Genomic DNA, 144179 nt, shown 5'->3' on the forward strand with positions numbered 1-144179 from the left:
TGTTCCCTCAGAGCTAAGAAGTCCTGAAGCCAAACAAAGGTCACATTAAAACAGTAACTCTTGTTAAATCAAAATGAGGCCATGAATTAGAAAACAATGAAGTGTCTATAGAAGGGCTTAGAGGCAAGAAAGAGATGATGGAAATGATGTAACTATAATCCACAAAATTATTCTAGAAAAATTATTCATAAAATGGCTTTATGATCATGTGCTACAGAGACTAGGGATTTGTATTAGAAAGCACAAAATATTAGTCACACATTTTATCTCGGGCTGTGCACCTTAAATATGTAAAATAACAGTTCTCTTAGGCAGGGCCACACCATTTTATTCAGTTCTATTTTGGTCAAACTAGTGTAACTATTGTAAATTGGTTTCATGATAAGTTATGTTCTTTATCCAGATTCTTGATTCCTTGCTCTCTGGATTCAAGAAAAGGCCAGTCAGAACATTTGATAATCATCTGAAATTGATTACCTCACTACTGATTTCTAATGTAAGCTATGGTCTATAGGGGGGAAACTTGCATGCTCCTTCTTGGCCATCCCTTTCTGTGCTCGGACTATACCTGCTTTACAGTTTATCAGTCGGAGGACACTCATTTACTCATCTATTTTCCTTCTCACTCAACAGTTAAGGTCCAGTCTTGAAGGAGTTGTAGGACTTGCTTTCTGGGCAGCAGAAGCAGGATTAGGTGTTCAAAGCAATTTTCAACTCTATAGTGTGAGATAAGCCTCAGCTACCAAAGACAGAAATGATCAACAGCATTTGAGGAAAATGGAAAGAAATTCTTAATGACTGGAAACAATAGGGAATAGAAACAGATTAGAGCAGTGATGCATATAAAGTAAATAAAATTTAAAAAGTGAAAACAGGAATTATCTTTTGATGTAGGTGGGTCTTGTTTCTATGTATTGCTTAATTAATAAATAATTAATTAATTAATAAAGAAACTGCTTGCTTGGCCTGATAGGTCAGAACATAGGTGGGTGGAGTAGATAGAACAGAATGCTGGGAAGAAGGCAGTAAGGTAGTCGCTATGACTCTCCTCTCTGAGACAGCTGCAGGTTAGAATCCTCCTGGTAAGCCACCACCTTGTGGTGCTACACAGATTATTAGAAATGGGTTAGATCAATATATAAGAGTTAGCCAATAAGAGGCTACAGATAATGGGCCAGGCAGTGTTTAAAAGAATACAGTTTCAGTGTAATTATTTCGGGTAAAGCTAGCTGGGCGGGTGGCAGGAAGCAGGCTGTCACTCCTTTTACAATCTTTTTAAAAAAAAACATAAATATAATTTTTAAAAACACACAGTTATACTGACTTTGAAAAAGAGAAAAACATTCCCTGGTAGAGAGATTGACATTAAAAAGATATTACTTCACCATGCCCCCATGAGCAATGTCAGCTGCTGAGACCTGTGACCTGAAACACACAGCTACAGCTAATGGATATAATGACAGGCAGGATTGAACATATAAGCATAGGAGAGCTCCATTGTTAGAAATTTAATATTTATTGACTCAAGCTAACCTTCCCAAATTGTACACCCAAAATCTATCCTGCCTTCATTCACATGACATAGATTAACACATGCTAGGAAGTTACAAAATCACTGATCCTGTCACATTTAGATGCTATTTCATAATGGTGATTCCAGCAGCTGTTTGCTTACTGACAGTGTATGCAGTAAACTATTCCTCCTCTTCTGGTCTGAAGGTGGAAGCCATGCTCCACATACAAATCCTTTTCCTGTTAATGAAATAGACAGTTGACTATATGACTTGAATATTTAACTTTAGAGCTCAGTGGTGGTTAAGTTCTTTAATCTAAGAATTTAGTTTAATCACAAGGGAAACAAGGTCATTGCTCTAAGGAGCAATGGCATCGGATCAACGCTACCTTATCCAACATACAAAAGTTTGTCTCAGAAACATTTTTCTACAATGCTGGAGGTACTGCTATTCTAGAATTAATATGCCTTTCCAGGAATAAATCATTCACACACTTAAAGTTTAATAGACATGAATTCCTTTAATAACAGTATGCATTCAATGGTGGTGACAACCTGGTCCAGATTTTGCAATCCACATATGCTGTCATCTTTAAGTCTTTTATTTAGGTTCAGGCCTGAGGTTATACATTGAACAGTTTAAATAGGGACAGCAGGATCCAAGTCTAGCCACTTAGGAAGATGGAAATTTACAGATCAAAACTATCTTTTAGATTATGCATTATGATTGAAATAAAAATATATCAGCACCTTATTGAAGATAAACTCATATTTGTGGCTATAGTTAACAGTCAACCATCTTTAAATGACTTTTATTGTCAGTTCTGTCCTGATCATTCACTGTACTTTTCCCTCATTTTGTGGAGATTTTGGCTTGGAAAATTCTTTAAGCACCAAGTCTAAGTTAGTTTCTGATGTTATCAATCTTCTGAATCATCAAGGCTGAGGTAAAGTTTAATTTAGAACAACCAATTACACCTTACTGCTCTTAATGGCATTTTCATGGGGCTATGATAAAAAATAAATATATGAAATATTTTTTTCTTGAAGCTAAAGCCAACTGTGATGTCTAAAGTCTTTACAAAATCATTTTCAGATATAGAGTTTTCTTCTGTGTGAGTTTATCCCTAGTTCCTGACTTTGAATTGAAACACATAGGCTTTAAAACATTTAGAGCACTAGAAACATGGCTGGACAGTTAAGAAATATACAATCCCAGGACCAAGGTCTAATTTTTGACAACTTCCTGTAACTTCTGCTAGAAAATCCAAGGGTCTAACATTATCAGAAACCAGTATGCACATTCACATACCCACAGAAAAACACACTGATATCACATAATCACAATTAAAACAACTCTTTAAACATATTTTCACTCATGAATGTTTTTCTCTTGTAAGAATTCATTCCTATTGGGTACCCAATGGCTTACAGAGTTTTTCTTCACCATGAAGCAATCAGGTAGGCTTGAAGTCTGAGAAATCAATCCTTCTAAGTTGATGGAATAAATCATCAGGTTTCAGGGTCAGATGTTTCTCTCATTGGCTCTGGATTTAGGAACAAAGTGTGTTTCTTTGTCTTGATTTTAGAGTCAGAATGTATTTCTTTGGCTCCAGTTTCAGAGTCAAAATCATGTACTTCACTGGCTCTGGTTTCAGGGTTCAGATGTGTTTTTCTGACTGGCCCATTTTCCCTACACATAGGGCTTCATAAATTCACAAATTCATTTTACCATGAGTTTGTAAGTACAAACAGTATAAAAAGGACATCATGATGCTTGAAAAGATTGTTAACACTGTCAAATTTATTTCTACAGAAGAAATAGCCTTGTGTTGTAGGCAGAGAATTCTTGTTCATTCCTAGCTGCCCAGACCAGAAATAATCAAAAAGAATCTATATTAATTAAAACACTGCTTGGCCTAGAATTAGCTCAGGATTCTTATTAGCTAACTCTGACATCTTAAATTAACCCATTTCTATTATTTTGTATTTTACCTCAAAATTTGTGATTTACCAGTAAGGGCATCTGTCTCCTTCAGCAGATACATAGAGTCTGACTCCACTTTCTTTTCTCCGCTAGCTCTGCTTGGAATTCCTGCCTTGCTCTATGATGCCCTGCCATAGGCCCAAAGCAGCTTCTTTATTAAACAATGGCAACAAAATACATTCACAGCATACAGAGGAGAATTCCAAATCATTATGTAGCTGATTATAAGTGTTTTGGCTGAAGATCTTACCAAATACTTTACACTAAGAAGTCCTCGGAATCTTTTTCATGTAGTCAATGTCTATTGTAATATGCAAAGATTTTAACAGATTGTTGCACACAAAAGTTTTACTCCTATATAAAGTACAAAACTTTATCACACTGAATACATTTATAGGGTTTCTCTGCACTATGATTTTTTTCTCATGGTTTAAATTATTCATAAATGCAAATGCTTTACCACACTGATTCCATTCATAGAGTTTATCTCCAGTGTGTGATCTTTTATGCATTTGAAGAGAACTGTGAAGTGCAAAGCCTTCACCACACTCATTACATTCATAGGGTTTCTCTCTAGCGTGTGTTAGTTTGTCTTTGAAGATGACTATGATAAACAAAGACTTTATTAGACTAATTACATTGCTACTATAATGTAGAAACATTACTACACAATGTTTCTCTCCAGTACGTGTTTTTTCATCCTGTGAGAATGACTGTGCCATACAAAGGCTTTAGCACATTGATTACATTCATAAGGTTTCTTTCCAGTATGGATTCTTTCATGACTTTGAAGATGACTGTGCTGTGCGAAGGCTTTACAACACTGATTATATTCATAGGGTTTTTTTCCAGTATGGGTTCTTTTATGTGTTTGGAGAGTACAGTGATGTGCAAAGGCTTTAACACACAGATTACATTAATAGGGTTTATCTCCAGGATGGGTTCTTTCATGCCTTTGTAGATGACTGTGCTGTGTGAAGGCTTTACCACACTGATTACATTCATAGGGTTTCTCTCCAGTATGGGTTCTTTCATGAATTTGAAGACTACTATGCTGTGTGAAGGCTTTACCACACTGATTACATTCATAGGGTTTCTCTCCAGTATGAGTTTTTTTATGTTTTTGAAGATTACTGTGACATGCAAAGGCTTTACCACACTGATTACATTCATAGGGTTTCTCTCCAGTATGGGTTCTTTCATGCCTTTGTAGATTACTGTGACATACAAAGGCTTTACCACACTGATTACATTCATAGGGTTTCTCTCCAGTATGGGTTCTTTCATGACTTTGCAGATGACTGTGACATGCAAAGGCTTTACCACACTGATTACATTCATAGGGTTTCTCTCCAGTATGGGTTCTTTTATGTGTTTGGAGAGTATAGTGTAGTGCAAAGGCTTTACCACACTGATTACATTCATAGGGTTTCTCTCCAGTATGGGTTCTTTCATGACTTTGTAGATACCTGTGACATGCAAAGGCTTTACCACACTGATTACATTCATAGGGTTTCTCTCCAGTATGGGTTCTTTCATGCCTTTGTAGATGACTGTGACATGTAAAGGCTTTACCACACTGATTACATTCATAGGGTTTCTCTCCAGTATGGGTTCTTTCATGAATTTGAAGATGACTGTGCTGTGCGAAGGCTTTACCACACTGATTACATTCATAGGGTTTCTCTCCAGTATGGGTTCTTTCATGACTTTGAAGATTACTGTGCTGGGCGAAGGCTTTACCACACTGATTACATTCATAGGGCTTCTCTCCAGTATGGGTTCTTTCATGACTTTGCAGATGACTGTGACATGTAAAGGCTTTACCACACTGATTACATTCATAGGGTTTCTCTCCAGTATGGGTTCTTTTATGAATTTGTAGATAACTGTGACATGCAAATTCTTTACCACACTGATTACATTCATAGGGTTTCTCTCCAGTATGAGTTTTTTTATGTTTTTGAAGACTACTGTGCTGTGTGAAGGCTTTACCACACTGATTACATTCATAGGGTTTCTCTCCAGTATGGATTCTTTCATGACTTTGCAGATTACTGTGACATGCAAAGGCTTTACCACACTGATTACATTCATAGGGTTTCTCTCCAGTATGGGTTCTTTCATGACTTCGTAGATACCTGTGACATGCAAAGGCTTTACCACACTGATTACATTCATAGGGTTTCTCTCCAGTATGGGTTCTTTCATGACTTTGCAGATTACTGTGACATGCAAAGGCTTTACCACACTGATTACATTCATAGGGTTTCTCCCCAGTATGGGTTCTTTCATGCCTTTGTAGATGACTGTGCTGTGCGAAGGCTTTAGCACATTGATTACATTCATAGGGCTTCTCTCCAGTATGGGTTCTTTCATGCCTTTGTAGATGACTGTGCTGTGCGAAGGCTTTAGCACATTGATTACATTCATAGGGCTTCTCTCCAGTATGAGTATTTTCATGCCTTTTAAGATCATTGTAATGTACAAAGGTTTTACTACACTGATTATGTTCATAGGATTTATCTCCAGTGCATGTTCTTTTATGCATTTGAAGATGACTGTGATGTGAAAAGGCATTACCAAACTCATTTCCTTCATAGGGTTTTAATGTAGTATATGTTTTTTCATGACTGTGAAGATGACTGTCACATGCAAAGGTTTTAACATGTTGAGTATATGTAGAACTTTTCTTTCTAGTTTGACTTTTTTCATGCCTACAATGATAATGGTACATGTGAAAGCATTACTACATTTAATACATTGTTGAATATTTTTATCTGAATAAATTAATTTAACAATTTAGTCCTATTTTAAAGAGGAATTATATGTTAAGGTTTTATTACCATGTTTACAATCTTCCTTTTCCCCTTCATTAAGGCTTGCTTTTCATCTCTGAAGATAACTGATAACAGGCTTTAATACATGGTTCACATTTACAGAATCTTTTTTTTAGTATGAGAATTTTCATGTTTTTGAAGAGAACTGAAAAAACTCAAAGCTTTACCACTCTTTTTGTATTCATAACCTTTCCTATACTGCAAGTGGAGCTACATTTGCTAAGTGAACTAGGACAAACAGAAGTATTTACACAGTTCTAGTACTCATGGTGCTTTTCTGAAACATGAGTTTGTTGATATATTAACAATCAGACCTGAAAAGCAATTACTTGCATACGTGTACATCAAATTGAACAAGTATACTTAACATGGGGACTGCTACATATTTTCTATTTGTTCTGAGAGAGAGGTATGTTATATCTTTTCACATCCCTATGCTCATGTGGCTTGTATCCAGACTAATATATGATGTACCTAGTAAAGGAAGAATAACAAATATAAGGTTTCTACATTGAGTTCACCCAGTTTGACTTTCTGTCCTCATAGACTTGTGGTATATGGATTAAGGCAACTCCAAAACAGCTGCCCCTTGATTTCTAACCCTAAATGCCTGCTCACTAAACTTAACACAGTCACAAGTATATGGGTTAAACTACTTTTCTATATATTTTAACTATTTTTTCTATGGACTATTAGTGCAATAGATAGTTTTAGAGATCTACTTATCACCTTTTCAACATGTATATCTTTTATAATATGAATAATATGAGATAAGTGGATTGTCAATTTTACAGTATAGCTCTCATTGTATTATGATTCAAATGGTAATATAGGTTAAGACATTGTTTTCTTCTTTCTTAAAAGAATGACTTGCAAATGTAATTCACCTATCTGAAATTAAGGTATATGATTTTGTGTGAATTTAATAAACAGCAATGCACTTTATTGTTTACACTGTTGCTTTTCTTTCAAACATATAGGATTAATTACAAATTCTTCAGAGGTACATTTGTATCAGCTTATACATGAAAATTACCTGTCATGTCTTCTAGAATTTTGACAATGTTCTTCAATATTATGGTCTTCCCAACTATATCCTAAAATATAATGCCAGAAATTGTATGTTTTATATCAAGAATTGTAAAAAAATTTAGTTACCATTTGAAGCAAACCTTACAACCATGCCTGATTGATTTGCCCCATTCTTCTTTCTCAATCATATTATAAAACAGCATCATTAGCCAATGAATAGTTGTCCCCTTATATGAAACATGAAAGATAATACAGCCTTACCTATAGTAGTGAGGTTTCTGTAGGTCTCTACCATCACATCTTTGTAGAGATTCTTCTGGGAAGGAGTCAGCAAAGTCCATTCTTCCCAAGTGAAGTCGACATGCACGTCATCATAGGTCACTGAATTCTAAAATATCCCATACAGGTGTACAACAGAAAGTATGATTTTGACAACACTGTAAATGTATACTTCCTTAACAGTATAGTCATATAATTGTGGTGCTCCCCATACTTATTCCATGACAAAGACATCATAATTTAATCACCAAGTCACTTCAGAGCAAACTCTGACTCTTCCTGGAGGACTGACTATGGGGTCTGTGAGCAGATTGCTAATGGCAACTTAGACCCCATGTATGCCTGAAAACAGGGCAATGTACATAGTTCTTGGAGGCAGCAAATATGCCTCTGCCATGTTGTACTATGTGGAACAATCAGGCAGACCATATTTGCTTTACCAATGGCACACCTTAAATTCATAAGAAAAGCTTAGCATTTTAAGAAGTGCTCCTAATTTTTTAAAAATAGAAGATAATGACAATTTCTAGGATCAATACAATTTTGGCTTCCAAGATGATATAGGATTCCCCTCTGTAAGCTGTAAATATGTTTTATTCCCATTGGTTAATACAAAAAAACTGCTTTGGGCTTATGGCAGCACATGATAGAGCAAGGTGGGAATTCCAAGCAAAGATAGAGGTGTAAAGAAAGGAGAGTCGGGGAGACACCATGTAGCTGCCAAAGGAGACAAACACCAGATGGAACCTTCCTGGTAGGCTACAACCATTGGCAATACACAGATTAATAGAAATGGGTTAATTTAAGATGTGTTACTAAATAAGAAGCCAAAGCTATTGACCAAGCAGCATTGTAATCTATATAGTTTCTGTGTAATTATTTCTGGGCAGCCAGGAAACAAACAAAGAGCCTCTGTCAACAGAATGGTGTCAAAATGAGGCAACTTCATCAACAACAACAACAAAAAACCTGAGAGAGTTAAAAAAAATCTAGACATAAAGGAACAGAGTGAAGTAAGGCTTCTTGGAAGCCACATATTTTTCCAGATGGGCTTTGTTTGCTGGCAGCAAGCAAGGGTGTCACAGCTCATATCAGAGAGATCTTCCTGACAGCACTGGCAACAATTGATGCACAACTTCTTTAGGGAAGGGCTTCCTGGTTTGTGCTGGTACAAATAGCTCTGACTCTTTTCAGAGGTACTGCACTGAAAAGAGGTCTGTGTGCACCATGTTAAAAATTGCTTAATGGAGACAGTCATGCCAAGTCCCTGGAGCTGGGGCAGAGAAAATGGCTCACAGAGTTGGCAATAAACATACCTCTGCCATGTTGGACTAAGTAGAGCAAGCAGTCAGGGCTGAGGAGTTGGTCCTAGACATGCCTGCTTAGCATTTTTAAAAAGTGCTTCTGGTCAGAAAATAATCACAAATGTGCAAATAAACAGATTCAGATTAAAAGACAGTGTATAAATGTAAGCAAGCTTGGGAGAGAGAAGACAGTCATAGATTAAAGGAGTAAAGAAAAATAAGCCATGTAAAGATGGGAAATACACAGAGAGTATAGATTACATGTATTATTGTATTTTCTTTGAGTTTTTTGACTGTGAATGAGTTAAGTACAGAGAGACATTTCATCTTATGGGCTGCTAAGCCAAACCAATATATAGTTTAAAGGTATCTTGACTTCAAAATTTGGGTCTAATGATATGTTGCTTTGGAAAAAAGGTTCTGCTTTTGTTTCTTCAGAAGATGAGAACCTGTTGATTCCTTCCAGAATAAGGTGGTTTGATGGACCAAGATCCCCTGATAGGTTCCATGAACCCTCAAAAATACTTAGCCCAACAAAAAGCACAAAGCAGTTTGAAGAAAACTACTCCTTAATTCCCAAATATTGTTTATAAATGTTTGTTTACATTTAAAGGGGATATGATATAGAAATAATACTTTGGATTTGTATAGATTTTGGCCTATTGATACAAATTTAAGGTCAATTTGGTTAAATGAATCTCTGCTCCTGTTTAAGGTATCTGTTCAGTTCATTTAAAGATGCAATGTATAGTTAAATACAAATTAATGGATAATCATTTATAATAGTTAAACTTGTAGTCATATTAGTTAGGCTTTCTAGATGTACAGAGATATATTTCATATGGATAGATATTCTTCAGATCTTTCAAAGACATACAGAATATGGCATTTTAAATGTTTTTAAAACAGGCCTTTTTATGACAGTGAGACATGTCTCCTTCTGGTAGCACCAATTATTTGAGAGAGGTTGATGGGCATTGAAGAAACTCATTATGGAATTTGCCTTCAATGTGACAAGGCTAGTCATTGGGGCAAGAAACTGCTCTTGCCTGGATTGCTTGATGATATATTGTATAAACTGCACATGCAGGACCTACAAAAAAATGACTGTCAAAGTTGCCTAAAGAAGGTAAGACATTACCTGTTTCATGAAATAGTCTACTAGACATTCTGCAGGACACAGAAAAAAGGGTGACTGAGAAACTGCCATTATAGGTGGAACTGTCTTTGAAATTTTCTGCTTCATGGAAAAGTCTGTCAGACACTATGGGCCTGTAAACTGAAAGTGGATGCCCCAGTGTTACAGAAGAACTTTGGGAAATGGTCCAGGCAGCAAGATGTCTTTGGCAATTCTAGAGTTTTGGAAGTGCTTATAACTACATAGGTAATATATATCCTTCTGGAGTCTTTGCTGGAGTTGAAGAAAGACAGTTTTATAATTATAATAGATTAGATATAAAACTTCAGACTCACAAAGATAGAATAGATGATAGAATACATTCCTTAATTTGCCAAATTAAATGGACTAAATATTGTAAATATAATTCTTGCTTGATAATTGTTTTGTTATATGTAATATTACTATATTAAAGTTAAAAACCTTTCTTTTTATTTAGACAGTAGGGAGAGGTGTTGTGCAATTCCCCTCTGTATGCTGTGAATATGTTTTATTCCCATTGGTTAATAAGAAAACTGCTTTGGACCTATGGCAGCACAGAATACCACAAGGTGGGTATGCCAAATGGAGATAGAGGAGAAAAGAAGGCAGAATCAGGGAGATGCCATGTAGCCACTGAAGGATACAGATGCTGGATGGAACCTTACCAGTAGGTCACAGCCATGTGGTGATATACAGATTAATAACAATGGGTTAATTTAAGATGTAAAAGTTACTTAATAAGAAGCCTAAGCTATTAGGTATGCAGTCTTATAATTAATAAAATTTCTGTATAATTATTATGAGTCTGGGCAGTGGGGAAATGACCAAGCACCCTATGTCTATAAAAGGATATAATGAAGTTTGCAAGCTATACAGCACACACAAGATTAATATCTAAGTTCGATTGTCCTGTTAAGCATTTATGATTCCTTGACTACTAAGGGATCATGCAAAGAAGCACAAATCAGCCTGAATGTTTCACTGCCTGAGGAAATGCAACAGTCTGTCAGAAACTGGGAGGTATATAGTGACCCAGGAATCATGGACTTTAACCTGGTCTCTCAAGAGAGTTAGGCTGGGCCAGCTCCATGATTCCCTGAAGAGCCTACTGCCCAGTAAAATCCTATGACCTTGACCTCCACTGTCTGCCACTACCTGCAACATTCCTATCTTCTACGTCCTACCAGAACAGATGATTAAGCTCTTTGTACAGTTTTCTAATATCTTAAGCATTCTTATAAAAGCAAACATTCCCAGGTCCTTTGCAGCAACAAAATCCTCTTTGAGTCCCATTTTTGTTCCAACTTTCTTCTCTGTTGCTGTTATTATTATGCAGTCAAAAGGAATTCAGGTAATGAACAGGTTTATTTGGTTGTTAACCCTATTTCACAATTCCTCCTTATGACAGTGTAGGATAGATACTCAAGCTAATAACTAAAGGCAAAACATGTGGAACCATTGTTTTCTGGCTTTCCCTCTTGCTTTGACACTGCCTTGTGCTCAACTAGCTCTCCTGTCTATCCCAGGGCTGCTTGTCCAGAAATATTGCCAACTCAGTGGAAGTGCCTTCCTATATCAATCAAAATCAACAAATCTCTCTCAGATACCTTAATCAGGTATTGTGATCTAGGCATACTCTCAATTGGTATTTTCTCAGATCAGTCCAAGCTATGTCATGCTGATAGCTGAGGCTATCTAGAAAGAGACAATAATATACAAGAAGGTTTGAAAGATCTAAAGGCAATGTATTAATCATATCAATCACTTAAGCAGCAAAAACACAAACAAAGATAGATATGCCAGGAAATGGAAAAAGGCAAACATCGAAAACAAGGAAGAGAAAACTAAAACTGTCTCTCCACAGAAACTTCCCAAACCAACAAAAACTCAAGGAACTCATAACATGAGAAATCTTCTGAAAACAAAATTGTTGAGACCATTATTTTCCAGAAAACAAACAATATACTTAGATAATAATGAATAAAATCAACAACATAGATGGGTAGCACTGACAAAGACATATTATGCTCCTTTAAATAAAAAAAACATTCCAACCAAAATAAAACTCTAAGAAATTACTAACCAACACTCATCCTATACACTTCAGTTCTTTATCCTTTACCAATAATAGAAAATGGCTTGGGTGCGGAAGGCTGTTCTACCAAAATTGGAGAGATTCACTTGAAATCTTCTTGTGCTTTAACTTCATAAAAAATAGTTTTGACTACTTAAAAAAATTTCATTATCTTATAGTAAAGAAAAGTATGTCTGTTAGGATCACTTAGATACTATTTTGCTCCCCCTGATTGATGATTGCCTGTAAGTCTGCAATCAGAGTGAGGAAATGAAAACATTTTAAAACAAAATGCAAGATAACAGATTTTTAAAGAATCAGTGGACACCTAAAGCAACTTATTTTACTCTAATTGCTTTATAAGTCACAAGCACTTTTGAAAACAAGTTTATTGTCATTTATTGCATATGTTTGTGCAAGAGAGAGAATTTCTTCCACATGTATACAAGTAACACAAAAAAGAGGGGTTCAGATGCCCTCGATCTGAAATGGTAGAGTTATGAGCCTCACAACTTGACGGTAGGTATCTGAATTTAGGTCTCCTCCAAAGCTAATATGTGCTGAGCCACCTGCCAACATCCATAATACCTTTTATCCAATAAACCAAAAGTCTCTCACAGATTAACAAGAGCAACAAAACCTAAATAAATAAAATAGTAAATAAATGATCCTTGGAAACATGATATATCAAAATTAAGATGAAATGTATGTTAAATTTGCACCATAAATGACTATAGTAAAATGATAATTCCCAACAATTTACAACAGGAAAGCTGCTTACAAAGCTACATTCATATTGGAAGCACAAAGAGTAATCAATGGGATTATGAAAAATAGTACACAGGCCTGTGTCAGCTCAGCAACATTCCTGATCAGCAAGGGGCACTGACTTCTAGCAGACATCCATTGGAGGGGTGAGTTTGCTTCTGGCCCACGGCAGAAGCCCGGAGAGGAAGAGTTCAGACTTTCCCCAACCCCCTTGACTCCCAGGTCACCCTGCAGTGGTGGCTCCACCTTGCTAAGCTCTCCCGCCTCCCAACCCAGCTTCCATCCAGGTACACCTTCCTAAATTTCTCCCTTCCCCCTGGGGCCATAAAATTTCCCCAGCTCAGCTGCCTTGCGTGCTGGGCCTGGGCTGTAGGGCATCCCGGGAGGAGGCAGTTCCTGTGTTTTAAAAGCCTGCCTGAGGACAGGTGGGCCCTGTGTCAGCTCAGCGACATTCCTGGCCAGCAAGGGACACTGATCCTCTGGTGGACATCCATCAGAGGGGTGAGTTTGCTCCTGGTTTGAGGCAGCAGCCCGGCAAAGAGGAGTTCAGATTTTCCCCAACCCGCTTGACTCCCTGGGCACCCTGCAATGGTGGCTCCACCCTGCTAAGCTCCCCCATCTCCCATCCCAGCTTTCATCCAGGTACACCGTCCTATATTTCTCCCTTCCCCCTGGGGCCATAAAATTTCCCCAGCTCAGCTGCCTTGCGCAGTGGGCCTGGGCTGTAGGCACAACCCGGAAGAAGGTAGTGCCTATGTTTCAATAGCCTGCCTGAGGAAAAGTAGGTCTTCTGTCAGTGAAGTTCCTGCCCAACAAGGGAACCTGACCCAGTACCAGAAGATCCAGTAGAGAGCAGTTGAAGGAAGAGATGGGCAGACGCCAAGACCTCCTCCAACAATCTGAAAAACAACATGAAAACACCAGATTCCAACAACCCTACAATAGAAGGACTTGAACCTCTTAATTCAGAAGAAGTGGAAAAAAGTGCCATTATGAAAGCAATAGAGTCCCTTAAACAGGATATGAATAACTCCCTTAAAGAATTGGATGAGAAGTACAACAAAAAAGTTTGAAGAAATGAGTAAATCTGTGAATGATACCCTGGGAAACCAAGAAAAAAACAATCAAACAGGTAAAGGAAACAGTTCAAGAATTGAAAATTGAAATGGAGGCAATGAAGAAAACACAAACTGAGAACCGGCTGGATATGGAAAACCTAGGTAAACAAATGGAGACTACAGAATCAAGCATAGCCAATAGAATACAAGAGATAGAAGAATGAATCTCAGATTCTGAAGATACCATAGAGAAAATAAACACTCTGATAAAAGAAAACGGCAAATACAACAAATTCTCATCACAAAACATTCAAGAAACCTGGGACACAATAAAAAACCAAATCTAAGAATAATAGGGATTGAAGAAGGAAAAGAATTGCAGATCAAAGACCCAGGAAATATATTCAACAAAATTATAGAAGAAAACTTTCCCAACCTAAAGAATGATATTCCTATGAAGGTTCAAGAAGAATACAGAACACCGAATAGACTGGATCAAAAAAAAATCCCCTCGCCATATAATAATCAAAACACAAAACATACAGATTAAAGAAAGAATATTAAGAGCTGCAAAGGAAAAAGGTCAAGTAACTTATAAAGGCAAACCTATCAGACTTACACCGGACTTCTCAATGAAAGCCAGAAGGTCCTGGATAGAGGTACTGCATAAACTAAGAGACCATGGATGAAAACCCAGACTACTATACCCAGCCAAGCTATCATTCACTATCAATGGAGAAAACAAAGTATTCCAGGATAAAAATAAATTTAAACAATTCGTAGCCACAAATCCAGCCTTACAGAAAGTAATAGAAGGAAAATTGCAACCCAAGGAATCCAACATTGCAAACACTGCCTACAATAACCCAGACATTTAGCGACCCTTCACAACCACAACTCAAAGAAGAGAAACACACAAACTCTACTAGACACAAACACACACAAAAAAAATAATAACGGGAATCAACAACCACTGGTCATTAATATCACTTAATATTAATGGACTCAGCTCACCTAAAAAAAAGGCACAGACTAAGAGATTGGATATGAAAACAGGATCCAACATTCTGCTGTTTACAAGAAACACACCTCAACCACAAAGATAGACATCTACTCAGAGTAAAGGGTTGGGAAAAGGTTTTCCAAGCAAACGGACCTAAGAAACAAGCGGGTGTGGCCATTCTAATTTCAAACAAAATTGACTTCAAACTAAAATCAATCAGAAGAGATAGAGACGGGCATTTTATACTCATAACAGGAACAATTCATCAGGAGAAAATCTCAGTCCAGATTTTCTATGCCCCTAATATAAAAGCACTCACTTATGTAAAAGAAAAGCTTGTAGAACTCAAGGCAGTAATCAAACTACACACACTAATAGAGGAGACTTCAACACACCTCTCTCATCAATGGACAGGTCAAACAGACAGAAACCCACCAGAGAAATAAGAGAATTAATAGAAGTAATGAATCAAATGGACTTAACAGATATGTATAGAACATTCCACCCAAATAGGAAAGAATATACCTTCTTCTCTGCGGCTCATGGAACCTTCTCGAAAATTGACCACATACTCGGTAACAAAGCAAACCTCCACAGATACAAAAAAATATTAGTAACCACCTGTGTCTTGTCGGTTCACCGTGGAATAAAGTTAGAATTCAATAACAATTCGAACACCAGAAGCCTACAAAGACGTGGAAGTGGAAGAGTCAACTGCTGAATCATCCCTGGGTCAAGGAAGAAACAAAGAAAGAAATTAAAGTCTTCCTTGAATTTAATGACAATAAAGACACAATATACTCAAACCTATGGGATACAAAGAAAGCAGTGCTAAGAGGAAAGTTCATAGCACTAAGTGCCCAATTAAAGAAAACGGGGAAAGCACACATTGGAGACTTAGAAGCACACATGAAAGCTCTGGAAAAAAAAGAAGCAGACTCACCCAGGAGGAGTAGAAGACTGGAAATAATCAAACTGAGGGCTGAAATCAACAAAATGGAAGCACAGAAAACAATCCAAAGAATCAACGATACAAAAAGTTGGTTCTTGGAGAAGATCAACAAGATTGGCAAACCCTTAGCCAAACTAATCAAACGGCAGAGAGAGAACACTCAAATTAATGAGATTAGAAATGAAAAGGGGAACATAACAACAGACACAGTGGAAATTCAGAGAATCATTAGATCTTACTACGAGAGTTTATATGCCACAAAGTTGGAAAATGTAAAAGAAATGGATTGGTTTTTAGATAAATACCATTTACCAAAGTTAAATCAAGAGCAAGTTAACAATCTAAATAGACCTGTTAGTCGCGAAGAATTAGAAGCTGTTACCAAAAACCTCCCCACCAAAAAAAGTCCAGGACCAGATGGTTTCAATGCAGAATTCTACCAGAACTTCCAGGAAGAGCTAATACCTATACTCCTTAATGTATTTCACAATATAGAAACAGAAGAATCATTGCCAAACTCTTTATGAAGCTACAGTTACCTTAATACCAAAACCACACAAAGACACAACCAAGAAAGAGAATTACAGACCAACCTCACTCATGAACATTGATGCTAAAATACTCAATAAAATACTGGCACACCGAATCCAAGAATACATTAGAAAAATTATCCATTATGATCAAGTGGGCTTCATCCCAGAGATGCAGGACTGGTTCAACATACGCAAATCTATCAATTTAATCCATCATATAAATAAACTGAAGAAAAAAACCATATGATTATTTCATTGGATGCTGAAAAAGCATTTGACAAAATTCAACACCCATTTATGATAAAGGTGTTGGAGAGATTGGGTATACGAGGATCATACCTAAATATAATAAAAGCAATATATAGTAAGCCAACAGCTAACATCAAATTGAATGGAGAGAAACTCAAAGCCATTCCACTGAAATCAGGAACATGACAAGGCTGTTCACTCTCTCCATACCTCTTCAATAAAGTGCTTGAAGTTCTAGCAATAGCAATACGACAACATAAGGGGATCAAGAGGATTCGAATTGGAAAGGATGAAGTTAAACTTTCGTTATTTGCTGACGATATGATAGTGTACATAAGCGACCCCAAAAACTCTACCAAAGACCTTCTACAATTGATAAACACCTTTAGTAATGTGGCAGGTTACAAGATCAACTCCAAAAAATCGGTTGCCCTCCTATACACAAAGGATAAAGAAGCAGAGAAGGAAATCAGAGAAAGATCACTTTTTTTTATGATAGCCACAAATAGCATAAAATATCTTGGGTTAACTCTAACCAAGGAAGTGAAAGACCTATTTGACAAGAACGTTAAGTCCTTGAAGAAAGAAATTGAGGAGGATACCAGAAAATGGAAAGACCTCCCCTGTTCTTGGATTGGGAGAATCAACATAGTAAAAATGGCAATTCTACCAAAAGCAATCTATAGATTCAACGCAATTCCCATCAAAATTCCATCAAACTTCTTCACAGACCTTGAAGAACAATAATCAAGTTTATATGGAAAAACAAAAAACCCAGGATAGCCAAAACAATCTTATACAATAAAGGAACTTCTGGAGGCATTACCGTCCCCGACTTCAAACTCTATTACAGAGCAACAGTATTGAAAACAGCTTGGTATTGGCATAACAACAGAGAAGTCGACCTATGGAATCGAATAGAAGACCCGGGTATTAACACACAAACGAATGAACACCTGATATTTGACAAGGGAGCTAAAGGCATACAATGGAAGAAGAAAAGCATCTTTAACAAATGGTGCTGGCATAACTGGATGTCAACCTGTAGAAGAATGAAAATAGATCCATATCTATCACCATGCACAAAACTCAGGTCCAAATGGATTAAAGGCATCAACATTAATCTGACCACTTTAAACCTGATAGAAGAGAAAGTGGGAAGTAGTCTACAAGATATAGGCACAGGAGACCAGTTCCTAAGCAGAACCCCAGTAGCACAGAAAATAAGAGAAGCAATGAATAAATGGGACCTATTGAAACTGAGAAGCTTCTGTAAAACAAAGGACACTGTCAGTAAGACAAAAAGGCTACCTTTGGACTGGGAGAAGATCTTCACAAATCCCTCATCAGACAAAGGTCTGATCTCCAAAATATACAAAGAACTCAAGAAACTAGACACTAAAACTCTAATTAACCCAATTAAAAAATGGGGTACTGAACTGAACAGAGAATTCACAACAGATGAACTTCGAATGGCCAGAAGACACTTAAGGTCATGCTCAACCTCCTTAGCGATCAGGGAAATGCAAATCAAAACCACTTTGAGATACCATCTTACACCTGTCAGAATAGCTAAAGACAAAAACACCAATGATAGCCTATGCTGGAGAGGATGTGGGGTGAGGGGAACACTCATCCATTGTTGGTGGGAATGCAAACTTGTGCAGCCACTGTGGAAATCAGTGTGGCGGTTTCTCAGGAAACTGGGAGTCAACCTCCCTCAGGACCCAGCAATTCCACTCTTGGGAATATACCCAAGAGATTCCCTATCATACTATAAAAGCATTTGTTCAACTATGTCATAGCAGCACTATTTGTAATAGCCAGAACCTGGAAACAACCTAGGTGCCCCTCAATAGAAGAATGGTTAATAAAGGTGTGGAACATATACACATTAGAGTTCTACTCAGCGGTAAAAAACAATGACATCTTGAATTTTGCATGCAAATGGATGGAAATAGAAAACACTTTACTGAGTGAGGTAAGCCAGACCCAAAAAGAGGAATATGGTATGTATTCACTCATATGTGGATTCTAACCATAATTAAAGGTCTTTGAGCCTATTATTCGTGATCCTAGGGAAGCTAAATAAGAAGGTGAACCTGATGAAAATCATGTAGCTATCTGCCTGGAGATTGGAAATAGACAAGAGTCCCAGGTAACCTCGGGTGCATGGGGGGGTGGGATGGCTGTTGGAAGGGGAGAGGGTTAGAGAGAAGGGAGTAGGGGAGGAATGGGGAAAGCTAGGTGGACTGGGATGGGGGGAGGGAGGAAGGATGTATATAAGATCAGGGAAGAATATATTTCAACTAAGGGAGTCATCTTAGGGTTTACAGGAGACTTGATTATAAATGGTATCACAGGTCCAAGGAAATCCCCAGATTGTTCTCTGGACAGAAGAGAGGGTGCCTGAAACGGCCTAGGCCCATAACCATACTGATGAATATTTTGCTTATCACCATAGAACCTTCATCTGGCGATGGATGGAATAGAGACAGAGACCCACATGGTAACACTGGACTTAACTCCCTAGGTCCAAATGAGAAGCAGAAGGAAAGAAAACATGAGCAAAGACGGCAAGATCAGAGAGAACCTTCATCCCACGATGGATGGCGATACAGATGGAGACCCACATTGGAGCACCGGACTCAGCCCCCCAAGGTCCAAATGAGGAGCAGAAGGAGGAAGAAAATGAAAAAGGAAATAAAGACTGCGAGGGATGTGATCACCCACTGATACAAGGGGACGGATCTAATGAGAGTTTACCAAAGCCAGTTGGACTGGGACTGAACGAGGACACAATCCAACCAGATTCTCTGAATGTGGCCAGATTCTCTGAATGTGGCTGGCCAGAGTCTTTCTGAAAAGCCATTGATAATGGCACTGGAACTTGTTTCCTCTGCATATACTGGATTTTGCGGATCCAGTCCGTCTGGACACTCACCTTCCTGGACCCGGAGGGAGGCAGGAGGAACCTGAACTTCCCACTGGGCAGGAAACCCTGACTGCTCTTAGGGATGGAGAGGGAGGGGGAGAGAAAGTGGGGGGAGTGGGAGGGTGGTGGGAGGAGGGGCGGAAATGGAAACTTTTATAATTTAATAAAATTACACAAAAAAAACCTTTCAAGAAGAGCTGATACCTATACTCCTTAAGGTATTTCACAATATAGGAACAGAAGAGTCATTGCCAAATTCTTTTTATGAAGCTACAGTTACCCTGATACCAAAACCGCATAAAGACACAACCAAGAAAGAGAATTATAGGCCAATCTCACTCATGAACATCGACGCAAAAATTCTCAACAAAATACTGGCAAACTGAATCCAAGAACACATTAGAAAAATTATCCATTATGATCAAGTAGGCTTCATCCCAGAGAGGCAGGGCTGGTTTAACATATGCAAATCTATCAATGTAATCCATCATATAAATAAACTGAAGAAAAAAACCGTATGATCATTTCATTAGATGCTGAAAAAGCATTTGACAAAATTCAACATCCCTTTAAGATAAAGGTGTTGAAGAGATTGGGGATACAAGGATCACACCTAAATATAATAAAAGCTACTTACAGCAAGCCGACAGCTAACATCAAACTGAATGGAGAGAAACTCAAAGCCATTCCATTGAAATCAGGAACATGACAAGGCTGTCCACTCTCCCCATACTTCTTTAATATAGTACTTGAAGTTCTAGCAATAGCAATACAACAACATAAGGGGATCAAGAGGATTCGAATTGGAAAGGAAGAAGTTAAACTCTCATTATTTGCAGATGATATGATAGTATACATGAGCGACCCCAAAAACTCTACCAAAGAACTCCGACAGCTGATAAACACCTTTAGTAATGTGGCAAGGTACAAGATCAACTCCAAAAAATCAGTCGCCCTCCTATACACAAAGGATAAAGAAGCAGGGAGGGAAATTAGAGAAACTTCACCTTTCACGATAGCTACACATAGCATAAAATATCTTGGCATAATTCTGACCAAGGAAGTGAAAGACCTATTTGACAAGAACTTCAAAGTTTTGAAGAAAGAAATTGAAGAAGATACCAGAAAATGGAAAGATCTCCCCTGCTCTTGGATTGGGAGGATCAACATAGTAAAAATGGCAATTCTACCAAAAGCAATCTATAGATTCAATGCAATTCCCATCAAAATACCATCAAACTTCTTCACAGACCTTGAGAGAATAATAATCAATTTTATATGGAAAAACAAAAAACCCAGGATAGCCAAAACAATCTTATATACTAAAGGATCTTTTGGAGGTATAACCATCCCTGACTTCAAACTCTATTACAGAGTTACAGTATTGAAAACAGCTTGGTATTGGCATAAGAAGAGAAGCTGACCTATGAAATTGAATAGAAGACCCAGATATTAACCCACAAACCTATGAACACTTGATTTTCGACAAGGGAGCTAAAGGTATGCATTGGAAGAAGGAAAGCATCTTTAACAAATAGTGCTGGCATAACTGGATGTCAACATGTAGAAGAGTGAAAGAAGATCCATATCTATCACCATGCACAAAACTCAAGTCCAAATAAATTAAAGACCTCAACAGTAATCTGACCACTTTGAACCAGATAGAAGAGAAAGTGAGAAGTAGTCTACAAGACATGGGCACAGGAGATCACTTCCTAGGTAGAACCCCAGTAGCACAGACAATAAGAGAAACAATGAATAAATGGGATCTACTGAAACTGAGAAGCTTCTGTAAAGCAAAGGACACTGTCAGTAAGACAAAAAGGCTACCTTTGAACTGGGAGAAGATCTTCACAAATCCCTCATCAGACAAAGGTCTGATCTCCAAAATATACAAGAACTCAAGAAACTAGACACTAAAACTCTAATTAACCCAATTAAAAAATGGGGCGCTGATCTGAACAGAGAATTCTCAACAGAAGAACTTTGAATGGCCAAAAGACACTTAAGGTCATGCTCAACCTCCTTAGCGATCAGGGAACGAGCACATGATCCAACCAGATTCTCTGAATGTGGCCGGATTCTCTGAATGTGGCTGGCAAGGGGACTTTCTGAGAAGTCATTGACAATGGCACTGGGACTTGTTTCCTCTGCATATACTGGATTTTTGGGATCCAGTCTGTTTGGATGCTCACCTTCCTGGACCTGGAGGGAGGGGGGAGGAACTTGAACTTCCCATGGGGCAGGAAACACTGACTGCTCTGGGGGATGGAGAGGGAGTCGGGGGAACGGGAGGGTGTTGGGAGGAGGGGTGGAAATGGAAACTTTTATAAATTAATAAACTTTTATAAATAAAAAAAGATAATAAAAAAAGAAAAATACTACACAGGCTGACATAATATGACTTCTTTCTGGGTGGTGGTGGCACACACCTTTAATCCCAGCACTCAGGAGGCAGAGACAGGAGGATCTCTGTGAGTTTGAAGCCAGCCTGGTCTACAGAGAGAGTTCCAGAACAGGCTCCAAAACCACAGAGAAACCTGTCTCGGAGGAAAAAAAAATTACCACAAAGCTGATCAATCAAGAATGTGTATGATATTTGGGAAAGAATAAAGAGAATGGAGAGAAAAAGCCAAGAACAAAGGTAGAAAAATATAGTCAGCTATTAATCAAAAGACCAAAGAAAACTTAGTCAGGAAACGTGTGATCTTGACCAATGTTATGCAGCTACCTATGATTCTATGTATATAGAAATTAAATAAAGACTTCACAATTTTCACAAAATTAACTCAAAGTGACCCTTAAACTGTTGTTACTGGTGCTTCAGCTACTGGTATTTCTTCCTGAGAGGCCCCATGCTCTAGAGCCTTTTCTGCAAAGAGAGATGATCTACTACTACGGTCCTGCAAGTCCTTATACCTCCTTCTGTTTTCAGGTAAACCCAGCCATACTGATGCCCAATCCCAAACCAATGTAGAATAATTTCTGCTTCCTGTCAAATGGATTATAGCACAAGATATAAATTCTGTCTCTATCTACCTGCCCAACACCATACACACCTAAGAAACTTCTGCAGCTCTGAAACTCCCTTTGTCCCCTGGAACTAAACATCACTGAATCACACTATTGCAGCTGGTGGTAGCAGAAAGTTAGAAACATTTCAATCTTGCATTGCTAAATCAACATCACTGTAGTTCTACCAGCTTTTTAACTATTTGAAACATTTATAAGACAAACTTGAAAGTAGGATGCAATATTCAGAACTTCTAGAAACCAGATTATCAGTTTTCAAATCTGTCTTCCCACTGCATATCAAAAGCATGACTCTGTTTCTACACTGGACAGTGATATTACAAGCATAATATCCTACCATGCCAGGGCTGCAGAGTCTCCCTCTCCCCAGGAAATCCATACACAGGGAGGCTCAGAGGACAAGGACCACTGCCCAGGTCATTACATAGAGCAATAGAACCGTAGCCTGGCTCATGGTCCATCCAAATCCCAGCAGAAATGACAGCTCAACAGACCTCTGAGCAGCCTACACTCACTCTGGCATAGTTTGTGGTCTTCCTTACAAGTCATTACAACAGAAGCAGAGAAGAATCCTAGAAAGAACAACCTGTAAGCTACCTCCCACTATTATTCCTGCTTGCTATGCCTTCCCAGAGTCCCTCAGTGGCTAATGTCACCCAGCTGGGCCTCAGAATATTATCAGCTCCACTACTGGGTGATCAGATATCAAATTACTCAGATATCACAGAACTTTCTGCTCAGCCCTTCCAGTCCAGTGGACAGGGCCCTAGTCCAGAAAGCTTGTATTTTAGTAGACATTCATCCACTTTCCTAGAGCATACACTGTTCTTCATCCAAAGCACAAGGTCTTTTGTATGCACATTCCATTACACTCTCAATATGCAGTGCAGCTACCCATCACCTCATACCTGGGAAATCCTGCAGACAAACACAGGTCACATTCACAATTGTTGTTAAAGAAAAATGGGCCATGAATTAGAAGATAATAAAGGGTCATGGTAAGGCTTGGGGACAGGAAAGAGAATGTCAATATGATATAGTTATAATCTCGAAAAATTATTTTAAAAAGTAGAAATAGGATTTATGGCCATATGTTTCAGAAACAAGGGATTTATATTAGAGCACATCAAAGATTTCTCAAACCTTCTATCTCAGGGTGTATATTTAAAACCAGTAAAATAACAGTCCTGTTAGGCAGGGCCACATTTTACTCAGATCTATTTTAGGTGAACTACTGTCACTACAGCAATTTGGTTTCATGATAAGTTTGGTTCTTTATCCAGATTCTTGATTGCCTGGTCTGTGGACACCAAGAAATGACCATCAGGACATTTATGGAGCACCTAAAATTGATTATCTACTTCCGCATTGCTAATCTCAACTACAGTTGAAGGAGGAAAGTTCTCAGTCACTTTCCTGTCTCTCCCTTCCTGCACTGTGAATCTACCAGCTTCAAGCTTGGTCTATGAACTCAATTCTTGCACAGATCTCTCTTCATCCATAATCACACCCTTTTCATCTATAATCATACAGTGAAAGTCAGAGAGACTGGAGGTCACTCCTTAGCTGGTTTATTTTTCCTTCCCACTGACCAGTCAAGGCCCAGTCCTAAAGAAGTTGAAGGACTATCTACTCAGAACTAAGCAGCAGAGGCAGGATTAGGTTTTCAAAGCAATTCTCCATTGCATAGTGTGAGTCAACAATATTACAAGCTCATAGTCTCCCATGCCGGGATGGCAGAGCCTCCCCCACACTCAAAAAAGATCAGAGGCTAAGGGCAACTACCCAGGTGATCACAAAGGACAATAGAACCTGTTTGGCTCATGGTTCATCCCTGTCCAAGCAGGTCTGACAGCTCAGCCAACCTGTTCTTCCTGGTCTGAGGACAGTTGCTTCTACATTCACCATGGCATGGCTTGTGGTCCTCCTTACAGTTCCATACAGCAGAAGAAGAGAATCCTGGAAAGAACCTGTAAACTGCCTCTGGTGCTCCTAATTGCCAACCAGAGTCCCTCTAGGACCACCTAGCTGGACTTAAAGTCATTAGCAGTTACCCTACTGGGTGAGCACAGATCAAATGACTCAGAAATCAAAGATCTTCAAGGTTTGTTCTTCCACACTATATTCAGACAGGACCCTAATCTGGGAAATTTGTACTTTAGTAAAATCTTCCATTCTCCCAGAGCACTTTCTGTTCCTATTCCAAGGCATTGGGTCCTGTGTGTGGTCTGTGGACACATGAAATGGTCAGACAGGACATTTATGGAACATCTAAAATTGATCACCTTACTACTCACAGCTAATGTCAACTACCTTCACAGCAGGAAAGCTTTTACCCTCCTTCTTGCCCATCCTTTGTCTGCTATGACTACACTGGGTTTACAATTGGTCAGTGAACTCAATTCTTCCACAGTTCCCATTTCACTTGTAAATTCACAATAAAATCTACAGAAATTGGAGGATACTCATTCACTGATTTATTTCTCCTTCACACAGACCAGTCAAGGTCCAGCCTGGTAGGAGTTGCAGAACTGTCTTTCCAGCACTAGGTAGCAGAGGCAGGATTAGGTGTTCACAGCAATTCTCAGTTACATAGTATGATACAAGAATGAGCTACAGGAGACATTAATCTAAATCAGTTGTTCTCAATCTTTCTAGTGCTGTGACTCTTTAATACAATTACTCATGATGTAGAGATATCCCCATCTATAAAATTATTTTTACTGCTACTTCATAATGATATTTTTGCTACTGTTATGAGTTATAATATAAATATCTGTACTTTCTGATGACCTTAGGCTAGTCCTGTGATAGGTTCATTTGATCCCCCCAAAAGGAGTCATGGACCACCAGGTTGAGAATCATTGCTCTAAACTGATACAAGTAAATAGATGAGTAAATAAACAGGACTTAAAAAGTGGAATGAAATTCAAAAACTGGGAAACATTGGAAAATAGAAACAAAGAGATTATAACAGTAATTCCACTGAAGAAAATGAAATCTAAAAAATGATAACCAATAACTGACTCCTTAAAATGATAAAAAATAATTGAACACTCAGTTATACTGACTTTGAAACAGAGTAGGCACTTCCCTGGTAGGGAGAATGCCATTAATGAGAGAACACATGACTTTGTCCCATGTTAAATGTTAGCTGCTGAGTGCTATAACCTGACACATGGAGTTACAGCCAATGGCCTGTGTCTTAAACATCTAAGCTGACTTCACTGTCAACCAGGATTGAACATATCTGCATGGGAGAGTTCACTAATTGCAAACTAAATATTTAGTAGTTCAAGCTCTCCTCCCTAAACTGTACACCCACCGGTGTCTGTCTTCATTCACAAGGAAGGAATTAATGTACAATGGGAAATCACAGAAAGTCACTCACTGTGCCCCATCAGGCCCTTCTTTGTAATGGATACCTCTGCAGCCCACAGCCTTAAGCTTCAGTCTTAGATCTAGCTATTGTCCAGAGTGTTTACCCACTCCAGTGTACACAGTACACGTTCCTACTTTTCTGGTCTGAAGGAAGAAGCCATGCTCCACATGCAAATTCTTTTATTGTTATTGCAATAGACAGTCCCACTGTATGACTCAAACTGGTAATTTTAGATCTCTGTGGTACAGCATACCAAATTATAGTGGTTAGCCTAGAGGATAGCAAGGGTAATGCCCTGTGGGGCTGCAGACAGGATTTAAGTGTACCTCAATCAGCACAGGAGACACTGAGTTACAACTGCTTTCCTAAGAGCTGAGAAATGCAGCTGTTCTAGAATTAATTATACTCTCCTGGTGCACAAGGTTGTGACCCTGTAACGGCCCCTGAGCAGCAGGTCAGAGGCCTTTGATGGGGAAGTGGGTCTTCTGGCTGGTTGTAAATCATGGTTGTCTCATTTGCTGTAGTAATGTACCTTAATGGTTGATTAATCCTGATGAACAAACATTTGCAACTCATGATAATAATCTCTAACAGGCATGGTGCGCATGATACTCATCTTAGGAAATTTGGGATACAGCCCTCCCTCACTTAAATTCTACTTTGTGTAACTTAATGTCTCCTAAGTACCGGCAAATCCTTATACCATTAATTATCAACTATACTCTTCTACATCACAGTTCAGTAGTGGAGCACTACTCTACACAGGAAAAACCATTTATAAGCCACACGAAATTAACTACAGATGGACCTCAAACCTAAATGTTAAAAATGCAGAACTTCTGAAGACCCAGAAAAGACCATGAATCTCCACGTTTGGCGAATGTGGTGATCTCTCTCCACATTCGACGATATAACCACAACAGACACCACCATCTGTGGCTCCTGATGCTCTGCTCTGTGCAGACAAAGCCCGGGTAGTGAAGTGATTCAGAGGCTGCCAACAGAGAGTTGCAAGGATCACTTAGGACTACTGAGGCAGAAAGACGCTAACTTAGGACTATTGAGGCAGGAAGACTCTAAACTCTGTCCGATGGCTCCCACCCAGCCACCACACCAGCCGGGAGCCTCAGCGGCCGCTCCACCTCGTTTGGGGACATTGGCTTCTCGCTCGTCAAGCCCAGCCACCCCTCCCGTCTGTGGAGAACAACCCCTCACTCACCATGAAGCAGCTGTCGAGCTGACACGGTCTCTGCCATCAAGAGTGCACTAGCGGAAGAGCCTAAAAGAGCTGACCTGGAAGGGAAGTCTGGCTGCCGGAAGAACCCTCCCATCTGACAGGCGGGTCTGCTGGAGGCTCTGATTGGCTGTTGAGGTCTGAGTGATGGGACCAGGTGAGCAGAAGGGACTCAGCACCGCACTGGCTTCTAATCTAAAGACAGACCTGTCCCAGGCTTGTAGGGCGCAAAGGCGCCACAACCCTGCCGTCAATTCCTGCCTCCCAAGCAGCCTCGGCCCCGCCCCGAGGCGCTAGGCGCACTTTCCCGAAAGGCGCGATCCAGCCACCAATTGTGATGCCTGGCGTGCTTTCCCGAAAGGTGCGATCCAGCCGCCAATCGTGAGCTGACACGTAAGATCAGGAGCGGCCAGAGCCATTCAGACTCGGACACGTCTCAGGCTTTGTTCTGCGCGCCAGGGTCCGGGGTCCTTTGCCTTCTACCTCAAGTTGTGCACTCCCAATAAAAGTACATTCTGAGAAGAATCCTGTTGTGGTCGTCTCTTCTGCTGGTGGATGTGGCGTGCCACACAGGCTGACTGGAGATTTATGTGAAGTTCAACAGCAAGTCTCTTGCTAATGTAAATCAGTGGGTTCAGTTTTAAAAGGAAGTATACAAATTAAGAAAGAGGCCAATCAGACAACGTCACACGATAAGAACATTGGGTAATTCAAGAACATCATAAACAAAGTCCACAGTGGTGTCGGGACTGATAACCACAGTTTCCGCCCTTTTGTGAAAGTCCTGGGTCTGAAGATTGGAAACAATCCTTTTCCAAAGTCCTGGCTCCCCATCTTTACCAGCTCTCCCCAGCGCATTCCCAAGATTAGAGACAGAGCTCTGTTATTGCTCTATACATCAGGGCCTTAGAGAAACCTCCTAAAGACTAGGCAGGTTGCCAAACTCAAAGAGGCCTGGTTTCAAGTGTCTTCTAGAAGTTCTGCACATAGCATTTGATGTTTAGGTGTAAGGTCCATTTGGAGTTAATTTGTGGAAGTCGTAATGGGCATCTCATGTACTGTGTAGTACTCCACTACTCAGTCACAATGTAGAAGAGTAGAAATGGTAATATAAAGGATTGACCATTGCTTAGGAGATAGTGAGTCACACAAAGTAGAACTTAACTGAGGGAGGGCTGCCTCAGAAATACTCCAAAGAAAAGTAGTATGTTAATCAGGACTTCATCCAAATCAGCAGGCAGCAGAAAATGACTATGACATACATCAACAAGGCCACACCTCCTAATAGTGCCACTCTCCATGGGAGTTTGGGGGCCATTTTGATACAAACAACAACAGAATCTTGTTGTTCCTTGTAAGTTCCCTTTCAACCATGCTCAATAAGTAAGCTCAAAAAACTCATTGATTCTCCAGGATGGACTTTGGTGAAACTGTACTTTGTATCTTCAGTGGGGCTTATGGTTATAGGATAGAAATTGTTTCCTCCCCCTTCACAGAGAAGAAAATTCTCAGAGCAGATCATAAACATATTTGTTAATGTTCCTGCTTCTCATGGTATTAGAAAAAGGAAGCAGTACATAAAAAGAACATGTTAGAATAATATAAATATGTAAATGACCGTAGTAAAAAAGAACTTAGACATATGAACATGATTATGACTGGATTGTTCCAGGATAAAGAAGACTGGAAAGGTTTTACAAGCTATGAAGGTCTGAGTAAGTTGTTTAAGGTACATAAGGATGAGACTTAGGAATCTTATACTTATTAAACTTTGCAAGGTCAGATTCCAGCTATTTCAAGGACTGGCTAAAAGGTATGTCAAACAAAGTTTACTGAGTTGTATCTGACTATTGAAGTATTATAAAGTAGTAAAAGTACAAAACTAGTATAAAACTGATCTTCTAAGTGTTTAATAATCATTTTTAGAGGCTATTCTAATGTCATTAAAGGGACCAAAAGGCAAAATATTTCTCTCATTTCTAGACAAGGTCAGTGAGGTCCCTAGGAACAAAGACTATTTATTGATCATTTATTGTGCTGTTCATGGAGGCCATGGATAACCCAATCAATGAATTGGAATCATTATCAAGTCTACAAAAGGAGGCTCAATGTGGGAAAGATTTCTTCAAGGCTTCAAAGGAAGCCACAGTACATAAAGCAAAGCTTTTGACTTATCCTCACATTGATGGACAACTGATAATAGAGAGACTTGAAGAATCTGAGATTCCTTCCAAGGACAAGTGACCTCTAAAGACTAGATGCTCAACTGGCCTTGACAAAACAAAAAGAAAGATTAATTCTGGCAACCTACATTGTTCAGTACTCAAGAAGAAATTTAATCAAAGGATTAGAGGATTGGTAACAACATAAGGGGTCACATTCCACAGACATTAGATGTAAGTCTACATGAGATATTATTTAAATAGCAAATCTCACTAATATTTTCTTGATAAAAAGATTCTGTACAGATGTGAGACATCAGACCTTGGCTCCTAGAGCACCTGCACACAGCAAAGAAGGACAAGCCCATGATTGTTTTAAACTCCAAATTAAATGATGCTATATACCTCTCTTCTCCCTATCCAGAAGTCACATGGGAAAAGCATCATGCTGACTTTTGGCTGATGAAACAGGTATAAAAGGATGTGACAGTTGGTTGTGGGCTCATCACTCTGAAGACCAACTTTAAAAGTTAAATGGAAACCTCTAACAGATGGAAGCTATTGTGAGGCCATCAAGAATGTCTTATGGACTTTGGATAAGTCAGTGCTTCCCAGACAACAGTACATCTTTCCAGACAACTCTGTCTACATTTGAGAGTTTAGTCTTTATAAGAAGCTCTGTGGAAGGGTATCATAATACTAACACCTGATGCCCCAAATTCAGCTGAAACAAACCAGATCAGTCATTGCCCCAATCCCAAAATGGTAGTTAGTGTTACCTCTTCAGAGGAAAGTGGGATAAGAACTGGAGGTAGAAATCAACTACACAATTTAGGGAAAAAGAAAAACAACTCTCATGGCTCCCTATTAGCTCCCTCGTGGCTCACAATCTACTTCCCACTGGTGCTCTTGATTGCTAGGCTTGCCCAGAATCCCTCAATAGCTAGAATTGCCCAGCTGAGCCTCAAGACAGTAGCAGTTCCCCTACTAGATGAGCAGAAATCAAATGATTAAGCCAGTACAGACCTTCCCAGCTCTGCCATTCCACCCTAGGGGAAGACAGAGCTCTAGTTTGGAAAATTGGTATTTTACTAGAAACACTTCCAGTCTCTCAGAGCACTTCCTGTTCCTCTTCCAAAATATGGTGTCCCTTGTGTCTGTGTGTGTGTGTTCCATTACAGAGTCACTGACCAGTGTAATCAACCCTTTCCCTCATAGCTCAGATATTCTGAAAACAAACTTAGGTCACATTCAAACATAAACCCTTGATAAAGCAAAATTCATGATTTTGCTAATTTCTGGAATGTCTTAGAGGCAAGAAAGTGATGATGTAAATGATATAATTATAAGCCACAAAAATTAATCTAAAAAGGTGAAACAGGTTTATGGTCATGTACTCCAAAGTTTAGTGATTTATATTAGAACACATCAAATATTAGTAACACATTTTATCTCAGGCCGTACATCTTAAATATGTAAAATAATAGTTCTTTTAGGCAGGGCCACACTATTTTATCCAGTTCTATTTTGGTCAGACTAGTGCAACTAATGTAATTTGGTTTCATAAGTTTGGTTCTTTATCCCAATTCTTGATTCCTTACTCTGTGGATGCAAAAAATGGCCAGTCAGAACATTTAGCAATCATGTAAAATTGATTGACTCACTACCTATTTCTTATGTGAGCTATGGTCTAAGGGGGAATGCTTTCATGCTCCTTCTTGCCCATACCTCTCTGTGCTGGGACTATACCTGATTTACAGTTTGTCAGTGAACTCAATGCTTACATGAGTCCCTCTTCATTTGCAAGTTCACAATAAAATACAGATTATTTGGAGGACAATCATCTATTTTCTTTCTGACTGACCACTTAAGGCCTAGCCTTAAAGCAGTTGAAGGACTTTCTTTCCAGCACTGAGCAACAGAAGCAGGATTAGGTGTTCAAAACAATTCTAAAATACATAGTGTGAGAAAGGTAGGTCTCTATAAATTCAAGGTCAGACTGGTCCTCAACAATAGTTGCAGCACAGTCAAAGATACACAAAGTAACCCTGTCTTGAACAACAAAATGTACTAATTTAGTTGTCTGTGATGTGCCCAACTATAATCCAGGTACATTGGAGATAAGGTGGCCAAATCTCTCTGATTATCTACAAAATACTAGTCTATACACTGAGTTCCAAGACAGCCAGAGATTCATAATCAGTCTATTATTTAAGATAAAAAATAGGAAAGAAAAAAGAACAAATTATTAATAAAAGTAATAAACATGATATTTTTTGGTGTGACTAATTTGGAAAAGTGATGAAGATATAAGGTGATTAATTTATCCTTGGGATCCTAACAAATTTAGATAGATGGCAAAGGATATACACAACTAAGTTAATAAAACTAAGTCATAAAATGAAAACATTCCCATCTCTAAAACCCTTCCCAAACCTCAGCTCCTGTCTCTCCTGTAAGGTGGTCAGATAAGGAGTAAATGTTTCTTCAGTAGACACAGTCTCACCTGGAGGAGTCAGTCTTTTTCCCCAGTAAAATTCCCAGGGAAACTCGAATTTCATGGTGTGTATTATTTCACTAGTTGTTAGCCAAAGGGAGAAATTTAAATGTATCTTGGAAAATTCTTAGTCTTGCCAGGCAGACAATATTGGGAATAAATGGGGTGGAGACTAAAGAGCTTTACATTCCCATGGAGGCGACAAAATGGGGACTGTAGCATACTGACACTGGCAATTACATGAGTTGCCAAAAAAGTAAATAGTGGAAGATCTGGAGAAGGCTGAACCATCATTGTAGAGTGGATACAGAGTAAAGATGGTGCCAACTTACTTAAGTGCACCCTATGCACTGCTCTTTGGCATTTGATCCTTGGGCTTTTGCAAAGCTCCCTCCCTAACAATTCTTTCAACCACAGCCAGCTCCATGTAAGTATCTGATTATTATTTGTAATACTCTTTGTCAAATAGCTTAAGCATGTTCCTGGCTAACTCATATCATAAATTAACCCATTTCTATTAATCTGTATATTGTCACAAGATGTTTTTTGTAAAGCTCCAGCATCTGTCCCCGACTGGCTTCTATTCGACTCTGACATGTTTTTTGCCAACATTCAGTTTGATTTACTGCCTGGCTCTACTCTGCAAAGCCAGTACCTGAAACATATTAGTTATTACCCAATGGTATTCACAGCATACAGAGGGGACTCTCACATCATCTTAAGCTGTAGAGAAAGCTGCTGAGAGTCTGTTCTCATTCTTCTAGGCTTACAACTTTATATTTCTTTATTTCTACATTTCTATTTCTAGAACCCACACTTTTATATTCTTATTCTTGGACACTTTAATTTGACTTATGATTGCCTATAAGTCTATTTCAAAGTGAGGAAATAAAAACATTTTAAAACAAAATACAAGAAAACAGACTTTTAAAGATTCAGTATATACCTAAACAACTCAGTTTATAATTGTTTTATAATTCACAAACATTTTTTTTTTGGTTTTTTGAGACAGGGTTTTTGTGTAGCTTTGGAAAATATCCTGGAACTAGCTCTGGTAGAACTGGCTGGTCTTGAACTCACAGAGATCTGCCTGCCTCTGCCTCCAGAGTACTAGAATTAAAGGCATGCACCACCACCACCTGGGCACAAGCACTTTTAAAATAAGTTTATTGCTATTTTTGTAAATCTTTGCACATGAGAATGAATGTTCTATATATGTACACAGGATCTGGAATAGTAGATATTTATGAGCCTCTCAACTTGAGTGTTGGTATCTGAAATCAGAATATATTAGGAACCACCTGCAAAGACATATTAGCCAATAAATCAAAAGTCTTTAACAGATTAACAGGAACAAGAATAACAGAACCTAAGTAAATAAAGAAGCAAATAATTAATTCTTGGGAACATTATGCTGTGTATAGTAAATTTGCAGCATAAACTGAATACAATTCAATGACAATTTTCAACAATTTATAACAGAAAAGTTGATTACAAAGCTACATTCATAGTGGAAACACTCAGAGTGATCAATGAGATTATGAAAAAATAGTACACAGATTGACATAATATGACTTCATACTGGAAAGTGGAGGTATACATCTTTAATCCCAGCACTTAGGAGGCAGACACAGGCAGATCATTGTGAGTTCAAAGCCAGAAAAACCCAAAACTCAAAAAAAAACCCTTACAACAAAGCTATAACAATCAAAAATTTGAACAATATTTAGAAAAATATTTAGAAAAAATAGAATAATTTAATATCTGCTTCCTGTCACATGGATTATAGCACAAGATATAGATTCTGCCCTACCTACCTCCCCAACACCATGCACACCTGAGAAACCTTGGTAGCTCCTTTTGTCCCTAGCACTAAACATCACTGAATCATATCATTGTGGCTGGTGACAGCAGAAAGTTAGAAGCATTCTAATCATGTATTGACAAAAGACAATCAACATCACCATAGTTCTACCAGCTTTTAAACTATTTGAAATATTTATAAGGCAAACTTGAAAGTGAAATGCAATATTCAGAACTTCTAGGCACCAGACCACAAATTTTCCAATCTGTCTTTACAATGCACACTAAAAGCACGTTCCTATGTGTACACTAGACAATTATATTACAAGCATAGTATCCTACCATACCAGGGCTGCAGAGTTTCCACCTTCCCAGAAAATCTATAATCAGGGAGGATCAGAGGACAAGGACCAATGGCCAGGTCACTACATAGACCAACATAACTATAGCCTGGCTAATGGTCCATCCAAATCCCAGCAGAAATTACAGCTCAACAGACCTTCTCTGAACACTCTACACTATCCATGGCATAGCTGTGGTCTTCCTTACAAATCATTACAACAGAAGCAGAGAAGAAACATGGAAAGAATAACCTGTAAGCTACCTCCCACTAGTATTCCTGCTTGTTAAGACTTCCTAGAGTCCCTCACTGGCTAATACCACCCTGCTGAGCCTCAGAATATTATCAGCTACCCTACTGGGTATAAGAGATCAAATTACTCATATATCACAGAACTTTCTGCCCTGCCCTTCCAGTCCAGTGCACAGGGCCTTAGTCTAGAAAGTTAGTATTTTAGTAGACATTTCTCCACTTTAAAGAGCATATCCTGTTCCTCATCCAAAGCAGAGGATCCTTTGTGTGCACATCCCATTACACACTCAATATGCAGTATAGCCAGCCCATTGCCTTATACCTGGGAAATCCTGCAACCAAGCACAGGTAATATTCACAACTCTTGTTAAACAAAAGCAGGTAATAAATTAGAAGATAATAAGGGGTCAAGGTAAGGCTTGGGGACAGGAAAGAGAATGTGGATATAATATAATCTCAAAAACTATTTTGAAAATTTGAAACAGGCTTTATGGCCATATGCTTCAGAAACTAGGGATTTATATTAGAGCACATCAAAGATTTCTGAAACCTTTTCTCTCAGGGTGTATATTTAAAACCAGTAAAATAACAGTTCTGTTAGGCAGGGCCACATTTTACTCAGATCTATTTTGGTTGAACTACTGTAACTATGGCAATTTGGTTTGATGAGGTCAGTTCTTTATCCAGACTCTTGATTGCCCTAGCCTGTGGACAACAAGAAATGGCTACCAGGACATTTATGGAGCATCTAAAATTGGTAACCTAATTCCTAATTAGGTAATTAGTACATCGCTATACACTGCTAATCTCAACTACTGTTGAAGTAGGAAAGTTATCAAACACTGTCCTGGTCTCTCTCTTTTTGCACTGTGAATATATTAGCTTCAAGCTTGGTATATGTACTCAATTCTTGTACAGATCCCTCTTCAATTATAAGCAAGCATTAAAAGACAGAGATACTGAAGGTCACTCATTAGCTAGTCTATTTTTCCTTCTCACAGACCAGTCAAGGCCTAGTCCTGAAGGAGATGCAGGACTATCTACCCAGCACTGGGCAGCAAAGGCAAGATTAGGTGTTTAAAGCAATTTTCAATTACATAACATGAGACAATAATATTATAAGTTTATAGTCTCCCACACCAGTATGACAGAGCCGGCCCTCCCCAAAAGAATGCACACTCAACAAAGCTCAGAGGCCAAAGACTACTACCCAGGTCATGACACAAACTAATAGAACCTGTCTGGATCATGGTTCATTTCTTTCCAAGCAACTAATAGCTCAGCAAACCTGCTCTTCCTGGTCTGGGGAGAGTGGCCTCTACATTCACCGTGGCATGACTTTGTGGTCCTCCTTACAGCTCCTTAGAGCAAAACAAGAGAATCCTGAAAGAACCTGTAAACTACCTCCTACCCTCATTAGTTAGAATTGCCCAGCTGGGCTTTAAAACATTAGCAGTTACCCTACTGGGTGAGCAGAGATAAAATGTCCCAGTAAGCAAAAATCCTCCAGGTTTGTCCTTCCACACGATGGTCAGACAAGATCATAATCTGGGAAATTTGTAATTTAGTAAAATCTTCTATTCTCCCAGAGCACTTCGCGTTCCTCCTCCAAGAAAACAGGTTCTATGTGTACATATTCCATTACACATTCAAGGTCCAGTGTAGCCAACCCTTTACTTCATAGCAGGGAGGTCCTGTAACCAAACACAGGTCACATTCAAACAGTAATTGTTAAACAAAAAGCCATGAATTAGAACACAATGAAGGGTCTATGGGAGGGCTTAGAGGCAGGAAAGAGATAGTGGAAATAATGTATTTATAATCCTGAAAAATTCTGTTTAAAAGTTGAAAAAGGCTTTTTGGTCATATGCTCCAGAGACCAGGGATTTGTATTAGAGTGAACCAAGTACTACTCACATCATTTCTCTCAGAGTATACATCTTAAACCTGAAAAATAAATCATGGTAAGCAGGGCCCACACCATTTTATCCAGCTCTTCTATATTACTTGAACTTCTGTAACTACAGTAATTAGGCTTAATGATAAGTTCAGTTCTTTATATAGATTCTTGTATGTGTGGTCTGTGGACCCATGAATGGCCAGTCAGTACATTTATTGAACATCTAAAATTGATCACCTCACTACTTACTACTAATGACAGTAACTACTATCACAACAGGAAAGCTTTTAACCTCCTTCTTGCCCATCCCTTTTTCTGTTTTGACTACACTGGCCTTACAATTGGTCAGTGAACTCAGTTCTTACACAGGTTCACTTCACTTGTAAATTCACAATAAAATCTATAGAAATTGGAGATACTCATTCACTAATCTATTTCTCCTTCACACAAATCAGTCAAGGTTCAGCAAGGTGGGAGTTTCTGGACTGTCTTTGCAGCACTAGGTAGCATGGGCATGTGACACTTTAATACAGTTACTGATGATGTAGTGAATCCCCGACCTATAAAAATATGTCCACTACTACTTCAAAACCATATTTTTGCTACCGTTATGAATGAGAATATAAATATCTGTACTTTCTGGTGGTATTAGACCAGTCCTGTGATAGGTTAATTTTATGCCCCAAAATGAGTCATGACCCACCAGCTTGAGAATCACTACTATAAAGTGATATAAATAAAAAGATGAATAAATAAACAGCACTTAAAAATGGAATGAAATCCAAAACCTGGGAAACATTGGAAAATAGGAACAAAGAGATTATAGCAGTAATGCCTTTGAAGGAAATAAAATCTAAAATATAACCAATAATTGACTTCTTAAAATGATAAAAATTATTGAACACTTAGTTATACTGACTTTGAAACAGAGTAGCACTTCCCTGGTAGGGAGAATGCCATTAGTACAAGAACACATAACTTTGTCCCATGTAAAATGCTAGCTGCTGAGAGCTGTAAGTTGAAACACTGAATTACAGTCAATGGCCTGTGTCTCAAACATCTGACCTGACTTAACTGTGTCAACCAGGATTGAACATATCTGCATGGGAGCTCTCACTAATTGGAAACTATATATGTAGTAGTTCAAGCTATCCTCCCTAAACTGTACACCCACTGGTGTCTGTCTTCATTCACATGCGAGGAATTAATGTATGATGGGAAATTACACAGAAAGTCACACACTGCCCTACCAGGTCCCTCTTTGTAATGGATACCTCTGAAGCTCAATCCCTTAAACTTGTGTGATCTAGTTATTGTCCACTCTTTTCCCCTCTTCCAGTGTACACAGTATACTGTTCCTACTCTTCTGGTCTGAAGGGAGAAGCCATGTTCCACACAAATCCTTTTATTGTTATTGCAATGGACGCCCCAAGATATGACTCAAACTGATAATTTTAGAACTCTGTGGTGCAGCATACTTGTAATGCAAAAATTTATGGTGGTTAGCCAAGAGGATAGCAAAGGTAATGTCGTGTGGAGCTACAGACATGATTCAAGTCCACCTTAATCAGTCTAGGGGACATTGACTGTAAACTGCTTTTCTAAAAACTGAAAAATGCAGCTGTCCTAGAATTACAATACTTTCATGGGACGCAGGTTGTGACCCTGTAATGGCCCCTTAAGTAGCATGTTAGAGGTCTTTGACTGGGAAGTGGGTCTTTTGGCTGGTTGTAAATCATAGTTGTCTCATTTGTTATAGGAATGTACCTTAATGGCTTATTAATTCTGGTGAACAAACATTTGCATCTCATGATACTAATGTCTAACAGGCATGATTAGCATACTAATCTTTGGGATGCAGTCCTCTCTTCCTTAAATTCTACTTTGTGTGACTTAATGTCTCCTAAGAACTGGTAAATTCTTATACATTAATTCTATTATCAATTATGCTCTACTTCAGTTTAGCAGTGGAGTGCTACTCTACACAGGAGAAACCATTTACGAGCTCCACACTTAACTACAGATGGATCTTAAACCTAAATGTTAAAAGTGCAGAACTTCTGAAGACACTGGAGATACCAGCAGTCTCTGAGTTTGGCAAATTTGGTGATAACTCTCCACATGCGACAATATAAGCAATAAAGGCAACACCATTTGCGGCTCCCAACACTCTGGTCTGCACAGACACAGTCCAGGCAGTGAAGTTATTCAGAGACTGCCAGCAGGGTGTTGAAAGGACCACTAAGAACTACTTAGGATGAGGCAGGAACACACTTAACTCTGTGTTTGTCCACTGGCTCCCACCCACCCAGGAGAGGACGCACCACACCAGCCACGAGCCACAGCAGGACACTTCACCTAGTTTGCAAACAGCAGCCCCTCAATTGCCAAGCCCAGCCATTCCTCTGCACATGGGGAAAGCAGCCCCATGCACCAAGGCCGGCCACTCCTATCCACCTGGAGACCTTGGCCCCTTACTTACCTTGGCCCACCACTCCTCCAATCTGTGGAGAGCAACCACTCAATCACCATGGTGCAGCTGCCTAGCTGAAAAACTCTCCCCACAAGGGAGCCCAAGGCACAGTGCATGAGAGACTGTGATTTCTTCAGGAAGCGCTAAACTGAAATCCTTGCTCCCAGAAAAACCCTCCCATTTCACTGGTAGAGGTTCTGATTGGTTAGTGAAGTCTGAGTGTCAGAACCAGGTGAGCAGATGGGATACAGAACAGCATTCCCTGGCTGCTAATCTAAAGACAGACATATCCCAGATTGGCTGGAGATCTAAGTCAAAATCAACAGCAAGTCTCTTGCTAATGTAAATCAATGGGTTCGGTTTTAAAAGGAAGTATACAAATTCAGAAAGAGGCTAATCAGACAATGTTGCACAAGAGGAACATTGGGTAAATCAAGAACATTATAAACAAAGTCCACAGTGGTGTCGGGACTGATAACCACAGTTTTCACCCTTATGTGAAAAGCCTTGGGTTCTGAGAATCTGAAACAACCCTTTTCCAAAGGCCCTGACCCCACATCTTTACCAGCTCTCCCAAGTGTATTCCTGAGATTAGAGACAGAGCTCTGTTGTTACTTTATACATCAGGGCCTTAGAGAAACCTCCCAAAGCCTAGGCAGGTTGCCAAAGTCAGAGAAACAATAGTTTCAAGTATTTTCTAAAAGTTCTGCACTTAGCATTTGACAATTAGGAGTAAGGTCCATTTGGAGTTAATTTGTGAAAGTTGAAAATGGGGTCTCATGTACTGTGTAATACACTATGAAGTCGCAATGTAGAAAAGTAGAATTGGTGATATAAAGGATTGACCAATGCTTAGAAGAGAGTAAGCCATACAAAATAGAATTTAACTGAGGGAGGACTGCCTCTGAAATACCCCCAAAGACAAGTACTATTTTAATCAGGACTATTAGAAATTTGGATGCTAAAATGTAAATGTTTATTTACCTTTCATGTATACATATCTGTAGTGAAAAGAGCAAATGAGATGCTCACCCAGAGAAAGGAGAGAGAGTCTGCCTGTGTAACTCTCTAGAGTAAGCTGGAGCATCATAGTTTTAAGAGGGATTTCTGAGTTGTGTTGGACTAGATGCTGTAAACATCAATTCCATGATATTTTGTTATGTATTTGCTGTTTCTTGGTATCAACTACATACTTACATGAAAATACAAAGCACGATTATAGTAGCGATGCCATGTATCATATGAATAATATCTTGTTTTTTATCTAAGGTTTAGTTGAGCAGTTTGTACCTAGAAAATACTAATTTATTACATTATCATATACAGTTTCTACTCAGCTTTCTTTTATTTGTTGTTGCTCAGCACTATCTTAGGACAAACAATTGGTACCTTCCTATGATCAACTGTTCCTGCTTACAAAGAATGACCACCACCAGGTTTGCTGACTGTTAGTATTCCATCATGAAAGAAAGTATCCCCTCCATCTGAGTACACAGCCTCTTTTCCAGGCAACAATATGCAGTTCATCCCTCATGATATGTGACCTTGTGGTTTTAGGAATGAGCTAGAGTACATAGCCTGGTAAAGACTTGGGAGGATGTATATTCTGTGTATGCCCCTATGAGAAAGCCATCTTTAAAAGTGGGAATTTACCTTAAATGCTATCAGTCTTACTTCCTACATTCACTGAGAAAGGTATTGTAATGGAGAGTATATGGGCAGTGGAAGTGTAGAAGGTAAGCTCCACATTTGCAGCTATGGGAAAGCCATTGTACATACTGGATGGAGACATGCCTGTGTGTCTGATTTTGGGTATCTTAGTTAGAGCTTCTTTTGCTGTGAGGAGACACCATGATCACAGCAACACTTATAAAGGAAAACATTTGATTGAGGCTGATTTATACTTTCAGAAGATAGTAAAAGTACAAAACTAGTATAAAACTGATCTTCTAGGTGTTTAATAATCATTCTTAGAGGCTATTCTAATGTCATTAGAGGGACCAAAAGGCAGAATATTTCTCTCATTTCTAGACAAGGTCAGTGAGGTCCCTAGGAACAAAGACTATTTATTGATCATTTATTGTGCTGTTCATGGAGGCCATGGATAACCCAATCAATGAATTGGAATCATTATCAAGTCTACAAAAGGAGGCTCAATGTGGGAAAGATTTCTTCAAGGCTTCAAAGGAAGCCACAGTACATAAAGCAAAGCTTTTGACTTATCCTCACATTGATGGACAACTGATAATAGAGAGACTTGAAGAATCTGAGATTCCTTCCAAGGACAAGTGACCTCTAAAGACTAGATGCTCAACTGGCCTTGACAACAAAGAAAAAAAGATTAATTCTGGTAACCTGCATTGTTCAGTACTGAAGAAGAAAATTTAATCAAAGACTAAGAGAATTAGTAACAACACAAGGGTTCACACTCTATAGGCATTAGATGTAAGTCTACATGAGATGTTATTCAGATAGCAAATCTCACTAATATCTTCTTCCTGATAAAAAGATGTTATCCAGATGTGAGACATCAGACCTTGGAACACCTTCCCACAGCAAAGAAGGACAGGCCATTTATTGTTTTAACATTCAAATTAAATGATGCTAAATACCTTTTCTCTCTCTATTCAGAAGCTACATGGGAAGAGCATCATGCTGACTTTTGCCTGATAAAACAGCTATAAAACGGTGTAAAAGTTGGTTGTGGGTTCATCACTCTGGAGACCAACTGTAGAGGTTAAAGGGAAACAACTAATAGACTGGGACTATTGTGAGCTAATCAAGAATGTGTTATGGACTTTTAATATTTTAGTTCTTCCCAGACAACAGTAAAGGAATTCCTTCTCTGTCTACATCTGAGAATTTGGTCTTTATAATGATCCCTCTGTAAGGGTATCACAATACTGCCACCTGATAACCCAAATTCAGGTAGGAAAACCAGATCAGTCACTGCCCCAATCCCACAATGGTAGTTAATGTTACCTGTTCAGAGAAAGGTGGGATAAGAACTGGAGGTAGAAATCAACTAGACCATTTAGGATAATAAAATTAAAACCCCTCATGGCTCTCTATTGGCTCCATCATGGCTCACAATCTACTTCCCACTGGTGTTCCTGATTGCTAGGCTTGCCCAAAGTCCCTCAATAGCTAGTATTACCCAGATGAGCTGCAAGATAGTAGCAGCTCCCCTACAGGACTAAGCCAGCACAGCCCTTCCCTGCTTTGCCATTCCACCTTAGGGGAAGACAGGGCCCTAGTCTGGTAAATTGGTATTTTAGTAGAAAGTCTTCCAATCTCTCAGAAAACTTCCTGTTCCTCTTCCAAGATACAGGGTCCCTTGTGTATGTATTCCATTACAGAGTCACTGACCAGTGTAACCAACCCATTCCCTCAGAGCTAAGAAGTCCTGAAGCCAAACACAGGTCACATTAAAACAGTAACTCTTGTTAAATCAAAATGAGGCCATGAATTAGAAAACAATGAAGTGTCTATGGAAGGTCTTAGAAGCAAGAAAGAGATGATGGAAATGATATAACTATAATCCACAAAATTATTTTAGAAAAATTATTCATAAAAATGCTTTATGATCATGTGCTACAGAAACTAGGGATTTGTATTAGAAAGCACAAAATATTAGTCACACATTTTATCTTAGGCTGTGCATCTTAAATATGTAAAATAACAGTTCTCTTAGGCAGGGCCACACCATTTTATTCAGTTCTATTTTGGTAACTAGTGTAACTATTGTAAATTGGTTTCATGATAAGTTATGTTCTTTATCCAGATTCTTGATTCCTTGCTCTTTGGATTCAAGAAATGGCCAGTCAGAACATTTAATAATCATCTAAAATTGATTACCTCACTACTTATTTCTAATATAAGCTATGGTCTAAGGGGGGAAACTTGCATGCATCTTCTTGGCCATCCCTTTCTGTGCTGGGACTCCACCTGCTTTACAGTTTGTCAGTTGGAGGACACTCATTTACTCATCTATTTCTCTTCTCACTGAACAGTTGAGGCCCAGTCTTGAAGCAGTTGCAGGACTTGCTTTCTGGGAAGCAGAAGCAGGATTAGGTGTTCAAAGAAATTTTCAACTCTGTAGTGTGAGATAAGCCTAAGCTACCAGAGACAGAAATGATCAACAGCATTTGAGAAAAATGGAAAGAAATTCTTAATGACTGGAAACAATATGAAATAGAAACAGATTAGAGCAGTGATGCATATAAAGTAAATAAAATTTAAAAAGTGAAAATAGGAATAATCTTTTCTTTAAAAACATAAATATAATTTTTAAAAACACACAGTTATACTGACTTTGAAAAAAGAGAAAAACATTCCCTGGTAGAGAGATTGACATTAAGAAGATATTACTTCACCATGCCCTATGTGCAATGTCAACTGCTGAGACCTGTGACCTGAAACACACAGCTACAGTTAATGGATATAATGACAGGCAGGATTGAACATATAAGCATAGGAGAGTTCCTTTGTTAGAAATTCAATATTTATTGACTCAAGCTAACCTTCTCGAATTGTACACCCAAAATCTATCCTGCCTTCATTCATATGACATAGATTAACACATGCTGGGAAATTACAAAATCACTGATCCTGTCACATTTAGATGCTATTTCATAATGGTAACTCCAGCAGCTGTTTGCTTACTGACAGTGTATGCAGTAAACTATTCCTCCTCTTCTGGTCTGAAGGTGGAAGCCATGCTCCACATACAAATCCTTTTCCTGTTAATGAAATAGACAGTTGACTATATGACTTGAATATTTAACTTTAGAGCTCAGTGGTGGTTAAGTTCTTTAATCTAAGAATTTAGTTTAATCACAAGGGAAACAAGGTCATTGCTCTAAGGAGCAATGGCATCGGATCAACGCTACCTTATCCAACATACAAAAGTTTGTCTCAGAAACATTTTTCTACAATGCTGGAGGTACTGCTATTCTAGAATTAATATGCCTTTCCAGGAATAAATCATTCACACACTTAAAGTTTAATAGACATGAATTCCTTTAATAACAGTATGCATTCAATGGTGGTTAATGCTAGAAGAGGAAACAACCTGGCCCAGATTTTGCATTCCACATATGCTGTCATCCTCAAGTCCTTTTTTGAGGTTCAGGCCTGAGGTTATACATTGAACAGTTTAAATAGGGACAGGAGGATGCAAGTCTAGCCACTTAGGCAGATGGAGATTTACAGATCAAAACTATCTTTTCGATTATGCATTATGATTGAAATAAAAATATATCAGTATCTTATTGGAGATAAACTCATTCTTGTGGCTATAGTTAACTAGTCAACCATCTTTAAAAGGCTTATATTGTCAGTTCTCTCCTGATCATTCACTGTACTTTTCCCTCATTTTGTGGAGATTTTGGCTTGGAAAATTCTTTAAGCACCAAGTCTAAGTTAGTTTCTGATGCTATCAATCTTCTGAGTCATCAAGGCTGAGGTAAAGATGAACTTAGAACAACCAATCACACCTTACTGCTATTAATGACATTTTCATGGGGCTATGATAAAAAAATAAATAAGTGAAATATTTTTTTCTTGAAGCTAAAGACAACTGTGATGTCTAAAGTCTTTACAAAATCATTTTCAGATATAGAGTTTTTTTCTGTGTGAGTTTATCCCTAGTTCCTGACTTTGAATTGAAACACATAGGCTTTAAAATATTTAGAGCACTAGAAACATGGCTGGGCAGTTAAGAAATGTACAACCCCAGGACCAAGGTCTAATTTTTGACAACTTTCTGTAACTTCTGCTAGAAAATCCTAGGGTCTAAGATTATCAGAAACCAGTATGCACATTCACATACCCACAGAAAAATACACTGATATCACATAATCACAATGAAAACAACTCTTTAAACATATTTTCACTCATGAATGTTTTTCTCTTGCAAGAATTCATGTCTATAATACAGGTGTTAAGGTACCCAGTGGCTTACAGAGTTTTTCTTCACCATGAAGCAATCAGGTAGGCTTGAAGTCTGAGAAATCAATCCTTCTAAGTTGATGGAATAAATCATTTGGGAAGACTTATGAAGTGAGTCCAGTTTCAGGGTCAGGTGTTTCTCTCATTGGCTCTGGATTCAGGAACAAAGTGTGTTTCCTTGTCTCAGTTTTAGAGTCAGAATGTATTTCTTTGGCTCCAGTTTCAGAGTCAAAATCATGTATTTCACTGGCTCTGGTTTCAGGGTCAGGATGTGTTTTTTTTTGACTGGCCCATTTACCCTACACATAGGGCTTCATAAATTCACAAATTCATTTTACCATGAGTTTGTAAGTACAAACAGTATAAAAAGGACATCATAATGCTTGAAAAGATTGTTAACACTGTCAAATTTATTTCTACAGAAGAAATAGTCTTGTGTTTTAGGCAGAGGATTCTTGTTCATTCCTAGCTGCCCAGACCAGAAATAATCACAGAGAAACTATATTAATTAAAACACTGCTTGGCCTAGAATTAGCTCAGGATTCTTATTAGCTAACTCTGACAACTTAAATTAACCCATTCCTATTATTTTGTATTTTACCACAAAATTTGTGATTTACCAGTAAGGGCATCTGTCTCCTTCAGCAGATACATAGAGTCTGACTCCACTTTCTTTTCTCCACTGTCTCTGCTTGGAATTCCTGCCTTGCTCTATGATGCCCTGCCATACGCCCAAAGCAGCTTCTTTATTAAACAGTGGTAACAGAATACATTCACAGCATACAGAGGAGAATCCCAAATCATTGTATAGCTGATTATAAGTGTTTTGGCTAAAGATCTTACCAAATACTTTATAATAAGAAGTCCTCGGAATCTTTTTCATGTAGTCAATGTCTATTGTAATATGCAAGGATTTTAACAGATTGTTGCACACAAAAGTTTTACTCCTAAATAAAGTACAAAACTTTATCACACTGAATACATTCATACGGTTTCTCTGCAGTATGATTTTTTTCTCATGGTTTAGATTATTCATACATGCAAACGCTTTACCACACTATAGAGTTGTATATATAGTATGTATATAATATACATTAATAGAGTTTATCTCCAGTGTGTGATCTTTTATGCATTTGAAGAGTACTGTGAAGTGTAAAGCCTTTACCACACTCATTACATTCATGGGGCTTCTCTCCAGCATGTGTTAGTTCGTCTTTGAAGATGACTATAATAAACAAAGACTTTACCACACTAATTACACACATAATGTTTCTCTCCAGTATGTGTTTTTTCATGCCTGTAAAGATGACTGTGCCATGTAAAGGCTTTAGCACACTGATTACATTCATAGGGTTTCTCTCCAGTATGGGTTCTTTCATGACTTTGAAGATGACTGTGCTGGGCGAAGTCTTTACAACATTGATTACATTCATAGGGCTTTTTCCAGTATGGGTTCTTTTATGTGTTTGGAGAGTGCAGTGATGTACAAAGGCTTTACCACACTGATTATACATTAATAGAATTTGTCTCCAGTATGGGTTCTTTCATGCCTTTGTAGATTACTGTGATGTGCAAAGGCTTCACCACACTGATTACATTCATAGGGTTTCTCTCCAGTATGGGTTCTTTTATGTGTTTGGAGAGTGCAGTGGCATGCAAAGGCTTTACCACACTGATTACATTCATAGGGTTTCTCTCCAGTATGTTTTTTTATGTTTTCGAAGACTACTGTGACATGTAAAGGCTTTAGCACACTGATTACATTCATAGAGTTTCTCTCCAGTATGGATTCTTTCATGCCTTTGTAGATTACTGTGACACACAAAGGCTTTACCACACTGATTACATTCATGGGTTTCTCTCCAGTATGGAATTTTTATGTTTTCGCAGACTACTGTGACATGCAAAGGCTTTACCACACTGATTACATTCATAGGGTTTCTCTTCAGTATGGATTCTTTCATGCCTTTGTAGATGACTGTGACGTGCAAAGGCTTTACCACACTAATTACATTCATAGGGCTTCTCTCCAGTATGGATTCTTTCATGCCTTTGTAGATGACTGTGACGTGCAAAGGCTTTACCACACTGATTACATTCATAGGGCTTCTCTCCAGTATGTGTTCTTTTATGGTTTCGAAGACTACTGTGACATGCAAAGGCTTTACCACACTGATTACATTTATAGGGTTTCTCTCCAGTATGGGTTCTTTTATGTTTTCGAAGACTACTGTGACATGCAAAGGCTTTACCACACTGATTACATTCATAGGGTTTTTCTCCAGTATGGATTCTTTCATGCCTCTGTAGATGCCTGTGCTGTGCAAAGGCTTTACCACACTGATTACATTCATAGGGTTTCTCTCCAGTATGGATTCTTTCATGCCTTTGTAGATGCCTGTGCTGTGCAAAGGCTTTACCACACTGATTACATTCATAGGGTTTCTCTCCAGTATGGGTTCTTTTATGTCCTTGAAGACTACTGTGCTGTGCAAAGGCTTTACCACACTGATTACATTCATAGGGTTTCTCTCCAGTATGGGTTCTTTCATGAATTTGCAGATTACTGTGACATGCAAAGGCTTTACCACACTGATTACATTGATAGGGCTTCTCTCCAGTATGGGTTCTTTTATGGTTTCGAAGACTACTGTGACCAGCAAAGGCTTTACAACACTGATTACATTCATAGGGTTTCTCTCCAGTATGGGCTCTTTCATGACTTTGAAGATGAATTTGCTGTGTGAAGGCCTTGCCACACTGATTACATTCATAGGGTTTCTCTCCAGTATGGGTTCTTTCATGCCTTTGTAGATGACTATGCTGTGCGAAGGCTTTACCACACTGATTACATTCATAGGGCTTCTCTCCAGTATGGGTTCTTTTATGTTTTTGAAGACTACTGTGAACTGCAAAGGCTTTACCACACTGATTACATTCATAGGGTTTCTCTCCAGTATGGGTTCTTTCATGACTTTGAAGATTACTGTGCTGGGCGAAGGCTTTACCACACTGATTACATTCATAGGGCTTCTCTCCAGTATGGGTTCTTTTATGGTTTCGAAGACTACTGTGACATGCAAAGGCTTTACCACACTGATTACATTCATAGGGTTTCTCTCCAGTATGAGTTCTTTCATGACTTTGAAGATCACTGTGACGTGCAAAGGCTTTACCACACTGATCACATTCATAGGGTTTCTCTCCGGTATGGGTTCTTTCATGAATTTGCAGATTACTGTGACTTGTATAGGCTTTACCACACTGATTACATTCATATGGTTTCTCTCCAGTATGGGTTCTTTTATGTTCTTGAAGACTTCTGTGCTGTGCGAAGGCTTTACCACACTGATTACATTCATAGGGTTTCTCTCCAGTATGGGTTCTTTCATGAATTTGCAGATTACTGTGACATGTAAAGGCTTTACCACACTGATTACATTCATAGGGTTTCTTTCTAGTATGGGTTCTTTTATGTTTTCGAAGACTACTGTGACATGCAAAGGCTTTAGCACAGTGATTACATTCATAGGGTTTCTCTCCAGTATGGGTCCTTTCATGAATTTGCAGATTACTGTCACATGCAAAGGCTTTAGCACAGTGATTACATTCATGGGGTTTCTCTCCAGTATGGGTTATTTCATGAGTTTGAAGATGACTGTGCTGCGTGAAGGCTTTACCACATTGATTACATTCATAGGGCTTCTCTCCAGTATGAGTACTTTCATGCCTTTTAAAATCATTGTAATGTGCAAAGGTTTTACCACACTGATAACATTCAAAGGATTTTTCTCCAGTGCATGTTCTTTTATGCATTTGAAGATGACTGTGATGTGAAAAGGCATTACCAAACTCATTTCCTTCATAGGGTTTTAATGTAGTATATGTTTTTTCATGACTGTGAAGATGACTGTCACATGCAAAGGTTTTAACACATTGAGTGTATGCAGAACTTTTCTTTCTAGTTTGACTTTTTTCATGCCTACAATGATAATGGTACATGTGAAAGCATTACTACATTTAATACATTGTTGAATATTTTTGTCTGAATAAATTAATTTTACAATTTAGTCCTATTTTAAAGAGGAATTATATGTTAAGGTTTTATCACCATGTTTACAATCTTCTTTTTCCCCTTCATTAAGGTGTGCTTTTCATCTCTGAAGATAACTGATAACAGTTATCTTTAATAACATGTATCTTTAATACATGGTTCACATTTACAGAATCTTATTTTCTGTATGAGAATTTTCATGTATTTGAAGAGAACTGAAAAAACTTAGAGCTCTACCACTCTTATTGTATTTCTAACATTTCCTATACTGCGAGTGATGCTATCTTTGCTAAGTGAACTAGGACAAACAGGAGTATTTACACAGTCCTAGTACTCATAGTGCTTTTCTGAAATGTGAGTTTGTTGATATATTAACAATGAGACTAGAAAAACAATTACTTGTATACATGTATATCAAATTCAACAAGTATACTCAACATGAGGACTGCTACGTAGTTTCTATTTGTTCTGAGAGAGAGGTATGTTATATCTTCTCACATCCCTATGCTCATGTAGCTTGTATCCAGAGTAATATATGATGTACCTAGTAAAGGAAGAATAACAAATATAAGGTTTCCACATTGAGTTCACCCAGTTTGACTTTCTGTCCTCATAGATTTGTGGTATATGGATTAAGGCCACTCCAAAACAGCTGCTCCTTGATTCCTAAACCTAAATGCCACCTCACTAAACTTAACACAGTCACAAGTATATGGGATAAACTACCTTTTCTATGGACTATTAGTGCAATAGATAGTTTTAGAGATTTACTTATCACCTATTCAACATGTATATCTTTTATAATATGAATAATATGAGATAAATGGATTGACAACTTTACAGTATAGTTCTCATTGTATTTTGATTCAAATGGTAATATAGATTAAGACACTGTTTTCTTCTTTCTTAAAAGAATGACTTGCAAATGTAGTTCACCTATCTGAAATTAAGGTATATGATTTTGTGAGAATTTAATAATCATGAATGCACTTTATTATTTACACTGTTGCTTTTGTTTAAAATATATAGGATTAATTACAAATTCTTCAGAGGTACACTTGTATCAGCTTATACATGAAAATTACCTGTCATGTCTTCTAGAATTTTGACAATGTTCTTCAATATTATGGTCTTCCCAACTGTATCCTAAAATTTAATGCCAGAAATTGTTTGTTTTATATTAAGAATTGTAAAAAAATTTAGTTATCATTTGTAACTAAACCTTACAACCACGCCTGATTTATTTGCCCCATTCTTCTTTCTCAATCATATTACAAAAGAGCATCATTAACTAATGAATAGTTGTCTCATTATATGAAACATGAAAGATAATATAGTCTTACCTATAGTAGTGAGGTTTCTGTAGGTCTCTACCATCACATCTTTGTAGAGATTCTTCTGGAAAGGATTCAGCAAAGTCCATTCTTCCCAAGTGAAGTTGACATGCACATCATCATAGGTCACTGAATTCTAAAATATTCCATACAGGTGTACAACAGAAAGTATGATTTTGACAACACTGTAAATGTATACTTCCTTGACAGTATAGTCATATAATTGTGGTGCTCCCCATACTTATTCCATGACAAAGACATCATAATTTAATCACCAAGTCACTTCAGAAGCAAACTGAATAGGAGATTCACCTCTGTCATTTCTGAACCCTCTGAATGGGATATCACCTTGCAATAGAAATGCATACTAACCAACAATGAAAGATACATAAACAGATCACCAGTATAGTGTAGATAAGAAAAATTGTATGAATGATTAATTCCTAACTACAAAAAGAAAATAAAATGAAAAAGCTGGATGCATTGAATCATGCCTCTAATCTTTGCACTCAGAAGGCAAAGGCATGTATATCTATCTGCCTCTAATTTGAATACCAGACTAGTCCATGCAATCACTTCTAGGGCAACAAGAAATACATGTTAAATACCTGTTTCACATGGAAAAAAATCAATCAAACAAACATAAAAGCTAGAAATAACTCATAGGTTTTTGCTGAAGTTTCTACGAAGAGTTACACATTCACTTCAACTCTTTATTCATCTACCAGAAACCTGAAGTTGCCCAATTTAAACTGCAACAAAAATGAGATTTTACTAAAAGGCACTGTGTGTTTAAAAACATACAAATGGACAAATGAAAACAATAGAAATAAATATTTGATTGATTACAAATAATCAACACAGAGAAGGAAAGATGGTTCAATAGCAAAGAGTCCTCCTAGTATTGCATAGAGGTGGGCTCAAGGACTTACATGGGGGAATCATAACTATCCATTATTCCAAGTTCAAGGTTTCTAATACCATCTTTTGATCAATGTAAGGACCAGGTACTCACATGGTGCATATCCATGCATTCAGATATCATACTCTTTCTAAAATAAAAATTCAAAACAAACAAAACAGGCAGGAATAAAGTTATGCACCTACAATCCAATAACACAGAAGGCACAGGCGGTATTAATGTCATGAGTACATGCCATCCTGGGAAACATAATGATTCCATCTGTCAAATTTTAAAATTCAAGATATGGGTGAAGCTCAGTACAACAGCATATGCTTGATAGGAACAAAACCACCATACAACAATATAAAAACAAAAAAGCCCACCTTTAATCCCAGCACTTGGGAGTCAGAGTCAGAAGTTCTCTGAGTTTGAAGCCAGCCTGATATATAGGGCTACTTTCAGGACAGCTAGGGCTACACAGGCAAACCTTGTCTTCAAAATATAACAAACAAAAATGAAAACAGTAGGCTACCAAACCACCTTAGCACTAAATAGCAGTTAATTCTATTGAATCTTGTGTGATTTAGTGATAGAGTTTATGATGGTGGAAAGTTATGACAGCAAAAGAAGAAAGGTTACTGATTAGTTTCAACCACGACACAGCAGACACAAAGAACAGGAAATGGGTTGAGGCTGTAGAAACTCAAATTGTGGAATTCCTTTCTGTATGCTGTGATTATCATTAGTTAATAAAGAAACTGCTTTGGGCCTATAACAGAGCTATAGGACAGAACTTAGGTAGGTGGGGAAAACTAAACTGAATGCTAGAAGGAAGAAAGCAGAGTCAGAGAGAAGTCATGTAGCCCCACCAGAGACAGACACTGAGAAATTTACCTGGTAAGCCACAGCCACATGGCAATACACAGATTAATAGAAATTGATTAAATTAATATGTAAGAGTTAGCCAATAAGAAGCTAGAGCTAATGGGCTAAGCAGTGATTTAATTAATACAGTTTCTGTGTGATTATTTTGGGGCTGAGCAGCTGGGAACTAACAAGCGGCTTCCCACAACAAACTGGTGTCCACTTGGCCAACTAAAATCCACTTAAAATCTTAGAGAGCTAGGAAAGGAATTCTAGACACTAAAAAATGAAGTTTAGCCACATTTATTTCTCCAAATGGGTTTTGATTACTGGTAACATGCTGCGGTTCCTTTTAGAGAAGTTTTCCTGATTTAGAAGTAACAGAAAAAAAGCTGAAGATTTTGAAATGCCGGCTTTCTAGACTGTGCTGCCAGAGCGAACTCTGACTCTTCCTGGAGGACTGAGTATGGGGTCTGTGAGCAGATTGCTAATGGTAACTTAGACCCTGTGTATGTCTGAAAATGGGGCAATGTACATGGCTCTTGGAGGCAGCAAATATGCCTCTGCCATGTTGTACTATGTGGAACAAGCAGGCAGACCATATTTGCTCTACCAATGGCACACCTTAAGTTCATTAGAAGCGCTTAGAATTTTAAGAAGTGCTCCTTATTTTTCAAAAATTGAAGATAATGAAAATTTATAGGATCAGTACAGTTGTAGCTTCCAAGGTGATATAGGAGTCCCCTCTGTAAGCTGTAAATATGTTTTATTCCCATTGGTTAATACAAAAAAAAACTGCTTTGGGCTTATGGCAGCACATGATAGAGCAAGGCTGGAATTCCAAGCAAAGATAGAGGTATAAAGAAAGGAGAGTCAGGGAGACACCATGTAGCTGCCAAAGGAGACAGATGCCAGATGGAACCTTACTGGTAGGCCACAACCATTGGGAATACACAGATTAATAGAAATGGGTTAATTTAAGATGTGTTACTTAATAAGAAGTCAAAGCTATTGACCAAGCAGCATTGTAATCAATATAGTTTCTGTGTAGTTATTTCTGGGCAGCCAGGAAACAAACAAAGAGCCTCTGTCAACAGAATGGTGTCAAAATGAGGCAACTTCATCAACAAAAACAACCTGAGAGAGTTAAAAAAAAATCTAGACATAAAGGAACAGAGTTAAGTAAGACTTCTTGGAAGCCACATTTTTTCCAGATGGGCTTTGTTAGCTGGCAGCAAGCAAGGGTGTCACAGCTCCTATCAGAGAGATCTTCCTGACCCAGCATTGGCAACAATTGATGCACAGCTTCTTTAGGGAAGGGCTTCCTGGTTTGTGCTGGCACAAATAGCTCTGACTCTTTTCAGAGGTACTGCACTGAAATGAGGTCTGTGTGCACCATGTTACAAATTGCTTAATGGAGACATAGACATGCCAAGTCCCTGGAGCTGGGGCAGAGAGAATGGCTCACAGAGCTGGCAATAAACATACCTCTGCCATGTTGGACGAAGTAGAGCAAGTAGGCAGGGCTGAGGAGTTGGTCCTAGTCATGCCTGTTTAGCATTTTTAAAGAGTGCTTCTGGTCAGAAATAATTATAAATGTGCAAATAAACAGATTCAGATTAAAAGACAGTGTATAAATGTAAGCAAGCTTGGGAGAGAGAAGACAGCCATAGATTAAAGGAGTAAAGAAAAATAAGCCATGTAAAGATGGGAAATACACAGAGAGTATAAATTATGTGTATTATTGTATTTTCTTTGAGTTTTTTGACTGTGAATGAGTTAAGTACAGAGAGACATTTCATCTTATGGGCTGCTAAACCAAACCAATATATATTTTTAAAGATATCTTGACTTCAAAATTTGAGTCTAATGATATGTTGCTTTGGAAAAAAGGTTCTGCTTTTGTTTCTTCAGAGGATGAGAACCTGTTGATTCCTTCCAGAATAAGATAATTTGATAGACCAAGATCCCCTGATAGGTTCCATGAACCCTCAAAAATACTTAGCCCAACAAAAAGCACAAAGCAGTTTGGAGAAAACTACTCCATAATTCCCGAATATTGTTTATAAATGTTTGTTTACATTTAAAGGGGATATGATATAGAGATAATACTTTGCATTTGTACAGATTTTGGCCTATTGATACAAATTTAAAGTCAATTTTGTTAAATGAATCTCTGCTCCTGTTTAAGGTATCTGTTCAGTTCATTTAAAGATGCAATGTATAGTTAAATACATATTAATAGATAATCATTTATAATAGTTAAACTTGTAGTCATATTAGTTAGGCTTTCTAGATGTACAGAGATATATTTCATATGGATAGATATTCTTCAGATCTTTCAAAGACATACAGAATATGGCATTTTTAAAGTTTTAAAAACAGGCCTTTTATGACAGTGAGACATGTCTCCTGGTAGCACCAATGATTTCAGAGTGGTTGATGGGCATTAAAGAAACTCATTATGGAATTTGTCTTCAATGTGACAAGGCTAGCCATTTGAGCAAGAAACTGCTCTTGCCTGGATTGCTTGATGATATGTTGTATAAACTGCACATGCAGGACCTACCTACAAAAAAATGACTGTCAAAGTTGCCTAAAGAAGGTAAGACAGTACCTGCTTCATGAAAGAGTCTACTAGACATTCTGCAGGACACAGAAAAAAAGGTGACTGAGAAACTGCCATTATAGGTGGAACTGTCTTTGAAATTTTCTGCTTCATGGAAAAGTCTACCAGACCCTATGGGCCTGTAAACTGAAAATGGATGCTCCAATGTTACAGAAGAACTTTGGGAAATGGTCCAGGCAGCAAGATGTCTTTGTCAATTCTAGAATTTTGGAAGTGCTTATAACTACTTAGGTAATATATATCCTTCTGGAGTCTTTGCTGGAGTTGAAGAAAGACAGTTTTATAATTATAATAGATTAGATATAAAACTTTCGACTCACAAAGATAGAATAGATGATAGAGTATTTTCTTTAATTTGCCAAAATAAATGGACTAAATATTGTAATTATAATTCTTGCTTGATAATTGTTTTGTTATATGTAATATTGCTATATCAAAGTTAAAAACCTATCTTTTCATTTAGACAGAAAGGGGGAGGTGTTGTACAATTCCCCTCTGTATGCTGTGAACATTCCCATTGGTTAATAAGGAAACTGCTTTGGGCCTATGGCAGCACAGAATAGAATAGGGTAGGTATGCCAAATGGAGATAGAGGAGAAAAGAAGGCAGAATCAGGGAGATGCCATGTAGCCACTGAAGGAAACAGATGCTGGATAGAACCTTACCAGTAGGTCTCAGCCATGTGGCAATACACAGATTAATAAAAATGGGTTAATTTAAGATGTAAAAGTTATTTAATAAGAAGCCTAAGCTATTGGGTATGCAGTCTTATAATAAATAAAATTTCTGTATAATTATTACGAGTCTGGGCAGTGGGGAAATGACCAAACACCCTATGTCTATAAAAGGATATAATAAAGTTTGCAAGCTATACAGCACACACAAGATTAATATCTAAGTTCGATTGTCCTGTTAAGCATTCATGATTCCTTGACTACTAAGGGATCATACAAAGAAAAACAAATCAGCCTGAATGCTTCACTGCCTGAGGAAATGCAATAGTCTGTCAGGAACTGGAAGGTATATAGTGACCCAGGAATCATGGACTTTAACCTGGTCTCTCAAGGGAGTTAGGCTGGGCCAGCTCCATGATTCCCTGAAGAACCTACTGCCCAGTAAAATCCTATGACCTTGACCTCCACTGTCTGCCATTACTTGCAACATTCCCATCTTCTAGGTCCTACAAGAACAGATGATTAAGCTCTTTGTCCAGTTTTCTAACATCTTAAGCATTCTTATAAAAGTCAACATTCCCAGGTCCTTTGCAGCAACAAAATCCTCTTTGAGTCCCATTTTTGTTCCAACTTTCTTCTCTGTTGCTATTATTAAATTATGCAATCAAAAGCAACTCAGGTAAAGAACATGTTTATTTGGTTGTTAACCCTATTTCACAATTCCTCCTTATGACAGTATAGAATAGATACTCAAGCTAATAACTAAAGGCAAAACATGTAGAACCATTGTTTTCTAGCTTTCCATCTTGCTTTGTCACTGCCTTGTGCTCAACTAGCTCTCCTATCTATCCCAGGGCTGCTTGCTCAGAGATATTGCCAACTCAGTGGAAAAGCCTTCCTATATCAATCAAAATTGGTGAGACCATTATTTTCCAGAAAATAAACAATATACTTAGATAATAATGAATAAAATCAACAACATAGATGGGTAGCACTGACAAAGACATATGCTCCTTTAAATAAAAACAAGATTCTAACCAAAATAAAACTCTAAGAAATTACTAACCAGCACTCATCCTATACACTTCAGTTCTTTATCCTTTACAATAATAGAAAATGGCTTGGGTGTGGAAGGCTGTTCTACCAAAATTGGAAAGATTCACTTGAAACCTTCTTGGCCTTAACTTCATAAAAAAACAGGAGGTCTACACTGGACAGTGATATTACAAGAATAATATCCTACCATGCCAGGGCTGCAGAGTCTCCCTCTCCCCAGGAAATCCATACATAGGGAGGCTCAGAGGACAAGGACCACTGCCCAGGTCATTACATAGAGCAACAGAACCACAGCCTGGCTCATGGTCCAACCAAATACCAGCAGAAATGACAGCTCAACAGATCTTCTCTGAACAGCCTACACTCACTCTGGCATAGCTTGTGGTCCTCCTTACAACTCATTACAACAGAAGCAGAGAAGAATCCTAGAAAGAACCACCTGTAAGCTACCTCCCACTATTATTCCTGCTTGCTAAGCCTTCCCAGAGTCCCTCAGTGGCTAATGCCACCCAGCTGGGCCTCAGAATATTATCAGCTCCCCTACTGGGTGATCAGATATCAAATTACTCAGATATCACAGAACTTTCTGCTCAGCCCTTTCAGTCCAGTGGACAGGGCCCTAGTCCAGAAAACTTGTATTTTAGTAGACATTCATCCATTTTCCTAGAGCATACCCTGTCCCTCATCCAAAGCACAGAGTCCTTTGTATGCACATTCCATTACACTCTCAATATGCAGTGCAGCCACCCATCACCTCATACCTGGGAAATCCTGCAGACAAACACAGGTCACATTCACAATTGTTGTTAAAGAAAAATGGGCCATGAATTAGAAGATAATAAAGGGTCATGGTAAGACTTGGGGACAGGAAAGAGAATGTAGATATGATATAGTTATAATCTCAGAAAATTATTTTGAAAAGTAGAAACAGGATTTATGGCCATGTGCTTCAGAAACAAGGGATTTATATTAGAGCACATCAAAGATTTCTCAAACCTTCTATCTCTGGGTATATATTTAAAACCAGTAAATAACAGTCCTGTTAGGCAGGGCCATATTTTACTCAGATCTATTTTGGTTGAACTACTGTCACTACAGCAATTTGGTTTCATGATAAGTTTGGTTCTTTATCCAGATTCTTGATTGTCTGGTCTGTGGACAGCAAGAAATGACCATCAGGACATTTATGGAGCACCTAAAATTGATTACCTACTTCCGCATTGCTAATCTCAACTACAGTTGAAGGAGGAAAGTTCTCAGCCACTTTCCTGTCTCTCCCTTCTTGCACTGTGAAGCTACCAGCTTCAAGCTTGACCTATGTACTTACCCTTTTCATCTATAATCATACAGTGAAAGTCAGAGAGACAGGAGGCCACCCCTAGCTGGTTTATTTTTCCTTCCCACTGACCAGTCAGGGCCCAGTCCTGAAGAAGTTGAAGGACTATCTACCCAGATCTAGACAGCAGAGGCAGGATTAGGTTTTCAAAGCAATTCTCCATTGCATAGTGTGAGTCAACAATATTACAAGTTCATAGTCTCCCATGCCAGGATGGCAAAGCCTCCCCCACACTCAAAAAAGATCAGAGGCCAAGGGCCACTACCCAGGTGACCACAAAGACAATAGAACCTGTTTGGCTCATGGTTCATCCCTGTCCAAGCAGGTCTGATAGCTCAGCCAACCTGTTCTTCCTGGTCTGAGGACAGTTGCTTCTACATTCACCATGACATGGCTTGTGGTCCTCCTTATAGCTCCATACGGCAGAAGAAGAGAATCCTGGAAAGAACCTGTAAACTGCCTCTGGTGCTCCTAATTGCCAACCAGAGTCCCTCTAGGACCACCCAGCTGGACTTCAAGACATTGGCAGTTACCCTACTGGGTGAGCAGAGATCAAATGACTCAGAAATCAAAGATCTTCAAGGTTTGTTCTTCCACACTATAGTCAGACAGGATCCTAATCTGGGAAATTTGTAGTTTAGTAAAATCTTCCATTCTCCCAGAGCACTTTCTGTTCCTACTCCAAGGCATTGGGTCCTGTGTGTGGTCTGTGGACACATGAAATGGTCAGACAGGACATTTATGGAACATCTAAAATTGATCACCTTACTACTCACAGCTAATGTCAACTACCTTCACAGCAGGAAAGCTTTTACCCTCCTTCTTGCTCATCCTTTGTCTGCTATGACTACACTGGGTTTACAATTGGTCAGTGAACTCAATTCTTCCACAGTTCCCATTTCACTTGTAAATTCACAATAAAATCTACAGAAATTGGAGGATACTCATTCACTGATTTATTTCTCCTTCACACAGACCAGTCAAGGTCCAGCCTGGTAGGAGTTGCAGAACTGTCTTTCCAGCACTAGGTAGCAGAGGCAGGATTAGGTGTTCACAGCAATTCTCAGTTACACAGTATGATACAAGAATGAGCTACAGGAGATATTAATCTAAATCAGTTCTCAATCTTTCTAATGCTGTGACTCTTTAATACAGTTACTCATGATGTAGAGATCTCCCCATCTATAAAATTATTTTTACTGCTACTTCATAACTATATTTTTGCTACTGTTATGAGTTATAATATAAATATCTGTACTTTCTGATGACCTTAGGCAAGTTCTGTGATAGGTTCATTTGATCCCCCAAAAAGGAGTCATGGACCACCAGGTTGAGAATCATTGCTCTAAACTGATACAAGTAAATAGATGAGTAAATAAACAGGACTTAAAAAGTGGAATGAAATTCAAAAACTGGGAAACATTGGAAAATAGGAACAAAGAGATTATAACAGTAATTCCACTGAAGAAAATGAAATCTAAAAAATGATAACCAATAATTGACTCCTTAAAATGATAAAAAAAAATTGAACACTCAGTTATACTGACTTTGAAACAGAGTAAGCACTTCCCTGGTAGGGAGAATGCCATTAATGAGAGAACACATGACTTTGTCCCATGTAAAATGTTAGCTGCTGAGTGCTGTAACCTGACACATGGAGTTACAGCCAATGACCTGTGTCTCAAACATCTGAGCTGATTTCACTGTGTCAATCAGGATTGAAATATCTGCATGGGAGAGTTCACTAATTGCAAACTAAATATTTAGTAGTTCAAGCTCTCCTCCCTAAACTGTACACCCACCGGTGTCTGTCTTCATTCACAAGGAAGGAATTAATGTACAATGGGAAATCGCAGAAAGTCATTCACTGTGCCCCATCAGGCCCTTCTTTGTAATGGATACCCCTGCAACCTTAAGCTTCAGTCTAAGATCTGGCTATTGTCCAGTGTGTTTACCAGCTCCAATGTACACAGTACACGTTCCTACTTTTCTGGTCTGAAGGAAGAAGCCATGCTCCACATGCAAATTCTTTTATTGCTATTGCAATAGACAGTTCCACTGTATGACTCAAACTGGTAATTTTAGATCTCTGTGGTACAGCATACCAAAAAATTATAGTGGTTAGCCTAGAGGATAGCAAGGGTAATGCCCTGTGGGGCTGCAGACAGGATTTAAGTGTACCTCAATCAGCACAGGGGACACTGAGTTACAACTGCTTTCCTAAGAGCTGAGAAATGCAGCTGTTCTAGAATTAATTATACTCTCCTGGTGCACAAGGTTGTGACCCTGTAACAGCCCCTGAGCAGCAGGTCAGAGGCCTTTGATGGGGAAGTGGGTCTTCTGGCTGGTTGTAAATCATGGTTGTCTCATTTGTTGTAGGAATGTACCTTAATGGCTGATTAATCCTGGTGAACAAACATTTGCATCTCATCATACTAATCTCTAACAGGCATGGTGCGCATGCTACTCATCTTAGGAAATTTGGAATACAGCCCTCCCTCACTTAAATTCTCCTTTGCGTAACTTAATGTCTCCTAAGTACCGGCAAATCCTTATACCATTAATTCTATTATCAACTATATTCTTCTACATCACAGTTTAGTAGTGGAGCGCTACTCTACACAGGAGAAACCATTTATAAGCCACACGAAATTAACTACAGATGGACCCCAAACCTAAATGTTAAAAGTGCAGAACTTCTGAAGACCCAGAAAAGACCAGGAGTCTCCACGTTTGGCGAATGTGGTGATCTCTCTCCACATTCGACGATATAACCACAACAGACACCACCATCCTGACGTTCTACTCTGTGCAGACAAAGCCCGGGTAGTGAAGTGATTCAGAGGCTGCCAGCAGAGAGCTGCAAGGATCACTTAGGACTACTGAGGCAGGAAGAAGCTCAACTCTGTCAGATGGCTCCCACCCAGCCACCACATCAGCCGGGAGCCTCAGAGGCCGTTCCACCTAGTTTGGGGACATTGGCCCCTCGCTCGTCAAACCCAGCCATCCCTCCCATCTGTGGAGAGCAACCCCTCACTCACCATGGAGCAGCTGCCGAGCTGACACGCTCTCTGCCAACAAGAGTGCACTAGCGGAAGAGCTTGAAAGAGCTGAACTGGAAGGGAAGTCTGGGTGCCGGAAGAACCCTCCCATCTGACTAGCGGGTCTCCTGGAGGCTCTGATTGACTATTGAGGTCTGAGTGACAGTACAGGTGAGCAGAAGGGACTCAGCACCATGGTCCAGCACTGGCTTCTAATCTAAAGACAGACCTGTCCCAGGCTGACTGGAGATCTGTGCCAAATTCAACAGCAAGTCTCTTGCTAATGTAAATCAATGGGTTCTGTTTTCAAAGGAAGTATACAAATTCAGAAAGAGGCCAATCAGACAACGTCCCATGAGAAGAACATTGGGTAATTCAAGAACATCATAAACAAAGTCCACAGTGGTGTCGGGACTGATAACCATAGTTTCCACCCTTTTGTGAAAGTCCTGGGTCTAAGGATTGGAAACAACCCTTTTCCAAAGGCCTGGCCCCACATTTTTTTTATTTATTTATAAAAATTTCCACTTCCTCCCCTCCTCCCAATACCCTCCCACTCCCCAAACTCCCTCTCCTCCTCCCTCTCCAGTCCTAAGAGCAGTCAGGGTTTCCTTCCCTGTGGGAAGTTCAAGTTCCTCTCCCCTCCCTCCAGGTCTAGGAAGCTGAGCATCCAAACAGACTAGGATTCCAAAAAGCCAGTACATGCAGATGAAATAAGTCCCAGTGCCATTATCAATGGCTTCTCAGTTAGCCCCCATGTCAGCCACATTCAGAGAATCCGGTTTGATCACATGCTCGTTCAGTCCCAGTCCAGCAGGCCTTTGGTAAGCTCTCATTAGATCAGTCACCTTGTATCAGTGGGTGAACGCACCCCTCATGGTCCTGACTTCCTTGTTCATGTTCTCCCTCCTTCTACTCTTCATTTGGACCTTGGGGGCTCAGTCCAGTGCTCCAATGTGGGTCTTCATCTCTATCTCCATCCATCATCGGATGGAGGTTCCCTCTGATCCCGCCTTCCTTGCTCATGTTCTCCCTCCTTCTGCTTCTCATTTGGACCTAGGGAGTTAAGTCCAGTGTTCCAATGTGGGTCTCAGTCTCTATCTCCATCCATTGCCAGATGAAGGTTCTATGGTGATATGCAAAATATTCATAAGTATGGTTATGGGCCAAGGCCAGTTCAGGCACCCTCTCCTCTGCTGCCCAGGGAACAATCTGGGAACCTCTCCTTGGACCTGGGATCCCCTCTAGAATCAAGTCTCTTGCAAACCCTAAAATGGCTCCCTTAGTTGAGACATATACTTCCCTGCTCCCATATCCATCCTTCTTCCCTCCCCCCTCCCATTCCCCCAAACTATCCCCAATCCTCCCCTTCTCCCTTCACTCTAACCATCTCCCCTTGCTTCCACCCCCTCACTCCCCGTGCACCCAAGTTTGCCTGGCAATCTTGTCTACTTCCAATATCCAGGAGAATGACTATATGATTTTCCTCAGGCTCACCTTCTTATTTAGCTTCTCTAGGATCACGAATTATAGGCTCAAAGACCTTTAACTATGGCTAGAATCCACTTATGAGTGAGTACATACCATATTCCTCTTTTTGGGTCTGGCTTACCTCACTCAGTAAAGCGTTTTCTATTTCCATCCATTCGCATGCAAAATTCAAGATGTCATTGTTTTTTACCGCTGAGTAAAACTCTAATGTGTATATGTTCCACACCTTCTTTAACCATTCTTCTGTTGAGGGGCACCTAGGTTGTTTCCAGGTTCTGGCTATTACAAATAGTGCAGCTATGAACATAGTTGAACAAATGCTTTTGTAGTATGATAGTGGCCCCACATCTTTACCAGCTCTCCCCAGCATATTCCCAATATTAGAGACAGAGCTCTGTTATTGCTGTATACATCAGGGCCTCAGAGAAACCTTTCAAAGCCTAGGCAGATTGCCAAACTCAGAGAGGCCTGGTCTCAAGTGTCTTCTAGAAGTTTGGCACTTAGCATTTGATGTTTAGGTGTAAGGTCCACTTGGAGTTAATTTGTGAAAGTTGTAATCGGCATCTCATGTACTGTGTAGTACTCCACTACTCAGTCACAATGTAGAAGAGTAGAAATGGTAATATAAAGGATTGACCAATGCTTAGGAGATAGTCACACAAAGTAGAACTTAACTGAAGGAGGGCTGCCTCAGAAATATCCCAAAGACAGTAGTATGTTAATCAGGACTTCATCCAAATCAGCAGGCAGCAGAAAGTGACTATGACATACATCAACAAGGCCACACCTCCTAATAGTGCCACTCTCCATGGGAGTTTGGGGGCCATTTTGATACAAACAACAACAGAATCTTGTTGTTCCTTGTAAGTTCCCTTTCAACCATGCTCAATAAGTAAGCTCAAAAAACTCATTGATTCTCCAGGATGGACTTTGGTGAAACTGTACTTTGTATCTTCAGTGGGGCTTATGGTTATAGGATAGAAATTGTTTCCTCCCCTTCACAGAGAAGAAAATTCTCAGAGCAGATCATAAACATATTTGTTAATGTTCCTGCTTCTCATGGTATTAGAAAAAGGAAGCAGTACATAAAAAGAACATGTTAGAATAATATAAATATGTAAATGACCGTAGTAAAAAAGAACTTAGACATATGAACATGATTATGACTGGATTGTTCCAGGATAAAGAAGACTGGAAAGGTTTTACAAGCTATGAAGGTCTAAGTAAGTTGTTTAAGGTACATAAGGATGAGACTTAGGGATTATATATTTATTAAACTTTGCAAGGTCAGATTCCAACTATTTCAAGGACTGGCTAAAAGGTATGTCAAACAAAGTTTACTGAGTTGTATCTGACTATTGAAGTATTATAAAGTAGTAAAAGTACAAAACTAGTATAAAACTGATCTTCTAGGTGTTTAATAATCATTCTTAGAGGCTATTCTAATGTCATTAGAGGGACCAAAAGGCAGAATATTTCTCTCATTTCTATACAAGGTCAGTGAGGTCCCTAGGAACAAAGACTATTTATTGATCATTTATTGTGCTGTTCATGGAGGCCATGGATAACCCAATCAATGAATTGGAATCATTATCAAGTCTACAAAAGGAGGCTCAATGTGGGAAAGATTTCTTCAAGGCTTCAAAGGAAGCCACAGTACATAAAGCAAAACTTTTGACTTATCCTCACATTGATGGACAACTGATAATAGAGAGACTTGAAGAATCTGAGATTCCTTCCAAGGACAAGTGACCTCTAAAGACTAGATGCTCAACTGGCCTTGACAACACAGAAAAAAAGATTAATTCTGGTAACCTGCATTGTTCAGTACTGAAGAAGAAAATTTAATCAAAGACTAAGAGAATTAGTAACAACACAAGGGTTCACACTCTATAGGCATTAGATGTAAGTCTACATGAGATGTTATTCAGATAGCAAATCTCACTAATATTTTCTTGATAAAAAGATTCTGTACAGATGTGAGACATCAGACCTTGGCTCCTAGAGCACCTGCACACAGCAAAGAAGGACAGGCCCATGATTGTTTTAATCTCCAAATTAAATGATGCTAAATACCTCTCCTCTCTCTATCGAGAAGCCATATGGGAAAAGCATCATGCTGACTTTTGGCTGATGAAACAGGTATAAAAGGATGTGACAGTTGGTTGTGGGCTCATCACTCTGAAGACCAACTTTAAAAGTTAAATGGAAACCTCTAACAGATGGAAGCTATTGTAAGCCAATCAAGAATATCTTATGGACTTTGGATAAGTCAGTGCTTCCCAGACAACAGTACATCTTTCCAGACAACTCTGTCTACATCTGAGAGTTTAGTCTTTATGAGAAGCTCTATGGAAGGGTATCATAATACTAACACCTGATGCCCCAAATTCAGCTGAAACAAACCAGATCAGTCATTGCCCCAATCCCAAAGTGGTAGTTAGTGTTACCTCTTCAGAGGAAAGTGGGATAAGAACTGGAGGTAGAAATCAACTACACAATTTAGGGAAAAAGGAAAACAACTCTCATGGCTCCCTATTGACTCCCTCATGGCTCATAATCTACTTCCCACTGGTGCTCCTGATTGCTGGGCTTGCCCAGAATCCCTCAATAGCTAGAACTGCCCAGCTGACAGTAGCAGTTCCCCTACTAGATGAGCAGAAATCAAATGATTAAGCCAGTACAGACCTTCCCAGCTCTGCCATTCCACCCTAGGGGAAGACAGAGCTCTAGTTTGGAAAATTGGTATTTTACTAGAAACTCTTCCAGTCTCTCAGAGCACTTTCTGTTCCTCTTCCAAAATATGGTGTCCCTTGTGTGTGTGTGTTCCATAACAGAGTCACTAACCAGTGTAATCAACCCTTTCCCTCATAGCTCAGATATTCTGAAACCAAACATAAGTCACATTCAAACAACAACCCTTGTTAAAGCAAAATTCATGATTTTGCTAATTTCTGGAATGTCTTAGAGGCAAGAAAGTGATGATGTAAATGATATAATTATAAGCCACAAAAATTAATCAAAAAAGGTGAAACAGGTTTATGGTCATGTACTCCAAAGTTTAGTGATTTATATTAGAACATATCAAGTATTAGTAACACATTTTATCTCAGGCTGTACATCTTAAATATGTAAAATAATAGTTCTTTTAGGCAGGGCCACACTATTTTATCCAGTTCTATTTTGGTCAGACTAGTGCAACTAATGTAATTTGGTTTCATAAGTTTGGTTCTTTATCCCAATTCTTGATTCCTTACTCTGTGGATGCAAAAAATGGCCAGTCAGAACATTTAGCAATCATGTAAAATTGATTGACTCACTACCTATTTCTTATGTGAGCTATAGTCTAAGGGGGAATGCTTTCATGCTCCTTCTTGCCCATACCTCCCTGTGCTGGGACTATACCTGATTTACAGTTTGTCAGTGAACTCAATGCTTACATGAGTCCCTCTTCATTCACAAGTTCACAATAAAATACAGATTAGTTGGAGGACCATCATCTATTTTCCTTCTCACTGACTACTTAAGGCCTAGCCTTAAAGCAGTTGCAGGACATCCTTTCCAGCACTGAGCAACAGAAGCAGGATTAGGTGTTCAAAACATTTCTAAAATACAAAGTGTGAGAAAGGTAGGGCTCTATAAATTCAAGGTCAGACTGGTCCTCAACAATAGTTGCAGCACAGTCAAAGATACACAAAGAAACCCTGTCTTGAACAACAAAAATGTACTAATTTAGTTGTCTGTGATGTGCCCAACTATGATCCAGGTACATTGGAGATAAGGTGGCCAAATCTCTCTGATTATCTACAAGATCCTAGTCTATACACTGAGTTCCAAGACAGCCAGAGATTCATAACCAGGCTATTATTTAAGATAAAAAAGAAAAGAAAAAAGAACAAATTATTAATAAAAGTAATAAACATGATATTTTTGGTGTGACTAATTTGGAACAGTGATGGAGATATAAGGTGATTAATTTATCCTTGGGATCCTAACAAATTTAGATAGATGGCAAGGGATATACACAACTAAGTTAATATAACTAAGTCATAAAATGAAAGCTTTCCCATCTCTAAAACCCTCCCCAAACCCCAGCTCCTATTTCTCCTGTGAGGTGGTCAGATAAGGAGTAAATGTTTCTTCAGTAGACACAGTCTCACCTGGAGGAGTCAGTCTTTTTCCCCAGTAAAATTCCCAGGGAAACTCGAATTTCATAGTGTGTATTATTTCACTAGTTGTTAGCCAAAGGGAGAAATTTAAATGTATCTTAAAATATCCTTATTCCTGCCAGGCAGACAAGTATTGGGGATTGATAGGGTGGAGACTAAAAACTTTTACGTTCCCATGGAGACTGCAAAATGGGGCTGTAGGATACTGTCACTGACAGTTACATGAGTTTCCAAAAAAGTAAATAGTGGAAGACCTGAAGGAGGCTGAAAAACCAAAGTAGAGTGGATACAGAGTACAGATGGTGCCAACTTACTTAAGTGCATGCTATGCACTGCTCTTTGGCATTTGATCCTTGGGCTTTTGCAAAGCTTCCTCCCTAACCATTCTTTCAACCACAGCTCCATGTAAGTATCTGATTAACTTAGCCTTACAGTGACTTCAGTTCAAGTCTCAGGATCTCCCCAAAACTTGGATGTCATCTGGTCACCACCATTCAAAACTCCTAACTAGAGATTTTGTAGGCATCAGGGAAGCACAATATGATTCCATTTAGATAAGTCAGACTTTATGCCTGCAAGTTCCTTTTCTCTCCTTCACAGGAGGTAAAAACCTGGGGTCCATCTGACATGTGAGCTTATGGGTTCCAATAGATGCCTATTTACTACATTGGAGACAAACTCATTATGTTGGCTTTGGTTAAATGGTCAACCATCTTCTAAAGATTTTTATTGTCAGTTTCCCTCCTGATCATTTTTGTACTTTACCCTCATTTTATGGAGTTTTGGGCTCAGAAAATTCTTTAAGCACCAAGTCTAAGTTTCTGATGCAATCAATCTTTTATTTTATTTCTTCTGGATCATCAGCCACTTTCTTCATAGATTTCATCTTAGATCAGCCACTCACATCTTACAGCTACTAATGACATGTTCATGGGGGCTGAATAGAAGGCTCAGCACTCAGAACAATGGCTGCTCATTACCAGGACCTGACTTTGATTCCAAGTACCTACAAGATAGCTCATAACTATCTGTACCACCAGTTTCAGGGGATCAGACACCATCTTTTGGTTACCGCTGGTACCTGGCATGCACTTGGTATGCTCAATGGCAAAACTTATATACCTATATTAAATTTAATTCTTTTTTAAGATGCATGAAGAAAACCTTTTTACAATATGGAATCACATACATACCTTTTTTTTCACCATTTGCATATTTGGTGCCTTAAGAGGCCAGAAGAATGCACCAGATCTCTAGGACCTGGAAATACAAGAAGCTCTGACCAATCTGAGATGGTACTAGGAATCAAACTTGGGTACCCAACAGAAGCAGTACTATGGAGCCAATAATCCAGGTCCCAAATATGTCATTATAATACTGAAGATGAAGAAGTTGCAGTGTTCCTTCTGTTTCCTATCACTTGAAGGTAAAGAAAGTTCCTCTAGATGGTTGTCAAAGGATTCAATGGATTTCTATACCTTTGTGAATGGACTCTCTATATTACTCCTTATTTTCATTGTTAACACAGTTCTGTTAATGTGAGTAAAAATAACAAAAGCTTTTGTTGGAACCCGTCAGAGTCCATTCACATTATATTAAGAAAATTTTCATAATGAGATATGATTTTTTTCTTTTTGGAATTCTTTTGAGACAGGATGTATCCACGTGGCCATGGCTACCCTGGAATTTACTATAGGAACCAATCTGGCCTCAAACACACAGAGATTGGCCCAACACAGGCTCCCAAGTGCTGGGATTACAGCTATGAACCTCTAATTCCAGCTGAGGTATGTGTTTTTAAATGACCTGTCATCAAATCACAGAATGAAGGGATACACCAACAACCAGTTGCCATACCACATTCATGGTAATCCCGTATCTCTCTGAAACCAGGGGTCAAATTAAAATTTATAAATTGACCTAGACATTATATCACAACAACAGAAAAGGAACTAATTCAATAAAGTTTTATACTTGAATCAGTGTTTTATTTAACCAAGGAGAAAGAAAATCTAAGAGGGCTACATTATCATTTAAATTCATAGTGCAAGTGTTACAGATCTGGAGAAAGTTATTCTGACTGTTGAAAGTAAAACTGTACTTACAACTAAGAAAGAAAGATAACATGGATATTTACAGCTGTATGGAATAAGGTATCCTGATTATCAGAAGTCTGTCTATACTTACAGCTGTGAAGGGCAGGAATCCTGTGATGTGTGGTTCCCCTCTGTATGCTGTGAATATGTTTTATTACCATTGGTTAATAAAGAAATTCTTTCAGCCTACAGCAAGACAAAATATAGTCAGGCTGAAAGAGATATATAGAGTAGGTGGAGTCAAAGAGATGCCATGTAGTTGCTGAAGTAGAAAGACACCAGAACACAACTTTAACAGGTTAGCCACAACCTTCTAACAATATACAGGTTAATAGAAATGGGTTCACTTAAGATGTAGGAGTTAGTTAATAAGAATCCTGAGCTAATAGGACAAACAGTGTTGTAATTAATATACTTTCTGTGTGATTAGTTGGATCTAGGCGGCCAGGAACAAACAAGCAGTCTCCGACTGCAATCTTGGATATCTACAGCTGATAGGAAAGCTATGCTGACTGTTTGTTAAGTTGGGCTACACCTGAAACTGTGAAGGAAAGGTATCCTGCATACATACATCTCTGAATAGAAAGGTATTCTGACTGTCATGTCAGGACATACCTACAGCTGTGAAAGGAAAGTATACTGGATACCTACAGCTATAAGGAGAAAGGAATCCTGACTGTTGAGAAGTCTGGCTATAACTAAAGCTGTGGAGGAAAAGTATCCTGATACTTAGGGCTATGAAGAAAGTGCTATCCTGACTATAAGTAAGGCCATACATATAGTTGTGAAGGGAAAGTGTACTGGATACCTACAGTTATGAGGAAAATGGTATCATTGTGAAAGCCCAAAAATGTGAGCCTGTTTTCACCTTGCCTGAAGGTCAGAGAGTTAGAGGTTGCTCAAAATTGTTAACAACAACAGTGGCTACACACCATGACCCAAGGTGTTTCCCACTCTTTATATTTTAAGAAAGCAAGAACATCCAAAGTCCATTTTTGGGGAATGTAGGCATAGTTTTCCAGGCTACTGACTGGTTGGGGGGCACTAATAATCTTATGGGGATGCAAAAATTTAAAATTATAAAAAAGTCCTGACTGAAGTATCCTGCAAGTCTTGACTCAGGCAGCAGTCTTGAATCTGTTCTAGATGTAGAACTCAGACATCCAGGCCATCTGTTCCTACTGGAGATTTCTCAGGTGGTCTCCCTTGATGAAAACTGATTGTTCTTAAATCAGAATAAATCTACAGCCTCACATTTTCTAACCTTAACCATTAACCCTAACTCTAACCACTTAACCCTAATGCTAATAACCCTAACCCTAACAACCCTAACCCTAACCATAATCCCTAAACCCTAACCCTAATAACCCTATCCCTAAACCCTAATCCTAAAAACCCTAACCCTAATCCCCTAATCCCTAAACCCCTATCACCTAAACACATAACCCCTAACCCTAACCGTACCCTAAACCCTAACCCTAACCCTAAACCCTATACCCTAACCCTTCCTCTTGTAGTAGCTTGTTGATTCCAGAAGCCGACGTGTCTTATTGTCATGAAAAGTCATAAGTTATTAAAACATTTAAAATGTCATGTTCTGTAGTCTTTGACAGGTATGAAGAATGCCTATTTAACTGAAATATAACTCTATATATCTAAAAAATGTAACTAATATGACTACAAGCTTGACTATTATTGATGATTATCCATTAACAATCTATATTTCCTAATTATACATTACATTTTTAATACCTTAATCAATATTAGAAATACATATACATATAACAAAATTGATCTTAAAATCCATACCAGTGCAAATTATTCATATCTATATCATATTCCCCTTTTAATGTAAAAGAACATTTATAAGCAATATCTGGGAATATGGACATATTTATTTCTCTCCAAACTTCTTCCTGCTGTATAGGGGCACTGTTAATCAGGTCTTTCATAGTGTATCCTGTACATTTCAGTCAGCAGTTGGGCAAAGTAAGTTTTTGAGGGTGTTCATTGCAACCTTTTCAGGAGGGCATGGTCTATCATACCATATTGGGATAGAAGCAATCCACAGCGTCTCATCCTCTGTGAAAACAAAAGAAGAACCTCTTTTCCAAAGCATCATATCCTTAGATCCAAATTCTGAAGTCAAGATAGCTTTATAATACACATTTTGGGTTAGCTTAGCAGATCACACAATGAAATGTCTCTCTGTATTTAGCTCCTTCATAGTCAAAAAATTGAAAGAAAATACAATAATATACAGATTCCAAACTCTCTGTGAATTTTCCATTTTTACGTGGCTTTTTTTTCTTCTTTTAATCTATAACTATTTGTGCTCTGTCTCTTTAAAGACGTTACCCTTTTTTTTAAAGCATTAACTTTATTCTCTATATTCTTTTTCTTCTCTCTCCCAAGCCTACATATGCGTATGTCTATCTAACACTATAACCAATTTCAAGGTCTTTTATGTCTGAATCTGTCCTATTGCATTGTCTAACTCTTTGCTGTCCAGGAACATTTTTGCTTTGTGCTTTTAAATCACTAAGCGCTTAAGAATCTAAGCTGTGACATTCCTAGGTCAAAAACAGGCACTGCAGGCTTGCTCCATCCAGTCCAACATGGCATAGCCTTGCACCTCTGAGCCTTGCACATTGCACCACTAGTATGGCAGAGCTGCTTGTGCCTCTGAGCTGCAGCACACAATGTCCCCCTTTTAGGCACACAGTGAGTCTAGTTGCCATCAAACAAATCATAGCACTTTACTTCAAAACCCCATTCAAATGTTCTGTCTCTCACATGAGCCAGAATATGATGGCAGCACAGCCCAGAAACTGGTGTTTCAAAACCACCACTTTCTAGTTGACCTGACCCCATTGCCTACTCAGGCAGGAAGAGCTGAGCCACGGGCATGGTCTCAGCTAATTTATTCCCGACCCCAAGTGGGCCCACAAATGCTCCATAGCCGGGAGTTTGCACTGGTGGCAGGGCCCAGGAAGCTTCACTTTAAAAATGGAATGGCTTATTTTTTATGAGACTGCTGAGACAGGAAATTCTCTCTGCAGCAAGCAACCCACAAACAGCAAAAAGCTTAAACTCAATATTTGTGTCTAGAATTCCTTTTTAAGACCTCTTAGGTTTTATGTGGAGTTAGTTACCACATTGGAGGGCCAATGTGTAGAAAAAGGAGCAGTGGACCGCTGCCCGCCACCAGGCTGCCAGCCACCTGACTAGCATATACCCTAAAATAATTACAAGGAAACTGTATTCATTTAAACACTGCCTGGCCCATTAGTTTTAGCCTCTTATTGGATAATTCTGACATCTTGATTCAACCCATTTCTAATAATCTATATGTCACAACAAGCTTGTTCCTTACCATGAAAGATTTAACATGTCTGACCTGGCAGCTTCATGGCAGGAAGCTCTCTCTCCTTCCTTCCTTCCTCCCAGAATTCAGTTCTGTCTACCCGACCTACCTATGTTCTGACCAATCAGGCCAAGCAGTTGTTTTTTAATTAATTAACCAATCAAAGCAACACAGAGATAGAGGAACCTCCTATACCAAAGTGTCTGCAGGAAGCAGTGTGCTCCTGGAATATTCAGGAAGAAGTACAGCAGTAGTACAGACTTGTGGCTGGCTAGCTGATTCTTTCTCCACACTTTGTGGAAACTCACTAACAGTTTTTGCCTGGTGACTGTATGCCTCTGGGTTTTGGACACTGGTCATTATGGACAGTAAAAGTACTTCTTTGGTCTCTCTCTCTTGTTCTAAGACAATCCCACTCTGAGGTGATGTGTCCGTGGAACTCTGTTAGAAAGTTTCAGAAGGAGGCTTCCTTTCTGATTGGGTTGGCAGGGCCTGTGAAGGCTCATGGTCAGCACTAGATGGAAATGTTCTTGGGGTTCTCTCAATATCCTCACAGGAAGGAGAGGAGACAAGGAAGAATTCCTAGTAATGGAGAAGAATACTCAATTACCACCTCCCTCAAACATGTCTGGCATGGTTTTCCGAGAAACCTGACTACCTCAACAGCTGAACTGCTCCCAGACACAAAGGTGGTTGAGGGCAGTGAGTCACACAGTGCAATGGGCAAGGACTCAACTTTTTTGATCTTAAAGAGATTTTTATTTATGGGCTTGAGTATCTTGAGGGGTTCTCCCCAACTGTGCTTCACCTGAAACCATACAATATGTTCCTTCATGGCCTGGTGAGTGATGGATCAAGAAAGGCAAGCTTCTGTGATGAGCTGATGGAGTCTTGTGATCTGTTAGAGGATGCTAAATCTTTATTTTCCACTTGGATGGCAGACATGGAAAAACCATTGCTTATAACAGTTCAGGATCATCGCACACTCAAAGAGATCAGATGTTAATTGATTTGCTCTGACTTTAAGCCCACATAAGCTTTCAGGGTGCCTTCTAGATTTTTGTTAATGTATTTTGTGGAGTCAGTTCTGGAGCCTCTCTTCAAGCTCACACTGAATTACTTTCTGACTCCAAAAGATTTGCCCCTTATAACTTTACTGGAGTTTTTTTCCAAGTACCTGTTTGAATCTTTGGAGATCTTCCTAGAATAGGTCCCACATTCTTTACATGGAATAAGTTTTTTGTTCTCTCGATTATGGTTTCCTAATAGTAAAAACTAGAGAGGAATTTTTTAGTTGGCTACAGATACATCTCCTAACAGTGCCTAGGACAGCAGAGATGGCAACTTGAAACCATTGGCACTATTGCTCCATGCTGGGCAGAACACACTATTTTCAAAGTTGTGTTTGGGGTCAAGAGGCTGGGATGTTGAGGGGTCTGTGCTTCCTTGATAAATCAGACATTTTTCTGAGATGGTTGGTCTTTGATGTGCCTTTCTTTTGTAGAATACTTTTGGCAGTAGGAATTGGCTGGGTGGCTGGGTGCTCTTCTTTGTTCTGAGTAGGAGACTGTCTTACGGCCATAGGAAGTCTGAGGGGAGAAGTGGAAGAGTATCCCTGTGCTGTTTGAGCTTCTTAGAAGCACAGAGTTTACATTGCTGCATCATGTTCTTTTCTAACAGCTGTTCAATGGCTGTCATAAGTTCCTGGGCTTCAGCAACATTGTTGTCCTCACATGGTTTCTTTTTCACTTGCTTCCGTTGACTCTGGGCAGTAGCTGCTGTCAGCCTAACTTTCTTAGGAGGAGATTCCTGTCCTTTGATTGTTGGCATGGGGTGAATCCATTGAAGAAAGTGGCTCACAATTTTTGGAAGGGGCTTTCTGGAGGAACTTGTGCAGGTTTTGGAAGGGCCTGATAGTGTTTACTTCTAAATTTTTCATCCTTCTCTTTGACTCTGTTGAGCTTGGATATTTCTTCATGCTTTTCCTTACTCTGTCTTTTAGTTTCCTCACTTTGGTAAGTAGGTGCCAACACTTGGATTTGGCTCTTCAGTGAGACTTCATGCCTGGGAGTACTGGGCTTCTGCTGCACCAGGCTCTTGACCCCCCTACCATCACAATGTCACTTAACTCCTGGGAAGCCAAAGTGTCTACAGGAAGCAGTGTGCTTCTGGGATGCTCTGGAAGGAGCACAGCAGTGGTACAGCCTTATGGCTGACTGGTTGATTCTTTCTCCACACTTTGTGAAAACTCACTAACAGATTTTGCCTGGTGACTGCATGCCCCTGGGTTTTGGACACTGGTCCTCCTGGTCAGTAAAAGGACTTCTTGGGTCTCTTTCTCTTTCTCTAAGACAGTTCCATTCAGAGATGGTGTGTCTGTGAATTTCTGTTGGAGAGTTTCAGAAGGAGGCTTGATCTCTGATTGGGTATGCAGTGCTTGTGAAGGCTCATGGACAGCACCAGATGGAAATGGTCTCAGGGTTCTCTCGATATCCTTACAGAAAGAGAAGACACAAGAAGACTCCCTAGTGATGGAGAAGAATCCTCAATTACCACCTCTCTCAAACACGTCCGGCATGGTTTTCTTAGGAACCTGACTCTCTCAATCGCTGAACTGTTCCCAGATACAAAGGTGGTTGAGTGCGGCAAGTTACACAGTGCAATGGGCAAGGACTCAACTTTTTTCATCTTAAAAGAGATTCTTTGGGAGGCTTGAGTATCTTGAGGGGTTCTCCCCACCTGTGCTTCACCTGAAACCATACAATATGTTCCTCCAGGGCCTGGTGAGTGCTGGATCAAGAAAGCTTCTGTGAAGTGCTGATGGAGCTTTCTGATCACTTAGGTGATGTCAGATCTTTACTTTCCATTTGAATATCTGACATGGAAGAATCATCATTTATAGCAAGCCAGGATCGATGCACACTCATTGAAATCGCACTTGGATTGATTTGCTATGACTTTGTGCCCACATGAGTTTTCAGGTTGCTTTCTAGATTCTTCTTTATGTGTATTGTTGAGTCAGTTTTGGAGTCTCTCTTCATGCTCTTCACTTGATATCTTTATGACTCCAAAAGATTTGCCCCATGTAATGTTACTGAAGCTTTTTCCAAGGACCTGTTTAGATCTTTTGAGTTCTTTCCTAGAATAGTTCCCAAATTCTTTCCAGTTTCCTTTTTTAGTTGGAATCTTACCTTTTGGACATCCTTGCTAGGGTCACCCATAGACACAGAGAATCGTGAGGGCCTGGTTTGTCTCTGGTTTGACAACGTCCTGTTACTGTGTTCTGAAGCTGCATCACTTCCAGAGCTTCTTGGATCCTACGAGGAAAGTCCCATAGGTGTTGAATGAGCCACTTTTGAATGTGTTGCTCCAGTTTCTCTCAGAGCTCACAGTTGATAGGAAAATTGTTAGGAAAGATAGAAACTGCCCAGTCTTCAGAGAGGTTGGGGGCCAAGACATCATAGACTTCTTGAGGGCTCTGGACCATCAAGGATAAAAGCAGCCTACTTTCTAGTTTTGTAAACGAGTGCCATTCTATGTGTTGTACTTCAGTAGGGAGACACTGAGACTGACTTTGTGACTGAGAACAAGATGGTCCATAATCTCTATAATCACTTGTGTAGGGTAGAGAAGTGGGTAGCAGGGCTGGGAGAGGGGATTGAGGATCGTTTTGATTCAGAGCTGGGACCTGGAATTGGGTGGAGACAGAATTGAGGGTGGGGATTGGAGGTCCAAGTAGGACAGAGGACATGTACAGGAATGCACTGGAGACATCTTATCCCAAATTTGGACTGGATAAGCACTTTAGGTGACATTGAATAGGAAAAAGGGAGAAGGGAGAGTAGAAGTAGCCTGAGGGATCCAGGCAGTGGCCACTAGAGATTCACTGCACAGAGAAGAGAGACCCCAAAAGAGCTGGTTGTATTTCTCTTGAAAATGTCTCCCAAGATGGTGAGATATGATAATTTCTGAGTGACCATCTGCTGTTCTGAATTTTCTTTCAGGTTCCAGAAGGGTGGCAGGATATTGCTGTCTTGCTTAGTACTTGGTGATTTAAACATATTCCCTAAAGAATGCGAATGGTATCCTGGGCTAATTTCTTCTAGAAATGATCCATCTTCTTTTTCTTTCAGCTTTTTGAGGCTTTCTCTCTAAGCAGGAAATTAGGAGACTGGGTTATGATAGTGTAAGGTAAGGCATAAGGTTTTTATAGTAAGCTAAATTTGTGTGTGTCACATTAGAAAAGATTTTGAGATTAGACTCTAGAGCCTGCTCATTAACATCCAAGGTTATGTAATCCATGATCAATAGCATTCTCAAGATAGATGGATGGACAACACTTAATCATTCATAAGTAGGTCCTGTAGTTGTCATCCTCCCCGCCTCCATGATTCTTCTAACTGACCTCTGGGAGAAAGGATGGGGGTCACCTCAGAAAAGAATCAGTTTTACCCATTTCCAAATCCTGGGAATGTTGCTCCTAATAGTCTAGTGACCTCCCTGTTAAGAACACCTCTTAGCTGGCTCATCATAGCTTTCTTTTGACACAAGAGCCTGAGTATGGTATTCTTATTTCCTTCCCAGGAACCTCCCTCTTAGGCCTCTGCAACTCAACTGGGAAACATAGTGCTAGCTCCTCACAGGCAAGTTGATGGCAGAAACTGACTTACCTTTGGGATCTTTCCTACAATTAGTCCCAAACTTTTTCCTGTACTGACTCTGCCAGGTCATCTGCCTTTGAGGCTGAGAGAGAAAGAGATGATAGATAGATAGATAGATAGATAGATAGATAGATAGATAGATAGATAGATATGGATGGATGATAGATAGATAGATGTTCTCATTATCCTCTAGAGAAGCTGCAGATATTCAAGAATTTTTAAATCTGATACAGGATTAATGTCATTTTCTATATGTGTGTGTGTGGTTGTGTTGTGATGTGTGTGTGTGTGTGGTTGTTGGTGTGGTGTGTGTGAGGTTGGTTGTGGTGTGTGTGGTTGTATTGTATGTATGTGGTTATGTAGTGTGGTGTATGTGGTTGTGTGGTGTGGTGTGTGTGGTTGTGTGGAATGTGTGGGGTGTGTATGTTTGTGTTTGTGTTGTGTGTCTAGCCACTAGCATAAACCAGAATAGTGTATTAGTGTATTGGATCTTCTGGAACTAGAGTATAGGTGGTTGTGAGCTATGTGTTCTGGGAAGCAAACTTGCCTCCTCTGGAAGAACAGCAAGTGTTCTTAAATGCTAAGATATCTTTCCAGGCCTGGCTGGCCTGGAATTAACTATATAAATCAGGTTAGCCTTGATCTACTTACCACTGTCTTCCAAGTATGGGGTTTAAAGAAGTGTGCCACCTGTTAGAACCTGTGTGGCTCCAACACAGATATTTATTTTCCCTAACTGGACTGGTACAGAGGCGCAAGGAAAAACCAGACACAGCTTACACCATTATTACGGAAGAGGGCATCTCAGGCTTCTTCCTCCTGAAGATCTCCCCTAAAGATCTCTCCATGTTTCTTCTCCAAACATCTTTTATACCAATACATAAACTAGGTGGGAAAATACATCAGCATTCTGTCTCCTAGGTAACCAGGTAATTGGCCTTTTGTCACATTCACATCTACTTTTCCGCTGAGTATGTTAGCTGTCACGTAGGCTTGAATTAGCATCTCTATAAGGTATCCTCCAAATTACAAAGAAAGGAGCAACAAACTTCTTGACTTTTGCTAGGCAGAGACAACTTGTCTGCTGAGCTACTTGACCCCGGGTGGGCCTCTATGGCTTCAGCACCTGGCAGCCATCATATAGAAATATGAGCCCACAGCCACCAAGTTTGGTTGGTGGTTCTGTTCTGTTTTGTTGCTTTAACTTCACATTTTTAAAGTGAGTGAAAAAGTGCGAACATTTGTGTAACATGAGGGGCCGGCTTGTTGGGGTTTCTGTCCCGCCCGGTACCCCATAGCCGGCATGCCCCAAAAGAAAAACCACACAAAGTCTACATTAGGTCATAAACTGGTTGGCCCATTAGGTCAGGCTACTTATTAGCTCTTATAACTTATCTTAACCCATTATTCTAATCTATGTTAGCCTTACATGGCTCCATACCTTTCTCAGCTGGGCAAGTTACATGCTGCCTCTTCGGTGGTCTGCGCAGGAGTGGCAGAGGAACCTCCCTGCTTCCCAGAATTCTCCTGTTCTCATTGCATCACCTCTACTTCCTGTCTGGTTTTCCCGCCTATACTGCCTGCCTGGCCAATCAGCGTTTTATTAAAATATGATTGACAGAATACAGACAATTCTCCTGCATCACATTTGTTCTCTCTATCTCTATCTATCTCTATCTCTCTCCTCTCTCTCAAATGTATTCAAGTGTGTGTGAATATGGGAGACCAGAGATATGTGTCAGTACTCTTCCTGTCACTTTAATTTTTAATGACAGAATCTCTTACTAAACTTGGAACTTACTGATGCAATTAGACTGGTTGTCCAGGAAACTTCATGGATTCTTCTGTCTTTGTTTCCTTAGCACCAAGACTATAGGCATACATCACTATGCCCAGCTTTCTAATTGAGTGCCAAGTATATAAACCCAGGTCTTCATGCTTGCAAAACAAGCACTTACTTACTGAGCACTTTTGTCAACCAGTTTTCTTTAAGAAATATAATAAGGGAGATGTGGAGATGGCCTAGTGGGTAATAACATTGCTATGTGAGAACCTAAGTTCATGTCCCCATCACTCATGTAAAAAGCCACATAGTTGCACATGTGCTTGCAATCCTAGTGTTATGGGAGGCAGACATAGTTGAGGATCTGAACTTGGAGCTAGGCTAGGAGACACCAAATTCCAATCACCCTTTCCTGTCACTGCCTTCCATAGAAATGGCTTTCAAGCTCTCTGTGTAACAAAACTAAGGAGAGGGTTATAGAGCAGAACATCTTACATTCTTCCTTGGTCTCCTGATAGATGCACAGGCCAATGCACTGTGAGACCAACCTTGGATTTCTACAGTAACTGTTCTTCTGCTCAAGAGTCAAATCTCTGTAGCTGCTTCATAGTTGCCAGGTTGAATTCTGCTGCTTGAAGCCAGAAGTCACTCAGGCCTCTGGTCTAATACCTTTTGAGACTCAGCACAGCACACCATCACAGAGGAAAGGATTGTACAGGAGAAGAGAACATATGAACCAGTGCTCAAAGCTTGTCTTATCCCTGATATAGAAGCCCTCGATGTATATGAAGAATGCAGGTCCTATCTGTGAAACCATGGCATTCAAGTTCACCCTGGCACACCAGCATATCTCACAGACATACTGTGAGCTCCAGATAGATGCCCTGGTAACTACTCTCAACTCTGCTCCACCATTTCCCAGGAAGATAGATTTCTGTTCCTTCTGGAGATGTCTACCCAGCCATTTCGCTACTTGATTTGGAAAAGTGGAAATTTGTAGTAAAATGTGGGGTTGAGCCAGGAGAGACTGGCAAAAGGACCCATGTCACATGAAAGCCAAAAAGTGGCTTGTGGGTAGTAGAGGAACATAAGGTAGGGAGGGAGATGAGGGAGGAGAGGGGAATGGAAGACAGCAATCAACAAAAAAATGAACTTTGAAGATCTCATCATTAAAACCAATACTTTGCATACTAATTTAAAAATCAAGAAAGACACAGAGAAGGGAAGGATGGAGTGGGGGAAGGAAAAGAAAGAGGGAGAGAGAGGGAGACAGGTAGGGAAGGAGGGAGGGAGGGAGGAAGGGAGGGAGAGAGAGGGAGAGAGAGAGAGAGAGAGAGAGAGAGAGAGAGAGAGAGAGAGAAGTATTCTTTGTTAGATTGAGAGTTTCTTACCTTCCTGGTGAATTTTATATTGGGTAGCGATAAAGACAGATGACTATCAATGAAGGGGAGTAACAGAAGGTAGAGCCCCAGTCCACACACAATGGCAAATATTATGTCCACTGTTTCCATCGTGGAGCTGAGGCTCAGCCATGTGGCGTATATGCTTTCCAGAAGAGAGGGAAGATTCTCCATCTGAACTGATCGGGCTCTCCCTGAGGAGTGAAGGATAACCCATGCCCACTTCCTCACAGAACTTGGGACTCCACATCACAAAGCTAGGTCTCCACATCACAAAGGGCTTCTGAGACTGGGGGAGGGGCAAGGCAGACAGATGAATTCTCCCTCATTCTTTTGGGTACTTCCTTTCAATTCCACCTACTCTATTTCTTTAATATACTATTAACAGCTCCCTCATCCAAGGAATTCATATATTACCTAGTTCCTTTTCTCATTTGCAGATCTTAATTTGAGGTTTTTTAAAGTCAAGGTTTTTGTTTGTATTTTATTTTACTTTATTTTATTTTACTTTTTTCTTTTTCAAGACAGGATTACACAATATAACCGCCTTGGCTGTCCTTAAATTAGCTCTGTAGAACAGGATAGCCTTGAACTCACAAGATTTGGCCTGCCTCAGCCTCCCTAGTGCTGAAATTAAAGGCATGCACCACCACTACCACACTTAATATCAGTATTGTCATCCTTAAAGTATCTTAGATTGGGGAGGATGGAGAGATAGCTCAAGGCTAAGAGCGCTTGTTCAATCATGAAGATTTGAGTTCAGGTACTAGTAGCTACACAACAAGGTAGGCCTTTCTGTTACTTCTTATAATCCCAGCTCAAAGGGGAGTAGACAGAGAACAGCACTTGCTGGAGTGTAAAATAATGATTATTAGAGGCTGAGAAGAATTGAGCAGATTGGTGAAAAGGAGGCTGCTTTTGATTGTGCCTGCTATAAGCATGTATTGAAATATAACACTGAGTTAAATTAATATGTACAACTAACACATGTTAATAAAATCTTTTATTTTTGCAGCACCCTTATTTTGGTTTCTTATCAGGATAATGATAACCTCCATTAGAGAAGTTTGAAAGTGTTCTTTTGTTTTCAAATTTTAGAAACATTTGTTCAAAATTACAAAAGGAAGTCTGTCCTAGAAAAAAGATCACAAAAATTGCCTTCTAGAGAACATTAATAAGAGAGAGGAGGGGAGCAGGGAGAGAATCTCACAAGATATGAAATTGTGATGGGGCTTTGAAATTGGAAACCATTAGAAAGGATAGCTATCATGTATTGCTTGACCCTAAGGGAAAAAGACAGATAGTTTATTGCTATAATGTCAGGATATACATGGCATCATGGCCAAATACAGCCATTTTTCAGCCTTACAGGGAGAAACTTCCTCTCAAATCTGAAGAACAGGGGAGTCTTTGATTACTATAGATTTTCAAGGAGGTAGGCAAATTTCATACTATATGACCTACCAGTACCTGCCCAGCCTATGTGCCAGGAATCCTAAGAAATCAGGAAAGCAGAAAAAAAAAACCCACAAAGATGTAATTCAGAATCATCCTTGGTCTAGGATTATCAGGAGGCAGGGCTTGCTCACAGCTGCAAGTGGGAGGGAGATAGCTGAATTCTTTAAAATCTGTGAAGTTGCAGTACATTTTATCAACTCTTTTGAAGGACAGAGGCTACCAGGCTGAGAGACCAAGGTTAAGTCAAGCTCTGAGAGAGAGGAAAGGCAGCTAGAGGTCTATCCAACATTTGTGAAGTATTTCAAGTCTCCTTTAAATGTTTGGTAAAAGGATAAAGAAATGGTTTAGCAAATAAAAGCACTTGGTCTCAGAGAAGAATATAGTCCACTTCCCAGCATTCACCTTTGGTTGCTCCCAACTACCTGGGACTTAAAACTCTCTCTGGCCTCCTCAAAAACCTGCACATATGTGAGTACAAATACAAAGACACATGAATAAGCACAAATAAAAACAAGACAAACCATTAATTTAAAATGTCATTTCAATATTTAGTAGAATTCCCCATGAAAGCCATCAACCCTTAAGATTTTTTTTTCTTCTTTTTGGTTATTTGGGGTTTAATTCACATTGTTCTATTTCTTTGAGATATAAGGAATTTGGGGATTCTTGGAGTTTTTTCTCACACAGGCATTTTATCTTTGTACACTTTCCCCTTAGAGTTGCTTTTGCTACATTCTGGTGATAAGGAATTCCCCTCTGTATGGTGTGAACATCATTGGTTAATAAAGAAACTGTCTTAAGCCTGTGATAGGGTAGAATTTAGGTAGGTGAGGAAAACTAAACACTGGGAGAAAGGAGGCAGAGTCAAGAAGAAGCCATGGAGCCACTGCCAGAGACAGACATGCTGAAACTTTGATGGTAGGCCAAGACCTCATGATGATGCACAGATTAATATAAATGGGTTAAATTAATATGTAAGAGTTAGTCAAAAAGAGGATAAAGCTAATGAGCCAAGCAGTGATTTAATTAATACAGTTTCTGTATGATTATTTCGTGAGTCTGAACAGCTGGGAGCCAACAAGCAGCCTCCTCCAATATTCTTTAAGTTTCTATATGTTGTCTTTCTATAGCATGTTTTGAAACTGACATGAAAAGTACTTATTCATCTTTTTAAAGGCAAGCACTCACATTTAGGAAAAAAAAAATATGTTGCAGTGCAGTCTTGGCCAGGAGCACATTTTGTTAATCTGTTATCATTTCAGCCCAAAAGTTTGTTCAACATGGATAACAACATGAAATTAGTTTTAAATCTCTAACATAAAATATCTCTTAATCCTGGAAATTCTGTGTTGCTTTCTTAAAGTTTAATCTGGAACTTAGAGCAAGGACAATAAATAAGTTGACTGAGAAAACTATTTCAGGTTCCTATTCCCTTTTAATATTTTTATTTCCTACCTCTATCCCTTTTTAAAATAATACATGAAGGGATAGTATGAGGGAGAATGATGGTATGCCTTCAGGCCTAATTGAAGAATACTTTTTTGTGTATTTGTACCTAAGATAAACAACTTAGGGAGTTTTAGAAGTTTTATTTCATGCTTGGCTAATTCCATTACTTTCAGGCTGTAATGAGGCAGAGCATCATGGTAGGGAGCATGTGGTGGAAGAGTTGGTTATCTCACAACAGTTGAACTGTGGGTGGAGTAGTGGGAAGGACAAGGAATAGCCCTCAAAGGCACATCTACTCCACCAGTTATCAGGTCCTACCAGCTGTGAGTAATGAGAGTAGTGCTCTCAGGATCCAGTCACTTCTTCATAGTCCTTCTAACTGCAAACTAAGTTTTTGGTAGACAAGTCTTTTTACAGGAATGCTTCATATTCAAACTGTCATTTTCAGATAGGGAAGCCAGAAATAAAAAGTCTAACAATGGATAATTATGCCATTTTATTGAGAAAACTGACACGGCTGGACATTCTTGGATGATTACACCTACCAGGAGAAAGCCAGCCAATTAAAGGGATAAATGACTCTGTCTCCTTAATACCTTGATGGAACTTGGGCTTATTCCACAACTCTCAGAGAAGGGAGAACAAGCTAGTGTTTTTTCTACATGTTTGATTTCTGAAGTTTGTTGCAATGATGTACTGTGGTGTTCTTTGGGGTGAAATCCTGCAGTTAGGTTCCATAGAAATGATAGTCTTTCTTGGGGACAGTGAGATGTTCCCACTGACCACCTTCCAATCCCACAGGTGGTCCTATCTGCTTCACAGATGACATGCTAAAGTGCCTCCTCAAATACAGGCTGGTCCCTTATGTAGCAAGGTCAGGCTGTTATACACAGTCTCTCCAGAACCCTGGTATGGGGTAGCACTTTTTCCTGGAATGCAGGAAGGAATGAGGTGGGCAGATGGGTAAATGCTGGAGGCAACAACCTTGTGTTGGAGCTGAGAAGAAACAGGGCTTCCCAGAAAGAATGAGTGGACTAGGCTTGACAACTGGTGTAGGAGGGTCTCTGTCTATGTGTTACTTTCATTGGTTAAATAAAGAGACTGCCTTGGCCTTTTGATAGGGCAGAAAATTAGGTGGGTGGAGTAGACAGAACAGGATGCTGGGAAGAAGGCATGGTCAGAAAGCCGCCCGTCATGAAGCTGCCAGGTCAGACATGCTGAATCTTTCCTGGTAAGCCACAGTCTTGTGGTGACATACAGATTATTAAAAATGGGTTGAATCCAGATGTGAGAATTAGCCAATAAGAGGCTAGAGCTAATGAGCCAGGCAGTGTTTAAATGAATACAATTTTTGTGTTGTTATTTCAGGTGTAATCTAGCTGGGTGGGACGGAACAAGGAGTGTTGCTTGAATGTATATTCTCACTGCAATTTTGTATATATTATTAAGCACTAATTTTTAATGAGGAAAAACACATTTAATGTGTTTTAATAACATATTTATTAAGGAAATTATGCCTGTTTCCAGACTTCTAGTCTCCCTGAGCAACTTTATGCTGTAGGAGGTTCTTCTGTCTGTGTTTTGCTTTCATTGGTTCTATAAAGAAACTCCCTTGGCCTTTTGATAGTACATACTTAGGTAGACAAAGTAGACAAAACTGAATGCTGGGAAGAAGGAGGTGGAGAGAGTTATCATGAACCTGCCAAGTCAGATATGCTGAATCTTTCCAGTAAGCCACAACCTCATGGTGACATGTAGATTATTAGAAATGGGTTGAATCAAGATGTGAGAGTTAGCCAATAAAAGGCTAAAGCTTATTGGCCAAGCAGCAATTTAATAAATGCAATTTCTGTGTGGTTATTTTGGGGGTTAAGCTAGCCAGGCAGCCAGGAGCTGGGCTGCCAGAACCAAAAGCAGGCCCTCTCCTCATACAACAACTTTAATTCAAAATAGTATCAATCATTTAAACCTGATAAAATAGTTACCCTAAGACATTATTGTCCTGTAGGAAAGTTTTCTCATAATTTTCTCTTAACTGATTTAATTTGGTTCTGATCACTATGCTTAGTTTCATAGCTTTCACTGTTGAAACATGTATATAATCTGATTATGGCTAGAGGGCAACCATGCTGCCACTCTGTCATCTATGTTTCAATGGCTTCACAAGGAAATAACATAGAAAAATAATTTAATTTTAAACTATAGGGAGCTAGAGAGAGTGCCTAGTACATTTTTTAAAAAGTCAAACATAGCTGTGGATGCTTATAACCCCAGCATTGTAGGACAGATTCCAAGAGCTTGCTGAACAACCAGCCTAGTCAACATGGTGAGCTTCTGATTCAGTGAAAGACTCTGTCTCAAGGCAATGGTGTAGAAAGTGACATAGGAAAACACCCCATGATCTTCAGTTTGGTGTCATGCTTGTTGTGTGAGATATACTCACATGCATGTAACACACAATTACAAACAAACACACACACACACTAAAAAATGAATTTTTTAAATCAAAACTAATTAAAAATTCCTTCACATCAACTTTATAACTCTTGAAGAAAGTACCATGATGGTGTGGTCCTAGTGGATCATCTAGTGACAAATACTTAACAGCTGTCATTAAAATAGAATTTATCAAGGCAAGGATAACAGTTCATTCATGTGAGAAACATAAAGTCATACCAAAGTGTATCCTTTAGAAACTAATGGCCAGATAAGTCAGACACTGTATTAATTGCTATTATATAAATCTAATTAAATGTACACTTCCTCAGTTCAGATATTAACAATCACAATAATCTTATCAGAAATTATATTAATACAAGTAAAGATTTTTGTCTTTAAGTGTTTTAAGCAATGCCTCTTTTTTTCAGCTCTGAAATAACAAAAATAAAATATATTGTCCTAATTAACTAACTTTCAACTTGACACAGCCTAGAGCAATGGTTCTCAACCTTCCTAGTGCTATGGTCCTTTAACACAGTTTTTCATTTTGTGGTGATCCCTAACCATAAAATTATTTTTGCTGTTATTTTATGACTGTAATTTTGCTACTATTATGAATATATTACAAATATCTTTGTTTTTCAATAGTCTTGGGCAACCCCTATAAAAGGATCATTTGATACTCCACAACACTGGACCAATGAATGTAGATCAGCAAAAGACAGACAAGGCAACCTGATAGCATTGAGAAACTCCTTGGGGGGGGCCTCTTGCAGGCTGCCATGACAAAGGTCCAATCATTCCCAGTTACTGTGGGGAACATGTCTCACCAGGAAAATTAAAAAATGCAGTGCCTACTGTAAAAAATATCAGACTGGTCTGACTAATGGAATAGATGTGGAAGATGAATCAAAAACTCCAATAGGAAATAGAAAACATATATTCTGGCAGGCTTCTATAAATGATCAAAGACCAAAGCTAAGAGTGTGTATAAATGGCATTGTTATTCAAGGCTTGGATAGACATGGTGTGTGGATGTAAGTATCATTACTGCAGAATCTTGGCATCAGAATCAGCCTCTTCAAGTGCAGATATTCAGTTCCTAGAAATTGGAACCCTATCTCAAGTGAAACAAAGCATAAAATGGGATAAAAGCATAGGGCCAGAAAAACAGAGAGGAAGGGTGAGGTCATATATAGCTAATATTGCAGTGAATTTGTGGGGTCATGACCTATTGCAGCAATGGAATATCCAGATTAACATTCCTATAATCCCCCCAAAATTTATATTTCTGGGAAAGATATTATAAGATGTTATAGAAAAGGTCACCAGCCATTCAAGCTGTATAGGAATGCAAAGCAATTGACAAACCTTCAGAGGTACTAACAGCCCTGCCTTTAAAATGGTTAACTGAGAAAACAATATGGGTTAAACAATGGCCTTTAACAGAAAAAAAAAATCTGCAGGCTTAAACAGCTGGTACAAGAGCAACTAGATGCTCACCGTGTGGAACAATCTACCAGCCTTTGGAATTCTGTATTTGTTGTTAAAAAGAAACCTGGAAAATAGAGAATGGTGACAGATCTTAGAGCTATCAACAAGGTTATTGGACCTATGTGCCCCTTACAATCTGGAATTCCTCTGCCGTCTATGTTACCAAAAGGATGGCCTCTCATAGTTATTGATTTAAAGCATTGTTTCTTCAGTGTACCTTTTCAAGTAAGGGATAGAGAAAAATTTGCCTTCAGAGTGCCTACTTAAAATAGTTCTCAGCCTACTAGGAGATACCAAGGGACCATCCTCCCACAGGGAATGCTCAATAGCTACACCCTGTGCCAATACTTTGTCAGTCAGACATTGGAAATAATACATAAGAAATTTCCTAAGTCTATAATCTATAGTCATTACATGGATGACATTTTGTTTTCTGATTCAAAAGCAGATACTTTAGGAAGAATGTTTGAAGAAGTAAAGAAAGTTTTGCCTAAATGGGGACTGCAAATTGTTCCTGAAAAGATTCAAAGAGAAGATTCTGTTAATTACTTAGGTTACAGAACAGGTTTACAGAAAATTAGAACACAAAAGGCACAAATTAGGAGAGACTGATTACAGACTCTTAATAGCTTTCAAAGATTGTTAGGAGACATTTCCAGTCTATGACTGGCTGTTGGGATAACACCTGATCTAATAATTCATTTAAACAAAACCTTAGATGGTGATAAAGATTTGAATAGTTCCAGAGAATTAACAGCTGAAGCAGAAAAGGAACTGACAATAATTGAGGAAAAATTACAGGAGGCACATGTGGATAGGGTGAATCCAAATCTTAGTTGTATCCTACTCATATTGCCTTCCAGAATTTCTCCTTTGGGAATTTTAATGCAGAGGGAAGATATTATCTTAGAATGAATCTTTATACCACATAAACCAAGTAAAAAATTAAAAACTTATGAGGAAAAAAAATTTCTGAATTAATTATAAAATGTAAACTGAGACTTCGTCAACTAGGAGGTATAGGCTCAGCAGATATTATAGTGCCTTTCACTACTGATGAAATAAAAAAGCTATGGGAAGACAATGAACCATGGCAAAGAGCTTGTGCTAATTCTTTGGGAGAAATTCATAGCAACTATCCCCAAAGTGATAGACTTAACCTTATAAAGAGAACTTCTTGGATTCTTCCTCAAATTGTATGTGATGCTCCAATAACTGGCACCCATACATTTTATACTGATGCAAATAAATCAGGAAAAGCATATTACAAATTAGAAGAATTGAGTAAAGTGGAACAAAGCCCTTATAATTCTGTCCAGAAGGCAGAATTATATGTCATTTTCATGGTGCTAAGGGATTTTAAAGACCCTCTTAATATAGTTACTGATTTACAATATGCAGAAAGAGTTATCTTGCATATTAAAACTACTGAATTTATAACAGATGATACAAAATTGACTTCATTGTTTATCCAAGTACAAGACATAATCAGGAATAAGCTTTGTCCTATATACATAACACACATCCAATCCCTTACGGGTCTGCCAGGTCCTCTAGAACAAGGTAATTCAGAAATTCATCAATTACTGACTGGTTCATAAAAACCACCACGCCAATAGCAAAAGTTTAAAGAAAGAGTTTTCTATTAGCATCTTAAAGCGGCAGGCCGTTTATCTAATAGCTTTTAAAATGCCTGTCCTATGAGCCAACAAAAAGTCCAACAGAAAAGCTGAAACAGTAATGAATCTTTTTACCTCACTGCCATACTTAGCTTGTTTATATAGCTTAAATCTTATTTTGAAAGTTCTTTTATTATAACCAAAAGCTGAAAATCACATTCAATGAAATTGTATAAATATCACAAAGAGTGTCTATCTTTTCCTTATTTTTCTAGCTGGTCTGTTTGTTTAATTGTTTTGACTGTGGTTCAAAGGAACATTACCCATCTTTTAGGCTACATAAAGTACAAATATCAACTTTACTTATTTTATTCATGATACAATTACCTATGTATATATCTCCTCAAGTTACAGTGTTAGACTGCCCTCACATAATCCTAGGGCCTATCTTGCCCTTAAATTCAAGAGTTTCAATCCCTAACTAGAAAGGTAAAGCACTCCAGTCCTTCAGGAAATAGATGTCCTTTATCCTGATCCCATAAAGTCATTGAAAAGTCTCAGGGATGAATTTGTAAGTGACTAAGCCAGGTAGGTATTCTTGGGAGTAAACTCATATTAATGTAGCTTCAAAATATCTTATTTTTGGCTAAAATGTTATGGTACAGACTGAACATACCCAGAGGAACTTCTGTTTACCACTTTGATCATGTATTTGTTCTGAAATTTTGAGCTAAATATGGTCCCCAAAATGTGTCTACAATATATACATATACATATATACACATACACACACACACACACGTGTGTGTGTATGTATGTATGTATATAGACCTGAAGCTCATCATGCTTTAGAACTGGCCTATCCACATGTACATATAGACCCCACAATAAAATCCCATGCTTACCAGGCAGTGGTGATGCACGCCTTTATTCCCAGCATGCAGGAGGCAGAGGCTCCTGCTCTGTGAGTCTGAGGTCAAACTGGTCTACAAGAGCTAGTTCTAGGACAGGCTCTAAAGCTACGGAGAAACCCTGTCTCGAAATATAAAAATAAAATATCCCCATGCTTCCTTTGTTTAGTGGAAAACATTATTTTGGAAATTATGTTTATGCTGTACTCACTTGCTGCAGATAATTTTGTTCTATTCTGATATCATAGCTGTGCCTAATTTGACTTTGCCTTTGCCAAGTTGGAAACTCGGTTGCATTTGGTTACATTCCCAGCACCATCTGTTCCAGATTGGAATGCAAAGCCTCTTACTGAAGTCAGTTCATTTCTTTTTACTCCAAATCAAGACCAGGCTTTTCTTTGGTAGTATGAACAGTAACTATAGCATCATCCTGGAGCTCAGGGAAAATCGTAGATCTTTCTGGTCTTTCCATCTGGTGAAACCCTTGTATCTGGCAAGCCCAACCTCAGGCTTCCTGATCTTATACCATATATCTCCCTAAGTGGATGTCTGATGCTCATTCTTAGTATAGGTCAGACTAAGGCTTTACTAGAAATCTGAGGCTTAGGCAGCAGTCATATAGGTACAGTCTATGACAAGCCTACATGTGTTCAAGCCCTCTCAAGAAGTCTCTGTGAATTGATTCCTGTTCCATTACTTACTACTGATACTCTTCCCTGTGTAGTTACTCACAGGGATATGAATAGTGAGTACTTCAGATGGTATCAAGTAACAGATAAATTAGGCTGAGCTAAAGCTGAGTTTTAGTTGTGTTCTTCAGTGGGCTACTTATAAGTTGAGATCAGTGGTTTAGACTGTAAGGATATTGTGGTGGTTTGAATAAGAATGGCTCCCATAGGCTCATATTTTAGAATGCTTAGTCACCAGGAAGTGGAACTCTGAAAGGATTAGGATGATTAGGACACGCAGCTTTGTTGAAAACATTGTGTCATTGGGGTTTGTTTTTCAGGTTTTAAAAGCCCATGCCAGACCCAATGACACCCAGGTATCTAGAGTCCAGCTAGTCTGGGAGCGTCATGGTAACTGTACAGTGAAGAAACTTATAATCCACACTGAGTCACCTGAGCTTCCCTTACCACACCACTGTCAGGCTAACTCTTCCCCAGACATTAGAGCCCTCAATGAAAAGAGAACTTGTTAACTGGCATCTCAGAGTCCTAACGAACTTTGCTGCAAGATCCCATAACCAAGCTTGTTATTAAGTGAAGTGTTTGTGTTCTTAATTCCATAGACCTTGAAGCAGCAAAGTCTAATATGAATATAGATGTACAACCAGTTGTAGCAGTACCTCAGAAGTGGAGCTGTGGTCAGATGCAGGATCTTCCAAAAAAAAAAAAACTCTCCAGCAAGAATGAATTAAGAAGATACTCTCATATATGTGTTGGGGGAGGTGTTACGGTATGCTTTTATGCATCTTAGGCTCATTTGGAACTTATTATATGGCAGAGAATGGTCTTGAACATCTGATCCTCCTGATTCTACCTCTTAACTCCTGGGATAATAGGTGTTTGTCATCATACCTTGTTTATGCAGCACTAGGGATCAAACTTGGGCTTTTTGTGATAGACAAGTACTCTATAGACCATTTCCTGTGACTGAGACTGTATGTAGCATACTTTCTTGAGTTTCCACAAGATCCTTTTGTGATGGAAGCCCTATTGCACAGGCAGCAAAAAATTGGAAACAAGGACACTTCTGCTAGTGAACACAAATCCATCAGACAACACCATAATTAGAAAGCATTTGTTTTGAACCTTGTAAGTGCTGTCTGGTTCCTATGGACCTGGGGTAAGCAGGAGCTCTCCTCTTTATTGAGTATTCTAAAGACTGGGGTGAGTAGCATTGTGAGGCCTCTTAACTCCTGCTGGCCATATAAGTATTCTGTGCCTGGTACAATTGCCTAAAGAATGGGCCCAGAAGATCATTTTTGTTGTTTGAATTTTTCCTTGATTACTAAGTCCTGGGTCAACCAAACTGACAAGGTTATATCAAGTGTGGATAGAGGCAGGTGTGGTCTGGGCTTCAAACATTAGGGACCAGGTTTATAGGAAGAATGGGGCCCCTGGATGTAGGTGAGGATGATGTTCAGTATTAACCTAGAGTGGAAACAGGAAGAATGGGGCCCCTGGATGTAGGTGAGGATGATGTTCAGTATTAACCTAGAGTGGAAACTTGAGCATGGTTGACTTAATATTTGGTTTTCATCCAGCTACTACAACAGTTTTTATCTGCTTTCAACTAATGTTCTAGTCCCCCACATCCATTGAGACTTCTAGCCACAAGTCATGTTTCTATTCCTTTGACCTGATCCTAGCACCCCAAACCCACAAAATCACTTCAGTCTTTCAGGTTCTCTGTGCATCTATTCTTTCTCCTTGAAATCCCAGGAGTGCTGCCACCCCACCTCCAGAAAAAGGCCCTTACTCCCTTGTATTTGAAGGCCAGGTGTAAAATTCTACTTCCCTGAAGGATGTGGCATTTATCACAGCAGGGACAAGGCCATAGCAATGTCACTCTCTTTTGGAGATGCATCCTTATTCCTCAGTATCCCTATAGTGGGCAGGCCCCCATTTTCCTACCCAATTAGGCACACCCCCATTTCCTTGCCTTTTCCTAAAGGAGAATTTCCTTGTGATGTTCCATCTCCTCCCTTTCAAGGTCTGATGGCTAACTCCAGGGTAAGTCTGGCCACCGAGGGATATGGGAACCCTACAAAGGTATGCAATCAGAGTTGAGTGAGGATGAGGCTTTATTGCTTGGCTTTTCTAGGCTTGTTTTAGTAGTGGCAGTGAATGGGCAGATATGCTGAGGAAAGATTCAGATGGTAAACTAAAGAGTGGAGGCTATAGCTTAGGGAAGCCTGAGCAAAGAATGTCCAAAGGCCTGGTGCTCACCCTGGGGCTTGGTCTTGAGCCTCAGGGATAAATACCAATAGGAACCAGATTTGTGCAACTATGAAGATGCTGCAGGTTTGTGGGGAGACAGAAGTTCTCAGAGGCCTAGGTTTTAGTTCTGTGTGAGGAGACACAGATCCAGATTCTGGAAGTGGAGTAAGTCCCTTGACTTGGCTGATCCAGTTAGTGAAGTTAGGTAACCCTGGTAAAGACACTGGGGTAAATGGGATGCCAGCAGTCCAGACCCCAACTAGCCAGTCCTACCAGGACCCATGAACTAGTTTGGTAGCAGATGAGTGGACCCCCAGAATCACCCCAAGGAGAGAGAGTAGTTAGTGTTTGATCTGTTTAAGGCCACAAATACCAACTGCATGTTAGGATCCTACAGAGCCCAACAGATGAGGACAAGCTAAAAACATATGGATTTTTCTTTTTGCTTGCCATGCCTCATGTCTAGAAGGGAAAATTTAGGAACTTGTAAGAAAGCTAGTTCTGCTAACCTATGTGTAGGTCCTGGCTCTATAAACCTTGAGCTGATGCAATATATTCAGTCAACTCCTCTGCCTTTGGTAACCTTGGTTAGGTCTATTTGCTCAACTTGTGAACTGGAACTCTTGAAAAAATATGCTCATCCCTTGACTGGGTAAAGACAGCTTATATCACTGGGCAAAGGAGTCTTCAGAACACTTCTAAAAGTTACTGCATTGGTGTGGGAGAATTATTTGTATTCTGTCAGTCATGTATTTTAATAAAACGCTGATTGGCCAGGCAGGAAGTATAGGTGGGTCAACCAGACAGGAAGTAGAGGCAGGGCGGTGAGAACAGGAGAAGGCTAGGAAGGAGGAAGCCCATTCCTCCCACTCATGCCCAGACTCTGAAGAAGCAACATGTGAGCTGCCACCCTGAGAAAGCTACTGAGCTGTGTGGCTAACATAGATAAAAATAATGGGCTAACATAAGTTATAACAGCTAATAAGTAGCCTGAGCTAGTGGGCCAATCAGTTTATAATCTTATGGAGTCCTCTGTGTGATCTTCTTTGGGGCTTGCCAGCTGTGGGATATCGGGCAGGACAGAAACCCCAATAAGCAGGCCCCTTCATGTTACATTTCATTTGTAAAATCCCTTTAGGAAAATCCCATGGGAAATCCAGTCTATAATGGGGACTATGTCAGCTCAGAGTCGGAAGCCTGCAGAGATGGGGAAGGCATCAGAATCCAGACATCTGGGCCCTGGTTGTGCCACTTCAGTTCAGACCAACTATTTTCCTTCTCTGGGACAGTTTACCCAGAAAATCCATTATGTCCAATTGTGAATTTACTTCTATACCATATAAAGAGTTCCTATAAGAAACTGACAACCCAACAACAAAGTAAGAAACTTAAATGAAACATCACAGAAGACAACATATAACAATGAACATACAAAATGCACTTAGTGGCAAGAAAGGGAGATGGGTACCAGAAGCATACTAAGTCAGCACTGAAAACATTATCAAACTGTTTACTTACAAATTACATATTTGTGTATATGTTATGCCTCAATAAAAAGTATAAGATATGCAACAAAAATTGATGTTAGGATTTGCTAAAGCTATCCTCAAGGAGACTATTGAAGCATAAACCCAAGGAAAACAAGTAGAGATAATGAAACAAGAAGTGTGGGGGTCTCCACAAAGACCAGAGGACAATACATCCACTCCTGGAGGAACTGAGATAGAATAGGCATGGGGAAAACCCATGACTGCCTTATTCACCAGGCAGATGGACTTTCCTGTGGAGAGGCCCCCGGCACACAGTATTTCCTCATGCACATAGTCCTTGTTTTGGCCTTATATGTTTGCCCACATAAGGTATTACAGAACTCATTCTCAAAGTTGTCCACTTCACCCTCTTGCAGAGAGAAGGGTAGTAACAGTTTTGCTGTGAAAATAAGGAGGAGGTCAGTGATGGACACTGTGACTTAGCTGGGAAAGTCCAGGCTACTCTGACTGATGCTCACCATAGGACATCTGAGTATCAAATTCTGTTTCCATCTTCTACCTACTTCTCATGAACGTCTCTCCTTTTTCTCAGAAACTCCCATTTACCTTCCTCATCTCTCTCACAGCATCAGACCACAAATCTACTGTATAAAGAGGCAAATCCTACTAATAACTGTGTTCAATATTGTTAAGCAACCTTTATCACTAATCTTTATCCTATGTCTTTATCCACCCGCTCACCCACACATCCACTCATTTTTTATTACCTTCCATCCATCCATTCTTTCATTAGTGTCTCCATCTAGCCTGCTGCCTCATACCTGCTAACATTTCTATCCACAACACCTATGCACCCATCTTCCTTCCTTCCTTCCTTCCTTCCTTCCTTCCTTCCTTCCTTCCTTCTTCTCTCTTACTCACTTGAGTTAAAGTGATACAAAGAACATTTTTAGTTGGGAAAACCAGAAAAACTAAGTTGATTTACTCATTTGTGTCAAAGAAATAACACAGGGAGAGGTGACAGTACAAATTGTCTACTTTAGTACAAATAATTAAGTAAAATGCAGATGGGAGATTGTAGGAAAAATGTAAACCAATCATACCAAGGTGGAGAGAAAATTGCAGAGAAAAAAGAGGTCCTTGGGTGAAAATGACCTCAAACATATTCAAGGAGAATTAAGGAAGCTGGGGTTGGGTAAATGAGGGAAGAAGTAGGTGATGAAGCAGAAATGGATCAGGGTGCTATCATCATGTAAGACCTTGACAGGGATTTTTTTAAATTTTGATTGAAAGCACAAGTGAGAAGGTAGTGGAGGGTTCTGAAAAGAAAAATGAAATGGCTATGTTCTAAAGTAATGCTGAAGGTCACATAGAGACTCATGTAGAAGCACATAAGAATAAAAGTAGAGGACCATTTGAGAGAAACTACACTCAAGAAATGGGAGTTAATTATGCTAGGCTATGTAACAGCAGCACTGTGCAGTATCCATCAGGTATTAGACTGGTATTGTAAAACAAAATGTGGACCCTGCTTTCAAGAATGTGTACGTGGGATGGGGGAGCAAACCTCCTCGGGAAGACATGTTCTTCCCAAAACACCTAAAATACATTTTTTGAGAAGAAATGTGTGAAATTATGATCTTACAAACAAGTAAAAATCTACATTCTTTTTTATTTGCATTATTCCATATTTCTAAGTCATAATCCCTTAATAAATACTTCCGGGTATGACTCTGCATACATTTCTCTACTTTCAATCTAAAGTAATGAAAGCAAGGAGATCTTGGTAGAGCCTTTTCCAAGTATGTGCAAGGCACTGGGACCAATCCTCAATACCAGAAACAAACAAACAAGCAAAATAAAACCAAAACAATTTCTCCATTATGTAGTTCATCTGACAAGACTGTAAAAACAGGATAAAGCCAGTTGAGATTAAGTGAGATTAAACACTTTAGAACTGCAATAGTTCTCACTTAATCATGCATTCTCAATGGTCTCAAATCACATGGGACTTTCCACTTGACTCAAGCACTCCCAAGATATCTGGTAATTACATGTATTATACTTGTATTATAACTACAGACAGATCCCAAACCTAAATGTGAAAAGTGCAGAACTTCTGAATACCCAGGAGAGAACAGGAGTCTCCGCATTTGGCGAATGTGCCACATGCAACGATACATGCACGACAGACACCACCATCTGCGGCTCCCGACACTCTGCTCTGTGCAGGGCAGTGAAGTGATTCAGAGGCTGCCAGCAGAGAGCTGCAAGTTTAGGACTACTGAGACAGGAAGACGCTAAACTCTGTGTTTGTCCGCTGGCTCCCACCCAGCCAGTGGAGGACCCACCACACCGGCCGCGAGCCTCATCGGGCCGCTCCGCCTAGTTTGGGGACAATGGCCCCTCGCTCGCCAAGCCCAGCCACTCCTTCCCTCTGTGGAGAGCAACCCATCACTCACCATGGTGCAGCTGCCGATCTGACACACTCTCTGCCCCCAAGAGAGCCCGAGACTCAGTGCGTGAGAGAGCTGAGCCGGAGCGGAAGTCTGGCTCCCGGAAAAACCTTCCCATCTGACTGGCGGGTCTGCAGGAAGCACTGATTGGCTGGTGAGGTCTCAGTGACCGGGACCAGGTGAGCAGAAGGGACTCGGCACCGTAGTCCAGCACTGGCTTCTAAAGACAGACCTGTCCCAGATTGGCTGGAGATTTATGCCAAATTCAACAGCAAGTCTCTTGCTAATGTAAATCAATGGGTCCGGTTTTAAAACGAAGTATACAAATTTAGAAAATTAGCTAAAATTAAACTAAATAGCCAGACATTAAAAAAAAAAAAGAAAAGAAAGAAATGAACTGGTTGGTGAAGGCACAAGGCTATAACCGCAAAACTCCACAAAGAAGGTAGGCAGGTCTCTGTGTGTTCAAGGCCAGACGGCTAGGAATGATACACAGAGAAACCCTGTCTCGAGAAAAAAAAATCAAAAAAAGAATTTGAAAAGCTGCTTTCAAGCTTCTACTGTTGAGTATTTATTTATCTGACATGTGTGGGTGGTGGGGAAGGGATTTCTAAAAGAAATGGTCTGTGGCCTGAAGAGTCTCCAGGATCTGAAAAGAATTCCAATGGCTGCCAGCAGATGTGAACTGGAGTATGGCTTCAGGTCACTGGCTGAGGAGTGTAGCTAGCATTGACCTTGCCAATTGGCCCCAGTCATATGTTATTGTCAGGGCCTGAAGTTCCTCAAAAAGGAATGAATGAAGACCCAAGACCCTTGCTTATCTAAATGCCTGACTTTGGGGAAAGGACTTGTGGGCACTTGAAACTAAGGTTTCTTGTCTTAGTCTTATTCTGTAGGGACCTGTTCCCTTCAGAACGCTCTCTCTCAAAAGGGAAGGTCATGACTTCTTACTCTTTTCCCATGATACCTTCGTACCTCCCATTCTGATGGATGGTTCTGTACTGATTCCTAACCCTAACTGAACTCTTCCACTGTAAATAAATAAAGTAAGCAAAGATGTGAACAGATGAATGAACGAACGGACAAACAAACAAATAAATAAAAAGTTCACAGTTGTTTATTGACTTTTGATTTCATAATAAAAATTTTTTAAATATTTATTTATTATGTATACAATATTCTGTCTGTGTGTATGCCTGCTGGCCAGAAGAGGGCACCAGGCCCCATTACAGATGGTTGTGAGCCACCATGTGGTTGCTGGAAATTGAACTCAGGACCTTTAGAAGAGCAGACAATGTTCTTAACCTCTGAGCCATCTCGCAAATCCCCATAATGAAAACTTTTGACATGTGACCTAGAAAGTGTCTGGAGCATAACTTTATACTCAACACCCCCCCCCTCACACACACACACGGAAACACTTGGATAAATTTTAAAATTAAACTAAATATACAAAAAAAGGAAGCAAAACACCTTTACTATCATCATCCCGTCACTCATGTCAATATACGAACAAACTAAGAAACATGGGAAGACAGTGCTGGCTGGTGGGGGGGAGGAGTACATGACTTACAGAGGAGGGGTTTCATGGGATTAAATAAGAAAATCTCATCCTTCACAGGCTGCACAGGCAACTTTCTTTGGTCTTAACAAGGTTCAGACAGCCATCAGACACAGTGAGGTAGAAAATGAGGCACCTCCTGGAGATTCTCAATGGAGGCCTACCTAGATCCTTGTTGTAAAGTAGAGAGGGGGAGAATGGGCACCTATGTGGTGGGCACAGAGGAGTTGGGATGCCCACAGTGGTATTTGCACATTTGTTCCTGTCCTGAGTAGTGCCATGTCAGTCAATCAGTCAAGCTGATGTCCACCTGCACTCAGGAGGCAGAGTGAACTCTGTGAACTCTGAAAGTCATGTTTTCCAGGCAGGGCTATGAAAAGAGATGCCCCACGTCAATATACAAACAATCTAAAAAACATGGAAAGACAGTGCTGGCTGGTGGGAGCTTCAGAATTGGTTCCAAGGCTAAGGCATAGAGTCTGGTTTCCTGTGCTCACCGACCAGCAGAGATTTGGGTTTGTGTGCTCCTGAGACCTACCCCAATTTAATACTGCATTGCCTTTTTATGATAGGGCACATACACGCATGCTTGATATCACACACATACACAGCCTGTGTGGCTGTCTGCCCGCCTGCCTCTGTGAACCCTGTGTGAGTGCCTGGTTGGTACCTTCAGAAGACAAAAGGTGGGAGTGGAGTTCTGCTGAAATCAGAGTTATGGATGGCTACCAGCTGTTTCTTGGCTGCTGTGAGGATGGTGGGACAGTAACCCACCAAAGACAGAGACATGCCAGACAGGAGTTTTAGTAGAAAACTGAACTGAACTGAACTGAGTAGATACTGGCTATTCAATTTTAGTGTTTACGGATTATGTCGGAGGAACCTTCTACTTAAATGAAACAAAACCAAATCCTTTCAAACTTCTGGATGTCCTCTGAGGGGGATGAATGGATGATGGAAAAGAAAAGAAGATAAGAGGGTTTTAGTTGTTCCAAAATCTTCAGGGACAAAATTTCCCCTTATATGGTGGACTTGAGAATAGCAAGAATTCCTGCTGCATTGTGCCAAGTTTTTCTCACTTGAGGTTGGATGGTGTCAACTGTAAGATTTTTATCTTTTCTGATCATGTGAGATTCTAGCTTTTTTTAATTGATAAATGGACACATGTTCCCTCTAGTTCTGTTAGCTGTACAGCGTTGACCATGAAAACAGGTTGGATTTCATCAAAGAATTTCTCTGCATTTTATCTTTCACCTTTGATTGCTATTAAGTGCCATCTAGTTGGTTCATAGTGTTTCATGAGCACTTTCCTAATTCTTTTGTTTTTGTGTCTTGTTTTGTTTTGTCTTTTTAGGCAGGGTTTCTCTATGTAATAGCCTTGGAACTTGCTTGGTAGATGAGGCAGGCCTTGAACTCACTGATATCCTCCTGCCTCAGCATCCCAAGTGCTAGGATTACAAGTATTATGTCACCACTGCTCAGTTTTTCCTAATTCTTTTTTGATGGTGGTGGTGGTGGTGGTGGTTTGGTTTTTTTTGTTGTTGTTGTTTTGTTTTTGGAGACAGGGTTTCTCTGTAGATTTGGAGCCTGTCCTGGATCTAGCTCTTGTAAACCAGGCTGGCCTTAAACTCACAGAGATCTGCCTGCTTCTGTCTCCTGAGTGCTAGGACTAAAGGCACCCGGCTCGATTTTTTCTAATTCTTGAATGGGATAGCCACCAAAGGCATTTCTTCCTACTTGGTTTGTGTTTGATTGCTGTTTTGAGTTTCTAGATCACCTGTTCCATGGGCCCTAGCCTACACACCTGTTCTCTGAGGGGACCTGATAGGAGTGAGACTCACTGACTTCACAGACTAGTAAACGCCAAGGTCGCCACCCCTTTCTAACCTTGAACTACTGGCTGACCCATTAAAGGGTGAGGCTACAACTTGACTGGCCTGCTCAGATATGCATTTTTTTTTGTTTCTCGAGACAGTGTTTCCCTGCCTAACAGTCCTAGCTGTCCTGGACCTAGCTCTTATAGACCAGCCTGGCCTCAAACTCACAGGGATTCACCTGCCTCTGCCTTCTGAGTGTTGGGATTAGAGGCACGTGCCATGACTACCCAGCCAAGCTCGATAAATAATTTCCTGCCTTATTATTGAAGTTGGGAAACATTACCTTCTTGTCAAAGTTGGGAAACTGCTGAATTCAGTCTTTTTCAGGTTTCTTAGCAAAAAAACAAAAACAAAAACAAAAAACCAAAATAAGAAACCCTTATTCGCATTATTTGTCTTATTTCACATTTTTTTTTTGAAACAGGACCTGTCTTTTTATTTGTGCTTCAGACAAACTATTTTACTACATGGCCCAGGACTTCCTTCTGAACACTGCTGCTGCAAATACAATTTAAAAAGGAAAACTAAAATTAAAATAAATAATCTGGGATTAACAAAGAAAAAGGGTGGAAAGCAGCATTTTCTTTCTTTCTTTTTTGTTTTCTTTCTTTATTATTTTTTGGGGCACAGTTTCTCTGTGTAATAGCCATAGCCATTCTGAAACTCCTTTTATAGACCAGGTTGTCTTGGTAACATTCTGGGTTTTGTTCTTATTTCCTATCTGTAAATTGACATTTCTTCTCTTTCTCTTTTGTTTAATTTATGTATTTTTTGTTTTGGTTTTGTTTTGTTTTGTTTTCTCTGTTTCTCTGATGCCTGTTCTTGGAACCAGCTCTTGTAGACCAGGCTGGCGTCAAGCTCCTGGAGACTCGCTTCTGTCTGCCAGATATGGAGCCAGGCCCCTCTAATGCTTTCATCTTTGTATTATGGGCTCCATACTCTCAGTACTGCATCAAAAACTCCAGTGTGCAGACCCTTGTCTGTCATGCCAGCAGCATGCAGGAACTGGAACTACAAGGATCAGGAGATCAACTTAAGCAATACAGCAAATGTGAACCATCCTGGTGGGAAACAGACCCTCTAAAAAAATCAATAAAATGACATTTTTACTTTTTCTGTCTGAAGTGAAAACATTCAAAACGAATAACTATGTCAATATTATTCCTGGAAATGATATCCAGTTGGGAAGTTTTTAAATTATTCCATAGCTGTTTTAATTTTCTCTGACACAGTATTTAGTCTGAGGAAGAGGGGGGTGAGTTTGTACAAACAGAATGACAGAGTACCCCAAGCAAGCAAGTGGTGGCCATGGTGAAATGTCTTTGAAAGACTTAGATGGCAGGGAACTGCCTTTACCACCTTCTTCCCTCCCTCCCTCCCTCCCTCCCTCTCACCATGCCATAATTGTGGCAGCCCCTTGGTGCACATAGTCTTTTTGCTGAACAGTCAGACACACTCCTTGTTTTATTTTTTAATTTTTGAATTATGGGCAAAGTCAATTATTTGAACTCTTAGATTTTATTATTATTATTAATTGTTGGGTTTTGGTTTTTCAACATAGGGTTTCCCTGTGTATCTTTTTATGCCCTGGAACTCACTTTGTAGACAAGATGGGCCTCAGACTCATGGAGATCCAGCTACCTCTGCCTTGGCCTCTGCCTCTGCCTCCTAGTGCTAGGATTAAAGGCATGTACTAAACACACTTTATTCAAGACAGGGTTTCTCCATGTCACCTTGCCTGTCATGAAACTCACACTGCAGAAGGTAGCCTCAAACTCACAGCAATCTGCCTGCCTCTGCCTCCCCTGATCTCTGAGGTCTTTTATCATCTCTATCTGTGTATCTGTCTATCTACCTATCTATTCATCTATCTATCTATCTATACATGTATCTATCTATTCATTTAATACTTTACTTATTTATTTTTTTGCTTTTTTGAGACAGGGTTTCTCTCTCATTTGGAGTCTGTCCCCTAAAACTGGGGAAAAAGGAATGCAGCACCACCACCATCCAGCTAGATGGTTTTTTTTAAATGGTAGGCAATGAGACCTATAAATTCCCTTAAAGGACTGAAATCACTGTGTGCCAGGTATTCTGTAGGGTTATGTTTTCCTTTGCTTGAGGGAATACTCTGCTTCTCTCTCTCTTTCCCTCTCCCCCCTCATTCTTGATATCTATTTTGTCCCATTCCTCATAGGAACTTCTCTGTTTTTCTTGATTTTTTTTCCTCAGTCTGTCTTCCACATTTCTTTTCCTCTCTCTCTCTCTCTCTCTCTCTCTCTCTCTCTCTCTCTCTCTCTCTCTGTCTCCCTGCTGTCACCCTAGACAGAAAGCTAAAGGTTTATGCTATTTTTCTTTACACATATAATGTATTGTCACAATGTGGAGAATCTGGAGACACTGATTTTGAATCGTGATCTTCTTGAGGCTAGGAGACTGAGAACAAAATGGACCTTGAAAACATGACTCATGGTGTCTATCATCTTGCTGAGGTCAGCACTCATCAAGGTGGTTACCAGAGCAGCCTCCTAAAAGCTTCCGTCTTGGCGAAGTCAACACTCATGCTGTCTGCAAAGGGCCTTCACTAAAATGTTTTGAACTGTGACCCTGCTCCCCTCACACACACACACAGGACATGAGCACACTGAGAAACAAATAAAATTTGAAATTAAACTCAATGTATGAGAGAGTCAGAGAACACAAAACAAAAGAAAAAATAAAATAAAAACATGCTGCAGGGTGGTCTTATACAGGACTGTGATGCATTTGGCAATGAAATTCTGCCAGGAGACTTTGATTTTTAATGCATTTTTTGGTTTTGTTTTTTGAGACAGGGCTTCCCTGTGCAACAGTCCTAGCTGTCCTGCAACTAGCTCTTGTAGACCAGGCTGGCCCCAGAGATCTGCCTGCCTCTGCCTCCCAAGTGCTGGGATTAAAGGTATATGCCACCACCGCTGGGCCTAGACAGGTGTATTTGCTGCCTTTCAGCTACACATCATCTTCTTGTTGGTAAATTGGTAAGTTGAAAAATTGCTGATTTGGGGCTGGAGAGATGGCTCAAAGGTTAAGAGCATTGCCTGCTCTTCCAAAGGTCCTGAGTTCAATTCCCAGCAACCACATGGTGGCTCACAACCATCTGTAATGGGGTCTGGTGCCCTCTTCTGGCCTGTGGGCATACACACAGAAAGAATATTGTATACATAATAAATAAATATTTTTTAAAAAATTGTTGATTTGAATTCAGTCATTTTCATGTTTCTTAGAAAAAAATGAAAGAAAACAAAACCAAAAAAACTTATTTGTTTTATTTCACATTTTAACTTGATTTTTTTTTTGAAACAGAACCTGTCTTTTTATTTGTGCTTCAGCCAAACTATTTTAATACATGCTCCAGGACTTCTTTCTGAACACTTCTGCTGCAACTATAATTTAAAAAAGAAAAACTGAAATTAAAATAATTGACCTGGGATTAACAAAGAAAAAGGAAAAAAGCTGCATTTCCTTTTTTTTTCTTTCTTTCTTTCTTTCTCCTTTTTTTTCGTTTTTTTGATACAGGGTTTCTCTGAAACTTTGGATCCTGTCCTGAAACTAGCTCTTGTAAACCACGCTGGCCTTGAACTCACAGAGATTTTGGGTGATTACTCAGGTAGCCAGTTGTCTCTGTCAGTTGTTGTATATTTTTGAAAGTTGCTTGATTGCACTTGCTGCCTACTCAAGTAATATTATTTCCCTTCTCAAATCTTCAATGAGGTTGAAGACTAGATAGTTGTAGTTACTTTCCTCTCATGAGGATAATTATTGAAACATTTATCACAGGTTTATAGCTTGATATATTTGTTCTTATTGTATATAATTTTGTATTAGTTTTAGAACTCTCTTATTTAAACAAAAGGGGGAGGTGCTGTAGGAATTCCTACGGCCAGGGCTGGGGTCTTACTTCCAATCAAACAGTATCCCCACCTTCTGAGTACACAGCCTCTTTTCCAGGCAACTGTATGCAATTCAGCACTAAGGACATGAAGTTTTAGGAAGGATCTACAGTATATATCCTAGGAAAGACTTGGGAAGAAGTAGATTTTTTTGTATGCATCTGTGAGAAAGCCATCTTTAAAAGTGGAATTTACACTGAGTGCTATCAGTCTTATTTCTATGTCCACAAAAAAAATGTAATGTAATAGAGAGTATCTGGGTAGTGGAAAATAGGGAGAAGATGAGCTCCACATATGTAGCTATGGACAAACCTTTGACCACACTAGGAGGAAATATTCCTGTGTGCTGCTTTTTGGTATCTTAGAGTTTCTATTTTTATGAAGGGACACCATGACTAAAACATTTCATTGGGGCTGGCTTACAGTTTCAGAGGGTTTAGTCCATTATCATCATGGCAGGAAGCACAGTGGCATGAAAGCAGACATGCTACTGTGCTGCGGGAGCTCTTTCTGCTCCTTCAGCCAATAGCCTTTAAGATACCAGCCCTGCTCTTACTCTCTTGCTTTCCTCTCTGTTTCCGGCTGCTATACTCTGTTCCTGGTTGTGCAGAGGGCTGTTTTCTAGGACAGTGATCTGTAAGTTTTCCCCTTAAATAAATAACCCTTTTATTAATCATAATTCCAAACTGGCGTGGGATTGTTTTGTGACTTAGGCCTTCTCTGCTGGAGAAAGAGCTAACAGTTCCACATCCAGAGCAGGGAGCAGCAGAAAGTGACTATTACAAACTTTCTCCAACAAGGCCACACCTACTCCAACAAAGCCACACCTCCTTTAGTACCACTTCCCTTTGGGAGTCATTTTGATTCAAACTACCACATTAATCAAAACTCTTGTAAGTATCTTTGCAAGCATGCTCAGTAATTAAGCTGAATAAACTCATTGGTTCTCCAGGACAGACTTGGTGAAATTGTACTTTGCATCAACATTGGGGCTTATGGGGATGGGGTAAACATTTCTTCCTCCCCCTCCATGGGGGGGAAACTTCTCACAACAGATTATAAATATATTTGTTAATGTTCCTCTGTCTCATGGTACTAGAAGAAGGAAGCAGTATATAGAAGAATATGTTAGAAGAATACAAATATGGAAATAAACTTATTAAAAAAATTACTAGATATATGAAGATGATGATGACTGGATGACAGCAAAATAAAGAAGTCTAGAAAGGTTTTGCAAGTTATGAGGTCTGAGTAAGTTAAGGTACATAAAGAATGAGATATAGCGATCATATATTAAGTTGGCAAGGTAGATATCAACTATAACAAGGACTGGTAAAACTGTCAGAAAAGTTTATGGGCTGGAGAGATGGCTCAGTGGTTAAGAGCACTGACTGCTCTTCCAGAGGTCCTGAGTTCAATTCCCCGCAACCACTTGATGGCTCACAGCCATCTATAATGAGATCTGGTGCCCCCTTCTGGTGTACAGGTGCACATGGAAAGAAGGTTGTATACATAATAAATAAATCTTTAAAAAAAACAGAAAAGAAAAGTTTATGAGTTATGTTTGGAGAATGAAAATTATACAATATTTAAAGTACCAAATTCATATAAAACTAATGTTCTGGCTATTACATAATCATTCTTGGAGGTTATTCTAATGTGGTTAGAGGGATTAAAGGGAGAATATTCATACGTTCTTCCTATAATGTGAGTCATACTACATTTGCAAAGTGAAAACGGACAAACAGAAGTATTTAGACATTGCTACTACTCATAGAGCTTGTCTGCAGTGTGAGTTTGTTGCTGTATTTACAATGAAGATGGAAAAGCATTTACTTGCAAACTTGAAACCTATCAAAAAAGTTCATTCAAAGTATATATCTTCTAATTGTTCTGAGAGGGAGAGGGGTATGTTGCTTCTTTTGATATTCTTATGTTTATATGGCTTGTATCCAGAGTGACATAAGATATACCTATTAAAGGAAGAATGACAAATAAAAGCTCATGAAGTTTGACTTTCTGTTCCTCATAGACATATGATATAGGGATTAAGGTTTCTGCACTACAACTGCCCCTTGACTCTTGACTCTAACTACCCCTCCTCACACCAAACATAGCAAAGTCACAACAAGTTTATGAGGAACATGAGTTTTATTGTAGACTGTTTGCTTATTAGAAGTTTGGGGACATATACGTATCACCTATTCAATGAGCATACCTTTTGTACTATGACTGGTATGAAACTAAATGGATTGGCAGTTTTACAATACAGCTCTCAAGAGCCTATAATTGAAATGGCGATATATGTTAAGAAACTGTTTCCTTCTCTTCTTTCTTAACATAATGACTTCACATAATTCACATAATAAGACCAAATTGACATACTTGACATCAAAGTATATGGTTTGGGGAGAATCTAATAATCGTGAGTGTACTTTAAGTTGTCTTTATTTGCACTGTTGTTTTGTTTAAAATGTCCAGACACCTTAGAATTTCTTGAGGCATGTTTTTATTAGCTTGCACATGAAAATTACCTTCCATGTCTTCTAGAACTTTGACAGCGTTCTTCAAAATTATGATCTTCCCATTTGCAGCCTAAAATATAGTACCAGAAAATGTATGATGTAATATTAGAAATTGTACAAAATTTATTATCTTCAGTGAACCTTAGAACCATGCCTGACTTATTCACATAATCTTTCCTTAGTCTCTGTCACAATTACAGAAGATCATCTATAACCAGAAAACAGTGATCCCCTTATTTTAAAATGAGAAGGAAAATCCACAGTCTTATCTACAGCAGGGAGATTTCTGCAGGTCTCCAGCATCACATCTCTGTAAAGACTCTATTGAGAGGGATCCAGCAAAAACCACTCATCCCAAATGAAGTCAACAAGCACATCATCATAGATCACTACATTATAAAATATACATGTGTACAAAAAATGTGATGCTGAAAACATCATAAATGTATACTTATTTGAAAATATAGTCATATAATTCTGGTGTTTCCCAACATATTTCATGACAAAGAAGTTCTAATGTAATCACCAAGTCACTTTAGAAGGATAGTGAATAGAAGGGACATCTCTGTGATTTCTTCACCTTTGAATGGGATATTGCCTTGTTAGAGAAATGCCTATTAACAACACAGAGAGACAAGAAACTAGATCAATAGTACTGACTACACATCAGAGAAATTGTATGAACAATTACCAACTACAAAAAGATGATGGGCAAGCTGGTATACTGGGTCATGTCTGTAATCCTAGCACTCAGAATGAGGAGGCAGGTGTGTTTGCCTCTGAACTGAATACTGGCCCTATTTATGCAATCAGTTCCAACACAGACAGAAGTACATTATAAGAACCTGTCTCCTATGCAAAAATCAAACAAACAGAAAAGATAGGAAGAAATCAGAGGTTTTATTTTTACTGAAGTTCCTAAAAGAGTATGTATTCATTCCAGTTCTGCATTCATCTTCAAGAAACATGAAATGCCTGTCTAAACTGTAACATTAATAAGATCTTACTAAAAGGGAACTGTGTATTTAAATAGGTACAAATGGACAGATGAAAGCAATATAAATGTTGATCACAAATAATCAACACAGGGTAGGAGAGAAACTCAGCAGTAAAGAGCATTTGCTGGTCTTTCATATATGTGAGCTCAATTGCTAGTACTTACATGGGGATCACAATTATCTATTATTCCAAGTTCAGAGGTTCTGAACTTTGGACTACTGGAAAGATGAGGTACCCGTGGGGTGCATATCTAGGCATATCTAGGCAAACAGACAAAAGATTCATATTCACTTATAAAAATTCAAAGCAAATAACAGGCAAGAAGAATTTCATAAATATGCAATCTAATGTCTCAGAAGGCTCAGGCAGTATTCGTGTCATGAGTACATGCCATGTTAGGAAGGAGAATTATATACCATCTGCAAAATTTCAAAATTCAAGATGTTGGTGAAGTTCAACACAAGAAACACATACTTGACATGTATAAAAATCTACATCCCTTCAAGGTCCATCATCCACTAAAATAAAAACAAAACCCAGGAATGCTGGCCCATCTTTAATCCCAGCACTTGGGAGTCAAAGTCAGATGGATTTCTAAGTTTGAGGCCAGCCTGTTCTACAGAGCTACTTTCAGGATAGCCAGGGCTACACAGACAAACCTTGTCTACAAAAACAAAAGCAAAAAAAATTAATAAAATAATTAAAACAATATGCTAGCAAAATGGTTTAGCATTGAACAGCAGCTGCTTCTTCTGTACATGTTCCATGATTTTTCATGACACCACAAGAAGGAAGCTGGCTGATCAGGTTTAACCACAGCACAGTAGACACAAACAACAGGAAATGGGTTGAGGCTATAGACACTCTTTTCCCATCCCCGATGAGGAATTTTATCCCAAAGGGCTCCTCCTACTAAAGCTTCCACAAGAAGCCCAGCCACCAAGGAGAGACACATGTTCAAATACATCATCTCTCTGTGAGATTTTTCAGACAGTCGACTACATTCTGACCCAGGTAAGTACAGGCTCATGGTCATCAATGAACAAAATGCATTTAGTCACTTCAAAGATCCTCAGAGTCTACAACAGTCCCTACATTATTCACATGTCCAAAGTCTCTCCTGACACTCAAGCTATTGATTGTGACATCTCATAAAATCAGAAAACAAGTCATATCTTTCCAACATTCAGTAGCACAAAATGCTCATTCTCATTACAAAATAGAGGACTGTGTACATAATGAGTGATGATTAGACCAAGACAAAACTGAAACCCAACAGGGCAATGATCACATCCTGTAGCTCTGTGTCAAATCCATGAAGATTCGGTTTCAAATGGCTTAAACTGTGCTATCCCTGCAACTTCTCACACATCTCTCTCTTTGTTTATTTTCACTCCCTATGTGCAACTCTCCGTGACAGATCTCTCACAGCTTGGCTATGTCAGCATCTTATGATCCCAAAATACAACCCAGGCTTCATCTTCACAACTCTGTGAAATGAACTGTCTCAGTCTCCTCACTGAGATTCTGATTCTGCTAAACACAGATGCCTGTAACAGTCCTGAACTGAAACTACAGACTAAGACATTTTGCTTCTCTCTTGCTTCCAGAACCAGTACCATTATGGGCCACGTCACAAGAACCTGAGAGGCTAACAAAAGCAAAGGGACTTTATTTATTGCAAGCTTGAGCTTGGTGTCTCCAATAATTCTAACACAAAGGATGGATCAGAGAGAGCCCCAAGCTCAGCTGTGTTAGAGTTTTTAATGATTAAAGCATGGGGGTGGGGAATAGGGGATTTCCAGATTCAGATGGGAGTTGGGCTCCTGATTGGGCAGAAGTGGGGCAACAAGAGTCTTGTAAACAGGGATTGGTGCTGGCACTGCTGCAAGGAAACTGGCAACCTATATGCAAGTAATGTAAGCTGTCTTTAACATTGTGGAATGTCTGATACTTGTTTGTCTAAATGCTGATTGGTCCCTGAACTCAGGGCCAATGTAAGGGTGAGGCCTTAGCATTGCTACCCTGCAGCCAGATGAACTGATGCTAAGTTACGCTTCCTCAGTACAGTATCTATGATTCCTCCAAATTTGGCTTCAAAGTTGTGATGGAATCTGTTAGCCTCCGCACTTTTCTGTGGATACCCAGGCCCGATCCAGGCGCGTGCTTTCCTGAACTTGAGTCCACGAGAATGGACAACTGTCCTAAGGGTTTAAACAGACACAGACACAAGAGACCTGCTCATTTACCAAAGAGTAAATGGCCACTTTATTAAACTCAAGTCGGGTATTTATACCAGTGGGCAAGAGGGTTCAAAAGGGCATGGCCCCCTCCCATCAGGAGCAGTGGAATAGGATGATAGGTGCCCAGTGCCTCAGGCAGAATCAGCTGGGGGAGCCAGGCATGGCAGGGTATAGGGCCCAAAGCTGGAACCTTGTTTACAGGTGGAATCACCATAACAAAAGAGAGCCAAGTTCTTTCTAAACTATACCCTCAAGCCAGTGCTAGTGCAGAATCTCCAGGGAGCCAGAGGTCAAACGGCCCTGCGAATTGCCAGGAAGAAGGGAAAAAGACCTGTGTACCTACAGGAATCTGCCATACTTGGACCAGAGTTGCAGCAGATTTTGTATGAAGTTGCTTCCTGGGACTAGAAATCACATTGCCTAATTTTCCACTAACTGAGGGCATAGAAGGATGGATTCTTAACTTTAGGGCACCATCTTCCAATGTAGAACAAGGGCCATCTCTTTAATAGTGATAATCTCCCTGAAAATTCCTGCCTCTGTTTCAGCACTTGACTGTCATGTGAAATTACCTAGGGCTGTTTATCCCTACAACCCACAGGTTTTCATTTACTTCTGCCCAAATTGTTGCTTTTTTTCCACTGGAGTTCTGAATGAATCATCATTAACACCCATCTAGGAGATTCAGTATTTTATCTAAGAAATCAGCTCATCATTTTTAATTCTTCTGTCTTACTCAATTTCTCAGGGCAAATTCTCAACTGATGTTTCATTAGATGACTGTAGGCTCTGACATGTTGATACCTGGCATTAACTAGGTCACAAAGACAATAATATACAAGAGTTTTTTGTGCTTATTTGTTTTTGAGACAGGACTTCTCTGTGTAGCTTTGTAACCTGTCCTAGAACTCACACTATAGACCTGGTTGGCCTTGATTTCAGAGAGATCCACCTGCCTCTGCCTCCCAAGTGATGAGAGATTAAAGGCATGTGCCACCACGGCCCTAATACAAGAAAGTTTCAAAAAGCAAAAACTAATCTAGTAACCACTTCAATAATTTAAATAGCAAAAATGCAAATATTGATGATAGTAACAACTGGAAAACAAAGATATGCCAAGAAATGAGATGTTCAACTACTTGCCACATCCATCAGAAGATCAGAGAGGCTACCCTCAGATCTACCACATTATCTATTAGCCCAGATCCGATTTTCCCAGTTGCCTCTGGGAAATGTTAATGTTTCTATTAACATTGGAATAGAAACCAGAGAAGTGTCCTCTTGTCCCACTCCATACCTCCTGGGGATCCCCAGGAAAATATGCCCCTGGCTTCTCATTCCCCTAGACTCTAACACCAGCAAGCTTTCTCCCTTGAGCATATAAGTCAAGAAGAGAAATTTTTAAAAAAAGGCCTCCAATTTTCTCTGACTCAAACACCAGAAAACATTCTCCCTTGAACATACCAGCCAAGAAGGCCAGGGAAAATGGAAACACTCATCCAACAAACACTCTGATACTCCAGAGAACACACAGAAATCCAGGAACAAACCTCACATCCAATAATGAAGCCAGAAATTAGCACCTAAACTTATAACCACACCAAACCCAGATGCTTACATACCTGCATAGGAATATAATCCATAATGGAAATATATCACCAACAGAGCCCAGCTATCCTATCATAGCAGGTACTGAATATTCCAACATAGCTGAAATAGAAGAAAAAGACCTTTAAAACAACTCCATGAAGATAACAGGTCCTTAAATAGAAAATTAATAAATCACTTAAATTCAGAAAAACACAAATATTGGGGGAAATCAATAAATCACCCCCAAAATTCAGGAAAAAACAAACAATTGGAGTTTAAACTCCCAAAATAAAGCCAAGAAAAACAATACAAAACAAGAGTTAAAGGAAACAACTGAAACTGTTCAAGACCTGAAAATGGAAATAGAAGCAATGAAGAAAACACAAAGTGTAGGAATCCTGGAAATGAAACCAGCCTGGAAGGAGTTGCTGTCCTATCTTCCCAGCACTGGGCAGCAAGGTCAGCACTCAGTGTTCCAAGTAATTTTCAATTACATACCGTGAGGTAAGCCTGAGCTATAGGAGACATTGACCTAAACCAGTAGTTCTCAACCTTTCCAATGCTGCAGTCTTTTAATACAGTTTGGGTTCCTGTGGTAACAACCAAGTATATAACTATTTCCCTTGCTACTTCATAACCGTAACTTTGCCACACAGGCAACCCCTGTATTAGGATCTATAACCCTAGGAGTTGTGAACTACAGGTTAAGAAACACTGCTCTAAAGTAATATAGATAGATAGATAGATAGATAGATAGATAGATAGACAGACAGACAGACAGACAGACAGACAGATAGATAGATAGATAATAAAGCACTGAAGAAAAAATAGAATGAAATTCTTTTTATCAGACACCTTCAGTTTATTAGGCAACATTTTAATTTCTTTTCATACTGAATAATATAGAAGAATACCCCTATTTTATTAAACTATATTAGTAGAAATATATTGGTAAAAAATAAGAATATGAAATAATGCTAGATACTATAGCGAAATTGAAAGCAAGTTATTAAGAATGTGGGGTGGTGACTTATTAACACATGTAGTTCAAGAAAGAATTCTCTGAAGAACTAATAGGAGTGTTTCCCCTCAGACAGAGCCAGGGGCCTTTAAGATTATTTATTATGTATAAATAAATAACTATTTGAAGTGTTCATGAGCAAATATTAATGTGTTTAAGATATATTGAACATGTTATTTTCATGGACATTGTGTCATTTTAGCAATAAGCTCTGATAATTGCTGCTATTGTGACTTATTTAAAGAAACACATGAGTACACAGATACTGTGTGGAGTTATCAAGTTAGAGCTGTCTCTCTTATATCCTTCACATGAATCATTGAAAAGACCATCATGAGTGAGGTAACCCAGACCCAGAAAAATGAACATGGTAATTGGATACTAGATGTAAAGCAAAAGACATTGAGCCTATAGTTCATGAACCTAGAGAAGGTGAACCCTAAGAAAAACATACATAGATCCACCCAGAAAAGGGAAATAGACAAGACTGCCTGACAAAATTGGGAGTAAAGGGGTGGAGGGAAAAGAACTTGAGGGAACAGGCTAGTTGAGATGGAGGAAGGAAAGAGAGGAGAGCAAGGAAAGAGATATTTTGATTGAGGGAGCCATTATGGGGCTAGCAAGAAACCTGGCTCTAGAAAACTTCCTAGGAATTCACAAGGATGACCGTAGCTAAGAAACTAAGCAATCAAGAAAAGGTTGCCCAAACTGGTCTTGCCCTGTATTCATTTAAGATGAATATCTTAAATATCACCATAGAACCTGCATCCAGCAACTGATGGAACTGAGATCCACAGCAGAGCACTGGGCTGAGCTCCCAAAGTTCGGTTGAAGGTGGGAGGAGTGAGAATGTGAGCAAAGAGGTCAAGACCATGATTGGGACATCCACTGAAACAGTTTACCTGAGCTAACAGGAGCTCACCAACTCCAGTCAAATAAGGAAGGAAGCAGCTTATGTCCAAACTAGTCCCTCCGAATGTGGGTGACAATTGCATAACTAGGCAGACTGCAGGACCACTGGCAGTGGCACCAGGATATATCCCTACTGCTTCGACTGGCTTTTTGGGAACCCATTCTTTCTGGATGGACACCTTGCTCAGTCTAGATATAGTAAGGAGGGCTGTGGACCTTCCCCAAAGCAAAGTGCCTTACAATCTTTAAGAAGTAGATGAAGGGTGGACTGTGAGGGCATAGGAGGAGGGGAGGCAGTGGGAACTGGGAATGGTATATAAAATGAAAAGAGATAGTTTGTTTTTTTTTTTAAAAAAAAAGGAACGAAATTCTTTTTTTTTAAGTAAATTTTATTAAATTATAAAAGTTTCCATTTCCGCCCCCCCTCCCAACACCCTCCCACTCCCCCCACTCCCCCTCCTCCTCCCTCTTCGTCCCCCAGGGCAGTCAGGGTTTCCTGCCCTGTGGGAAGTTCCAGTTCCTTCCCCCTCCCTCCAGGTCCAGGAAGGTGAGTGTCCAAACAGACTGGATCCCCAAAATCCAGTATATGTAGAGGAAACAGGTCCCAGTGTCATAGTCAATGGCTTTTCAGAAAGACTTCGGGCCAGCCACAGTCATAGAATCCGGCCAAACTCCGAGAATCTGGTTAGATCACGTCCTCGTTCAGTCCCAGTCCAACTGGCCTTGGTAAACTCTCATCAGATCCGTTCCCTTGTATCAGTGGGTGATAGCATCCCTCGCAGTACTGATTTCGTTTTTCATGTTCTTCCTCCTTCTGCTCCTCATTTGGACCTCGGGGGGCTCAGTCCGGTGCTCCAATGTGGGTCTCCGACTGTATTGCCGTCCTTCGCCAGATGAAGGATCTGGGACTCTTGTCTATTTCCTACCTCCTGGTGGATAGCTAAATAATCTTCATCAGGTTCATCTTCTTATTTAGCTTCTCTAGGATCACGAATAATAGGCTCAAAGACCTTTAATTATGGTTAGAATCCACTTATGAGTGAATACATACCGTGTTCCTCTTTTTGGGTCTGGCTTACCTCACTCAGTAAAGCGTTTTCTATTTCCATCCATTTGCATGCAAAATTCAAGATGTCATTGTTTTTTACCGCTGAGTAAAACTCTAATGTGTATATGTTCCACACCTTTAAAAAAAAGGAACGAAATTCTTAAGGACTGGGAAAAGTAGGAAAATAGAAACAGAGTTTAGAGCAGCAATGCATTTAAAGAAAATACAATTTAAAAAGTGATACCAATAATTAAATGGTTAAAGAGATAAAAATGACTGGAAGAACACTTAGGTATACTGACTTTGAAAAAGAATAGGCTCTTCCCTGGTAGAGAATGCCATTAATAAGACATTGTATGACTTGGTCCTGAGTAAAATGATAGCTTCTTAGGGCTATAAACTCATACAGAGTTACAGGCAATGTCTGGTGTCTCATACTTCTCTGCTGAGTTAACTGTGTCCACCAGGACTGCACATATCTGCATAGGAGAGTTCTCTAACTGGAAACTGAATACTCAGTATTCAAGCTACCCTCACTAAAGTGCATGATAAACAATTCTGTCTGTCTTTGTTTACATAGAAGGGATAACACATACTGGGAAATTACACAGAAAGTACTTACCCTGCCCCATCAGTCCTTCTTTATGATGGAGATCCCCCAACTCACTGCCTTAAGCTTCAGTCTGTGATCTAGCTACTATCTATTCTATCTCCCCCTGCTGTGTGCCCAGTGCACTGTTTTTACACTTCTGGTCTGAATGGAGAAGCCATGCTTCACACACAATTCCTTTCCCTGTACTGAAATGGACAGTCCACTATAGGACTCATACAGGTAATCTTAGAACTTTGTGGTACTACAGACCTGTAATCCAGATATTTAGGATGACTAGTCAAAAGGATAGAAAAGGCAATGCCCTGTCAATCTACAAACAGGGTTCAAGTTCACCTGAATCAGCATCAGAGATTTTGACTCAAACCATATTTCAAAAAGGCTGGTGATGCAGCTGTTCTATAATAATAAAACTTTATGGCAACTAGGACTTAATGCTGGTTGTGACCCTGTAATGTCCCCTTGAAGAGCACATAAGAACACTGTTCTTTGATGGGGGCCTTTTGGCTGTTTACAAATCAGGGTTGTCTCTTTTCTTATGGGAATGTAGCTTAAAGGCTGATAAATCCTGGTTAACAAACATTTATATCCTAGCTTCCTTCCTAATCTCTAAAAGGCCTGGTTACCTTAATACTTATCTTTGGTGTATTTGGAAGGCAGCCCTATCCTTAGCTAAATTCTACTTTATGTGAATTAATGTCTCCTACAAATTGGAAAATCCTTATACTATCAATTTTATCACCATCATTACTACTCTTGTACATCACAGTTTAGCAGTGGAGTGCTACTCTGCACAGGAGATACTGTTTATAAATAGCACAAAATTAACTCCAGATGTATCTAAAACTAAATGTCAAATGTTGAAAGTTCAGACACCTCCTCTTCACAATGACCCCCAAAACAAGAAAAGGTTCAAGTAGTCCACTCCCAACGCTCTGCACAGAGGCAGCCCCAGGAAATTGCAAGGACAATGCAGGACCATGCAGAATCATGCAAGTCACAGGGGATTCTGCCTCTTGCCACTGGCTCCAACCCAGCCCTGGGGAGGACACACAACACCAGATCTAGTAGCTTAGCAGGCCACTCCTCCCTGTCTGGGGACAGTGACCCCTTGCTCACCAAGGTGTGTCTGCTGAGCATGCCTGCTCTCTACTTGCAATAGAGCACAAGGCAACACACAGGCCAACTTCTGTCTTCCTCAGTAGTGTAGCTGAGACAGTAAGTAGCATGGGGCCCAGAAAGACCTCCCATCTGAGATTCCAGGTCCAGTGGAGGCCCTAATTGGCTAGTGAGGTCTGAATGACAGGAGCTGTTCCCCTGGAGACAGGGTGAGCTGAAGAGACCCAGCATAGTGGTTCCCAGCCCTGGTTTCCATTACACCTGAGCACAGACTATCCCAGACTGGCTGGAAATTTGCACCAATGTCAGCAATCTGACTCTTGTTAACATAAACCAATGGTTTCAATTTAAAAAGGAACTATATAAATTTGGGAGGAGGATAATCAATGTTGCCCAAGAAAAGCACAGGGTAACTCCAGAATATTATAAATAAAATCCACAGTGACATTGGGACTGATAACCACAATCCCATGTGTGGAAAGAGACAAGTTCTTAACTTCTGAAGCAACCACTTCCCAAAGGCCCTGGCCCCAGATCTCCTTCTAAAGAAGGAGTTCTGCCCTTTTTTTAATACATCAGAGCCTTAGAGAAAGTTTGGTAGGTCGAGGCAGGTGATCAAAGCTGGGAGAGGCCTAGTTTCTCTTGCATCTTCTAGAAATTCTGCACTTGGCATTTGACATTTAAGTGTAAGATCCATTTGGAATTAATTTTGTGGAGGTTCTACAGGGCATCTCTTGTGTTGGGTAGCAGTTCACTAGTAAGCAACCCCAGGAGGCACCATCTAACCAAGGGCTGTCCCTGCCAGGATAACAAGTAGACTAAGGGTGGACACACACAATTCCTTCTGCTCTTCTAGATCCAATCCTCCCAGTAATCACCAGGTCTGTAGCAGAAAATATTTTTTGGTCTCCCTTTCTTTTCTGAGCATAATCCCAGTGCATCACAAAGATCATCTCCCCCACTCTCCTTTCCCCACAATTCATCCCATCACCCCAGCCTCCAACACCAGCAGACATTCATTGGGAATGCAAAAGCTGAGCAGGCCAGGGAAACAGGGAAGCCAACTGAAGACTTCCTCCTCCCCTCCAAATCTAACTCCCCAGTCTCATCCCTAGCACTGCAAGAGAAAATCAGCTACAGCCTCCCCGCTCACCCTGTCCCCTCATTTCCTATCGAGACCGCCCAGGCCTACCCTCCCTCCCATCACTCATCAATTAACCCTAGCCCCAACTCATAAAGGAAACACCTGCAGATCTTCTCTTCTCCCTCTGTTACCCTAGGTATAATACCCCAAGTCATGCCCAACTCTGCAGCAGAACCCCTGTGTCAGTCTTCCCTGCCTGCCTGTTCCCATCTCTTGGGGATCCTACAGATCTTCCTCTGCTCCCCTCCATCTTCCTAATAGTGTGAGTGATGATGTGGTGGGACATGTCAGAGCTGTACACTAGTGCATGATCCCTGACTCTGCTGTTCTCATTAATGATTGGTTTCATAAAATGTGGTCAACATCACATGTATTTCCACCATTGTGATGACAGTTCATGATGTATGGCATAGATGGTAACATGCAACAGCCTGTGAAATTTTGTTTTTGATTCATTCTCAAAAACTGTTTCAGACAAAGTAAATCTTAAATGTGAAAGGAAAGTCTTACTCGTGTGCACACACTAGAAGTTTAGGTCCTGAAAATTGTCCTCAAACTAGGTAGAGAGGCTGGCTGAGGCTCAGCAGCCTGTTTGGTGGGTCCTCCCCTGGCTTGGTGGAAGCCAGTGGGCAGACAGAGTTCGCTGTGTTCCTGCCTGATCCAGCATGGTCCTATGTGGCCGTGCAACTCCCTGGACCAGGCTGGCTGCCCCTGAATAACTTAGTCACCCGGCTGTGCCTGTGCAGAACATTGGGAGCAGAATTGTGCTTAGTAAGATCCTTGTTGTTAACATCACTGTGAAAAGCTGGTGCTGCAGTGTGGAGAGATATCACCAGATTTGCCAGAGTCAAAAAATACTGACCTCTCTAGTATCTTCTAGAAGTTCTTGACTTTCAATACTTAATGTTTAGGTTTAGAAACCATCTGGAGTTAATTTTGAGGAGCTTGTAAATGTTTTCTCCTGTGTAGAGTAGCAGAATTATACAATTGATGGCAAAAGAATTTACCAGTTCTTAGGAGACATTAAGTCACACAAAGTAGAACTTAGGTAAGGGAGAGCTGCATCCTGAATACTCCAAAGATAAGTAGTATGCTAACCATGCCAGGAGGCAGAAGGGCACAGGAACAAATAGGATGTTTAGCTGGAAAATGCAACAAGATGTCTGGCCAGAAACTTTCCTCAAGACAAACAAGATCATGGGCCCAACAAAAAGACAGTTACCAAGAAGCTATGTTTGACTCTGTTCTTGTCTGTCTATAATCCTTTTTTTAAAGCTTTCCCAGGCTTTATGTGGAAATTCTTGCCAAACGTGAGTGCCATCTGTAGACGGAAATTTATATCCTGCATGTTCCTACAGCCATTCAGTCCCAAACAAACTCTCAGAGGTTTATATTAATTATAAGCTGTTTGGTCTCTTAGCTCAGGCTTATTATTAACTAGCCCTTTCAACTTTTCAGTTTTCATTATTTTCAGTGGAGAATCATACCCAAATTTCAAAGATGAGTTTATAACACTACTCTCATTGTTCCACACAAGGGAAAACCAAAGGAACATTGCCAAATTCTTTTTATGAAACTACAGTTACCTTGCTACCCAAACCACAAAAAGATGCAACAAAGAAACAGAATCCCCCTAATGAACAATGATGCAAAAATACTCAATAAAATATTAGCACACCACTTCAAGAATACAAACAAAAATCATCCACCATGATCAAGTAGGCTTCATTCCAGTGATGCAGGCATGGTTCAACATATGAAAATCTATCAATGTAATCTAACATATAAACAAACTGAAGGGAAAAAAATTACACAATCATCTCATTAGATACTGAAAAAAGTCTTTTGGACATGTAAAAATAGCTTATTCAAGAACCACACTACTGGTAAGACTGGACCCGAACTTAAGCTAAAATAATTGCACAGGTGAGCAGGCTTGAAGAGATAGGCTAGGATTACAGTTGGAAATTTAGAGTGTGAAACTTGTGTGATGACAATTGGTATGATAAAATATAACTTTTGCTATACTAACTATGCATATCTACCTTATTGCTCACAAAGGTTAGGGTCACTTTTCTATGATTGAAGTCTAGGTCTAAGTCTGCATCAGAGTGGGGAAAGTAAAGTTCATCCAAACTAATGAAAGTAAACAGATTTTTTTAATAAAGAAATACCTGTATTATACACCAGAAGCATCTTATTTTGCTTGAATTGCTTTATGAGTCATAAAACTTTTGAAAACAAATTTATCAACAATACTTATGTGTATGTTTGTATGTTCAAGAGAATGTCCTTCATTTATATACAGGTGACACACCAGAAAAGAGGCTATCAGATCCCCTGAACCTGGAGTAGCAGGTAGTTATGAGCTTCCTGATTTAGATTCTTTGATCTGAACTCAGGTAATCCCCAAGAAGAATATTTGCTGAGACACCAGCCTTCAGCCAGAAGCTCTTTATCCCATCCGCAGTACCACAGCTGCTAATAAAATATTCATTTAAAGATGTAATATTAATTATAATTATTTGGCTGATGACTCAGGTTTATTAGATAGCTCTTAGAACTTAAATAAACCCATTTATATTAATCTGTTCATAACCACAAGAACCATGGCTTAAGGGTGATACTTGGAGATATTTCTCCTTTGGTGACTTGATGGTATCTCCCCAACTCCACCTTCATTCTTACTGTTTCTCTACTTGGATTTTCTACCTTGTTATATTCTGCCCTATCATAAGCCAAAACAGTCTCATTTTTCAACCAATAAAGGCAACACATATCTGTAGCATACAGAAGGGCATCTGACATCACCTGCCCAGTCCCATAATACATTTTTTATCCAATAATCTAAAAGCTTTTCACAGATTAACAATAATAAAACCTACATAGATAGGGTATATAAATGATTCTTGAGAACATGATGCATCAATATTAAGATGTTGTTTACGGTCAATTTACACCATAATTTGAATATAATTCAAAGACAATGTCCAACAATTTATAATGGTAAAGCTGATTCTAATGCTACATGTAAAGTGGATCTAATATACATCTAATATACATAATCCAGACTCTTTGTGTATTTTCCATCTTTATGTGGCTTATTTCTACTCTTTTACTTTTGTACTCTGTCTTTTTAAAGATTTGTTTTTTTAAACCATTTATGTCTTTTAATAACTCTCTCTATTCTTTTTCTTCGACTCTCAAGCCTACATACATTTATCCAACACTGTGACTCATTTAGAGTCTGAATCTGTCCTATTGTGTATCTGTAATTCTTTATTGTCCAGGAGTGCTTCTTAAAATGCTAACCGCTTCTTAAAAACTTAAGCTTTGGCATTACTATGGTATATATGGTGCTTCCTGCTTGCTCTGAACAGTACAACATGGTGGAAGGTTGTTAGTGCCTGAGACTGCTGGGTGGGAGCCATCCTCACCACCTCAACTCTGATAACCAGTTGGCCCATGCTGCCACCAAGTAACTTGCAGTATGTTGTCCACAAACCCCATTTAAATGTTCGATAGCAGAACCTCCCAAAAGAGCCACAGCCATTCCTGTTGCTGAACCAGGAAGCCGCTGTGTTTTTTTTTAAAGAAGCCTCACAGTTTTTACTGCACCTTGCAGAACTTAATTGCCACAAGCCCATCTAGAAAAAAATGTGGCTATCAAGACACTGTGCTAAACTCTGTTCTTCTGTGTCTAGAATTCCTTTGTAAGTCCTCTCAGGTTTTAAGTGGATTTTAGTTTGCCACATTGGTGCCAATTTGTTGAAGGAGGCTGCTTGTTAGTTTCCAGCCATCCAGCTAGCTTAGATCCAAAATAATCACACAGAAACTGTATTAATTAAATTCTCCAACACATGCTAATGTCCCTAAACTGTACACCCACTGGTGTCTGTCTTCATTCACATGGAAGGAATTCATATATGATAGAAAATCACATAGAAAATCACTCACTATGTCCCATCAGATCCTTCTTTGTAATGGATATCCCTGAAGCTCACTGCCTTAAACTTCAGTCTGTGATCTAGTTATTGTCCAGTATATTTCCCCCCTCCAGTGTACACAGTACACTGTTCCTACTCTTCTGGTCTGAAAGAAGAAGTCATGCTCCACACACAAATCTTTTATTGTTACTGCAATGGATGCCCAACTATTTGATTGGAATGATAATTTTAGAAATATGGTGCAGCATACTTGTAATCCAAAAATTTATGGTGGATAGCCAGGAGGATAACAAAGACAATGCCCAGTGGGGCTACAGACAGGATTCAAGTCCACCTCAATCAGTATAGAAGACATTGACTCAAAACTGCTTTTCTAAAAGCTGAAGTTGCAGTTGTTCTAGAATTATTATACTTTCATGACACAGAAGGTTGTGACCCTGTAATGGCCGGCAGCATATCAGAGGCCTTTGATGGAGAGGTGGTTCTTCTGGCTGGTTATAAATCATGGTTGTCTCATTTGTTAATGGAATGTACCTTAATGGCAGATTAATCCTGGTAAACAAACATTTGCATCTCATCATACTAATCTCTAACAGGCATGGTTAACATACTACTTATCTTTGGTTATTTGGGTTGCAGCCCTCCCTTACCTAACTTCCATTTTGTGTGCCTTAATGTCTCCTAAGAATTGATAAATCCTTATACCATTAATTCTATTATCAATTCTACTCTTCTATATCACAGTTTAGCAGTGGAATGCTACTCTACACAGGAGATACTGTATACAAGTTGCACAAAATTAACTACAGATGGATTCTTAACCTAAAAGTACAGAACTTCTGAAGATACTAGAGAGACCAGTACTCTCCAAGTTTGACAAATTTAGTGATATCTCTCCACATGTGACAATATAAGCACTACAGACACCACCATTTGTGGTTCTCTATGCTCTGCTCTGTGCAGACGCAGCCCGGGCAGTGAAGTTATCAGAGGCTGCCAGCCTGGCCCAGGGAGTTGCAAGGATCACTAAGGACTACTTAGGATGAGGCAGGACCACACTAAACTCTGTGTCTGTCCCAGCCAGGGGAGGACCCACCACACCAGTAATGAGCCTCAGCAGGCTGTTCCACCCAGTTTGGGGACAGGGGCCCCTCACTTGCCAAGCCAGCCACTTCTGTGCACATGGGGACAACAGCTCTTTGCTCCCCAAGGCTGGCCACTCTTCCCCACCTGGGGACATTGGCCCCTTACTCATCTTGACCCACCATTCCTCCTGTCTATGAAGAGCAACACTTCACTCACCATGGTACAACTGCTGAGCTGACATGCTCTCTTGCCAAAAGGGAGTCCAAAGCACAGTGCATGAGAGAGATTGTGATTTCAATATGCAAGATAACTCTTTCTGCATATTGTGAGTCAGTAATTATATTAAGAGGTTCTTTAAAATCCCTAAGCACCATAAAAATGGTATATAATTCTACCTTCTGGAAAGAACCATAAGGACTTTGTTCTACTTTACTCAAGTCTTCTGATTTGTAACCTGCTTTCCCTGATTTATTAGCATCAGTATAAAATGTACGGGCTCTGGCTATTGGAGCATCACAGACAATTCGAGGAAGGATCCAAGAAGTTCTCTTTATAAAATTAAGTCTCTTGCTTTTTGGGTAATTGTTATTGATTTCTCCCAAAAAAATTAGCACTAGCTCTTTGCCACGGTTCATTGTCTTCCCACAACTTTTTTATCTCATCAGCAGTGAAAAGCACTATAATTTCTGCTGGGTCTATACCTGCTAATTGACGAAGTCTCAATTTTCCTTTTATAATCAATTCAGAGACTTTTTCCACATAAGTTTTTAATTTTTTACTTGGTTTGTGTGGCAAAAAGATCCATTCCAAAATAATATTGTCTCTTTGCATCAAGATTCCTGTCGGAGAAATTCTGGAAGGCAATATAACGAGAATACATCTAAGCTTTGGATTTACCCTGTCCACATGACCCTCCTGTAATTTTTCTTCAACTATTGTCAGTTCTTTTTCTGCTTCAGCTGTTAATTCTCTGGGACTGTTCAAGTCTTTATCACCATCCAAGGTTTTGTTTAAATGAATTATTAGATCAGGAGTTATCCCAACAGCCGGTTGTAGGCTGGAGATGTTTCCTAATAATCTTTGAAAGTCATTAAAGAGTTCATAACTGGTCTCTCCTGATTTGTGCCTTTTGTGTCTTAATTCTTTGTAAACCTATTTTATAACCTAAATAATTAACAGAATCTCCTCTCTGAATTTTTTCAGGAGCAATTTGCAATCCCCATTTAGGTAACACTATTTTTACTTCTTCAAACAGCCTTTCTAAGGTATCTTTGTTTTGATCAGAGATCAGGATATCATCCATATAGTGGAATATTATGGACTTAGGAAATTGTTTGCATATATTTTTAATGGTTGGCTTACAAAATATTGGCACAGGGTGGGAGAGTTTAACAATCCCTGTGGGAGGACAGTCCACTGGTACCTCCTGAAGGCTGAGAGTTATTATAAGTAGGCACTGTGAAGGCAAACTTTTTTCTATCTTTTTCTTGTAAAGGTATAGTGAAGAAACAATCTTTCAGATCAGTAACTATAAGAGGCCATCCTTTTGGTAACAAGGAGGGCAGAGGAATTCCAGATTGTAGAGGGCCCATTGGTTGAATAACCTTGTTGATAGCTCTAAGATCTGTCACCATCCTCCATTTACCAGATTTTTTCTTAACAACAAATACAGGAGAATTCCAAGGGCTGGTAGATTCGTCTATATGTCCAGCATCTAATTGCTCTTGTACCAGCTGTTCTAAAATCTGTAACTTTTCCTCAGCTAAAGGCCATTGTTTAGTCCATATTGGTTTCTCAGTCAACCATTTTAGAGGTATGGCTGTTGGTACCTCTGAAGGGCCATCAATTGTGTTGTGTTCTTGTATAGCTCTAATGGCCAGTTTCTGCCATCTGTAATATCTTGTAGTATTTTCCTCAGAAATATAGGCGCTAGAAGCAGCAGGAATGTTAATTTGGGTATTCTATTGCTGCAATAGGTCACGGCCCCATAAATTTACTGCAATATTGGCTACATATGGCCTTAGTTTTTCTATTTGTCCGTCTGGACCTATACAATTGACCCATCTCATGCTTTGTCTTACTCGAGATAGAGTTCCAATTCCTAGGAACTGAATATCTACCTCCTGAAGAGGCCAATGCGGATGTCAAGATTCTGGGGTAATGATACTTACATCCGCACCTGTGTCCAGTAAGCCAGTAATAAATTTACCCTTTACACATACTCTTAGCTTTGGTCTTTGTTCATTTATAGAAGTCTGCCACAATATACGTTTACTTTGTCCTCTTAGATTTCTTGATTCATTTACCACATTTAACTCATCCTTCAGGCCGTTATTGCTTTTAACAGCAGGCATGAGGCATTCTAATTTCCCTGAAGAGGCATGTTCTCTGCAGCGATCGGAAATGACTGGACCACATTTGCCATGGGGGCCTGCTTGAGGCCCCCATTGAGTTTCCCGATGGCAACGGGTTGCCCTGTTTATCTCTTGTTGACCTACACTCATTTGTCTAATGCCTGCCCTTTCCACATCTCCTACATAAACCTGAAGGCTGAGTCCTCCTATTCCTGTTATTCCTAGAAGAGGCATTATTCCTGGAATTCCATTGTCTGCAGTCCCTTTTCATGTGTCCCATTTTGCCACAATGAAAGCATTTTGTAATCTGATGTCTCCTTTTACCTTTGGAAATTGCTTCTTACACCCACGTTTCATTGCCATAATCAAATGTATCAACATTCATTGTATGTAAAACCCATTCATCCAAAGGTGCTGATCTGATCTTTAAAGGCCCCAGGATCCTTTTGCATTCTACGCTGGCATTCTCATAAGCCAACGACTCAATTACTATATTTCTTGCTTCTGGATCAGGTATCCCTATTTGTACAGCCTTAGTTAGTCTTTGTAAAAAATCACTAAAGGGTTCTCTCTGACCCTGTTTTACCCTGATATATGATTCTACTCTCTGACCTGAGTCTTGAACCCTGTCCCAGGCCCTTAGAGCTGCTGTGGCACATATGGATAAAATGTTTTCATCATAAAGAGCTTGTTCCTGAGGATCAGAGTAAAGTCCTTCACCTAGAATTTGATCTAGAGAAACCTCAATTCCTTTCGCTGATTCTTGTTGTTGTAAAAGTCTGGCCTCTTGCTTGAATAGGCATTTGAAATGCCATAAAGGTCCGTTTTCCAAGACAGCTGACGTGAGCTGGTTCCAATCTTGAGAGGTGGCCCTGCTGCTGAGAGCCCAGGATTTTAACATCTCTCTAACAAAGGATGAATGTAGTCCATAATTCACAATTGCTTGTTTAAATTCTTTCAGATCATACGTATAGGCTCCCATGTATGTTCTTTAATGACCTTAGGGTTTTTGGAGCCAGGTATCTTTTCTGATGCTATTACTGGAAAGGCAGGTATAACTCTGTGCAGACTCAGAGTTTTCAGAGGTAAATGTTGCCTTTCTACCTTTTGCTCCTGTTCTTCAGAGTCTATGATTTCCTCAATCTTATTAAATCTCCTCACCTTCGCCTTCTGTAAGTCCTGAATCTCCTGTCCAGTATTATGCTCCGAAGCCTTCATTAATGATTCTAAGGCATGGAGCTTGTCCATCAGAGACACCAATTCCTCCCTGGACACTATCGCCTTCATTGATAATTCTAAGGCATGGAGCTTGTCCGTTAGAGATACCATATCCTCCTTGGACATAATCCTCATGGCATGTACTGTGCCTTCTTGTGTGGAAATCCTGTCAATTAATCTATCATACCCTTTTGATAAAGTCCAATTTTCACATTCAATGGTTTTAATCCTCTCAGCTAATGTTTCAGCACTTACAGTCACAGACTGGAGGTTACGAGTCATTTTAGTTGTCCCCTCCTTGAGAACTCCAAACTCTGATCTACTCTCCTTGAAAACTCCAAACTCTTTTTTGAGGAGGTTGGTGTCAGTCTGAATTGTCCTTAAGGTTTTAATCTCTGCCCTCAGCATTGTGGATTCAATCTGTAAGGACTGAATCATGCTTATAAAATATCCAAACACCAGAAAAGCTACAAGCCCCAGAAATAACCAAGTAAGAAGAATATCAGAGACATCTTTCAGAATATCCTCCACAGCGCAATTAAAAAAAGTCATTGAACTTTTGAATAGTAATATTTTTCTGACATTTTCAATCAAAAGAAATTGTACTTGTATGTATGTATTTATTTATTTATTTATTTTCAACCGAAAAGAAAAATCATACCTGTAACTACCGTTGCCAGCCAGTAGGTGGTGGGGGTGCACCTGAATCCACGTGGCAATGGCATCAGACCAGTAAGCAAACTCTAAAATATATACTCTCAAATCCAGAGGTTAAATTCACAGATCAAGCGCTGGGGGAAGACAGTGCCCAATGGGGGTAGAAGTTAGTTGCATGGCCCCGCGAATGTGGCTAGGAGCTGGCTAGTCAGGGTAAAAGCCATGGGACTGCAAATAGACTCCATGTGTTGCACGCTCAGGCTGCTAGGCCCTCGCCACAAGGGGGGAAAAAGGCCCACGTTCGGGCGCCAGATGAAACCGCAGGGCGATTGGTATTGAAAAGTCCCCAGACTATCTTAATACAAAATATACAGCTTTAATAAACAGAAGTAAGACTTACACCGGCTTACACCAGAATCCAAACAATCCGTCCAGACGCAGAAGCCAGGCGAGAGAGAGAGAGAGAGAGAGAGAAAGAGCTAGCGGGAGTGCGCTTGCAGGTTTATAGGCAAGCTTTAGCCTAAGGGCGACACGCCCCACAAACAGAAAGTGATTGGCTGAACTCCCCTATCACCTAGGAACAAAGGCCATTGATCACTTATTGTCCAGTCCATGGAGGCCATGGAGAACCCATTCAATGAATCTGAAACATTATCAAGTCTATAAAAGGAAGATCGATGTGGGAAAGATTTCCTGAAGACATCAAAGGAAGTCACAGTACATAAAGCAAAGTTTTTGACTCATCCTCACATTGATGGACAACTGATAAAAGAGAGACTTGAAGAGTCTAAAATTCCTTCCAAGCACAAGTGACCTCAAAAGACTAGTTGCTCAATTGGCCTTGACAACACAGAAATAAAGGTTCATTTTGCCACCTGCATTGGTCTTCAGTACTCAAGAAGAAAGTTTAATCAAAGGATAAGAGAATTGGTAACAACACAAGGGTTCATATTCTACAGACATTATATATAAGACTACATGAGATGTCATTTAGATAGCAAATCTTGCTAATACTTTTTTCTCGATAAAAAGATGTTGTCCAGCTGTGAGACATCAGATCTCAGCTCCTAGAGCTCCTGCACATGGCAAGCAGGACAGGCCCGTGACTGTTTTAACCTCCAATTAAATGATGCTAAATACCTCTTCTCTCCCTGTCCAGAAGCCACATGGGAAGGGCATCATGCTGACTTTTGGCTGATAAAATGGGTATAAAAGGGTGAGAAAGTTGGTTGTGGGCTCTTTGCTCTGGAGACTGACTATAGAAGTTAAATGGAAACCTCTAAAAGATGGGGGCTATTGTGATCCCATCAAGAATATCTAATGGACTTTGGACATTTTAGTGCTTCCTAGACAATAGTAAAGGAATTCCTTTTCCGTCTACATCTGAGAGTTTGGTCTTTATGAGAGGTTCTCTGGAAGGGTATCACAATCCTGCCACCTGATATTCCAAATTTAACTGCAAGAAACTAGATCAAGTAATTGCTTCAATCCCATAATGGGAGTTAGTGTTACCTCTTCAGAGGAAAGTGGGATATGAACTGGAAGTAGAAATCAACTACACAATTTAGGGTAACAAAAAAAGCAAACTCTCATGACTCCCTAGCAGCTCCCTCATGGCTCACAATCTACTTCCCACTGGTGCCCAGAGTCCCTCAATAGCTAGAATTGCCCAGCTGAGCCTCAAGACAGTAGCAGTTTCCCTACTAGATGAGAAGAAATCAAATGACTAAGACAGCACAGCTCTTCTCAGCTCTGCCATTCCACACTAGGGGAACACAGACTCCAGTCTGGAAATTTTGTATTTTAGTAGACACTCTTCCAGTCTCTCAGAGCTCTTCCTGTTCCTCTTCCAAGATACGGTGTCCCTTGTGTGTGGGTTCCATTGCAGAGTCACTGACTGGTGTAATCAACCCTTTCCCCCATAGCTCAGATGTCCTGAAGCCAAATATAGGTCACATTCAAACAGTAACTCTTGTTAAAGCAAAAGTCATAATGTTTCTAATTTCTGGAAAGTATTAGAGTCAAGAAAGAGATGATGAAAATGATGTAAGTATAATCCACCAAAATTCATCTAAAAAGGTGAAACAGGTTTCACCTTGGTCACATGCTCCAAAGACTGGTAATTTATATTAGAGCACACTACATATTAGTCACACATTCTATCTCAGGTTGTACATCTTAAGGATGTAAAATAATAGTTCTTTTTGGCAGGGCCACACCATTTTACCCAGTTATATTTTGGTCAAACTAGTGTAACTACTGTAATTTGATTTCACGATAAGTTCATTTCTTTATCCAGATTCTTGATTCCTTGCTCTGTGGATGCAAGAAATGGCCAGTCAGAACATTTAGCAATTATCTTGCTACATCCACGGCTGTCTCGCCAGTGTAGCAGAAATGCTGACTGGATGGGCAAATATTGCCGGCAGGATTGGGATTTGTGCTTCCAGGAGCTGTGTGTTCCAGGCGGGTCCCTGGCAACCAGTTGTGGTGTAATGCTACCTGAGTTGCCATTAGTATTGACTCGACATGGCTGTCCTTGGAGCTATATGTGTGTCTTTTCCCTTGTCTGTGTGTTCTTTGTGATTCTTGCATATTGCTAACAGATCAGACTATTCCAGGCAGTTGCAGATACAAACAAGACTGCTAAGGACATTTTTGAATTCTGCTCCGCTATTAATTAAAGCCTTAAAAAAGTAACCAGTTCTGGGAATTGCCAGAATCATCATTAGGACAATTCCTTGATGATGTGGAACGAAAGGAGTTAATTTTACTAGAAAAAACCTTAGAAGCTTTAGGCATTTGCCTGAGAAATATGTGCAATTGTAAACAGAAGGCCTATGAAACCTTTCTTATGGGAAGACAAAGACCTAGCCTAAACTGACAATATCTGAGCCTGAGAATTGAGAAGGGAGGAGAGTTGAAGTTATTGATATAAAGTAAACTTCAGAAAGATTCAAGACTATGTATTAGAATTTTCCTAGCAGAAAGCTTTCCCAGGGAGATAGTAGCCTTTTTCTTTCTCACCCAGGCACACAAGGTCACTTAGCTCAAACCAACCAGCCACCTGAAAGCTGATAAAGATGGTCTAGCTCAAGGGCAGTGATCTCTTTGAAGGCAAGAGGAGAGAGTTTGTTTTGTAAAGTGTGAGAAAGCAGAAGTCCTTGTGCCCAAGTCAAAGCATCTTCAAAGATTCTTTTTGTAAACTGTTTTATGCTGTTCTTTTCTGTTTTATGATTTGATGATGTATGCCATTGCCAAGTTCTTTGATTGTAAAAAAAAAATATATAATCCTGCACTGAAGTAATAAATCGCCACAGCATGCCTCAATATTGAGAGTGTCTGTGTGTCACTTTCCTCGCCGTATCCTGATTTCTCCTGTGCCTTCGCCCTGATTCCCTTACGGTCTGAGTGGCTCCCTTGAGCTGGTCTGTAGCAGTATCTAAAATTGATTACCTCACTATTAATTTCTAATGTAAGCTATGGTCTAAGGGGGTGGGGAAGCTTTCATTCTCCTTCTTCCCATCCCTGTCTGTGCTGGGACTACACCGGCTTCACAGTTTGTCAGTGAACTCAATTATTCTTACATGAGTCCCTCTTCATTTGCAAGTTCACGATAAAATCCAGATCAGTCAGAGGACACTCATTTACTCATCTATTTTCCTTTTCACTGACCACTTAAGGCCCAGCTTTGAAGCAGTTGCAGGACTTGCTTTCAAGCACTGGGCAAGGCAGCAGAAGCAGGATTAGGTGTTCAAAGCAATTCTCAACTACACAGTAAGAAAGGTAGGTCTCTATAAATTCAAGGCCAGCATGGTCTACAAAACAAGTTGCAGGACAGCCAACACTACACAAAGAAACCCTGTGTTGAACAACAAAAATGAACTAATTTAGCTGTTTGTGATGTGCTCAACTATAATTCAGGTACACTGGAGAGAAGGTGGTCAAATCTCTCTGATATTCTACAAGATCCTAGTCTATACAGTGAGTTCCAGGACAGCCAGAGATTCATAATGAGGCTATTATTTAAGATTAAAAATAGAAAAGGAAAAAGAACAAATTATTAATAAATGTCACAAACATGATATTTTTGGTGTGACTAATTTGGAACAGCTATGAAGATATAACGTAATTAATTTATCCTTGGGGTTCTAACAGGTTTAGACACGGCAAGGGATATACACAACTAAGTTAATATAACTAGTCATATAATGAAAGCTTTCCCATCTCTAAAACCCTCCCCAAACCTCAGTTCCTGTCTCTCCTGTAAGATGATCAGAGAAGGGATAAATGTTTCTTCAGTAGAGACAGTCTCACCTGGCAGAGTCAGTCTTTTTCCATAGTGAAATTCCCAGGGAGACTCGAATTTCATCGTGTCTATTATTTCACTAGTTGTCAGCCAAAGAGAGAAATTTAAATGTGTCTTAGAATATCCTTATTCCTGCCAGGCAGACGAGTACTGGGGATTGATGGGGTGGAGACTAAAGAGCTTTATGTTCACATGGAGACTGCAAAATGGGGGTTGCGGGGTGCTGTCACTGACAGTTACACGAGTTGCTAAAAAAATAAATAGTGGAAGACCTAGAGGAGGCTGACCCACCGCAGTAGAGTGGATACAGAGCACAGATGGTGCCAGCTTGCCCTCAAGCACACCCTATGCACTGCTCTTTGGCATCTGATCCTGGGGCTTTCGCAAAGCTCTGTCCCTAACAATTCTTTTAAACTCCACAGCTCTTTGTAAATTCCCAATTAACTTAGCCTCACAGTGACTTCAGTTCAAGTCTCAAGATCTCCCCACAACCTGGATGTCATCTGGTCACCACCATTCAAAACTCCTAACTGGAGGTTCTGTAGGCCCCGGGGAAGCACAATATGCATGCTATTTAGATAAGTCAGACTTCATGCCTGCAAGTTCCTTTCCTCTCCTTCACAGGAGGCAAAAACTCAAGCTGGGTCCATCTAACGTGTGAGCTTATGGGCTCCAATTGCCACTTATTTACCACATTGGAGACAAACCCATTCTTTTGGCTTTGGGTAAATAGTCAACCATCTTTTAAAGACTTTTATTGTCAGTTTCCCTCCTGGCCATTTTTGTTCTTTACCCCCACTTTATGAAGTTTGGGGTCCTGAGAACTCTTTAAACACCAAGTCTAAGTTTCTGATACAATCAATCTTTTATTTCTTCTGGGTCAGCAGGACTGAGGTAAAGATGAACTTAGATCAGCCATTCACATCTTATTGCAATTAATGACATGTTCATAGGGGCTGAGTAGAAGGCTCAGCACTTAGAACAATGGCTGCTCATTACCAGGACCTGACTTTAATTCCCAGTACCTAAAAAATAGTTCATGACTGTCTGTACCCCCAGTTACAGGGGATCAGACACCATCTTTTGGTTGCCCTTGGTACCTGGTATGCACTCGATATGCTCAATGGCAAAACTTATATACCTATATTAAATTTCATTCTTTTTTAAGATGCATGAAGAAAACCTTTTTACAAGATGGAATCACATACATATCTTTCTTTTCACCATTTGCATATCTGGTACCCTTAGAGGCCAGAAGAATGCACCAGATCTCCAGGACCTGGAAATAAAGGAAGCTCTGACCTCTCTGAGGTGGGTGCTAGGAATCAAACTTGGGTACACAAGAGGAGCAGTGGTACAGAGTCAACTACCCAGGTCCCAGATATGCCATTATAATGCTGTAGATGAAGAGTTGCAGTGTTCCTTCTGTCTCCTACCACTTGAAGGTGAGGAAAGTTCCTCTAAATGGTTGTCAAAGGAGTCAATGGATTTCTATACCACCGTGAATGGACTCTCTATATTACTCCTTATTTTCATTGTTAACACAGTTCTGCTAATGTGAGTAAAAATAACAAAAGCTTTTGTTGGAACCCGTCAGAGTCCATTCACATTATACTAAGAAAATTTCCTTAATGAGATATGATTTTTTTTCTTTTTGAGATTCTTTTGAGACAGGATATGTCCACATAGCCATGGCTGCCCTGGAATTAACTGTGGGGACAAATCTGGCCTCAAACTCACAGAACTTGGCCCAACACAATCTCCCAAGTGCTGGGATTACAGCCATGAACCTCTAATTTCAGCTAAGGTATGTGTTTTTAAATGACATGTCTTTGAATCAGAGAATGAATGGATAAGGTAAGATTTAAAAGGGACCATCATTGCTCAGATGAATGGTAATATTTCTTGAAATTCTATCATTTAAATGTATAAACCATTTAACATGTGATCAATAATTGGGTTATTGTCTTTGTTTTATTAATTTTATTCATTTAAAAATGTTTGGACTGTGTTTGTGTGTATACACCTGTGCCATGATGTGTATGTAGCACTGAGAGGACAACTTACAGGTGTTTGTTATCTACTTCTTCTGTGTGAGTTGTAGTGATGAAACCTAGGAATGCATCTACCACTGTATGAAATTAAGTTTACAATCTGAAAAGAGGACAATAGTTTACTGTTATAATATTACTAATAATCTTATCTGAGTACCAATGAGATGGCTCAGTGGGAAAGGTCTGTGGTGTGCAAGGCTAGAAAACTGACTTTGATCACCATATTAAGAGGACTGAAAGTAGAAACCACATAATCATATTACACACACACACACATATATATACCATAAATCTTTGTTACAAAATAAATCTTTGCACCATTACATTATCTGGCATCTCTGAATAATTTCCTTAGAAGACAGTTCTTCAAGAGGAAATACCAAATGGTTAACTATGGGGACAGGGAGAACCATGGAACATCAAAATGTATGTATATATCCTAATATATATTTAGATATACACACAAACATACACAAATAAATATATAATATATAAGTTTATATTTATGTATAAATATGTGAATATATAATATATATTTTATAAATAAAACATCAAGTTATGGTATGAGATACACAATTGAATGTTGATTATTCTACTTTATTGCATCTCTGCCAGAGAAATGAAAATACTGCCTTCGATACACACATGAGGTCTTTAATGTTTTCTATGTTATCTTTCATTAAGCATTTTAACATTGACATTGTTAAATTGTGTTGACAAAAACGCAAATGTTGGGAGCACATCATCTACCCTTAGACTTGTACTCACACATGAGGCTCATGAGTTCAAATGTAACCCTGAATCATTACTGACATCTAAACTGAACTGAATAACAAACAAGAAAATCTCAAGGGAACTTGGGAATTTGTGGAAATATGAAAAAGAAAACCAGGAACAACAACCCACCACCATTTCACAGACACCCTTACTTGAAAAGTATAATCACACTGCCTGATATGAGAATAAACAATGGAACACTTAGATGATGGGGATACCATTCTACACATTACAGCAGAAAAATGCCTACCACTAAGTAAAAGCACAATAGATGAACAAAAGTCACAGAAGAAATATAAGGACCACAAAATAAACTTCACTAAATGGATTTGTTACATGTGTAGCACACTTGAGTATCTATCTCAAAAGTTTCAAAATAGAAACCACATGGGGCTGGAGAAATGGCTCAGTGGTTAAGAGCACTGACTGCTCTTCCAGAGGATCTGGGTTCAGTTCCCAGCACCCACATGGCAGCTCACAACTGTCTGAAAATCCAATTCCAGGGGATCTGACACCTTCACACCAATGCACATAAAATAAAGATAAATAAATCATTAAAAAAATTAAAAAAAAGAAACCACAGTGCAGTGATCTCTACCATCAGTCTTCAATGAACATGGTAAGTAATTTACTTCCTTCAAGGCTATGATGAAAAATAGATGAAACATGATTTTTTTTCTTGACGCTGAAGACAACTGTGATGTTTAAAGTCTTTACAAAATCATTTTCAGGAATAGAGTTTTTCTCTCATATGAGTTTATCCCTATTTCCTGACTTCAAAATGATACAAATAGGCTTTAAAATATTTAGAGCACTAGAAACATGGCTGGGCAGTTAAGAAATGTTCATTCCTAGCACCAAGGTCTAATTTTTGACAACTTCCTGTAATTCTTGCTACAAGATCCTAGGGTCTAATGTTCTCAGAAATCAACATACACATTCACATACACACACAAACACACACTGACATCACATAATTACAATTAAAACAAATCTTTAAACAATTTTTCACTCATGAAAGTTTTTCTCTTATAAGCATTCAGTCCTGTAACAGGTGTTTATACACCTAATGGCTTACTTACAGAGTTTTTCTTCACCATGAAGCAATCAAGTAGGTTTGAAGTCTGAGAAAACAATACTTCTAAGTTGATGGTATCATTTGGGAAGACTTAGGAAAAGCTGTCCTGCTGGAGGAAATATGTCACTGGGGGTAGGCTTTGAGAATTTACATCCACACATGATTTCCAGTTCACACTCTCTGCTTCATGCTACAGGTTAAGGATGCGAAGCTTCCTGTTTTAGCTGCCATGTTAGACACTTGAAGCCATGCTACTTTCTCTTCTTTTCTGCCCCACCCCCCACCAGACAGGGTTTCTCTGTAGCTTTGGAGCTTGTCATGGAACCAGCTGTTGTAGACCAGGCTAGCCTCGAACTCACAGAGATCCACCTGTCTCTGTTCCTGAGTGTTGTGATTAAAGGTATATGCCACCACCAATCAGTTGCCATGACACATTTATGGTAATCCTGTATCTTTCTGAAACCAAGGGCCAAATTAAAATTTATAAATTTGTTGCGGGAGCTCCTTCCACTCCTTCAGCCAATAGCCATTGAGATAACAGCCCACTGGGGCATGGCCTCTTTCTCTTTAAAAAGCAGCAGCAGCCCTTCGCTCACTCTCTTGCTCCCGGTTTTTCACTTATTATAACATTAAGCATGTTACAGGTATACCATATAATCCTACAGATTAAGCAGTTATAGAAAGATCACATCAAAGTATAAAGGATATGTTAAATAAACAGAAAGGGGTGGAAAATGCCCCCAGAAATATATTACATAATGTTTTATTAACCTTGAATTTTCTTAACGCTAATGAGAAAGGAACAACAGTGGCAGAAAGACATTGGATAATGGAAAAGTCTGCTGAACTAAAAATCAACCGGTTTATTTCAAGGATGTGCTGACCTCTCAATGGAAGCCAGGAGATATGCTGCATTGGGGAAGGGGTTTTGTTCTTCTTCCACAGAAGAAGAAAGATTGTGGATACCATCAAAATTAATAAAGGTTCAGCTTGAAGAGGAGACACCTTTTGGAAAGGAGACATGACAGCTCATCCACAATGATAATAATCATACAGGTGGTAAGAAAAACATATAGGATAGGTGGTGGGTTCTATTCTTGTCTTTGCAAGAAAACACTCATCTTCAAAAAATTCAAGAGACCCTGGATATTTGAATACTGACAGATGGAAAAACTTATTACCCAATATGGATCACCAAGAAAATCAAATAGGTTTCGTAAGTAATGTTTATATATATTTTTATTTATTTATATTCATAAGTATATAGAGCTGGTTTGGGAGTTGGACTCTGGCTTAGTCCCTCTCTAATTCCAAGCCTGTTGTTAAGAGAAAAACCCAGAGTTTCTGTCTCATGTCAAGAGCCATAATATGAGACAGAAGGAAAAAAGGAATTTAGAAAACATCTTTGCTTTTCTTCATATCTATCATACCTTTCATTGAATATATGTATGTCTGTATATGTCTATATAATTAATGTTTAAGTTTTCCACAATGAACAATGAATTTTCCTGCAGTAATCGCTGAAGTTTCCAGGAAGAAGATGGGGCCCCGTAACAACTCCGCCTGGTTGATATGACGTCATGATACTGATAGCGCTACTACAAGGCCTGTTTTGGGCACCAGCTGCCCAAGACAGTTCCAACTTGCTTAGCTGAAATGGTGCACATCTTCTACAACATTCTGGTCAGGTCTCCACAAAATACTCAGAGACTATTTCCAATCCTACCAGACATTAATCTTGAAATTTAACCATTATTTTACTTTCACAGGATCCCCCAGAAAGAATGTCACCCCCATGACAGCTGGAAGTTATTCTAGAGGACGACGTCCCCTCTCCCAGCAGAGTTTGTCCTCAGGTTTAAGGACATCATTTAGGGGTTGATTATAATTAGTATATGGTTGAGGGTTGAGGAAGGAATTTTATAAGCTCAGGGATCTTTTTGAAAAAAGAAAAGAAAAATTGGATGATAGATTGATATTTGTGAGTTATTGTTTATAGATAATTACATTGACATAGATTCTTATATATAGGTACAAAGCTAAAGTATATTGAATATTGTATGCATGCATGCTTCTACCTCTGTTTAAAACATTTTTGTGTATTGATATATATACATATATATACCATATTACAGTGTACATTTCTACCTCTGATTAAGATACTTATATATCGTTTGTGTATTGATATATATATTTACCATATTGCAATGTATACTTGTACATTGGTTACATTTGGAGGTCATTGTCCTCATTGCACAGTTGTTAATTCTCTTAGTCTTTAAGTTAGATAAGTATTAAGAATTGTAGATCAATAGTCATCTATGTTTGTCATATTTATAGTTAGACTAATCAGGTTCTTTAGATAAATAGAGATTATATTATGTATAAATAATCTTCAACCTCTTCAAAGAGCTGTAGAAAATGGTATTTAATCTAACTTAGAGTTCTGTGGTATTGAGACACAATCTCTCGTGGCAACACCAATCTATTCCTGAGCTTGTCTTCTTCTTGGCAAAACCTGCCTCTGGGCAAGGAACTGCCCATACCTCAACTAATGACAAAATACATAGTATCCAGAAATGAATAAGCAGAACTGTCAAATCTTGCCAAGACAGGGTAAGATGGTTTTGAAAAATTTCTTGCCTTAAAAATAATCTGTCATTAGGACTAGAGAGGGAGGAGGAGAGGGAGTGGGGGGGGAGGAGAGGGAGTGGGGGGAATGGGAGGGTATGGGGAGGAGGGGAGGAAGTGGAAATTTTTATAAACAAACAAACAAATAAATAAATAAATAAATATAAAAATAATAATCTGTCAGTTATTATAGGCCTTAACCAAAGTTAGTGGCTTCAACACTCAAACATTGCTACATCCACGGCTGTCTCGCCAGTGTAGCAGAAATGCTGACTGTATGGGTAAATATTGCCGGAAGGATTGGGATTCCTGCTTCTAGGAGCTGTGTGTTCCAGGCAGTCCCTTGGCAATCAGTTGTGGTGTAATGCTACCTGAGTCACCATTAGTACTGACTCGACCTGGCTGTCCTTGGAGCCATATGTCTGTCTTTTCCCCTTGTCTGTGTGTTCTTTGTGATTCTTGCATATTGCTAACAGATCAGACTATTCCAGGCAGTTGCAGATACAAACAAGACTGCTAAGGACATTTTTGAATTCTGCTCCACTATTAATTAAAGCCTTAAAAAAGTAGTCAGTTCTGGGAATTGCCAGAATCATCATTAGGACAATTCCTTGATGATGTGGAATAAAAGGAGTTAATCTTAGCAGAAAAAACCTTAGAAGCCTTCTACAGGAAAACAGCATTAGGCATTTATGTGCAACTTAACAGGAGGCCTATGCAACCTTCCTTATGGCCAGACAACCTAGGCTAATTACAACATTTGACCCTGAGAGTTGGGAAGGGAAAGGAGTTGAGATTAATGGTACAAAATGAGTCTCAGACAAGTTTAAAATCATGTCTTTAGAGTTTCCTAGCAGAAAGTTTTTCCAGGAAGATAGCAGCCTTCTTCTTTCTCACTCAGACACACAAGGTCACTTAGCTGAGCCCAGCCAGCCACCTGGTACAAGCTGATAAAGGTGGGCTAACTCAAGAACAATGATCTCTCTAATAACAAGAAAAAAGAAGGGGTAACTTTACAAATGTAAGGAAGCAAAAGTCCTTGTACTCATGCCAAAGCATCTTTAAAGATTCTCTTTGTAAAACTGTTTTATGCTGTTCTTTTCTATTTTATGATCTGATGATGTATGCCTTTGCCAAGTTCTTTGTTTGTAATAATATATAATCCTGCACTGAAGTAAGTAAAACACAGCAGCATGTCTCAGAAACATTGAGAGTGTCTGTGTGTCACTTTCCTCGCCGTATCCTGATTTCTCCTGTGCCTTCGCCCTGATTCCCTTACGGTCTGAGTGGCTCCCTTGAGCCGGTCCGTAGCAAAACATGACTTTGGGAGATTGCCCAGGTAGCCAGTTGTCTCAGTGATTTGTTGCATGTTTTGGAAGTTGTTTGATTGCACTTCCTAATTACTCGGGTAACATTATTTCCCTTCTCAGATCTTCAATGGGGTTGAAGACTAGATAAATGTACTTACTTTCCTCTCATGACTTGGCCAAGTTATTTATTATACAAGACTTAAGCTAGTTAGAATAGGATATTTGTTATTATTGTACATAATTTCGTAGTAGGTTTAGAACTCTCTTACTTAAACAAAAGGGGAGGTGCTGTGGGAGCTCCTTCTGCTCCTTCAGCCAATGGCCATTGAGAAACAAGCCCACTGGGGCATGGTCTCTTTCTCTTTAAAAAGCAGCCCTCCGCTCACTCTCTTGCTCCAGTGACTAGACTCCTTTTCTGGCTGTCATGTAGGATGGTGTTCTGTAAGTTTTTTCCCATCAAATAAATAACCCTTTGAATCCAAACTGGTGTGGGATTGTTTCGTGCTTTATAAATTGACCTAGACATTATATCACAACAGAAAAGGAACTAATATAAATCAATAAAGTTTTATACCTGAATCAGTGTTTCATTTAATTGGAAGAGAAATAAAATCTAAGAGGGTTACATTATCATTTAAATTCATAGTGCAAGTGTTACAGTTCTGGAGGAGAAAGTTATCCTGGCTGTTGAAAATCAGACTATACCTACAACTAAGAAAGAAAGGTATTCTGGATATCTACAGCTGTGTGGAGTAAGGTGTCCTGATTATCAGAAGTGTGGCTATATCTACAACTGTGAAGGGAAGGTATTCTGTGTTGTGGGATTGCCCTCTGTATGCTGTGGATATGTTTTATTAACATTGGTTAATAAAGAAGTTGCTTCAGCCTACAGCAAGGCAGAATATAGTCAGAATGGAAGAGATAGAACAGGTGGGATCAAAGAGACACCATGTAGTTGCTGAAGTAGAAAGACACCATAACACAACTTTACCCAGTAAGTCACAGCCTCGTGGCAATATACAGATTAATAGAAATGGGTTAATTTAATATGTAAGAGTTAGTTAATAAGAAGCCTGAGCTAATAGGCCAAACACTGTTGTAATTAATTTCTGTGTGATTAGTTGGGTCTAGGAGGCTGGGAAACAAATGAGCAGTCTCTGACTACAGTCCTGGATAACTACAGCTGATAGGAAAGCTGACATGACTGTTGGTAAGTTGGGCTATACTGCAGCTGTAGAGGAAAGGTACCCTGACTGTCATGTCAGGACATACCTACAGCTGTGAAGGAAAAGGAGTCCTGACTGTTGAAAAGTCTGGCTATAACTGAAGCTGTGGAGGGAAGGTATCCTGATACCTAGGGCTATGAAGAAAATGGTACCCTGACTATAAGAAGTCAGGCCAGACCTACAGTTGTGAAGGGAAGGTGTATTGGATACCAACAGCTATAAGGAAAAAGGTATCATTGTGGAAGCCCAAAAATGTGAGCCTATTTTCATCCTTGTCTGAAGGTAAGAGAGTTGAGGTTGTTCAAAGTTGTTAACAACAAGGGTGACTACACATCGTAAACTAAAGTGTGGTTTCTTTGTGTTTGGGACATTAAGATGGACCATGCAGGTAAATCCACCTTGACCAATAGTCAGAGAACTCAAACATACTTCTGCTCCTTCTTTTGAATTAAGAGGTTTAACCTAGGGAATGGCTGCCTTCAGGATACTTGGTCTAGGGTGGATTCAATGCCTAAACAACAGAATGTTTTTCTCAAGAATTAAGGAATTCATGACTCCAAGTATTGAAGCAAGTAACTGTTCGTGTTGTCCTTTGTATTATGTCAGAGCAGTCTTTTGTCTTCTTCCCCCTGTTGAATTGGGGTATAAAAGTATAAGGAGAGTAGGCAGGAATCAGAGATCTCTGTGGGTCCAGGCATGAGTCTGGAACCTCAGAGGCAGGAGGCCTGATCCAGGACCTCTGTGGGTCTCGGAGTTGGTCTGGGACATCTCTACCCGTACTTCTACCAGAGAGGCTCTCAGTGGTGAGATATGTCAGATCGTATTTTAGATATTGATGATAGTAGATTTTATTTTTATTTTTTTTAGATTTGTTTATTCAAGTATCCGAAAACACTCTTTCCACTTCCTCCCCTCCTCCCAATACCCCCCCGCTCCCCCCACTCCCTCTCCTCCTCCCTCACCATTCCCAAGAGCAGTCAGGGTTTCCTGCCCTGTGTGAAATCCAAGATCCTCCCCCCTCCCTCCAGGTCCAGGAAGGTGAGCATCCAAACAGGCCAGGATCCCAAAAAACAAGTCCATGCAGACGAAACAATGCCCCAGTGCCATTGTCGATGGCTTCTCAGTCTTCATTTGGACTTTGGGGGCTCAGTCAGCCCCCATGTCAGCCACGTTCAGAGAATCCGGTTTGATCACATGCTCGTTCAGTCCCAGTCCAGCTGCCCTTGGTGAGCTCTCATTCGATCAGTCCCCTTGTATCAGTGGGTGAACGCACCCTTCGCGGTCCTGACTTCCAGTGCTCCAATGTGGGTCTCCATCTCTATCTCCATCCATCGTCAGATAAAGGCCCCCTCTGATTTTGCTTTCCTTGTTCACGATCACCCTCCCTCTGTTTCTCATTTGGACCTAGGGAGTTAAGTCCAGTGTTCCAATATATGTCTCTGTCTCTATCTCCATCCATCGCCATATGAAGGTTCTGTGGTGACATGCAAAATATTCATCAGTATGGTTATGGGCCAAGGCCAGTTCAGGCACCCTCTCCTCTGCTGCCCAGAGTACCATCTGGGGACCTCTCCTTGGACCTGGGAACCCCTCCAGAATCAAGTCTCTTGCAAACCCTAAAATGACTCCCTTAGTTGAGATATAAACTTCCCTGCTCCCATAACCATCCTTCCTCCCTCCCCCCTCCCATTCCCCCAAGCCATCCCCAATCCTCCCCCTCTCCCCTCTCCCTAACCATCTCCCCTTACTTCCACCCCCCACCCCCGTGCACCCAAGTTTGCCTGGCAATCTTGCCTACTTCTAATATCCAGGAGGATAACTATATGATTTTCTTTAGGTTCACCTTCTTATTTAGCTTCTCAAGGATCACAAATTATAGACTCAAAGACCTTTAACTATGGCTAGAATCCACTTATGAGTGAGTACATACCATATTCCTCTTTTTGGGTCTGGGTTACCTCACTCAGTAAAGTGTTTTCTATTTCCATCCATTTGCATGCAAAATTCAAGATGTCATTGTTTTTCTCTGCTAAGTAAAACTCTAATGTGTATATGTTCCACACCTTTTTTAACCATTCTTCTATTGAGGGGCACCTAGGTTGTTTCCATGTTCTGGCTATGACAAATAGTGCAGCTATGAACATAGTTGAACAAATACTTTTGTAGTATGATAGGCATCTCTTGGGTATATTTCCAAGAGTGGAATTGCTGGGTCCTGAGGGAGGTTGACTCCCAGTTTCCTGAGAAACCACCACACTGGTTTCCACAGTGGCTGCACAAGTTTGCATTCCCACCAACAATGGATGAGTGTTCCCCTCACTCCACATCCTCTCCAGCATAGGCTATCATTGGTGTTTTTGACTTTAGCTATTCTGACAGGTGTAAGATGGTATCTCAACGTGGGTTTGATTCATATTTCCCTGATCGCTAAGGAGGTTGAGCATGTCCTTAAGGGTCTTCTGGCCATTCGAAGTTCATCTGTTGTGAATTCTCTCTTCAGTTCAGTACCCCATTTTTTAATTGGGTTAATTAGAGTTTTAGTGTCTAGTTTCTTGAGTTCTTTGTATATTTTGGAGATCAGACCTTTGTCTGATGAGGGGTTGGTGAAGATCTTCTCCCAGTCAGAAGGTAGCCTTTTTGTCTTACTGACAGAGTCCTTTGCTTTACAGAAGCTTCTCAGTTTCAGGAGGTCCCATTTATTCATTGTTTCTCTTATTTTCTGTGCTACTGGGGTTCTGCTTAGGAAGTGGCCTCCTGTGCCTATATCTTGTAGACTACTTCCCACTTTCTCTTCTATCTGGTTCAAAGTGGACAGATTAATGTTGATATCTTTAATCCATTTGGACTTGAGTTTTGTGCATGGTGATAGATATGGATCTACTTTCATTCTTCTACAGGTTGACATCCAGTTATACCAGCACCATTTGTTAAAGATGCTTTCCTTCTTCCATTGTATACCTTTAGCTCCCTTGTCGAAAATTAGGTGTTCATAGATTTGTGGGTTAATATCCGGGTCTTCTATTCGATTCCATAGGTCTACTTCTCTGTTCTTATGCCAATACCAAGCTGCTTTCAATACTGTAGCTCTGTAATAGAGTTTGAAGTCAGGGATGGTAATGCCTCCAGAAGTTCCTTTATTGTATAAGATTGTTTTGGCTATCCTGGGTTTTTTGTTTTGCCATATAAACTTGATTATTATTCTCTCAAGGTCTGTGAAGAAGTTTGATGGGATTTTGATGGGGATTGCATTGAATCTATAGATTGCTTTTGGTAGAATTGCCATTTTTACTATGTTGATTCTCCCAATCCAAGAGCAGGGGAGGTCTTTCCATTTTCTGGTATCCTCCTCAATTTCTTTCTTCAAAGACTTAAAGTTCTTGTCAAATAGGTCTTTCACTTCCTTGGTAAGAGTAACCCCAAGGTATTTTATGCTATTTGTGGCTATCGTGAAAGGTGATGTTTCTCTGATTGCCCTCTCTGCTTCTTTATCTTTTGTGTATAGGAGGGCAACCGATTTTTTGGAGTTGATCTTGTATCCTGCCACATTACTAAAGGTGTTTATCAGCTGTAGGAGTTCTTTGGTAGAGTTTTTGGGGTCGCTTATGTACACTATCATATCGTCAGCAAATAACGAAAGTTTAACTTCATCCTTTCCAATTCGAATCCCCTTGATCTCCTTATGTTGTCTTATTGCTATTGCTAGAACTTCAAGCACTATATTGAAGAGGTATGGAGAGAGTGGACAGCCTTGTCGTGTTCCTGATTTTAGTGGAAAGGCTTTGAGTTTCTCTCCATTCAATTTGATGTTAGCTGTCGGCTTGCTGTATATTGCTTTTATTATATTTAGGTATGATCCTTGTATCCCCAGTCTCTCCAACACCTTTATCATAAATGGGTGTTGAATTTTGTCAAATGCTTTTTCAGCATCCAATGAAATGATCATATGGTTTTTTTCTTTCAGTTTATTTATATGATGGATTACATTGATAGATTTGCGTATGTTGAACCAGCCCTGCATCTCTGGGATGAAGCCTACTTGATCATAATGGATAATTTTTCTAATGTGTTCTTGGATTCGGTTTGCCAGTATTTTATTGAGAATTTTCGCGTTGATGTTCATGAGTGAGATTGGCCTGTAATTCTCTTTCTTGGTTGTGTCTTTGTGTGGTTTTGGTATCAGAGTAACTGTAGCTTCATAAAAGGAGTTTGGCAATGACTCTTCTGTTTCTATATTGTGGAATACATTAAGGAGTATAGGTATTAGCTCTTCCTGGAAGTTCTGGTAGAATTCTGCATTGAAACCATCTGGTCCTGGGCTTTTTTTGGTGGGGAGATTTTTGATAACAGCTTCTAATTCTTCGCGACTAACAGGTCTATTTAGATTGTTCACCTGTTCTTGGTTCAACTTTGGTATATGGTACTTATCTAAAAAAATGTCCATTTCTTTTACATTTTCCAACTTTGTGGCATATAAACTTTCGTAGTAAGATCTAATGATTCTCTGAATTTCCTCTGTGTCTGTGGTTATGTCCCCCTTTTCATTTCTGATCTTATTAATTTGCATGTTCTCTCTCTGCCGTTTGGTTAGTTTGGATAGGGGTTTGTCGATCTTGTTGATTTTCTCCAAGAACCAGCTTTTTGTTTCATTGATTCTTTGGATTGTTTTCTGTATTTCTATTTTGTTGATTTCGGCCCTCAGTTTGATTATTTCCAGTCTTCTACTTCTCCCGGGTGAATCACCTTCTTTTTTTTCTAGAGCTTTCAAGTGTGCTGTTAAGTCTCCAATGTGTGCTTTCTCCGTTTTCTTTAATTGGGCACTTAGTGCTATGAACTTTCCTCTTAGCACTGCTTTCATAGCGTCCCATGGGTTTGAGTATGTTGTGTCTTTATTTTCATTAAATTCAAGGAAGACTTTAATTTCTTTCTTTATTTCTTCCTTGACCCAGGGGTGATTTAATAGTTGACAGTTCAACTTCCATGAGTTTGTTGGCTTCCTGGGGGTAGCATTGTTGTTGAATTCTAACTTTAATCCATGGTGATCTGAGAAGACACAGGTGGTTACTAATATTTTTTTGTATCTGTGGAAGTTTGCTTTGTTACCAAGTATGTGGTCAATTTTC

The 144179-nt window shown here is 39.5% G+C and overlaps 2 protein-coding genes and 1 pseudogene across 2 annotated transcripts; all 3 read right to left on the reverse strand.

Moving 5' to 3' along the window:
• Positions 1-4266: 4266 nt before the first annotated feature.
• LOC148121585 (uncharacterized) lies at positions 4267-27608 on the reverse strand. The gene is made up of 4 exons (XM_087906765.1): positions 27321-27608; positions 7634-7760; positions 7377-7437; positions 4267-6217 (listed from the first exon to the last, which is right to left on the reverse strand). The coding sequence occupies exons 1-4, from the start codon at positions 27321-27323 to the stop codon at positions 4417-4419; spliced, it is 1992 nt and encodes a 663-aa protein (XP_087762891.1). The 5' UTR covers positions 27324-27608; the 3' UTR covers positions 4267-4416.
• An 18972-nt stretch (positions 27609-46580) lies between these two features.
• Positions 46581-95938, reverse strand: LOC146893705 (uncharacterized). The gene is made up of 5 exons (XM_087906764.1): positions 95841-95938; positions 74921-75046; positions 50112-50238; positions 49854-49914; positions 46581-48696 (listed from the first exon to the last, which is right to left on the reverse strand). Exons 1-5 carry the CDS (start codon positions 95841-95843, stop codon positions 46719-46721), a joined length of 2295 nt encoding a protein of 764 aa, XP_087762890.1. The 5' UTR covers positions 95844-95938; the 3' UTR covers positions 46581-46718.
• Positions 72466-74922, reverse strand: LOC148121586 (spermatogenesis-associated protein 31 pseudogene; annotated as a pseudogene).
• Positions 95939-144179: the final 48241 nt, after the last annotated feature.

This window comes from Myodes glareolus, chromosome 6, assembly GCF_982192425.1.
Source record: "Myodes glareolus chromosome 6, mMyoGla1.1, whole genome shotgun sequence".
Classification (NCBI taxonomy): Eukaryota; Metazoa; Chordata; class Mammalia; order Rodentia; family Cricetidae; genus Myodes; species Myodes glareolus.

What these genes read in the sequence shown, in the direction of transcription:
- LOC148121585 (XM_087906765.1), bottom strand. An exon ending in CAGAAACCTCACTACTATAG is followed by an intron (nt 7,438 to 7,633) that starts GTAAGGCTGTAT and finishes ATTATATTTTAG; the next exon opens with GATATAGTTGGGAAGACCAT. An exon ending in AATTCTAGAAGACATGACAG is followed by an intron (nt 6,218 to 7,376) that starts GTAATTTTCATG and finishes TTATCATTGTAG; the next exon opens with GCATGAAAAAAGTCAAACTA.
- LOC146893705 (XM_087906764.1), bottom strand. An exon ending in CTAGCAAGGATGTCCAAAAG is followed by an intron (nt 50,239 to 74,920) that starts GTAAGATTCCAA and finishes GGAATATTTTAG; the next exon opens with AATTCAGTGACCTATGATGA. An exon ending in AATTCTAGAAGACATGACAG is followed by an intron (nt 48,697 to 49,853) that starts GTAATTTTCATG and finishes TTATCATTGTAG; the next exon opens with GCATGAAAAAAGTCAAACTA.